The 144,179-nt window shown below is 45.1% G+C and overlaps 5 protein-coding genes across 13 annotated transcripts in view; 2 read left to right on the forward strand and 3 right to left on the reverse strand.

The window, feature by feature from the left end:
* The window catches only part of tmprss6 (transmembrane serine protease 6), a gene marked incomplete at both ends in the record, with an annotated part of 14,199 nt that extends 10,474 nt beyond the window's left edge, over positions 1–3,725 (forward strand). The window contains 3 exons of the mRNA XM_079159136.1: positions 182–459; positions 2,466–2,602; positions 3,561–3,725. Coding sequence (XP_079015262.1) covers positions 182–459; positions 2,466–2,602; positions 3,561–3,725 — 580 coding nt within the window. The remainder of the gene's footprint in view (positions 1–181; positions 460–2,465; positions 2,603–3,560) is intronic.
* Positions 3,726–22,750: 19,025 nt separating this feature from the next.
* c1qtnf6b (C1q and TNF related 6b) lies at positions 22,751–32,426 on the forward strand. Its single transcript, XM_079159150.1, has 3 exons — positions 22,751–22,807; positions 26,815–27,019; positions 31,555–32,426. Exons 2-3 carry the CDS (start codon positions 26,839–26,841, stop codon positions 32,100–32,102), a joined length of 729 nt encoding a protein of 242 aa, XP_079015276.1. The 5' UTR covers positions 22,751–22,807; positions 26,815–26,838; the 3' UTR covers positions 32,103–32,426.
* A 556-nt stretch (positions 32,427–32,982) lies between these two features.
* tab1 (TGF-beta activated kinase 1/MAP3K7 binding protein 1) lies at positions 32,983–113,689 on the reverse strand. 3 transcript variants are annotated; one of them, XR_013767087.1, is made up of 12 exons: positions 113,640–113,689; positions 112,856–112,986; positions 112,460–112,613; positions 112,087–112,182; positions 111,619–111,745; positions 110,037–110,153; positions 109,534–109,645; positions 108,609–108,753; positions 107,947–108,160; positions 107,685–107,838; positions 105,243–106,518; positions 32,983–33,126 (listed from the first exon to the last, which is right to left on the reverse strand). XR_013767087.1 is itself a non-coding variant. In XM_079159143.1 (11 exons), the coding sequence occupies exons 1-11, from the start codon at positions 113,670–113,672 to the stop codon at positions 106,284–106,286; spliced, it is 1,518 nt and encodes a 505-aa protein (XP_079015269.1). In that variant the 5' UTR covers positions 113,673–113,689; the 3' UTR covers positions 104,880–106,283. The 3 variants fall into 3 exon arrangements, 2 of the variants coding, with proteins under 2 accessions (XP_079015269.1, XP_079015270.1); XM_079159143.1 differs by lacking the exon at positions 32,983–33,126 and having other exon boundaries at positions 104,880–106,518; XM_079159144.1 differs by lacking the exon at positions 32,983–33,126 and having other exon boundaries at positions 104,881–106,515.
* mgat3b (beta-1,4-mannosyl-glycoprotein 4-beta-N-acetylglucosaminyltransferase b) lies at positions 52,008–100,887 on the reverse strand. 6 transcript variants are annotated; one of them, XM_079159138.1, is made up of 8 exons: positions 100,767–100,887; positions 100,419–100,448; positions 94,849–95,631; positions 61,042–61,141; positions 58,586–59,060; positions 57,178–57,848; positions 56,186–56,468; positions 52,008–56,103 (listed from the first exon to the last, which is right to left on the reverse strand). In XM_079159138.1, exons 4-8 carry the CDS (start codon positions 61,116–61,118, stop codon positions 55,606–55,608), a joined length of 2,004 nt encoding a protein of 667 aa, XP_079015264.1. In that variant the 5' UTR covers positions 61,119–61,141; positions 94,849–95,631; positions 100,419–100,448; positions 100,767–100,887; the 3' UTR covers positions 52,008–55,605. The 6 variants fall into 6 exon arrangements, with proteins under 6 accessions (XP_079015264.1, XP_079015263.1, XP_079015266.1 ...); XM_079159137.1 differs by lacking the exon at positions 94,849–95,631; XM_079159140.1 differs by lacking the exon at positions 61,042–61,141.
* Positions 113,690–116,998: 3,309 nt separating the features above from the next.
* Positions 116,999–144,179, reverse strand: part of syngr1b (synaptogyrin 1b) — a gene marked incomplete at its 3' end in the record, with an annotated part of 31,491 nt that continues 4,310 nt past the window's right edge. Inside the window, exons 2-4 of one of the 2 annotated variants that reach the window (XM_079159151.1) lie at positions 120,571–120,808; positions 119,287–119,432; positions 116,999–117,229 (exon numbers count right to left, since the gene is read on the reverse strand). In XM_079159151.1, coding sequence (XP_079015277.1) covers positions 116,999–117,229; positions 119,287–119,432; positions 120,571–120,808 — 615 coding nt within the window. Of the gene's footprint in view, positions 117,230–119,066; positions 119,215–119,286; positions 119,433–120,570; positions 120,809–144,179 lie in introns of those variants that run through there. The other variant, XM_079159152.1, reaches the window with a different exon arrangement.

The raw sequence follows: 144,179 nt of genomic DNA on the forward strand, positions 1-144,179 counted from the left end.
CTTGATGTTCTCTGTATGATTAACAGCTTGTGTTGTTACTTCAGTGGACATTCAGAAAGAGGAAGAAGGTTCTTGAGCGATAGTAACAGTTGCTCAAGTATCCGTTGGGTGGAACTATATTTAAAAGTTATCTTCATTTGAATTACGTTATTGCCCTTATAAGAAGTCTTTCCTCCTGCAGCCTCTACTCCCCCTCGGTGTGGACCGTCTACCTGGGTAAACTCCTGCTCAACCCCAGCAGCCCCACCGAAGAGGTGGCGCGAGTCCAGCGGATCCACCTCCACCAGTACTACGACGACGAGTCCCACGACTACGACCTGGCCCTGCTGAAGCTGGACCGATCCGCCTCCGCGCTGCTGGCCGGACACGCTCGGCCCGCCTGCCTGCCTCCGCCCGCCCACCAGCTGGAGCCGGGCCTGCTCTGCTGGGTCACCGGCTGGGGGGCTCTCCGAGAGGGGGGTGAGAAGGGAAGGGGAGCGGATACGGGGGCGGGGGGGGGAGATTCACCAGTTCTCTCCTTAATCACAGGTTGTATCTCAGAGCTGGTTTCATGTGTCACTATGGAGGGAAGTAAAGAACGGGATCGAGCTGCACCAGCTGTTTAATCAATCCGTCTCTAAGTTTGAGTGTTCCACAAGTTCTTTGTTTCTTTCTTTGGTACTAAATCAGAAATGTCTGGAGAGCAAAAGGCATACACAACAAAGACAACCTGGCAAAGTGTGGGTGGAGACGGGCTGCTGAATATACTGACACTGATCAGTGCAATGGGAAGCAGGTGAGGATGTGGAGGGGCAAGGGGATGGAAGAGGAGGGGAAGTTGTGACTGCAGGCAATGAGAGGAGACTGGGACAGGTGTGACGCTCTGGACGGATGGAGAATGGCTACGCAAGGAAGTGAGAGTTTGTCTTCTCTCAGATTTAACCTCTGACCCCTTGGACAACGTGTCCTCAAACCACCTTAAACTCTTTGTTCCCCTCTAGTGTCCGTTGTGGACATTCGGAGACGGCGTGTGAGCTCCTGCCTGTTATACGCAACACGCTGTTCTCACCCAGCAGTCGTAGCGAAACCTACGGAAACTAACGTGCCCGTAATTTGTAGAAATAATTGAACGTGTTATTCCACGTAATCACGAATGAGGAAGTATAAAGACGGCATAAACACACACTCGGCGGGATCTTTCAGCCTGGAGGCCGCTGTTCGTTTACCTTGGGAAACTAGAAATCCATGTTCATTTATTAGTCACATGACTTCCAACAACAATCTTTTCCCCAACCTATACAAGTAGTTAATAAAACAGAAGTTTATTCTGAAAAGACTGTATTCATGCAATGAGCAGAAATGGACTCGTGTTGCTGGACTGAAGATGACCCGTTGTGTGAGGATACGTAGCGTTGCATGAAGTAACATGTACTTTGAGTATCTTTTCAAAATAAACTACGGTTAGGTTTAGGGTTCGATCGTCTTTGGGTTAAAATAAGTATGTTTGTGATGTTGGGAGTGAGAACGGGTCGTTTTGTGATCACAGTCATTCTTTAAACAAACCGCCGTCGTTTTTCCTCAGAACTGCAGGTAAAGGAATTGTTTTTCATCCCATTATCATGTTTTGGTGTCTGTGACTCACAGGATCAGCTTCAGGCCTTGTAAGTGTGCAGGTTTATAACCATGAAGCATTTTAAAATGGACTTTTATTTGGTGCTTTTCACTCGTAGGTCTGTTTCATAAAGGTTGTCCAAAGTTGTTTTTATTTCTGTCACAGGATGAGCACTCAACTTCTTTTCCGATGGCTTATGGTATTACACAGAATAATGCAGTATTTTCACAGGAAGTGATTCTATGTGCAGCCTGTAAAACCCCCCATATCCTCAGTAGCACTTTGAATTAGAAGGTTTTTTTGTGGGTGATAACGGAACAAAAACACATGAAATCAGCTCATTTAGATTAGAGACGCAGGAGGAGGAGGAGGGATGTGGGTGGAAGAGAGTGGGTTGTGGTTTCTGATGAACAGAAGACGGCCGTTGGAGACGGAAAGTGTTCTTCAGAAACACAGTTTCACAAACATTTCGAGATGTTCATGGTTTCGTAACGTCTGAGGTGAGCTGAGGTAGATTAGATGTTAAAGTGCGGTTACAACACTATATTTCCAGTGAAGTGGTTTCTTTTCATTGAAAGGATGAAAAGGTCGCCGCTGGTTGATAGCCGGTAACATAAATACGTTTAATGGTTTCTGTTGAAGCTGGAGAAATCATTTCACGGCTTTTTGTGACATAATTGACTGTTGCTTTTGAATTTCAGCTCTCTGTGGACTTAAGAGACCTTTTTCTTTTTCCATGTAGCCAAATACAGCAACACGAGGAAGGGGAAGTGAATGCAGACATTGTCTTCATTGTATAAATGGGAGAGGAAGAACAGATTGTGAATCCTTTGGGTGTCACCCGTTGACCTTCTCTGAACCTTCTCCTCTTCAGGCAGTGCCAGTAATGTGCTTCAGAAGGTGGACGTTCGCCTGGTGAGCGAGGAAGCCTGCGTTCGCTCCTACGGCCACCTGGTCACTCCCAGAATGCTTTGCGCTGGTTACCGCAGTGGAGACAAAGACGCCTGTCAGGTACATCAGCCTCAAATCACTCTTCCAGAAACGTACAATTCCATGTCGTTAAAGTTGTGAAAAGATTCGTACGGTGTAGGCAACACAACTACAACGTGAGGTAACAACATAACATAACAACGTAACCTAACAGCATAACGTAGCAACATAAAGTAACAATGTAACGCAACAACGTCAAGTTACAAACATAAGTAACAACATAACGCAACTACTTAACGTAACTACTTAACGTAACACCAGAACATAAGGTCAACTTACAACATTAATAATGTAATGTAACAACGTACTTTTCATTTGACCTGTCCATCACCCCTCCCACCTGCCCTTAGTGGACTTTCTCTCTTCTTATACTCGTTATTACACCACTTAACTTTCACACCACGTCATACGTCACATGCTCTGAACATTCAACATATCCGTGGTTTTCAGAGACGTACAATGCCAACATGTGGACGGACGCTCACGGTGACCACCAACCCACGGAGGATTATGTCTGCAGTTCCCCTCAGATTTACAGAGTTGATCTTGTTGTGGCTTTCCAGGCTGCACCTTTACTGCTGTGGTTCAGTCTCACCGCTCTCAATCAACCTTTTCTTCAGCTGCATTGAACAAGAGACAGATATGAGGCATTATATGTGGTGCTAAATACAGATATCTAATGTTCCGTATGGTTCCTGTAATACTTTATAGTTATATAACACATTTCATTCGGGTAGAATCATCTAGTCATGGTATATTTAGTGTCTGAAGGCACAAAAGTGGAACAGACTCATCGTAAACATACATCCTGGACGAGTACTTGTGTTCCTGACGTCCATAAAAATGTGTTTTAAAGGCCCCGAGTGACATCATAGTTGAGTCACCAGTATTGGTCATCAGCCTGTCGTGGTCATCTTGTGCTGTAGAGACATTAAGATGTCACCCCCTGCCCCCTTCTAACGCCGCCTGTCTCTGTCAGGGGGACTCTGGCGGTCCCTTGGTGTGCCAGGAGCCGTCGGGTCGCTGGTTCCTCGCCGGCGTGGTGAGCTGGGGCAAAGGCTGCGGGCGTCCAGACTACTACGGCGTCTACACTCGCGTCACCCGGCTCACCGACTGGATCAAACAGGTCATCAGCGGCCCCTGAGACGGTGGTTCATCATCTCTGCATCGATGTCCTCAAAGTCCTGCAGTAGAAAACCACGCGAGGGTGAAAAGTGCTCCAGGAGGATTCTGAGATCTCAGCCGGACGGCGAGCTGGTAAAGCGTGAAAGGCTTTATTCCAGAATCATAAAGTAGTAGAGCTAATAATAGAATCAACCTTATGTATGCAGCATCCCTCAGAACTGATATTATGAAGTGTTTTTCCAGCATGCAGTAAAAGAAACATATAATATAATAAAATATAATACATTTAGATGATTAAGAAACGCTCATAATGAAATGTAATGATTGATCATGAATACTCTCTTACAGACTGAATCTCTATTTTAAAGACATTGAACGATATTAAAGCATATTTCTGTTTTGTCAACAAGTTTGCAATAAAATGTTTGTTTACATGTTTGGGTGGAAGTGAAAAAAAACAAGATGATACGTACACTTCACTTCTTACAGTCTGAGAGAGAGACCGGTGAAGGGAAGCTAACGTTAAACGGTTCAGTAGTGCATCGTATCATACTATTGTATATTATACTATTATATATCATACTATTGTATATTATACTATTGTATATCATACTATTGTATATCATACTATTTGTTGGCTTTTAGCAGCACTGACGAGTTATATCCAATATAGAAAAACACTAACTTGTTTCATCGGATGAATTATTTTATTCACATTGAAGTTATAAAATATGAAGACAGTTTCAATTGAAAACTTCAAAAGAAGCTTTGAATGGTTAAAATACATTTGGTACAATTCATCGTGTGAGAGACGTGAATGTACAAAATATCCGAGCCGGCCTTCCAGTCTGGACTCTAGTGGAGGATCCGCATCCCTCCCTGTGGCTGGAGGCTCAGTCATCAAGAGGACCGGAACAGAGCGTCTGTTATCCGCCCGTCTGTCCGTCATCATGCATCATCCATCATCCATCATCCATCCATCATCCATCATCCATCCATCATCCATCATCCATCATGCATCATCCATCAGCCATCATCCATCCATCCATCATGCATCATCCATCATCCATCATCCATCATGCATCATCCATCCATCCATCATGCATCATCCATCATGCATCATGCATCATCCATCATGCATCATCCATCCATCCATCATCCATCATCCATCATCCATCATGCATCATCCATCATGCATCATCCATCCATCCATCATCCATCATCCATCATGCATCATCCATCATGCATCATCCATCATCCATCATCCATCATGCATCATCCATCATGCATCATCCATCATCCATCCATCCATCATGCATCATCCATCCATCCATCATCCATCATGCATCATGCATCATCCATCCATCCATTATCCATCATCCATCATCCATCATCCATCATGCATCATGCATCATGCATCATGCATCATGCATCATCCATCCATCCATTATCCATCATCCATCATCCATCATCCATCATGCATCATCCATCATCCATCATCCATCATCCATCATCCATCCATCCATCATCCATCCATCCATCATGCATCATCCATCATCCATCCATCCATCATCCATCATCCATCATCCATCATGCATCATCCATCATCCATCATCCATCCATCCATCATGCATCATGCATCATCCATCATCCATCATCCATCATCCATCATGCATCATCCATCCATCCATCATGCATCATCCATCCATCATGCATCATGCATCATCCATCATCCATCATCCATCATCCATCCATCCATCCATCCATCATCCATCATCCATCATGCATCATCCATCATCCATCATCCATCCATCCATCCATCCATCATGCATCATGCATCATCCATCATCCATCATCCATCATCCATCATCCATCATGCATCATCCATCATGCATCATCCATCATCCATCATCCATCATCCATCATCCATCATTCATCCATCATCCATCATGCATCATCCATCATCCATCATCCATCATCCATCATCCATCATGCATCATGCATCATGCATCATGCATCTCCTCCATGTGTCTCATTACTTTTTGCAACCTGGAAATGATCCCTGATCTTCTGGGGATATTTCAATATTTGGACCGTCCCATTTTCAGTGTAATCTGTATTTTATTAGCCTGTAAAATATGACGACAATTCTGCTCAATGAGGCATAACAACAGTGGTCAAACTGGCCTCTGGGGGCCACAGGAACCATCCATCATTTACAGCAATGCTCGGTGCTAATGAATGACCTTCACCAGTTTCTCTGGAGCATGATTTTAAACGGGGACTTTCACAAGTTTCTTTTTTTATAGGTGACTAACAGGGTTTTTTAAAAACTGGTCTCGACCGTTCTCTTCATGCAGATGGTTTGTTAATGTGTGCAACCAGGTCTCGCTCAAGGTGAAGCCTCGTTCTGAAACCTTGCGTCACATCCCCGGCTGTTCTCATCCATTCGTACCTTTAACTGCAAAAAACACGTACACGTCCCACGTAATCATGAACCAGACCATAAAAGCTCACAAACGGAGTAATAAAACCTTTGTCTTTGTATTTCTGTCGGGTTCTTTCCATAATGTTGGCAGACACTTAAAATGACAAAAAAAATACATTGACTGTGAGGAGCAATTAAATTGCAACCATGAAGCGTCTGCTGTCTGCAATGTTGTTCCTTTAATACTGAACCAATTTAAAACCCTGCTGTCCCGTTAGTCAGTGTGACACAATGACATCGTTTTATAAGAAAAATACCAAAGTTATGTCTTTACTCATTTTTACATTTGGATTCAAATGATTCTTAAACATTCAACAGATTTGTTAAATGCTGTTTGTATAGTCTTGAATGTTCATTAACAGCCCATAAACTTTGGCTTTGTGTCGACAAGAAAATATTCATCACATATGACATACAAGCTCCCAATCTCCCTCTTCCTATAGCTAGCTACTCCACTGATAAGCTAACTTGCTAAACACTGGCTATGCACTAGCCTAGACAGCGTGCTAGCATCATTAGCATGTTAGCATCGATCGCTAGCTTGATATTATAACCATCACCATGTATATACAATAGGCTATGTAGCCAGACCCAGACATAAATTATACATCAAGCTAGTTGACATCTGTCACACTCAGATAAAATATTTAACTTGACAGACAATCAGCTGAACCTGAAGATCTGAAGACTGAACTCGTGAACTGTTTTTTGATTCGTGGAGAAAGTATTTTGAGTATTTTAAATACAAAATTACTCCACTCTAAAGTATTTTGTTACAAATTACGTTAGATTTTTAATCGGCCCTATCAAATACAAATGACAAAATACTCAAAAGTAATTGAAATACGTATTTCAAATACAAGTAATATAAATACTGCCCATCTCTGCTCACAGCATGCAGAAACAAAACAACAACACAACAAGTGGAATGACAAATGAACGGCAGCAGTAGAACACTTTTTATTTGTTCATTCATGACAACTTGTCCCTTTGATGATATATTTTCATGAATAATAACATAGATTCTTTAAAAGTCAACAACTTATTCACCTTCTAAGTCTTTCGATATAGCTGCCATAAAAGTATATAAATTCATATATTCATTTTGAGGTTTTGACCACTAGTGGCGCTAGAGAGCAATGTTTTGAAGAGTTTAAAATGTGACAAACACTGATCGCACAGAAGAGACCAGCAATGCAACATTTAAAGAGTTATAGTGAAGGTTTGGACCATTGTAGGTTCAAATATATAACAAATATATAAAAGAAGATTAAAGTCGTACATTAACTAGAAATTTAGGAGAAATACTCTGTGAGATCATAAAATCTGCTATTTTGTTCCTAATTTTAGGATTTTTTCGAGGCACCACATCAGGAGGATCGACTTCATCACAACAAAGACGCCGAATATGCAAAACCTGAATGTCTTTGCTCCTAACGTGTTATTATGAGCACGAGCTCTGAGTGAAGCCGGTGCTGAAAGACACTTAAAACACGTTTTCTTTCATGTTCTTTCTGCCTTCTTTTACGAACATAAATAAATACTTATACAATTAATACACTGCCGAGTTTAACGGTGGATCTGTGATGTGAAGCTCTGAGGTTTTCACAAAAAATACAACTAATGTTGTGACATAAATCTAAATAAAGATTTATGATTTCTCTACTCGTAACTTTGTGAGTTTATTAACATAAATGTGTACGTTTATTCTCGTAAATTTCCCACTTTATTCTCAGAGAATATCCAAGTTTATTTCTCTGAATATTACCCCCCACCTGCCCAGCTCAGTAATTACTTTACTTTACCCACGATGTCCCGAATACTCCTCCCTGTCACACTGAGTGATAAGCAACATAAACATCTAGAAGTATAAGAAACAACCAAAGCATAATTGGGAACATGAAGCTTCTTGTTTTGTTGTTTCTGTTTTAATGACATTTTCATTGTTTCTACTGACTTTGTTTTGCTTTGTCTTCACTCAAAGAAACTGCAGTAAAATCAGATCCGTTACAATAAATAAATAAGCAGAATATAACAATGTAGAAACAAAATACATTCTTTGGAAGCAGCCGGTGGTATTAGCCGGTATATTTGTATTATTGGGACTTAAATCACAGGATTTCTGGGTCTAATAGTTGTCGAGCTCCTCCCCGGGGCAGCCATCAGGGGGCGCCATTGAACGTGAATAGCAGGTGTGCACTGATGGATGATTGAGATAAAGATAACTCAGCAGCTCTGAGTTACAGCTGATACCTAATCCACCAGGCTAGACTGTGTTCAACAATAAAAGAATGTTGATGTTGAGTCTGCACATGTGATCCAGGCTGATTTAAACAAAGTCAGTTGTCGGCGCCTCTTTCAGAGTCGACTAAACTGAGCTTCTGAGTTAAGGATGAAGCATGGAGACTCTCTCACACACCAGAGGTCTTAAAATGAAGGCTCTGCTTTTCTTTAAATGTGTCACTATCACGTACGCGACATCATAAACGTTATTTTTCCCCCGGAGGTGAAGGGAAGCGGTGCTCGTTTTCCTGAATACGGAGCTGTTTCCCGCTCACAGTGCGGAGACAGAAGATGTTTGTATGACTGAGTTAAGAAGGAGGCCTGCAGCTCCTTTCCCTCTCAGTTAATCAACCATCGAGTCAAACAATTCAGCAAACAATTGATCTGCATATTTATCAGGAAATGAATGAGTTTAGTCTGAAGAAGAGGAGTGGTAGAAGCAGAGGGAGGAGGCCGGCAGACTTGGCGTGGGATGTTGATTCAATGATGGACGTCGGCCATCTTGCTGCTCTTATGTTTGGCTTTGCCAATGAAAACAGTTAAAGAGGACAGATGGAGCTGATTAATGTATGCTTTGTCTTTACCGAGATCTGACACTGACCACAATATTAACATCAGGTATGAACAAACATACAATATTAAACCAACATCATCCATGGGAAAACTGTCAAATGTATTTTTAACAATCTGAAGCCCCTCCAGAGACATATTACCTTAAATAAAAATGTGTTTGTATGAGTTAAACAAGTCTAAAACAAAGAGCTAAACTCATTTTCACTTTGGATTTCACTACATTTCATTGTGTTGTTAAAGGTTTTCTTTATGACATTCAGAGAATGAAGTCTGTCTGTGTGTGTTATCAGAGCTTCTCTTTGCGTTGTTGACGTAGCTCACCCTAACCCATGGCTTTTAGTGCATGTTAGTGCACGTGAGCGTGCCCCATTGGTTTAGCTCACAGCTCTGCTCTGCTCTCATATAACAGCATCCGGTTTCAGCCGATAACGCCTTCCAGACCGTCAGCGGCGTCCTGGTGATGTAGCGGTGAACGCCGTTAGCTCTGTCAGCACTGTTTGCTCCCGTTTGCACTGTTGTTTTGCACTGTTAGCGCTGTTAGCTTAGCCTCCAACTCTGCCGGCACCACGTTGAGAGCCGTGTGGAAGCAAAAGATCATTTTGAACTGCGCATCTTAAACACAGTTGTAAAAACCTCTTCGTTCCTAATGACGGACTGTTGGATCGTGTTGTACGTGTAAGCGGGGAAATGAGCGGTACTCATTTGAGGTAGATCAGTGAGGTTTTAATTCACGTAAAGTATCAAAAAGATTATTGTTGTGGTCGAAAATGTCACAATTAAGAGACTTTTTATTCATTATGTTGCTATTTAATCTGAATCTGAGATTAATTTTGCTGTCATGAAGACAGAAAGCAGCGGAATAAACCACCAGGAAGCATCTCAAGGTGCTCTTTAAGGAGATTATTACACGTCACGCTGTTACACTGTTATGTTGTTACGTGTTTCATGAGGTCGATACGTTACGTTGTTACTTTATTACACTGTTCTGTTGTTCTGTTATTGTTTTAACACAAGCCTGCCTTAGACCAGGTGTCACCATGTTCAGTATGAATCGTGGCAGAATGGAGGACGACCGGATATTAACTTCTCATACTCATCCTCCAAAGAAGTGATCATGGCTTGAGATTCGAGTGTTCAGGCCGAGTATGAAAAACGCCCTGAGAAGTATTAAAGTGTTCTGAAACTCCAAACACAACGTCTGACCTCAAAACATCGAGCAAGGTTCTCGTCACTGAATACAACATGTTACAGAACAGCCAGAGAGTGCACAGACACATCTAGGTGCTGCAGGGGAAAGCTGACATTTTAATAATCAGCTTTAATAAATGAACATTCCCAGAAACGATGAGTGAAATGTCCAGTTCATGAACACTGTGCTGACCTTCCCTTGACCAGTGTGTGTGTGTGTGTGTGTGTGTGTGTGTGTGTGTGGCTTTGATATCTGGCAAACTTGTTCCTCTTGTTGATAAACCATCACACTCGTCTTCATAACCACACAACAGGTTCGGCTCTTTGTAATAATACTGTAGGTATAAAGCTTGTGTGTGTGTGTGTGTGTGTGTGTGTGTGTGTGTGTGTGTAGTCGTAACTCTGTCCTCAGGGCCGCTGGATGAAAACATCTCCGCTGAACCGTGAACACCGGACGCTGAGGAAGCAGAGTCCTCGCACACGATGGGATTCACAAAGCGATTCTTCACAGTTATGGAGCAACGGAGAACACGTCACGGACGCGTTTATCATCATAACAACAACACGAGCGTGACGGGAAGCTGCTGCTTCATCTTCACAAAGAGCACGAGCTGGCTTCACGCTCCTCTGAATGAGAGCGGAATCTCTTTTTATAGTTTAAAATCAATTTCAACATTGATTTTTATTTTTTAAGAACAAGAAAAATAGAAACAGAGACGACACCATCTCACTTCCAGCTCAACGAGTTCTGACTCTTAGTCCGTTTCCTCTCTATCCTCAGCGTTGGATATTCAGGGAGGCGTTTCGGCTCCTGCTCGTTACGTACGTACGTCGTGTCTTTTCATAATAAACGTGTGTTTTCACAGGATGTGTGCAGTGTCTGCCCCGTTACATGAAGCTGAAACAAACTCCCAACATAGGCTTCTTGAGTTTTTAGGTTTACTTATGCAACAGAACATGATCAGGTTTAGGAAAAGATTGTGTTTAAAATAAGCACGTTTGTGACATTACTTGGGTAGAATAAGTCCCCGTTGACTCGGTTTCATACGAGCAGCAATTCTCTTGTGTCAGAATGTTTGACGCGTTTTAAAACATCTGCTGCTCTTATCATCTAATGCTGACGTGGAAGGGCTTTGACCGTCAGTGGGGATGATGGTTGTGAACCTCCAAACATAAGTGTCTCGGTGAGTCCGTCCAACAATCACCAGCTCTGGTCGGCTCAAAGTAAACCTTTTAATTCAACCAATGAGATGTGAAAGTGTTCCGGCTAACTTAAACCGCGGACTTGTGTGCGACATCTTTGTTGTAGTTCTCTTGTTCAGGACCGTGAGCAGTTCTCACTGGAATCTGATCCACAAAAAACACAGTGTGAACAAAACACAGAGATAAAGCGTTGAATCCGATAGATTCACGATCATTTCAAATAAAACGTTTAACAGCTGCAACATTCATGTCATATATTGTATTTTACTGGATTCAATATTGTTTTAGTCACACTTTGACACACAGCCGTGGCATCTGTAAAGCAAAGCATTTCTATTTTTTAAAAAGAGAGTTTTAGCTTCGTTTCTCTCCACTTTCTCCATCGCTCCCCTGGGCTCCTTCTCCCTCTCATTCCTCACAGTGATGGGTTAAACAGCTGAAGGCCGTGTTTTCATTGTGGTCTGCAATTATCTTGGGAGCGGTGGTTAGACTGGGAGAGAGGGAGGACGTGGGAGGAGGGTGTTGAGAGTGAGCAGAGGTCCAGCAGGAAACACTGAGAGAGAGGGAGGCCCAGAAGAATGAGGAAAGGCAGACCGAAGGAGTACGAAGCACGCATTCACACGGGTCACGTTCAGTTTATACACGAGGACGGAGACGTCCTGCCTCATCCAAGCCTCCGAGAGAAGGTTTCTCTCATCAATCGTTGATTTTACAACAATTGCTTTGTTCAAAAAACTGCAGTTCCCATGAGGCTTTGGGAGAGTGTCAGTGGCTTTGCATTCGGGGGTTTGTAGTTGTGCATTCAGGGGTCACGCTGCTGTAGCTGCTCAGCCGGCGTAACATGAAACTACACGTCAGAGGAACCACATGGAGACCCTTTGTATCAAGCAGAGATCCAGCTTCCACGCTTCCTGTTAGAAGTTGTAATAAAATAGCAAACACAACATTAGCATCACACACAGAAGGGATTTGACTTGGCGATGACAATAAACACGGCGCGATAGTTTGAAGACATTGTTAAGAATAAAACCAAAATATGATAAACTAACAATCATATAGAATATATGTTACATATATAAAAATAAGTCCGTCTGTCCTGAAGGATTAAACTCAGTGAGCTGCTGGAGATGAAGATGGATCAGTTTAGATTCAAAACAATGTTGATGCCGAACATATCAGTTAAAGGTTTATTTGTTTTACCCCAAAATAGCCAACATGCAGTGCTTAAATCATTATATATATATATATATATATACATATATATATATATATATATATATATATATATATATATATATGTGTGTATAAATACACGTAGAGAGAATTTCTAGGGTTCAGAGACACAAACAGGAAGTCGATAACTTCAGTCGGCAAAAACAGCTTTTTACAATTCCAGAGTTTTTTAATCTCAAGATAAACGGCAGACTTTACGATGTTCTTCATATAAAGTAACGCGTGCTTGAACGTATACGATTGTATCTCACACGACAGTCAGTCTAAAGAGTAAAATCAGATCTGAAACCTGAAGCTCTCAGAGCTCGTTCCTAACGACGACGCTCTGATGACCTTCTGTGATTCGGTCTTTCAGACTTTTTCACGTAATAACCTCCAAATATAAAGTGAGGAACCTCAGCACCGGTCGGTTGAACGTACACTTCTTCCCCGTCGCGTCCCACAGATTCACAAAAACAAGGCTGCAGTTCTCCGAATTATTCGGCGGCTCCTTCTGTCGAGGGGAAACCTTTATGACATTTCCAGCCTTGAAGTGCAGCCGTTTGAAGGAGGAAGCGGAGCTCTGAAATGGGACCCAGCTTGTGTATGAAGTCTGGATTAATTGGCATCAGGTGTGTCTCGTTTTACAGCCGGGCCGCTCAGGCCTAACCGCCGCCTGCTCGTTGCAGCAACATCTCGCCGGCCTTGATGCTGTTTGATTTTTGTTAACAAAGAAAGACAAAGGAAGATTAAAACAGAGAGAAAGAAGGAAAACAACCTCAACATATAACTTGTTTCGTGACGTTTGAACGAGTTGAACTAAAGAGTGTAAAGAGGGACGAGGAGCTGCAGCAGAGAGAACAATGGAAACAGTCTTTAAAGTGCTCGTCTGGGTTTTCTGCCCCGAGAAGAAGCAAAAACACACATCAAACCAAACGCATCCACGAAACCTGTGTATGGAAAAATCACAGTACATCTCAAACGGATGAGTCATCATAAAAGAGTGAAGTTCAGTTTGAAAGGATAGAAATGTGAGTTTTTATTCTGTTTACATTAAAGGAAGCAGCTTTTCTCTGTTTCTTTGTCATGTGTGAAACAAGAGAACAAAGCAAAGAGGAAGAGAGAGAGAAGGAGAGAGAGAGGAGAGAGAGAAGGAGAGAGAAGGAGAGAGAGGAGGAGAGAGAGAAGGAGAGAGAAGGAGAGAGAGAAGGAGAGAGAGGAGGAGAGAGAAGAGGAGAGAGAGGAGAGAGAGAAGGAGAGAGAGGAGGAGAGAGAAGGAGAGAGAGGAGGAGAGAGAGAAGGAGAGAGAAGGAGAGAGAGGAGAGAGAGGAGGAGAGAGAGAAGGAGAGAGAAGGAGAGAGAAGGAGAGAGAAGGAGAGAGGAGGAGAGAGAGGAGGAGAGAGAGGAGGAGAGAGAGAAGGAGAGAGAAGGAGAGAGAGAAGGAGAGAGAAGGAGAGAGGAGGAGAGAGAGGAGGAGAGAGAGGAGGAGAGAGAGAAGGAGAGAGAAGGAGAGAGAGAAGGAGAGAAGGAGAGAGAGAGAAGGAGAGAGAGAAGGAGAGAGAAGGAGAGAGAGGAGGAGAGAGAGGAGGAGAGAGAGAAGGAGAGAGAAGGAGAGAGAGAAGGAGAGAAGGAGAGAGAGAGAAGGAGAGAGAGAAGGAGAGAGAGGAGGAGAGAGAAGGAGAGAGAAGGAGAGAGGAGGAGAGAGAAGGAGAGAGAGAAGGAGAGAGAAGGAGAGAGGAGGAGAGAGAAGGAGAGAGAGAAGGAGAGAGAAGGAGAGAGAAGGAGAGAGAGAACGAGAGAGAAGGAGAGAGAGAAGGAGAGAGAGAGAAGGAGAGAGAGAGAAGGAGAGAGAAGGAGAGAGAGAGAAGGAGAGAGAAGGAGAGAGAGAAAAGGAGAGAGGCCTCGTTAACGAACATCCACTCGCTCCTGAACTGGAACTTTAATCAAACTTTGAAGGGTAAGTAATCGGAGGAGAAGGAAGGTTTCAGGGATATTTAGGTCATTTGTAAAGTGAAGTTTACAAAAACAAACATTTTCCATCCTTCGTACTATTTCTTCAGATTGTGGTCTAAAAGCTCCGACGTTGGGAAATAAGAGTAGTGGATGTGGCTTCAGAGAAGGTTATATGGGAGAGGCACACACAGAAAAACAATGGTTCTTACCGGGTTCTTTAAAAGGCTGTGTGGTTCCACGAAGAACCGTCACCCACTAAAGAACCATTTCATCTATTGGATGGTTCTACAGGTTTGTCACAAGGTTCTTTGGGTTCTACAACCGTTCAAATATCTTACTAAAGGTACTGCTCACTTTCCGTGTATTTTTCTACAAAAGTCCAGCAGCACGTGATCATTTCTACTCGTTAGATGAATACATTCTTACATTCTTTTGAAAATAAACATCCGTCTTCACAGGAAACAACTCGGTTCGGTTTAGGAAAAGATCATCGTTCGGGTTAAAATAACTACAGCAGTGCCGTCACTGAAGTATAAAAGCTACGTGACAAAAACATCAACGTTGACTTCTCATTTCACAGCGTACTCCTGGAGGAAATATCACTGTTTGTCTGACCGATCCATCTTCATGAGTCCTAGTTCAAGATCACGTGGATGAAATACGAAATAAGTTTCGTGGGATATCTACAAATTACAGCGCAATATCATTTTTCTACGAATGCTGGATGAGACCAGCCTGCCTCCACGTGCAGGACTGTGGGAACGTTATGTTGGGAGCAAAGGAGGAAGTCAGGTGACGTAGTCTAAAGAACGACAAAGTCTGCATAGGGAGGTCCAAACCATAGACTGTAAATAAGAAGTGGACGTAGTCACCGCGGCGTAACTCATTGATTTGTAGATGTTTTGAAGCCTCGAGTTCTGATTTTTGGCTGTCGCCATATTGTTTTTGGTACCATCGTTTACAATATAAACATCATGCTGTGTTGAAGCAGACTTGAAACTAGAGATTGAGAGAATGCAGCTTTAAGACTTCACTTTTCAGAACCGGAGGTTTTCATCTGGTACAGACACACAGAGGACTTTCACCCAGGACACCGCTGTTCATGTACCGTGTGAGTCACTGCTGACTTACTTTACTTACATAGCGTACGTCAGATACTTACTACTTACACACCCAACTTAGGTTATGTTACAAAAGTAGGCTCCTTATTTTAACCCGAACCCTCATCTTTTCCTAAACCTTAACAAAGTGTTAAGGACTTCCCTGCACATTGAAAAATGACATAAAAGCATCCAGACCAAGTCTCCATATGCGACGAGTTGGAAGTGAAAACCATAAAAACAAACCACATTAAGTCCTAGTTCACTTTTTGCACTTTGTCAGCCAGTTGTTTAAAGGTCCTTTATGATCTTTGATGGAGTGACTCAGTGCCTGAGCTTTAATTGCTCCTTCTAAATGTCACAGTTTGGGGGTAAGCGGAAGATTTCTTTCTCTCAATGAATTGGTTTGTTTGTGTCTAACAGTGTTATCATTAAATTACTGTTTATCAGTGGCAGGAAGGAAGGTTCAATCCTAAAGGCCTTATCTGTTGTACACACACACACACACACACACACACACACACACACACACACACACACACACACACACACACACAGGTGAAATGTTCTGGTGTAAAGCAAGAAGCCAAGATGCTTCAAATTGAAATAAACGTTAAACTCCTGCCTGACTCTACACTGACTGACCAGTTTATTGTGTATTTCTGTTCATGTGAATAATCCAATTAAAGGTTTAATCGAGTCCTAATTAGAAACCAGTAATGTTAATGTAAAAACCCACCGATTAGCTAAATTAGCACGCTAATTGTTATATTCTCTGTGTTTCTAATTCTTTTAATCTATCACCTCAAGATTGTCGTCTAAATTAATGAATTTTAAACCTCTGTAATCTCCTGCAACAAGTTTCTAATAAAAGTGCCTCAAGGACTGAGCCTCATCCTAATACCTGCTAATTTATGGACTACTTCCTACTAGACAGTTAATATTTTAATGTGCACAGAAGTGGACGTAGTCACGGCTTTAAAGCCTCGAGATTTGCATTTTTTGACCTGTATTTATTTAGAATGTATTTAAGAATTCCTTTATCTCAGGTGCCATCAGTAAAAAACAAATACATAGACAGGTCATGTTACACATTAAAACTAACTGCCTCTCTGCTCTTTATCTTTGTATTTACTACTGATAACATTTAATGTGATGACAGCATTCTAAACTGACGTACTTTTAAGTATGACACTCAAATGAATGCTCATCGGGATCTTTTTAAAGGTATAGCATATGACCTTAGATTTATTAATGCTTCCCAAAAGCTGCTGAGGATTAACAGATTTTATCGATTGAAAAATGCACAACAAAGAAATAGATTTTTAATTTCCAGTGTTGACTATTTTTACCGGTGAGGTGTTATAGTTGGTGAATGATAATAGTGTTAATAGTTCATGCTTTGATCCAATGCAGCAGGCTGTTCATGCAGTCCTGACTTGTACAGGAGAGATATGTGTTGGACACACCTTTCTGTATTCAACTTGCAGAAAACTACAGGTTAGAAAGCTCATAAAGCGGCTAAAGAAACTAATAGGAGACAAAGTTGCCAATCAGGTGTGCAAGCATTGATGTGCCGTCTGTCCTGCCTGCTTGTTTCACCTTTATGTGCATTTGTCTTGTTCAGTGTTGCTGTTTTCCATTTTGATGTGTCTGTTATGTGCCTCGGTGTTATGTGCTTGTACTGGAGGTGGGTTTGTTCTGCCTGACGCATGCTGCAGCCTGTTATGTCTGCTCTGCTCTGGTGTCTTATGTACACTTTTCTTTGCTTATACGTGTATTGGTTTTGTCTATACGTTGCTGTCTGTTTGTCTATGAATTTTAATTTAATTTTCAGTTGAAATTTTGTAATTTTAGGCTGCCTTCCAACATCAACGTGAAAATTAGCCTCTCTGGCTCACTTACAGTGCAACTGTTGATTGGTGTACATTGTCCCTGTAAAATAAATAAATAAACTAACAAACAAAGTGGAAGTGAGAGTCACAGAGACGACTAAACTAAACTGAGTGAAAACAGCTGTGGTCAGAGCCGAGTCCGTCACAGCGAATCAGAGTCAGTCACGGTCGCTGGCTGAAGCTCCGCTGGGTTTGTTCTCGAGAGGAAGTCAGGACGTGTGTTGGAACCATATTACCGGACAAAAAGTTGATGTTAAACAATTCTGCAACAGCCGGATGAAGTTTAATGACAATGTTTGGGAAAGTTCGGTACCAAAGCATGGCCCCTACCAACACTGTCTCAGGATATGCAATCTACTGGTTTCGTCTACAGCGACAAGAAATGTCTGTTTTTTTTTGTTTCCCTCAGAACTACGTTAAAACCAAGTTAGGTTGAGACAACTAAACCAACAGTTAGGTTGAGACAACTAAACCAACAGTTAGGTTGAGACAACTAAACCAACAGTTAGGTTGAGACAACTAAACCAACAGTTAGGTTGAGACAACTAAACCAACAGTTAGGTTGAGACAACTAAACCAACAGTTAGGTTGAGACAACTAAACCAACAGTTAGGTTGAGACAACTAAACCAACAGTTAGGTTGAGACAACTAAACCAACAGTTTCCTGAGTGACACGGACAGACAGTTTGTGTCCCTGTACATGAACGAATAGCTTGTATTTCATGACTGTGGAAGGGAAATATCACTGTACTGTAAATAGTACGTGAATATACAATTACTTTCCACTCTGGTGTAAAGAGAAAAGAGATACAAAAAATATATCTTTTTGTATCTCTGTATCAAATCTTCCTCTTAAAAACCTTCCATCCTTAAGATCAGGCTCTCAAAAAGAACATATTTTAGTCTTTGTGTAACATGCGCTCCATTTGAAGAGTCTAAAGTCAAGTGGAATTAACAAAAGAAATGAAATGTGTGTGTGTGTGTGTGTGTGTGTGTGTGTGTGTGTGTCTAAGGATGTATGTGTGTTACACCACTCTCACATGTGTGATCTGTAATTAGCTTTCAGTTTATAGAGGTGTCTCTCATGCACACACACACACTGTCTCACACATACAGAGACAAGAGAGACGTCCAATAGAGACAAAGAGAGACACTCTGCAGAAACACACACACAGTACACACTCTGGTCTCCCACCACACACACACACACACACACACACACTCTGCTAACTCCCCCGATCTCTCCCACCATCTGTCTCATCTTCCTCCCATGTCGAGTTTCCACAGATGCGACCTCAAAGGTGTCGCACAGAGCGAGGAAAGAAAAGCTGTCGAAGACGTCGAGAGACAAAGCGGAGAGACAGAACAAAAGACAAAGTGACAGAGAGACAGTTGGTGGAATAAAAGTTTCATATTTAAAACGGGAAGGTAGCAGATGGATTGAGCATGTTGATATGTGGAGCTCTGAAATATAACAGTAGTTGCAATGAATGTTACTTCTTGTAGCTCACAGACGTTAAAGGAAACACACCTCTTCATTTTTCGTGCCTTTTTTTCCAACGAAAGTCCGGCAACAAAAAAAGTCAATTTTCTATCATTACAAACAAACAGTCAAAATAAACTTCTGTCTTCACAGGAAGCTTCTGTTGTTATTTGAACACAAACGTCAATCTTTTCATAACCCTTATATTATAACCATAACTGTTATTGAAGTACGCAAGTTACCCGACAAATAAATCAACACTGACTTCTTTGTTTACTAAATGAACATCATGCTGTATTGAAGAAGACTTGAAACTAGAGATTGAGACCATAAACTCATGTTTACAATGTTTACTGAGGTAATAAATCAAGAGAGAAGTAGAGTCATTTTCTCATAGACTTCTATACAACCAGAGGAGTCGCCCCCTGGTGGACACTAGAGAGAATGCAGCTTTAACACATGAAGCTTTGACTTCACTTAAAGAACCGGAGGTTGTCGTCTGGGAAAGAACAGCTATCTCCTGACTGAAAGATCACAGTTTGTTGGACACCTTTCCTCCTGCCGGTCCTGTGGGGCCTTTAGCGGTCTTCATTCTTCCTCGTGGGATCCTATGAATTACAGACACTGGATGAGACCAGCCAGGATTTTTTATAACCTAAAGGGGCCGAGTTTGAACGTAAACAGGATCAAATGAATAAACCTTTTTCTTCTCACAGTATGAGATGGTTTAATCTTCAGAACTGGAGAGTAGGAGCAAACTCCTGATGGAAAAGTGATGAAAGAAAATGAACTTGAATACATTTTATAAGTCAGATTGAATACAAACATAAGATATTTCTTTGTGCCTGCAATTTCTCTCTATTCTGTCTTCTTTTGAAGCGTACCTCTATAATTCATGCTCATTAAAGCAAATATCATGTCTGACGTCTGGATTTCAAGTTAATATTTCAGCTCAGTTTAACTCAACTTTGACTAGTTTTTGATGTAGTTTTTGTTCACTCGACTCATCCAGCAGACGTGGAGCAGAGGTATAGCATTCACTAAGAGTGCTGTTGGAACTTGTTTCCAACATTCACTCTCCTTTTATCGCCGTCTTGCTCTTCACCGAGTCCTGAGGGAATCGTATATGTTTAGCTGCTACATTTTAGAGCTCGTTCTCTGAAAACAGCTGGAAACAACGGGAACGGAAACAAAAGGGAAACCGAGGTCATGCGGTTAATGATAAATATAAATACATAGACGGTATAGGGGGAACTTGGGAGGACGTGTGGAATAACTTGTAACATATGGAAGCCAAAAAGAAGGACCAATGATTGCAGGTTAAATGAAGACCATGTTGTGTCAGACGGACATCCTCCGTTACCGGCTTTGAAGTTCGGAAAGATTGCTGGTTCAACTTTCAAGCCTTCTGGCGAAATAATCAGAGCTGAGGTGCACTTTTTAAGAAACGCAGTCAACACGTGTTCTCATTTTCCTGATGTTTTAGTCTCTCTTGTCGTGTTGAATCATCCTCAGTAGAGTCAGAACGGGCAGCCGAGCATCTGAAGCTCAGAGGCTTTTTTTACTTTTAAGTTGCGTTTGATCCTCCGGAGGTGATGCTGCTATTTAGTTCAGAATTTACTGGAAATCAATCATTGTTTTAAGAAATTTGATTTTACGCTGAAATATTTCAAGAACTGCCGGATGAATTGCCAGGTATTCATGTTCTCCAGAGGATTTACCACTTGAGTAACTCTCCATTTAGTGCCACCAGCAGGTCAATTACTTCACTACGTTGTGTGTGTGCCTGCGTAACAAACATACGTATCATAACCCAAACCAGGACCTTTTTTTCTAAACCTAAACAAGTAGTTTCCTGTGAAAACATGGACATGAGGACATCTTCTCATTCTCCAGTTCTTACCGGTCTGTGCTGAATGCAAACTACGTCTGGTAGTCTGGGAGTCTTTATTAAACAGGATGTGTTAAGCTTGCTGGAAGGTTTGCTGTATAATTATCTGTTTTTACCATCACAGACGTCCTTCCATGTGAGAGAGCGGAGTACAACAGGGCTGCAGGGCGAGACCTCTGAAGAGGAAAGACTTGGTTCTGCTTATCAAACGGAATCCCCCCGTTAGTCGATCGTACACTCTTTATTTTTATTTCTGATGATTCCTTCAGCCTACCTCCAGACTTGTATCTTCATTCCCCAGAGACCATGAATATAAGAAGAAATCTAGATACAGTGTTAAATTGATTCCACGGACAGTTGGCCGGGTTTTCCTGTCACATAGGTCAGTGTTTCCCAACTTCACACTTTAAAACCAGCCGTTTGTTTTATGCACGTGTTATTGAAAACAAATGTGGAGTTATTCAAGTGAAAGATAATGATTCAGGCAACAACACTTCGTGCTCTGCGTGTAGACTATGTGTAAAAAGTGGACGTATTAGTTTGTGGACTGATGTTTTGAAGCCTTGACTTTGACAATTTCGCCATCGCCATCTTGGATTACGGCCGTCGCCATGTTGTTGTATTTTGCAACCAGTGAACAGGAAGTGACCATATCTGGACTGAGGAGGAGTGACGTAGAGACGCCTTATACGTCTCTGGTAGAGACCTGTCAATCACTGTGTAGCCCCGCCCCTAAAGCATCCCCTGCTTTATGGTCTGTGTGACTCTAAATGGACCATCATTTACTAAATGAACATCATGCTGTATTGAAGAAGACTTGAAACTAGAGATTGAGACCATAAACTCATGTTTACAATGTTTACTGAGGTAATAAATCAAGAGAGAAGTAGAGTCATTTTCTCATAGACTTCTATACAACCAGAGGAGTCGCCCCCTGGTGGACACTAGAGAGAATGCAGCTTATAGACATGAAACCTCCACCTCTTTGTTTATTTACCAATAAAGGTAAAAATAATCTTCTTTTGGTCAACATTTTTTATTAATTTTTTAATTTTATATACACAACATAAGATGCTCTATGCTTCTGTTATATTTCATTATTGATGAGTGTGCTCACTGAACGATTGGCCCTCGGGGCCCTCGGGACACCCAGACGTTAGATGTCTGCAGGATTCATTGCACATCTGGAAACAAAGCTCCCCGTGTTTTTAAGAGTGGATTGTTACTTTAACTTAACCAGCAGCTTACAGATGGGACGTTAAAGTACATTATGTGAAACACCAACTTCAACTCAAGAAAAAATAAACTGTTTCACTTCATCTGTTTGACTCAAACGTGTTCTTCTTCAGATTATCTCGACGGTCTTTTTTCCCAGAGAGGGAAGAGAATCAGATGACAGCTTTATATACATGACAGCCTGATTTAAGAACTAGTGGGAGTTGAAGAGTTATTTTTGGCAGAGTCAGTTCAGCATGAGACGAATTAAAGGGAACGTTAACGGTCCAGAATCTGAGACGATGGACACGATGAAGTGGAAACGTGGACAGAGTTGACCTGATGTTGTGCTTGGGTGGTGACAGCTCCCTCATGCTCTCTGTCATAAAACCCTCCTCAGTGAGAGTGATGGATGTGGAGTTTTAGGGGAGGATGGAGGGGGAGTGTTGTCAAAGGAAGAGAGAGAGAGAGAGAGAGAGAGAGAGAGAGAGAGAGAGAGAGAGAGAGAGAGAGAGAGAGAGAGAGAGAGAGAGAGAGAGGCTGCTCCTCAGTAGTTCCTCCTCTCCTCTGACACCAGCAGCCCGGTTTCTTTCCTCCTCCGGTGAAACTCCACCAGGTAAGAAAAACGCGACCAGACACTCTTGACACGATGTGACAACGACTTCATGACAATCACGGCTCGGTACAATAATACCCCCCCCACCGGAGCTTTAACAACACAAAGCAAGAAGAAGAAGAAGAAGAAGAAGAAGAAGAAGAAGAAGAGACACCGGGCGGTGCGTTCGCGTTCCTGCAGAGACGTGCAAGAACTTACCTCACAAACTCAGCAGCAGCTCTTTTTTTTGTGGAAAAAGTTGGCCGGTTATCCTCGTGCACGCGTCTCGCTGACACCTTTCTCATAGTGTACGGTGCTCGTGTGTGTGTGTGTGCATGCGTGTGTGCGTGCGTGTGTGTGTGCATGTGTGTGTGTGTGTGTGTGTGTGTGTGTGTGTGTGTGTGTGTGTGTGGTTTATCCGGACTGCAGCTGCATGCCAATGATGCTCTGGCGTTTGTAGACGTGGCTCACTAAATGAATTCATTATGTGTGTTGCGGTAGGTGCGTTACGCGGCACGCGTGTTTAGGAGCCGCGGGTGCTTATCGTGATCGTGCGTGTTGTGCACGCGGCTTTTTTTTTTTTTAGGTGAGGAGGGGTAACGTGAGGTCATGATATATAACACATTTGGCACCAACTCAAGAGGTGTCAGATCTCCGGTTACCAAACATGAGTTCTGTTCAATAATAGGTCCATAAAAAACGGATTTAATGACCCAGGAAACTATCTTAATGTTTGATGTTGTATCACTTTCACTACATTTAACAGATATTGTTCGTGCACGGAGAGTGATGGACAAACTAAGGTCAATGTGTCCTATTTGAGTGAAACAACCGTAACTTTCAGTTCAATAAGGTCAGAAAAGTGAAACCTGCTAACCTACCAATAGGAGTTCAGACTCGGGTGGATTTAAATTTAAGTTTACGGATCTTTTCTTTGAACTGGACACGGGGCTCCGGGATGCTGCTTATGAGTGATCAATCGTCAACAAAGTAGTAAAGATAAAAGATGGTGGTTTGACATCAAATAAGCAGGAAGTCACATAACAAAAAAGTCAGCGTTAACATTTGTTGTCACGCGAGACTTTCACCCTGGAGACGCTGTTCTTGTGTTTTTAGACCCGGCTGTCCTCCCCGACCTCGTCCCGAAGACGACTTTGTCGCTTTATATACTGCATCACTTGTCCTGGCTCAAGATTACAAAGGAATTATGGTGCATTACTTTAGGAATACTGTGTGAGATCAACGACCCACTGGTGGAAACATTGGTCAGCAGAATGTGGGATTGATGGAAATCTCCAAAATCTTCTTTGTTTTGGTGTCGCTGCCGTGAATCCACAGTAAAAAGTTCTCCAACAAAACAAAAGTAGAAATACAAGTTATGTTTTCAACGCAGTGCAGTCGTTGTTCTGCAATAAACATTTAGTTCGTTTTACTCTGACACATGCTGCAGTTTATTCTGTGACGTTTTGTAAAGTTGGAGTTGAAGCGTCGTCGTTGCAGATAATCAGTAAAATAATAGAACGTGTTGCGTAAGTGAGTAGAAACATTCAGATCATAACAGTTATGATTATATTTTACTATCAGTAGCTCGACAAAAACTGTATTTATTTTTCTCACAGCTCCATCCATCGCCGTGGAACCCTCTGAGAATCGCTCATCTTTCATCCCCCGTTTATTTTCTCTCATCAGACCTTTTGTTTTCGTTTCTCTTCTCCGTCTCGCTTTTCAGACGACTTTGTGTTACTCGTGTTGATTTCAGAGGCTAAGGATGGATGAGACGGAAAAGTGGGAGGAAGAGAAGAGGTAGAAAGAGGGAATCTGAGATAAACTGTCGCCTGATGAGACTAACAGAGGAAAACGATGGCGGACACAGAACAGACAGAGGATTTATCTGACCATTGTTTTTGTTGTAGATCCTCAAATTCCACTCTCATCAACTGCGTTTCCCACAACACCCCGCAGCTGCTTTCTATAAATAAACTTTATAGAGTTGGTGAAACCCAAAACAGAGATAAGAGGAAAGAATAAGAGATTTAGTAAATAGACAAATATATAATACATAAACACTTTGGATGCAGTTTCTCATCTTCTGCCCCTCTGTGGCCCAAAAAATGAATAAATACAGCTTTTAATAATTTAATGTGCTGAGTTTGTATTTTTAGTCTGACAAATAAATCAACTTGTTTGACATGAGAAACGAACAGTCTCCTGGGTAAAAGACACAAATGTTACAATTAACTTCGATGAATTGAAGTATTAAAGTTGTGAGACAGGTAGAGACCTGTCAATCACTGTGTAGCCTGTAATGGTAAAATATATTCTAGTATATTGGGATGTTTTGGAAGATGGGTGTTCTACTGAGGGGAAGGTACGAGATGCAGATAAACACTGCATTCCTACAGAGGTGAATCAGGACATAAAACCCAGGTCCTGTCTTCCAGTGTTGATGTTTACATGAACACTAAAAGGAGAAACAGGGAACCACTGTTTCCTGTTTCTGCATGAACTGACCCCCAGTTGATCGCACCTGGAGATAACAGATAAGGAGCAGAAACAAATCAACCCATGTCCAGAGACCCTATACTCCCCTCTTTTTACGAGGTAACTGGAGGCGTGACCTTTTGTATGCATAAAACATGATGTGCCTTGTATTTCTTTGACAGTGGTTTGCACAGTTCACTGAGATACGTGTCTGTGTGTCCGCTCTCCTGCTTGCAAGCATTAAATTGACTCTTACTACTTTGAGCATTTATCAGACTCTGTTTATTTAATCAACTCTTATCCCGCATCTACATAGAAATATTCCACAACAAGCCCCGCCCCTAAAGCATCCCCTGCTTTATGGTCTGTGTGACTCTAAATGGACCATCATGTACTAAATGAACATCATGCTGTATTGAAGAAGACTTGAAACTAGAGATTGAGACCATAAACTCATGTTTACAATGTTTACTGAGGTAATAAATCAAGAGAGAAGTAGAGTCATTTTCTCATAGACTTCTATACAACCAGAGGAGTCGCCCCCTGGTGGACACTAGAGAGAATGCACGTTTTCAGACACTTCCGTATCGGCTTCACTCGTCAGAACCAGAGGTTGCTGTCTCATATGCACTCAGTTTACCATAAGGCACTCTGGGTAAAAGGGTCATCTGAGTGCCATATGTTTTCTGTTATGTAATGTTATTTATTTGACATATAGTCACAAAACTACTGTTATAGTCTAAATCTAGTAACTTTTGTCAAGTTTAAAGGATTAATTCCTTGCTTTTTACTTTGTGGTGTTGCAAAAATGGGTATCAGAGAGAACAACTAGAGTGTGTGTGTGTGTGTGTGTATATGTGTGTGTGTGTGTGTGTGTGTGTGTGTGTGTGTGTGTGTGTGGATCCGGACCAACATAAAAGAGGTGAGCCAAGGGTACCCGGTTCAGCAGCACACGCCGTCGTTAGACATCATGTATGTCGAAGCGTTTCTTGCTGTGAGCTCACGCTGCTGCTGATGTTTTCACATCTAATTGAGTCCAGGTGTGTTTGCGGATGGAAGGCCACATACACCCCCCCCCGCCCCGAAATCTATATTTTGTAACCTGAAGTTTGGATTCTGAATCCAGCTCTTCTGGATCCTATATGAGAGGGAAATCTGTCATCTGTGGCTTTGATTTTACATATTTGTCCTTGAAAGTTAAAGTGAAGTTAAAGGGTAAATTCACTTACACAGTCTCGTAAAATTTGGGGCTTCTACATTTCCCAGAAACAGTTGCAGGAGATAAGGGTCGGAGGACCACATTTTTGATTGCACACCGGATTTCTCTTGTTTGCTTGTTGATTCTGAAGGACTTCCAGAAGTCCGTATTTTAAACTTTTGCTTATGTCGTGGACATATCTTGACACGTGGCCAGGAGTTGCTCTGGAGAAGAGAGTTTGCAGAAGCTTCATTCTAAGAACAAAGTGTTGCTGTGATGTGTTTTAGAGTCTCGGGTGTCTTCAGACGAACACGCTGTAACTTTTCCTCTCTCTCTCTTTCTGTTTCAGTCCAGCTCCAGCCCTGTCACAGCCATGTCGGCGGTGTGTCTCAGGCTGCTCTTGCTCCTCCCCCTGGCGTGCTGCGTCCCCTCCCCCTCCAGACCTCCCTCCAGGCTCTGCAAGCGGTGCTGCGACCACCCGGAGACCCCCGCCGCCGCGGCCCAATATCAGATACCGGAGGTCCGCACCGTCATCAACATGACCATCCTCAAAGGTACCAGAGCCCGGATTAGCTCCTGTTAGCTCCTGTTAGCTCCTGTTAGCTCCTGTTAGCGTCTGAGCACAGAATTAAAGTTTACCGGTGCTTCAAGTCTGTTTCCAGTTCTTCTTTTGATACTTGCAGGACGGAACAAGGGAAGTCTTTGTCACTGACTACGTTTACCTGCAGTGCAGTTAGTGACAGTGTGGGCTCCATGGTAATGTAGCTCTGAGGGGGGCGGGGCTTAGACAAGGGTCCAATGAAAGTGCTGCAGCTGAACGTTCATTTAAAAACCATCCTTCCTTAAGTATCCGTGTTTCCCCCAATCAGATCTCAGCTTCTGCTTCCACAGATGTTTGTCTGAAACCTTTGTAATCAGAAGAGTGATCATGTGCGTTATAATGAAACAGTGCTGCTGAAGAGTCGCCGTGCATCGGTGCTTCAGGAAGGAAAGGAGACGCTCCGACCTGGAACCGCTTTAAAATAAAATCAATCTCTTTTTTAAAGACTTTGTGAAGGAACCGGGCTGCCAAAGCACCGCGACGCTAACAGCCTGTTAGAGTGTCTTTGACAGAAAATGCATATCAACAAATGAATTCATGCGAGCTATAAAGTGAAGGAAGAAAGACATTCATACTGTGAACACACACTGGAGCTCCAAGAGAGTTTTATTGGGCCGAAGAAGGCAACACTTCAACAGACCTGGAAGGGTTTTTAGTGTCGCCTTCTTCAGTCTGACTTCTATCTACAAAAACACACAAAACAAGAAGATGAGATTGAGTCTAATACCCGACTCGAGCCTCAGGGTCAGTTCTTAGGACTCGATAAGACTCAACTCAGTCGACTCTGTGGCAGCTTGTACGAGATGATTATTCTGTGTTTACGCATTTATGTGGCCTTATTTGTGTGTGTGTGTGTGTGTGTGTGTGTGTGTTTAAGCCTGAAGGGAGGAAACGCAGAGAGATATAAAACAAGAGGAAAAGGGATTAAAGAAACACAAGGATATTAACGATATCCAAGAACTCACAGCTGGAGAGGGATATTTTTTTCTTTTTGCGAAGGAACATGTGTGTTTAATATCAGAGCCTGAGCGGCCAAACTCAACCAGAGCGGTCCAAACGATGTGTCATCACACTTCATAACCGAACATGCTGAGTCAGTTCTGACCCGAGATCAAACCCCCGAACCAGTGCTGAACCACCGAGACACAAATCTTTCTCTCTCTCGCCCAGAAATAGTGGGCACGCATAGTTTTAGGCAATTAAGTTATTTTTGTAGCTGCAGAAGAACCACAACTTCTCCACTAAAAGCTGCAGTTTAAAGTTTTGGACACAGTTTGTACTATAAGTATTTTAACCTTTCCATCCGTCAGTGAACTCGGCTTCAGTGTGGTTCGGTCAGAAGTTTGCGCCGTCGGAGTAAACGGAGTAGAAGAAGAAGTGGAGGCGACCGTCCAACCACCTCAGAGAGGAAGATGGAGAACCGTCTTCATGTCAGCTGGTCTCATGTTTCATGTCTTTCTGTAGACGAAGACAACACAAACATATTTAAAGGAAGAGGCTGCATGTGGCTCTCGTGTGATCTAAACGTTCGCTACGTCAGAACTTATTCATCAACGCTGTTTCCATCATCTATTTCCTGCATCAAGTCTTTTTCGACAAAGACAAAAAAAAAGCTCTTCAAGCGAGCGTAAAATATTTGTTTAGGATGAAAACAGGTTAAAAACATAAAGTTAGAAGTGAAAATACATTCAATGTACCTTCTCTAGCTAGCGTAGCATAGAAGTGCTAACGCTAGTAAACAATGTGCTAATGTACTCTGCTCATGTTATAAACTATATCTCCTTCAAACTCCGCCGGTAACGAGTATCTCCGTCACACCACGAGTAAACGGAAGCGTTGACGACAGTCTGCTACGCTGTGATTGGCCGGTCTGTGTTCGAGGGGGCGGGACTTCGCGAGGGGTCAATTGAGGGAAGTTTTATTGAATTTAGGAGTTTCCATAAGTTTCCTAATGCGATACTTCAAAATGCGCACAGACAGACATTGATTGGAACTCTATAGAACGTCTTTGTGACTGAAGCAGAACTTTCTATCGGACGACGTTCAGATCAAGCAAACTGCAAACTTTTGGATAACGCGGATGCAAAATGGAGACAAAGGATTTAACCCTCACAAGTTGTATTTATGTCTCAAGTTGTCAGTCTTCTTTACAGATGAGGCAATAAAACAAACAGCGTTACTGTAGTGCAGCTGTGCAACAAGGAGAACAGACGCTTCACCTGGCACTGAAGTTGCTTATGTGGCAGAAAACACACACACACACACACACATACATGCACAAATACACAGGAACATGTGCAGCATCACACACACACACACACACACACACACACACACACACACACACACACTCAGCTTTGGACTGCAAAGCACACAAACACACAAACACCCTTTCTTCTCTGTATTGCACTGACTCACTGACTGCTCCCAACAATAAAGTCTGACTTGAGTGTGTTTGCATGCTGTATGTGTGTGTGTGTGTGTGTATGTGTGTGTGTGTGTGTGTGTGTGTGTGTGTGTGTGTATGTGTGTGTGTGTGTGTGTGTATGTGCATGGGTTTGCTCTCACATTGCTGCGGTGATTGGATTTAAACAACATCTGAATTCTAGAGAGCATTCTGCCAAATTCCTCCAAAGAAACCAGAAACCAGAGGACTGATTCTGCACCCACAGCTTTGACATCGTAACATCCACCGGATTAAATTATATTATATATATTCAACAGGTTGGCTTGAGATACACAAAATGCTCTTTTGTTTCAGATGTTGCCTTTGCGGTCTGTTTTTAATCAGACGCCGGTGCGGTTCGGTTTTGCTCGTCGTGACTAAAACAAGCGCTCCTAAGTGCGGTTTGAGGTGCAGTGACGTCATCGTGTTTAACAGGAAGCAGCAGACTTTAGTGGAGATGGACTCAGGTCAACTACAGATTTAACATGAGAGGGACAGGACTTACTTGGACTTCTGCAGAAGTCTGTTTGCTTGAAGAAAACATATATTTAACATGTAGAATATGCTAAACAGACATGTGTGAAGTTATTGGAGATAAACTGGAAGAACATTGAGTAAAAGTGGAAAAACGTCTTCGCTCCTCAGTAGATTCCTTTTCTTACGCGGTTCGCTGTAACTGCGAAACAGAGGTGCGTGTGTGTGTGTGTGTGTTTCCAAATCACTTCCAATCAGTTGAATTAACTTCAGCTGAACTCCAATCAAGCTGTAGAAACACCTCGAGGCTGATCAGATGTGAGACACCTGAGCTACATTTCACCACCATAGTAAATGTCAATGTGGTTAGAAATCTCTAAAATGCTGTTTTCACTTTGTTATTATGGGGTGTTGAGTGGTTATTGAGAGAAGCAGCTCTGTTCTCCGCTGTGTGATTATGTGCATTATTCAGAGAATGTTTTAAATGATTCATTTTGCCCCAGAAGGAGGAGACGGATTCAAAATAACTGTTTTGTTGTGTTTCCAGCCTGATGACCATAAATAATATCTTTCAATACAAACTACAGTAATAGAACTAACTGTTGTGTCTCCTATACATTAATACCTTTTCCTTCAAATTAAACTTTAGTTGTCTCGTATGAGGAGAAAGTATTTGAGACGGAAAGCCTTAGAACTTTGGCACGAGACGATGAAATAAATACATGTTACTGCTCTTCATACTTCACACTGGTCCTCAGCGGAGGTCAGTACAGGTCATAGACAACATAACAACGGGTTTTAAAACTGGCTCCTGAACGCATCAGTCAACATTTAGACAGACGCTCCTTCAGAACATTTAGTCTCCGTTAGAAGACACAATGAAGATGAATCCCTTCAGATTTATGAGAAGGATTTGGAACGTCAGACGTGAGAGCTTTCCCGTAACTTTGTTTCCATTTCTGAATTTGTAGTCGTAATAAAAGTCAGAAGAAGCTTAACGGCGTTTGTCTGCACGTCGAGATGAACGTTCTGTTTATTTATTGTCGCTTACTCGTAAGAGCTGCACTAGAAACCAATCAGGACGTCTGGACCAGCCAAAAACAAGATATAAAGAAACAAATTCTTCCACATATTAAAAGCTCAAATATTATAATGTTCCTACTAACACCCAAAGATAACCAGCGGTGTAAGAAGTCAGATCATTTCACGTTCCATTCCTGCATTTAAAAAAAGGTTTTATGAAATGATCACAGACGATGCATCGTGCTTTATCCTCATGTTGAATGTTTGATTTCACCACTGAGTTACTGAGTTTATTTTACTAATGCTTTTTTTATTACTTTAGTCTCAATTTTAGTTTGTTCTCGCAAATTTGAAGAATTTTTTTAGAAAATTTGAAGAACATTTTTTAGAAAATTTTAAGAAATTTTTTTAGAAAATATACAAGTATTATTTCCCCCATAAATGTACCAAACAAGAGAGGTACAATATTTCCCTGTGAAATGTTGTGAAGTAGCATTAAGGGGTTAAATATAACGTCTCACCTGTGTTTCGTCTCATCCACGCAGGTGATAAAGGAGACAGAGGGGACAAGGGTACACTTGGCAAGCCCGGTTTAGAGGGAGCCGTGGGCCACCGAGGACCCGTGGGCCCCAAAGGCACCAAAGGCCATGCCGGCTCCCCCGGAGACGCCTGCAAGATCCCTCACTCCTCCTTCTCGGTGGGCCGTCGCAAGTCGCTGCACAGCATAGACTACTACCAGGCGCTGGTGTTCGACACGGTGTTCGTCAACCTCCAGGAGCACTTCAACATGTTCAAGGGCAAGTTCTACTGCTACGTGCCGGGGATCTACTTCTTCAACGTGAACATCCACACCTGGAACTTCAAGGAGACCTACCTGCACCTGATGCACAACGACAAGGAGCAGGTGATCCTGTACGCCCAGCCCAGCGAGAGGTCCATCATGCAGAGCCAGAGCGTCATGATGGACCTGGCCCTGAACGACGAGGTCTGGGTTCGGCTCTACAAGAGGGAGCGGGAGAACGCCGTCTACAGCGACGACGTGGATGTTTACATCACCTTCAATGGATACCTGCTGGCGCCGAGCATCCAGTGAGGATCACGTGAGGAGTATTTGGTCTGTTTTGGTCAAGAAAAGGAGAACTAAAACAGAGGACGTTACAAGTTTGGTGCTTATTAAAAATCCCTGTTTGCAGCTTGGAGAGGAATATACTGTGCTTTCTTTAAATGAACCCAAAATGACCAAAAAGGAACGGTGACGAGAGGCCGGGAGCACAGCACACGGTTAGGAAGAATGACTTTCTCACAACGTAAATCATTGTTCCTACTTCTGTGCTGTGCTTCGTCTCCTCTCCACTCCTTTCAGGGACTTTGTGTACAAACACAAGTTGTATCAGGAATCCTACGTCCGTGCAATCAGTCGTGTATTCTTACTATGAATAGAGGGTTTCTGTCGGGACTCGAATGTGTTCGGACAGACTGCTGTCACACCTCAGTGTTTGCTTGGTGCCTTCTAGAAGAACACTTTAAAGGGTTAGTTCACCTTAATTACAACAACGCATTGCCCCACTTACCCCGTATGATTATCTCTATGAGCAGGTTCTGCATTTATATACAGAATCTGTTGACAGCAGGACCAGGTTTGTGCATTGGAAGCGTTCTGGTCCTCATCTGTGTAGTATTGTCCAATCACGTTTGAGCAGACTTTGGTTGAATGCCGGTGAACCGTACAGATAAGGCGGAACCAGGCGGCAACCTCCGGTTCTACCAAGTGAAGCCAAAGCTTCACGTGTTAAAGCTGCATTCTCTCTAGTGTCCACCAGGGGGCGACTCCTCTGGTTGTATAGAAGTCTATGAGAAAATGACTCTACTTCTCTCTTGATTTATTACCTCAGTAAACATTGTAAACATGAGTTTATGGTCTCAATCTCTAGTTTCAAGTCTTCTTCAATACAGCATGATGTTCATTTAGTAAATGATGGTCCATTTAGAGTCAAACAGACCATAAAGCAGGGGATGCTTTAGGGGCGGGGCTACACAGTGATTGACAGGTCTCTACGTCACTCCTCCTCAGTCCAGATGTGGTCACTTCCTGTTCACTGGTTGCAAAAACAACATGACTACGACCTCAATCAAAGATGGCGACGCCGAAATCGCCAAACTCGAAGCTTCAAAGCGGCTTCTAGCTACGCGGACGGGAATGGGCGATACCAGTAACAGGAACATTTCATTTAAAGTCATACCGATACCTACAATACTTCATTCGATACCTTCCGTATTCTACTTTATTCTATTCTCTTATTTTATGTCAATGGAAGCGTTCAATCTGCGTTTGCATTGATTGGCTGCGAGTAAAACTTGCAGATCTTCTTTGTTTTTTCTTCGAGTAGAAAAAGGTTTGAATGCAGATATCGTTTGACTGGAGACGGTTCAATACTTCTTAGTACTGCGTTATTCTCGTACTGATATCCATTCCTACTGATACCTGAGTCATCAGCTCTGATCACAATCACAGCGGAACAAATATTTTAGGAAGTCAGAAGCCTTTGTTAATAAAATATGCTTTGAAATTAAATTATTCTTTGATTCACAAATATTAAATTAGTTCTTCGTCTTGAGCGAATATAAGACCTTTCAGTTATTTCTATATATTTGGAACTTTTGGACATTTGTTCCTCAGGACCTTTAACTGACCCTCAGGCTGCTGGGTAATGTAGGTAATGTAAAATGTTCATTTTATGGGTAAAATGTCGACAAAGTAAGTTGCGTAGTCTAAAACAGCAAACCTCTGAAAACCCTTCAAACTAAAGTCACGTCTAGCTGCTGTAAGAGAGGAATCACGTTTCCTGTAATCTTGGTGAACTGACCCTTTAAACAGAAGTACATCCCAACATGTCAAAAACATAAATAAAGGTGCTTTATCTCCAAATGCAGGAATGCATTGTGGGTTTTGAAGATTTCATATGATGTATTCTTACAGAGACTTCCAACTGCAGAGCAGTTCATGTAAATAGCTGTGTATTAGCTTTATACTCTGAACCGGTGCTACCGCTCACTGCTGTGTGTGTGTGTGTGTGTGTGTGAACAGCATTTCCTCTTTTGTTCTGCATCACCGAGCAACAAAAAGACATTTGATTATGAAAAATTAAACGTTTTCAGAATGAAAAGAGTGAAATCAGGAGTGTGTATATTCCATTTAGGTGTTTTTCATCGTCACATCTCTGCAGAGGACGTTTCCTCCTCATTCTGATTCTTTACGAATCAACAACATCCAGTTTAAAACTTGGCTCTGAATTTGTTTCCTATGAGGGAAAAGGTATTTAAGATTTAACCCCCAAAAAGCCTCGCCAACTGTCTAAAACCAACAAACAAAAAGCCGTGTGAGGACGTGTCTGCAGCGCGCCGGCTCCATCTGTTCGGCCATATCTCTCCCATTAGCTGTAATGCCGTCCTCGGGGAGGCTGCGCTCGAGGAAAAGCAGGCTGCAGCGTTGTTGTCGATACTTTAAGCCTCGAGTGGAGATCTGAAAAAGCTCTGCTGGGGAAACCGAGCAGGACACGTGAACGGCGTCCTGGCTGGTCAGCTCAGACCGGCGGACGCTCAGACGAGCAGCTTGAAGAGTTTAGGTTCGTCTGACTTGGTGTTAAACACTGAAATACAAGAAGCATCAATTGACGACATTTGAATTTGAACATGCAAAGAACAAAAATGCAAAACTGACAAACTGTGCGCCCAAACCCTCTCAACACATTAACGCTGAGTCAGACTGTTGAAAACAAGTTTCACTTCATCCTGATGAACAAACAATGAAGTGGTGAGAAACGTGTTTTCAGAATAAACAAGAGAAAATGTACGACAGACAAATATAAGCGTCTATATGCAGAGAAATAGATATTTCGATGCTCAGCCTGTGTATACGGATCTTTTGGATATATATGCATGTATGTGTATAATTTACTTTTACAAGCAACTTGGCTGATTTGAGGAATGCGGTTTAGAAGCTTTGAGTTCGGCAATTACCCAACTTTTGTTTTTTTTGCAATCTGGGTAAGATCTGGTTCTGTCCACGGTGGACCAGGTCTCTGCTGGAGGATCTGGGTCTGTCCACGGTGGACCGGTCTCTGCTGGAGGATCTGGGTCTGTCCACGGTGGACCGGTCTCTGCTGGACTCTGAGCTGAAGGAGGTTCTGGTGAACCTGCATGAGTTCATCTGGTTTCACCAGAATCCGACCCGGTGGCTCCGATGACGAGCATCAAGAATAACTCTATAGAAACAGACCATCTTCTCTCTGATGGTCTCTTTACTGATGGAGGTCTGATAGAGGATCAGGACTACACTGAGACTGGTTCATAGAGGATCAGGACTACACTGAGACAACATGCGATCTATTTGTTCACGTTCCTCTGAACAACTTCTCTTTCTGGGCGACGTTAACTTAAAACCAACAGCTAAGTTTAGGCAACAAAACCAGCACCATGAACCCAGGACGTGGTGTTGAACACCGGCCTTCTGGTTAAAGTCCTGTTTGTTGGACTCGTCCACAAATAGTCGTCTTTTTAAATTGCATAAAGTACAATAAAGTCACTCGCTCTGACTGTTGTTCAGTCACACGGATTCATGTGTTTCCACCATGAATAAGGATCCGAGTATCTCCTGCCAATAACCTTTGTAGCAACTGCTTCCTATTCATTGAGTCCACACACTGAACACTCTTCATCCTCCACGCTGACAGACTAGCGGACAGAATGCCCAGAGGCTGAAGGCAGAAGATAACGAGAGACACACCTGAAGGTGTCGGATGGTGTTCAAAGAAAGCAGAGTAACCTCCGATGTTCTCTACCAGGCTGTGAATCCTCCGAGCCAAAGGATTCACAGCTCACACTGACGCTATCAAACCCACGTAAACACTGGAAACACTGGGAGGCCTGTTGCATCCTGCAGTGATGCAGCTGATCGAGCAGGAGGGAGATCGGTGGGTGAGGAGGGGGGAGACTACAGACATGCAGGTTAAAGACTGAGCCCCGGGGCGAGCAGCTGTGTGCAGGGCGGCGAAACAGGAAGAAGCAGCGCTCTGATAATTACAACCACATGACCTCTGACCTCACTCATCGGTCGGGGGGGGGACAGCTCGTGAAAACCCCAAGAACTGAAATCTATAAAAAAATCCAGTTTCTTGATGTAGAAATGACGATCTGTTCATACAGCCTCCAAAGTAAGCAACACACACTCTGAGGGCTGCCGTGTATACACTAGTGAGCTACAGTGTGTGTGTGTGTGTGTGTGTGTGTGTGTGTGTGTGTGTGTGTGTGTGTGTGTGTGTGTGTGTGTGTTAACGGAGACACATTGAGGTCATTCAGAGTTCGGTGTCGGCGCCGCTCTGCAGCTGCTTTTCTTTTCTCTTTCTTTTCGCTGCTGCACAATAAACCGGTGAGAGAAGAGAAGGACTGACTCTGATTTACATGAACAACAGAATTATAACGCAGCAGGAAACTCGCTCAAGATGCATGAAATTACAAACCGAGTCGGGATGAAGAAGACAGAAGAAGTCACGGCCGACGGCCGTCTGTGGGAGATTACTTGGTGAGATTTCTATCGTTTCCATGTGAGTCGTATGTGAACACGATTCAAAACCTTTATTTAATCACAGATGAGGAGAACTAGAAGAATAAATAAGTGCAGAACAAAAGGTCTGTAACATGATGTAACATCGCTACAAAATACATTTTCACTTCATTATGTTTTCATAATAAACAGTCTGAACATAAAATCATAGATTTCACCACATTTTGTAATAAATGATTCCATATTTAAGTGGTTATTATAAAAAGTTGCTCTTTTCTTTCATGAAAATGTAAAAATGCATTTGATTTATGTAACAAACGATAAAAGATTAGTTCATGGGGGATTTATTATTATTTATACTTGTAGATGTTTGGGACATACAGGAGCTTTTATAAAGTTGTTTTTATAATTATCTGTACTGTAAGGGTCCACGTTTCAATAAATAAAGAGAATATATATGTTTTGAACTATTAGTCGATGATCTTCTACGTCACCGTGTCCCACAGACATCTTGAAACAAGCGACATGTAAAACTTTATCACAAAGACGGGACATGTTTACATGTTACAGACTGTTAATTACTAAATGCAATGCGTATGAATTATTGAATGAAAACGTGTTACATTTGGTCGAGTTATAACTATAACAGAGTGTTATTACACAACGTGTTGTTATAGATCTAAAATGAGAAGCGTTCACGGTTCAGCCGGTGTTTGAGTGGAACCGTGACTTTAAGGCGAGCGGGCTGATGATACGGTGCGTCACCGTGAACCAGCTGCAGACAGGTTCAGGAAGAAAAGTCGTAAATAGTAAACCGAGTCAAATGTAAACAACGTAACGTAACGTAGAGAAAACACACGTCACAAATATCACCAACGTAACTTCTAAAGAACTCAACAGCACTTTGGGACGAGGACGCGGATCTCCTGCGTGAAAGTCCTGTTTGTGCGTCTCTCTCGCTGTTAATAACGCGTCTCCGGCTCAGAGCGCACACAGAAAGAACGCGTTTCTACTGCAGCTGAAGGAGAGATGCTGCTACCAAACACACATCCAGAGGCTTCAGAAGCAGCTCAGCCAGACTGAGAACGTCTGCTGACCTCTCGTGTTAAACAGCGGAGACATTTCTACGACAGGAATCAGGAGACATCAGAAGGCATCATGACGGCCTAGCGTGTGTTTCACTGCGTGCATTAATATCTTAAGTATTTGTGTTTCAGCAATGCATGTTGATCAAATCATTGGAATGAAAGTGAACGTGTGTATTTGAGGATTCCAGCTTTGTCTGTCTGTCCCTCATCACTCTGTTCTCCTGTAGAAGCCTCCCTACCTAATCATCTGAGTAATGGCTCTTATGAGCGCTGCAGGGTGAGTCAGATATGAGGGGGGGGGGGGGGGGGGGGGGGGGGGGGGCATGCCGCTGCCAGACACCGCTCAACGCTCCGCTGGCTTGATCTCATCTGGCTGGAGAAGAGTGAGTTGAACGAAGACGAGCAGATTCAGATCCGCGCAAACGAGGAGTCTGGTCAGCAGAGGACGGGCTCGTGGAGAAGCTGTGTGGTTATATTGATGACGGGAGTCAAAGGGTTCACATAGACTTCTGGAGGCTGTCATTCATAATCTGTAAGACATTCAGGCTCTCAGTAACTTAATACTCAAATAAAACATCAAGCTTTTGTCTTCGGTGTGAAAGGTTTCAATCGGCTTCATTCTCTGAGAAAATAACTCAGTCACGTGTTTTTATTGTGATGGAAACAACCGGACTGCTCAGTGCACATCATAGCGTCATCATGATGTGTTCACATGTAGTCTGTAAACTTGAATGAATCCAGTCGTTTGGAGATGTTTTCACATGAATATAAAATAGATATTAGAGATGAATTATGAGCTCTAAGCTCATTATTATACTTCATTAACACGATGACATTTGTTTTAATCCATAAAAATACAATCTGTTACTTCCATATCATTTGGTTTTATGAAGAAAAAAAAGTGTTTTGATGGTTTAAAATAAAAGGTTTTCTGGATCTTTGTAGACCAGCTGATTGATCAAACAACACAGAGATCCGTATCTGTTATCAATGATCAATAATTAGTAAAACAAAGTGATCACATTTGCTCCGTCTGTGAGACCACGAGCCTGCTGGCACCTTGTGGCTCTCACCTGATTGGCTAATGCTCCCAGCATGGGTCCTAGTGCCCCCCCTGCTCCACATCGGGACCACCTGGAACGTCGTGAACTGATAAAACAAAAACATGTTGTGTCGTCTGATCCCAGTGCTGTTGATGAGCAACACTGCGCTGCTTCAGTACGTCTGTAGAATCGGGTTGTTTTTTTTATCTGCAGTGCAAACAAGGCCAAGGTTTTCTGGAGGACACGAGATTCTCCCTCAGGCAGAGGTTCAGCGTTATCTCTCCATCAGAGGCTAATTTAGTCGTTTGGTTTTCTGAGCCAGCAGAAGGCAGCTGACAGGGCAAATCCTCAAGGAGACCAGGATCAGGTTTCTGCTGCTGATCCAGGCCCCCGGTGCTCTCTCAGGAGTCAAGACTCCTAAACACACGCTGCAGGTCACAGCCGGCTCTCTTCTGCTCCGTGCACAGCGAAGCGGGAACAGAGCGAGGTCGGCACTCGAAGATCATGAGCTTAATTTTGTCAAAACACCAAAAGAGTCTCTTGTACGGGATCGTCGTCCTCGTCCTACAGGAGGTCATGTGACGATAGCCCCGTGTCTCTTTTCATGAATCATATCGGTATTGTAGGTATCGGTATGAATGTAAAGGTAACGGTACTGTTACTGGTATCGCCCCTTTCACACCCGCGTAGTTAGAAGCCGTTTTGAAGCCTCGAGTTTGGCGCCATCCTTGATTACGGCCGTCGCCATGTTGTTGTTTTTTCCGCAACAAATAAACAGGAAGTGACCACATCTGGCCTGAGGAGGAGTGACGTAGAGACGCCGTATATACGTCTCTGGTAGAGACCTGTCAATCACTGTGTAGCCCCGCCCCTAAAGCATCCCCTGCTTTATGGTCTGTGTGACTCTAAATGGACCATCATTTACTAAATGAACACCATGCTGTATTGAAGAAGACTTGAAACTAGAGATTGAGACCATAAACTCATGTTTACAATGTTTACTGAGGTAATAAATCAAGAGAGAAGTAGAGTCATTTTCTCATAGACTTCTATACAACCAGAGGAGTCGCCCCCTGGTGGACACTAGAGAGAATGCAGCTTTAACACATGAAGCCTTGACTTCTCTCGGCTTCACTCGGAGGTTGCCGCCTGGTCCAAACAGTGAGCTCCAGCTGGATGAAGAGCCCTCTAGCTCTAGAGATGATGATGATGATGCTGTTCATAAAAATGGGGACGAGCGCTCAATGTGTGACTTGATTGAAGACGACTTTTCACCCGCTAATCAACCTGCTTGACTGCAGGTTATTCCTCCATTCTCCTCTCGATGCGCCGTCACTGAGGACATGGGCATCCGGCCCGGAGGGATCTGGAATCTGCAACAGGCAACTTGAAGAATCTGATGTAACAGTAAAGCAACTCTGATGTCAGCGATGTGACTCAAACTCAAACCCTTGACGGTGAACAGATTTGATGCTCTGCTGCTGGTCCACTTCATCATCGCTGGTTTCAACCACCGCCTCGCTGCCTCTTCCTCGTCCATTCAATACAATCAATCGGTCAATCGGAGGCTTTTCATTCTGTGTCTCATGTGCAATTTTTGTACAAAAAGTACGTTTATTTTGAAAAGACTATTTACATGTTCCGAGCTGTAAATTTAAATGTATTGTTGGACTTTTCGCGGGAACATTTAGAAGTACATTTTGCCAGGATATCAGACGAGCCGCTGGATGAAGATACGTTGGTGCTTTTGGACCCTAAAGTCAGAACATCTGCTCTGAAGAAGATCCAAGAAGAACGTTTTACAGAATGTTTTCAACCCGTTCTCACTCACAAACTACGACGCTGCTTTAGCCGCGTCAGTGGGAGCCACGTGTTGAACAACATTGTTTAACTGTGGAGCATTTCTCACTCGATGTGGACGTTATAAGCTTCTAATAAGGACTTTCACACTTCCTCTCTTATCCAGATCAACTTCGCCTCCGTCCGTCTGACCTCCGGTCGGCCTCCATCTGCAATAAACAAGAACACACACACACACATATATACTGTATATATATATACATGCTACACACACACAGACAAGCCGGCAGGTACTCACACACACACACACACACACACTAAAACACAAACTGTCTGTTTGGCTCTATTTTTTGGGTGGGTTGTAAATTACAGAGTAGTTTGGCCTAGTTAGTCTGACCCCACCCTGAGCCTTTCTGAGAAGCCCCACACACACACACACACACACACACACACACACAAACACACACACACACACACGCACGCACACAACCACACATACACACACACACACACACACACACACACACACACACACACACACACAGCACCATGCAATACAGGAGCAATACCCATCCGTTGAGCCTGAGGCCTTCTGTAATCTCTTCTCGCTCTGCAGCAGCTATCTGCAGTTTTCCGTCTGCAGGAAGTTTACTCACGAGTTATTTCCATTGATGCTGACACACACGAGGCCTCCGGCGCTCACCGGACGCATTTTCATTTTTTTTTTCGGGCGACATTTCTGTTCAATCTGATCGTAAACTAAAGTCAAACTGAACTTGGTTTGTGTGAAAGCTGTCAATCAAACTCCTGGTGCGGAAGCACGAACCCAACCGAGCCCGTCTGAAGAGGAGATTCTCAGGTACGGTTTGATGAAAGCAGCTTTCATTACAACAAATGTGAAGCGCATTCATCAGTCAGCAGCTGAGCTGCTGGCCGTCCCGTCCATTAGTTCAGATGATTACTTTGAGATACGTGTGAGCACACGAGAGACGTTTCTACAAAGCATCTTAGTGACATTTCATCATTTCATGAAGCTGGAGAGTTTTTAAAGTCACAGTGAGGAACTTTCATCTGGTCCTGAACCAGTCTCAGTGTAGTCCTGGTCCTCTATATGAACCAGTCTCAGTGTAGTCCTGGTCCTCTATCAGACCTCCATCAGTAAAGAGACCATCAGAGAGAAGATGGTCTGTTTCTATAGAGTTATTCTTGATGCTCGTCATCGGAGCCTCCGGGTCGTATTCTGAAATCATGCAGGTTCACCAGAACCTCCTTCAGCTCAGACTCCAGCAGAGACCGGTCCACCGTGGACGGACCAAGATCCTCCAGCAGAGACCGGTCCACCTAGATCCGGCTTCACCTGCAGCCTTGGACCTGCAGTCGGAGCTCCAGAGGGACGAGGAGCGCTCAGCTCCCGGCAGCAGCAGCATCTCCTGCTCCTCCTCCTCCTCCTCCTCCTCCTCCTCCTCCTCCTCCTCCTCCTCCTCCTCCTCCAGGAGCAGAGCTTCTCCTCTCTGCTGGAGACCCAGGACGTAGTGCTGGACCCGCTGGAGGGAAGGGAGGCAACGGGAGAACCAGAACCAGGACTGAGAGGAGCAGACTGTCAGACCTGCTGCAGTAACATGAGAGCTTTACTAAAGAGACTCTGGAGCTCAGAGACTCTACAGCTTTAGTCCACAGGGACCAACAGAACCAACACAATGAAAGTTCTTCGTAGTAACTTTAAAATAAAACAGATATCAATGCTAACATTTGGAGTCACGACCCTTTGGATAGTTCATTATCTTCTTGTGATTACATGGTGTTCATACTCACAGCATCACTGCGTCCTCTCACACATCGTGTTGCTGTATTTTAGCAGAATGCTCCACGCTGCTCCTCTCTGATCTCCCAGACAGCACATCGTCCTCCCCGCTGTTTCCTTGTTTCCTCCTTTTATAATTCAATTTGTGAACCACGTCCCATTTCATTTCCGCTCTCTGTTCCCCGTACATCGCTCAGGGTTCCCCGTCATTCTGGAGAAAAGCTTTTTAATTGAACGGTCATTATGCGCTGGAGACGGCGGCGCGAGTCATCAACAATTAGGAACAACACAAAGAGGATATTACCAGGCGACGGGATGAGCTTCACTGTTCGCTGTCGACTGGAAACCAACTGGTGCGTGAAGACTAGAGGGGACAGAAGTGATGCAGAGCTCACGAGGACGGATTAACAATACGTGACTTGACTAAATATCGACTGAAACAGACTCTCTAAGTTATGACTCAGATGTTAAATATGCACCTCTGTTGCTTTCTGCAATTATTCAAGTGGTACCCGCGGAGCAACTTGCTGCGAGCAGAAGCAACCGCGCTGAATACTTCATGATGAGCTAAACAGGCTTTAAATAACAGGAGCAGCTCTGAGTGTGTGCATGAGAAGCTTTATATGAAAGCACTGGAAACCTCACAGCAACAAAGGAACAGCTGAGTGAGGACTACACACCTCTGACCAGGTGCTGGAACTTAAACCAGAAGGATTCTGGGTAATGTTTTGACGATATAAACCTCTGGAACTCTGCAGACCATCCCTTCATTTGACCAAAACCTCCCTGAACTCGTCCTGTCGCTCCGTCGTCGACACACTAATTAGACGAAGCAGGTAATCAGGACGCGCTCATCTGAGTAATGATGAATGTCGTTATATAACAGAGTCAAGTTCCCAGTGTGACAGTCGGTGTGAAGTCGGGTGAACGTGTGTGTGTGAATCCAGCTCTGGTCACGAGCTCGTTGAATCACATCGTGTTACTTTTTGAGAACCTGAATGCACACGAACGGCGTTTAATACCCGAGTGTGTAATGTTTAGAACAGCTCGTTGTGATTAAATCACCGTTCACTGACTTCATGTTGGTTTCACGTGTGTGAGTGTGTCTTTGGGTTCATTTGGTAAAACTGCTCGAGCATCATTGAGGGTTCAAAGATGATCGGTGACGACTGACGGAGGAACGAAAGAGAAGCTCTGTGATCAGGAGCCTCAAACGTCCTGAATTCACTGAAGCTGAGGTTCAGTTTGGATCGTGATGCAAATAAATGAGGAAAAAACACAACATGACAAAAACTATATAGATTTATATCTATATATATCTATATCTATATCTATATCTATATCTATATCTATATCTAGATCTATATCTAGATCTATATCTATATAGATCTAGATATAGATCTATATAGATACAAATACAGATCTTCTGCTCACTCTCACCGTCACTGCTGCTATGAATCCACAGGTAATGTATTCAGGTCGTCTCACACTTTCACCTTTTGTTATTTAAAAATAAATGATCCGTTTTGTGTCCGTGCATCGGAGGGAACGTTAGCTCAGAACGTTAGCTCAGAACGTTAGCTTAGAACGTTAGAACGCGTTCGTGTTGACATGATGATCTGTTGTGATCGGCGTAGAGATGTTCTGGTCATTTTAATTCTACATTTGTATCTATTCATGTGAATTCTTGAGGCCATTGAGATATAAAATGAACTTTGTAAATGAGCATAAAAGCTTTTTATTTTAAATGAATGTGAAGCCGTTGGTCAGTTCCTCTGCGGTCCACTAGATGACGCTCTGAGGCCCAACAGTGGCCCATGGACCAGTGGTTGAGAACAGCTGGTCTATTAGTATAAATCCTGGTTTATGAGAAACCTTTAAAGGGACAGAGATTCACCAGTTCATCCGTTTCATGACATCTGCTGGTCTTTCACCATTACTGAGCAGAAACACGCTTCATTTAAATGAACCGCAATGAAACAGAATATTTAAAGTGTCAAAGTGATCCAACACGAAGCATGAGGTGAGACTAAAGCAACATCAGAAAACTAAGAAACTCCAAAGAGCAGGTGAAGGAGCAGCAGAGAAACTGCAGAACACCGAAACACCGGAACACCAGGCCCAGGCTCCCTCCTCCTCCTCCTCTTCCTCCTCCTCTCTCCTCCTCTTCCTCCTCCTCCTCTTCCTCCTCCTCTCTCCTCCTCTTCCTCCTCCTCCTCCTCCTCCTCCTCTCTCCTCCTCCTCCTCACTGGACGTGTCATACTGGTGTCACAGCCTCAAATGTCGCTCTCAGTTTTTGTCCATTTTTGTCTCCAAAACACGGACTGCTGCAGCCGTTTGCAGTAGTTTTTAATGTTCTTCTTTTGTTATATCTTTGGATTGATGGACCGTATCCACAGAAACGGTTTCTTCTTTATTTGAGTGCAGGTTTGTTTTAGGAGTCACATCCTCGGTATGAATGTACAGTCATCAGTAATGAGGCCATGAAGGCCGGCAATAATCACGTTCATCTTAAAAATATGCGATTTATTTTTAAGCCTGAATATTCACCACTACGCATCAGAACAAAGATCAACATCGTGTTGTTGATGCTTTAGTACAGGGGTGGCCAACCCGCGGCTCCCGAGCCGCATGCGGCTCTTTGCCCGGTTTCATGCGGCTCGTATACGTTCATATCGAAGTTTGTATTTGTGTTTTTTTAATGTGCGTGTTCGCTTCGCTTGAGTTAAATACGGTATTTTCGTCAAACGCGCATGTGCGGCCACAGATTACGTTCCTCGTCGACCCATTTAACGCCGAGACGGACTGTTTGAAAGCCCCGCTAGTCACAGATGAGGATGCGGCTGAGTTGGAGATGATCGATCTTTGTGAGGAGGACCAACTCAAACCTTTAAGGGACGGGACCATTGAGTTCTGGAAAAGTGTGCCAATGAAAAAATACCCCAATGTCAAACGGGCTGCGCTTAAGATACTGTCAATGTTTGGGTCAACATACGTCTGCGAGTCTGTGTTTTCTACGGTGAAACACGTGAAATCAAAGCATCGATCTGTTCTGACTGACACCCATGTGAAAGAATTGCTTCGAGTGGCAACAACGGAATACAAGCCAGATTTGAAGAGGATTGTTCAAGGCAAGGAATGCCAGAAGTCCCACTAAGTAACATGCATAGTAAAAGAAAAACACTATTGTAAATTATTATATTTTTGTTTGTGGACTTAGTTGAACTGAGAGTTTGTCTGTGTGAGACAGTGCACACAATGTTCATTGTTGAAAATGACTGGCCTGTGGTCTTAGGAGTCAATTTCTGTCATTATCATATTGGTGTGTGACATTTACAATAAATCTGGCTGAGCAAAGATATGTGTGTGTGTGAGGAAGGGATAGGGTGATGTTCATGAGTGCCCATGTGTATGATGTGGCTCTTTGCGGTAACACAGTAAAAAATGTGGCTCTTGGTCTCTGACTGGTTGGCCACCCCTGCTTTAGTAGAATGTAGTTTTTAATGAAAGACGCTTCTTTTTTAATATTCACAATCACGATCGTAATATATATAAATAAATATATACATAAGAGTATTTTTTGTACTCTTAATGTTATTTTATTGTTATTATTATGAATTCATTTATTCTATGATACATTTTTTTTGTTATTATTTGTCATGTCTGAACAAGACCAACATGGGGGGGTCCTTATATAATATAATAATATACTTATAAATAAATGACACTTACGTCTTAGAATGTCCTCCTGATGAAGGACCTCCTGACTGTTAAACAGCGAGCTGGTTATAGATGAACCAGCGAACCAGTGAAGCGTCCCAACGAGCTCTAATGAGTGACGTGTGCAGCGGTGCTGCCCTCTAGTGACACCACGACGATCACAGTAAAGTACTGTAGTCAGGACACGACACAGACAATCACAGTAAAGTACTGCAGTCAGGACACAACACAGACAATCACAGTAAAGTACTGTAGTCAGGACACGACACAGACAATCACAGTAAAGTACTGCAGTCAGGACACGACACAGACAATCACAGTAAAGTACTGTAGTCAGGACACGACACAGACAATCACAGTAAAGTACTGCAGTCAGGACACGACACAGACAATCACAGTAAAGTACTGCAGTCAGGACACGACACAGACAATCACAGTAAAGTACTGCAGTCAGGACACAACACAGACAATCACAGTAAAGTACTGCAGTCAGGACACGACACAGACGATCACAGTAAAGTACTGCAGTCAGGACACGACACAGACAATCACAGTAAAGTACTGTAGTCAGGACAAGACACAGACGATCACAGTAAAGTACTGCAGTCAGGACACAACACAGACGATCACAGTAAAGTACTGCAGTCAGGACACAACACAGACAATCACAGTAAAGTACTGTAGTCAGGACACGACACAGACAATCACAGTAAAGTACTGCAGTCAGGACACGACACAGACGATCACAGTAAAGTACTGCAGTCAGGACACAACACAGACAATCACAGTAAAGTACTGCAGTCAGGACACAGCACAGACAATCACAGTATAGTACTGCAGTCAGGACACAACACAGACAATCACAGTAAAGTACTGCAGTCAGGACACAACACAGACGATCACAGTATAGTACTGCAGTCAGGACACAACACAGACAATCACAGTAAAGTACTGCAGTCAGGACACAACACAGACGATCACAGTAAAGTACTGCAGTCAGGACACGACACAGACAATCACAGTAAAGTACTGTAGTCAGGACACGACACAGACAATCACAGTAAAGTACTGCAGTCAGGACACGACACAGACAATCACAGTAAAGTACTGCAGTCAGGACACAACACAGACAATCACAGTAAAGTACTGCAGTCAGGACACAACACAGACGATCACAGTAAAGTACTGCAGTCAGGACACGACACAGACAATCACAGTAAAGTACTGTAGTCAGGACAAGACACAGACGATCACAGTAAAGTACTGCAGTCAGGACACAACACAGACAATCACAGTAAAGTACTGTAGTCAGGACAAGACACAGACGATCACAGTAAAGTACTGTAGTCAGGACACAACACAGACGATCACAGTAAAGTACTGCAGTCAGGACACAACACAGACGATCACAGTAAAGTACTGCAGTCAGGACACAACACAGACAATCACAGTAAAGTACTGCAGTCAGGACAAGACACAGCTCGGATAAAATTTTAAAATTAATTTATTATACGTCTTTGTCATAGAACTCATCACTTTTTGTTCATGGTTAACATACAGCCATTCATATAGAGAACAAATGAGTTGTTTTTTATTCATCATTTTCAATTAACTTAGAAATGTACACTCTTCTTTGTGACCCCGCAGAGGAGAAAAATATCCGGTTTTCAAAAGTCTCTTTTCTCATTTGTGTTTCTTTTTTTTTCCCCCTGAGGGAAAAGGCCCTCCTCCTCCTCCTCCTCCTCCTCCTCCTCCTCCTCCTCCTCCTCCTCCTCCTCCTCCTCCTCCTCCTCCTCTCTCCATTTGGATGATTGGATGTCGAGGCAAGGGAACACCTGAACACACTGGCACAATGATGAACACAGGCGGGGGGCTGATGCATTCTGGGACACCGAGCCACTAAACAACACACACACACACACACACACACACACACACACACACACACACACACACACACACACTCTCTCACACACCAATTACGGAGACCCTTTAAAACATTTCAAAATAAAAGCGCAGAATAATAATAAATGACCCCCCACAAAAAAACCCCCCAAAAAAACAAACGATGATATAAAAAATAAAACTATGCGACCGTATACAATCATTATCAGTGCATGTGGACTGAGGGAGGCAGGGGACACAGGTTGTGTTATTGTTCAATCTCACTATATGTAATAAGCTCAGATGTATAAACATGAGTTCCTCGCTGTTCTGGGTTGTTCGAGGCTACATCGGGGGGGCAGGTTTCTCTATTGGTGGGCAAAGACAGAACCCGTCTACTAATCGTCTCGTTTAGGTTTCATCCAACAGAAACACACATTTCCTCATCTCCCTCTCTCACATTGTGAACCGTATTATTATTATTTTCATCACAGCAAAGTCTGTGTAAAGAATGGAGGGCTGGATCTGGCAACGCGGCGGGAGGATTGGACGGATTTGGACCTGGCAACCGGCCCTGTTGGTTAATTGGCTGCAGACAGCACTGTTGGCCCCTGGGGGGACATGAGACCGGGTGCCAGTCATCTGCCGATGTGTGTGTGTGTGTGTGTGTGTATGTGTGTGTGTGTGTGTGTGTGTGTGTGTGTGTGTATCCAAACAACATGCTGTCTTATGTTTGTTTGTCCTTTTTTTTCAAGGACAAGATGGACGGAAGGTGCTTGTGTATGTGAGAGGACAAGCAGGACGCCTCCTAGTGGTCACTGTGAGGACAAGCCAGTGTGTGTGTGTGTGTGTGTGTGTGTGTGTGTGTGTGTGTGTGTGTGTGTGTGTGTGTGTGTGTGTGTGTGTGTGTATGTGTGTGGACGAGGCTCAACGAAGCAGCAGCTATCAAATCCTTCGCTAAGCCCCGCCCCTCTAGCGCGTGTCTCGGTTTCAGGCCGGTTTTGGTGGATTTGGAGCTCGTCATAAGTAAACGTTGTGCGATAGAGACACTCGTTCATAAAACACACACATTAGATGATATTTCTTCGGGGAGTTACGGTTCGTGACGGTGTGGGCTCCGTGGTGACGTAGCTCCGACAGCGTAGCAGTGGGAGGGGGGCGGGGCTTAAGCCAAGGGCCAATAAACCAGGAAGTCACACCAGAACAATGGAAACCTGTTTCTGCTGAGAGTCTGTGGAGAAACAACACGCTGTTTGTGGGTTTTCAGGCTGCAGGTTTCTCACTTTCACACAATAAGTGGTGAAGTAGATCATTTTATCCAGTGAGTTTGTTTTGTTGTTGAGTGATTCTTTACGTGTTCACCAGTTTCTGGCTTATTTTGTGTTGCTGCTAAATGAAGCCGTCAACACAACAACACACAATAAACACAACAAATCAGAACCCTGTTTAACATACAATACATCGCCCGACGAGCTAACAGTTACATCTTTCATCAAAAATAAAAATAAACAAACAGATACATATCCACACATTTATATACACATATACATACATATATATATATATATGTATGTATATATGTACGCATTAAAAAACAACAACACATCCCTCCAATAAGGTGCAATTCATAGTTTAACAGACAGACGTACTATCTGCATTTCATCATGCAACTTAAATAAAAAAGCTTTTTTTCCAAAAGATTATCGTCGTTTTTGTTTGTTTTTTTCTTTTTCAGTTTGGAGGAAAAACACAAAAAACCAAACAAAGAACCAGGATCAGAGACGAAAGAAGCAAAAAGAAACACACGATAAAAAGCATTTCGCCGTCAGACACGGAGCACGAAACACAAGAGGACGAGTTCCTCTCGGGTCGAGGGCTCCGGCCCAAACCGGTTCCTTCAGAGTGACGGCATCACACAGAGCGGCTACAGTAGGAGGACTGTTCATAACCCGACCACACACACACACACACACACACACACACACACACAGTGCAGCCTCTGTCTGTGTGTGTGTGTGTGTGTGTGTGTGTGTGTGTGTGTGTGTGTGTGTGTGTGTGTGTGTGTGTGTGTGAAGATAGGAAAATGAGTTATGAACAAAACCCAAACAGAAACAATATTCAAATAAAGAAAACCACCCTCGTGAACAAAGTGGGAACGTGATGCGATTGAGGTTTAAAATGAAAATATGATGTCATCAACATAACAGAGCAAACAAGATGGCCGCCACAGTGTGAAGTCTCCTTTACGGCATCGAAGGAGGTAAATGATGTGTGGAGAGGAGACAGTGCTCACACACACACACACACACACACACACACACACACACATCGCCTTAAAAAGACATTAGATATCAAGCTGCCAGGTGGACGAGGTTCCAAATAAAAAAAACAAAGTTAAATAGAAAAACAGAGGGCCACAGAAAAAAAGTCTGTTTCTCAAACTTCCACCAAAAACAATATGAAAACAGAAGGAAAGATGCAAAACTTCACGCAAAAAGTGCAAAAATAAAACCAAACAATAGAGACAGTGATCACCAGTCCCTCCCTCTCTCCCCCCCCCCCCCCCTTCGTCCGCCCTTTTATTTTTCTAACGCCGCCATCGTCTCGCTCTCTGCCTCCGTCTCGCTCAGCTGAGTTCAGGTTGCAGGTAAAGACTCAAGTTACGAAGCAGAACGCACACACACACACACACACACACACACACACACACACACACACATACACACACACACACACACAAGGAATAATCACACACACCACGTGGAATAGAGTATGTGGACACCTGAACATGACACCCGTGTGTGATTGTTTACCACGTGATGGATGGAACTCGGCTGCGGGGGATTTCCTCCCTTTGAGCCACATTGAGTCATCTCAGAGCTGCCGGCTGGTGTTCAGGTTCTCCCACTTCTTACTTTGGCCACGAGGGCGTTGGACTGACTCAAGGACCTGAAAACACATGTTCGCCATCGACTTCCTACAATGAGCGACGGGACCCTTCGTAAACACCATTTCCTGCCAACGTGGGGTCAGCTTCTGTTATTTCTCCTCTTCGCTCCTCGACTTCACCGCACCGATCGGGTTTCATCTGAGTCAGAGTACGACGAGACCGAAACAATCCCGATCAAGCAGATTGGGAGTTCTCTTACCAGGAGTCAGCTGAGCTTATTGATACCACTCGTGTGTCTGTATGCTAGGTATGATATCGGCTAACTTAGCTTAGCATACATTTTTTCCAATGCTGATAAACGCCATCAATGAAATTCCATTCACCTCTGTTGTCAAAGGGGCGGCGACGAATCTCTGAAAGAGTCTGTGCAACGGGATATTCTAGCACTAGAGGGAAGTGTTTCCTAATTGGGGGGGAAGTGGCCCTTTAGACAATCATATTTCTATGTTTGAGTGCAACGCTTGTGGTTAGCAACACCCGGCACTTTCCGATGGGCGGTGACACATCGCTGCAGCTGTGGGACTTAATGCGATCGCTCCGCGTGTGGAATGCTAAATGCTTTCCGTCGTTTCCAAACGAAGAGGAACAACAACATGTTCGCAGCCAAGACGACCGCAGCAACACGGGGAGGCGTTGTGCTGCTGGTTCCCCGTTTTCAAAAATATCTTCCAGGAACTTGGAAGAAGCGTTGAAGTGTTCAGCGATGAGGAGTCTCAGGGAAAAAGTGGACCAAGGAAGTACACTTGGGCACTTTGTCTCTCCGTGTATTGTTCAAAAGGCTTCCAACACATTCCAGAACCATTCAGCAGCAACGACAGACACACAAAGTCAGAGAGGGACCCGAGTAAAACGAGCCCTCTTTTCTCTGCACACACACACACACACACACACACACACACACACACACACACACACACACACACACACACACACACACACACACACACACACACACACACACACACACACACACACACACACACACACACACACACACACACACCCTCCTCCTTGATTTCCGGCCTGCCTGCCGCTAATGTTTCTTGGAAAAGATCACTCGGTGGAAGCCACAGGGCCGGGGGGGGGGGGGGGGGGGGGGGGGGCAGCCACTCTGCTAGCAAAACAACAGATGGGGGGGGGGGGGGGGGACCGTGGTGGTGGGTGCAGCAACACACATCTGTGCAGGATACACACACACACACACACACGCTGCATGCTGCAGACATGTGCTGATGGTTAGTGAGTGTGCTGAAACTAATGACCCGGGTTTAACAGGCCGAGCGGCATCTTCACAGAGTTGGCGTCCGTTTCTAAAGACTGATCCAGTTTACTTTCTCTCTGTTCGTGTCTTACGAGTCCCTCGACTTTATGGACGTGCAGCACTAGATCACGGGAGGGTCGCTTTACGCATTTAAGCACAGAAATGAACCAAATAAATGATTTATGCATAGAACATATGCATAAATGATGAAGAACTACATACTGAAGTAAACTGTAGCAGATGACCTGCATTCAGTATAGTGAACACTTCTTCAGCGCTTTGGCCCAAACGGGTCCAAATCGTTTCCCTTTTGCTGATAATCAATAACTGAAAGGTAATAAAGGTTTAAACGTCTGTTTCCAAGCAACACAACATCCAACCTGTCTGCAGCGGCGTGCCGTGTTCACAGACACGTCATTGATTCCCTCCGTTATGAGCCGCTCTCCGTCCATCACAGCCGCGCTTCCTCCGGCACGATGCAGCGCTGGAAGGATTCTTTTTATCGGGCTTCGAGTCTCCGTTCATGGCTTTGACTGAAGCGGGACGCTCTCTCTCTGTTTACCTCTTTGCTAAGTAATTTATTTTTTATTTCTCATTGGTTTTGTTAAGTATCTTCATTCTACTTCTGTTTGCTCTTCATATAAACTGTGGACAGTAGAGAGAATGCAGCTTTAAGAGCATTAAACACCCAGTAAAGCAGATTAAACGATGTGATTCAAACTGAAATGGTCCACGAACCATCCACGTTGAATAACTCCCTGAATCAACATCTCTGACATGAATCCACTCCGATAACTGCGCTGCTTTCCTCCCTCTAACATGCAGCACCTGTGTCGTCAGTCACCATCAATCACTAGCTTTTTAAAAGGCAGTAAATCGAATTAAGAAGCAAAAAACAATAAATAATCCAGCATTGATGTCAAATCCTATTCACAGCTCGTCTCTCTCAGCCTCTCTGGGGTCGGATCGGGAGTTTGGCTCTCAGCGCCGACACCAAACCCCCAACAGCTGCTGCCGCAGACCGCGCTGCCATCCGACGGACCCGACGCAACCGCCACGCGGCCTGTCGGCTAATCCCGCTTTTACCCCCCAAACTGTGAGCTCACAGTCAGCCCGACAGACATATGTGCTCCGACCTCAGCTTCGTCACCCGTGCGGTGGTCGAGGCCTCCGTCGTAGGTCGTACGCGGTGCAAAGGGACTAAACGGTGAAGGAGGAGGATGTGCTTCCACGTCGCGCTCAAGGACACTTTAAGGACAAAACGGCATTGTTTGGCTACAACATCAGGATTTAAACTATTCTCAGAGCTCATGTCTCTCCTCTGGAGGCTCTGCTCGCTGTGATTGCTGAGCTCCACGGTGAGCGTGGAGCTCAGACAGGCGTTGAAGGAAGCAGATGGTGGATGCAGCCAATCTGCAATTAAAAGAAAAGATGCGTCTGCTGGTTTTTATTACTGTTGCTCGTCCGTCTGCTGCAATGTTCGTCTGCTCTCTGGCATCGTTACTCGTGCTGCTGGGATCCCTTCGCCCCCGGACAAGAACGCTAAACGCTGGCGTGTCCGGCCCACGCGAGACGCCCACACAGGAGGGAGGTATGCCAGCGGGGGGGAGGGGGGGGGGGTTCGAGCCCTAGATGTTCAGATAACAGTGATCTGTGCGCACAGGGGGAAGGACAAATATATCCCTATTGCTGACACGACACATTCTTGTGAGGATTAAGTGGAAGTTGAAACACACCCAAACATGTGTGTGTGTGTGTGTGTGTGTGTGTGTGTGTGTGTGTGTGTGTGTGTGTGTGGGACGTGTAGAGAAGAATCTAAATTTAAAGCTGTATTTGTGTTTTCTTTCACTTCACGCTGGGCGTGTTGCATTTGGTGCAATTTTGTTAAAATGTAAAAAGAAGCGATAACGCGCTGTGCAGCAGAAAGGGGCGGAGCTTCAGGGCTCATTGGTTGCGCTTCACTTGTGGACACATGATGAGCAGCCGGAAACCAGCGGGAACCATTCGGGGGTCAGATAGTCACTGTGAGTCTTGTGAGATGAACTCATTAAAAAGTGTGTCGCTCGGCTCAAACAACATGACAAATCCTGACTTGTGTTCTAAAAATGACATTTCAGTGTCAGAATGTTCAAGAAGATACGTGGCTTGTAAAGAGTGGGTCTGATATTTTACTGTGGTGACTGTGGAGCGAAAGCATCTGTGTTCACGTTCGCTCCTCCCATTGGAGCTAAAGGGGGCGGGGCCATGGAGAAACCACGTGACGCAGAAACAGGAAACGAGACCCACGCTCCACGGTGACCTCGTTTGAACGCTGCAGCTCCTCTCGTCTGACGTGAAACCCTCCCACTCATCCCAACATCTCACACACTTCAGTTTCCAAGGAAACAAAACTCATCTCGGCTGCCCGACGGACACACTGAAGGTCTTTGTTCGATCTCGATTGTTCTTTATCGGACAAAAAACGAACAACAAAAAAAACAATACCGGCGAGTCTCATCCGTCTCGGATTGGCATGATTTATTCAGAGATGTGCGTTGAGCTCTGAGACACACACACACACACACACACACACACTTGCAACAACTCGTGCTTCAGCAGACACGGTGGGAAAACGTGAACGTCGAGGGAGTCTCCTTTTTCTTTTTCTTTTCATCAGCGCTCCCCGTCCTCCCTCATTACTCTCCTTTTCTCCCCCCCCCCCCCCCCCCCCCCCCCCCCCCCCCCCCCCCCCCCCCCCACACACACACACCTCATTCGCAGCCCGAAACAACGCAATTATGACACAAAGACAGGTCGCACACAAACACAGAGAGACGGGCTGAAGGTGCAGCAGTGTGAGTACATGGATGAGCGGAGACATTTCATTTGGCAGTGGGCACTCCAGCGGGGGTTTAACAGGGTTTTACACTTTTCTACTGAAGACCCAAGAATATCTGAATATGTGTCTGTTTCTGGAAGGAGGTCACCGAGTATGACAGGAAGACAGGAAGAGATTGGGGAACACCAGCCGGACCCCGAAACCTTAGTAAACACAAGACAGGAAAAAAAAGAACCCACGCCTCTTCGTTTCCACGTTTCGTCGCCTCCACGCGGCCGTGAAACTCCTCTTTACCTCCGAGCCGCCCCTTTCTCTCAGAAACGGTGCGTCCGGTCGGCTCGGCTGAAGAAAGAGAGGAGAGGGGGTGACGAAAAGAGAGAGACAGCTAGGCTCCTCCCCCAAAAAGGGGAGGAGTGAGGAAATCTATGATTTTGTTTATCCAGTGGTTGTATCCTCTCCACTATCCTCTCCGTAAATCCATCGTGGATGACAGTGTTCCCTTTTTTTTTACCCCAAAATAATGATTTTTCAGTTCCTGCAGCATCAGGTGCTGCCTGGTGGAGATACATGTGGTGTCGCCCCAAAGAGAGATGGAGTTCAGTACCGCTCAGTGCTGAGGCCTCCCTCGGGTCCCGCTAGTTAAGTCAAGGCTCGTCTCCTAGCTGACCCTCCTAGCCCTCGCTCAGTCTGGACCCTTTGTTGTAAGGGTTGTCCAGGAGGTACCGGTACCTCTCGTAGTGCTCCAGCATGTACTTGGGGGCGTACATGTGCTCTTTAGGCTCCACGGGAGGGTATTCCTGCATGGAGCCGTCAAACCAGCCGCCCGTCCGGATCAGGTCGCGGATGTAGTTGAGGTCGCGCTTGTCCTCGTAGTCGCCCCACCGCGGGAAGTCTCCGTTCTGAGCCGACACCAGCTTGAAGTAGATCCCGGTGGGCGTGAAGCACCAGGAGCAGTGCCACCCGGCGAAGTGGAAGGGGCTCCCCACCGACCACTGCACCAGGATGTGGCCCGTGTCGTTCTCGTACTTGCGGAAACCCGGCATGGTGTAGTACTCGCGGCGGCGGAGCTTGATGCCGTCGCCGTCGTAGACGCCGCGGAGCATCCCCACCGTGCAGCCCGACACCACCTCCAGAGAGCCGAACTGCTTCCAGAAGAACCCGTACAAGGACTGGACGTACGGGAGAGAGAAGAAGAACAGAATCAGTGACTAAAACATTACAAAGAAAACTTCCCCACAGACGAGTTGCTACCTTGCGCATGTGGATGGCGAAAGGCTCCGTCCAGCCGTCGAACAGCTTGAGGAAAAGGAGGCCCTCGAGTGCCGGGATTTCGTCGGCGTCGTTGATGACGAAGACGTCGTCCGACCTGATGCCCGCCAGCCTGGACAGGCCGTTGCGCGTCAGGTAGGTGCGCAGGTAGTCGTCGGCGATCCAGCCGTCCTGCCGACCGCCCTCCGGGAAGTGATCGAGGAACACGTAGAGGATCTTGTGACGGACGTAGTCGTACGTACCGTTGAGCAGGAGCTGCAGGAAACTGAGGAAAATTACAGAAAAAGCCATTTAGTGGAATCCCGTGAATCTGTGTTGTGATGTAGAAACTTGTCACATCACCGCTAACTATTCTCCCCAACGTCTCGAGGACGAAACATTCACATTTGTGTTGAGTTTCACATTATTCTAATGTTTGACGGTCAGTGTTTGTACCAAGAAACGTAGCGATGCACCAGCAGCAGGTGTAATAGATTACAACACATTTTCATTCTGCACAGAACACAAAGGGGAACCGATTGGATTTCATTCATGAAACCCAAATATGAAAGATGTCGAACAAACTTGACTGCAAGAACAACTCAATTAACCTGTAGATGTGCACAGAGCGACAGAGACGGAGCCGCTTTCATGCGGTGTCACTTCCTATGATTGAACACATCTCTCCGCTTCCAAGGCTGCACGCAGAGTCAGCCATGTCGCTCGCCTCTTAATCTGCTGTAAAAATTGCTCCCGGAGGAGTTTTCACGTCGTCTCCAAAAGGAACTTTTGCTTTAATTGTCATTCAGAGCACTAGATGCTCAAGAAGCGTGAAGGCTGTCTGTAAACAACCGCAGCAAACCGCAGCAAACCATTTGTGATTACGTTGATAACATACAAACGAACGCCGGATGAGACCAGCCTGAACGCCATAACGAGGCTTTTATAATATAAATGTATATCTTTCTACCTCTTTAAAGTTGACAAAGTCTCACCTCAGAGGTCGTCTCTCTCCGTAGGCAGTGAAGTTGGATTCACAAATGAGGAAAATATCAACCGCCTGTGCGAGCTCGTGGAAGCGCACGTGCAGCAGGTCGAACTCGTGGTTGATGTTGATGGCGTTGATCACCCTGCGCGGGGTCTCCCTGGGCGTCAGCCGCTCCTTGGTGGGCAGATTGGAGTGGTACACCATGGTGGGAACGCCGCAGTAAGGTCCGTGCCATCCCGGCCGACAAACGCACTTCACCAGCCGCTTTCCGCCGCCGGCTCCGCCGCCGCCGCCGCCCCTGGTCCTGGTCTTGGCCTTCGGAGCGATGGAGGGCGGCTGCTGGACCTCCAGAGGTTTCCTTTGCCCGGCGGCTCGAGCGCCGCCGTCCCCTCCGCCCCCTAACTTCCCAGAGTACTCCTTTTGGGCGGCCACCTCCGTCCCCTGTCTGAAGCAAAGGGCTCCCGCCTTGGTTCGCACAAAGTACGGGGTTTTGTCGTGCTGCAGCTGGTGTGTGCGGGTGTGGAGGTCTCCCATGGATTCCAAAGGGTCGGGCAACGGATTCTTGTGCAACGCGTCCAGTTGCTCGTCGCCCACCAACGGGACCTCCGGGAGGTCGGGCCCCGCGGGCCGGGCCGGGCGGCTGGGGTTCCGCGGCTTCAAATGGTCTTCGGCTCGCTCCTGAAAAGAAGAGACGAAGAAGAGAGGAGGAGGATGAAGGCGAGCACTGCGACCCCCGAACAGTCATGAAGTAAACACCAAAGAAGAGCAAGAACCGCTGTGAGCTGGTAGAAACCGGATTACGTTGAGGACACTGAATCTAAAATAACTTTAAAACGTTAATGTTCTCATGAAACAACGTGATGCGGTTTGGTTCAAGTTGCTATTTTGATATTTAACAATTTGGATGAAAAGTTGATACCAAACAAACAATTATTTCTAATAATCCGTTTACACGTTAAAATGAATATTCCACTAATATTTCTGTTTTCTTTAAACAATCACCAAAACTACACCAATAATCAGAGCTAGAGGCTGAGGAGAGAGGAGAGAGGAGAGAGGAGAGAGGTGGAGAGGGGGGAGAGGAGAGGAGAGAAGAGAGAGGAGGAGAGGAGAGAAGAGGAGGAGAGAGGAGAGAAGAGGAGGAGAGGAGAAGAGAGAGGAGAGGTGGAGAGGAGAGGAGGAAAGAGGAGAGGAGGAGAGGAGAGGAGAGGAGAGGAGAAGAGAGAAGAGGAGGAGAGGAGAAGAGAGGAGAGGAGGAGAGGAGAAGGGGGAGAGAGGAGAGGCAGGAAGTAGAGGATGTAAATACGTGAATAGTTTAATATATAAAATAGGTAGAGTTTAATTATCAAATAAATACAACTTGTGTTTTTCCCTTTTTTAACTGTTATTCTACAGTAAAGACACGTTTCACTCACCTCATCCGGAGCGCCGAGCCGCTGGTTCTCCTCCGGTTTCTCCCAAGGGTGAGGAGGCGCCGGCTCCTCCCTCAACCTCATCTCCAGCCCCGCGCCTGCAACCATGACCCCGCCGTTCCCCAGAGCCATCCCTCCTCCTCCTCCTCCTCCTCCTCCTCCTCCTCCTCCTCCTCCTCCTCCTCCTCCTCCCTCGGCACCCGCCGCCGCCGCCGCTCGACCTTTGGTGTCCGACGGACGGAGGACCGGTAGGGGAGGGGCCTCTTCGGGGGAGGCGGGGCTTAGCGGTGTGGCACCCGCGCTCTTCTCCCTCCAGAAGAAGCCGGAGACCATGATGAAGGACTTGATGTTGGGGTAGGGGGCGGAGAGCTCGCGCAGCAGCGAGACGTAGTGGAGGGCCTTGTAGTAGTGGAGGAAGGAGATGACGCACAGGCCCACCGTGCACAGCAGGAACACCCGGTGCCGCCGCATTTTCATCCTGAAAATCAGAAACCCGTCTTAGTCACATCTCGTCACACACGTCACAGTCACACACACGTAGAAAGTAGTGACCTCTAGTGGTTACAAGAAGAACCACCATCACCAAGAACAACAGTCCAGAATAAACCGCCTTTAACCCTTTCACCCTGTTCAACGTTCCCACGCTCAGTCTGAAGAAGACTTCAATATAGAGATGAGAAGAAGATTGTAATGGATGTTTAGGAGTGAAGGACCTTTGCAGACGGACAGCAGAGTTATCTGGATGATTTAATGTGAGTGATGATTCTCACTCCAAAGCTTCTCAGGCAGCAAAATGGAATTTATTTTAAAAGTTTAATTTATATTTCGTGTGCAACCTGAAGGATGTCGCTCGTCGTGAGGAACCGAGAGAGAGAACAACTGTCTGTACGGACCGTCATGTTCATCGTCTTTGAATCTTCCCATTATATTCTTGATGACATCAGCACGTTTGTCCATCAGTGTTTCCCAAACACGACATTCAGTTTACTGTCACACGGCAAAAGAAATCTTTATCTTTTAACTTCTTTAAAAAAAAATGACTCAACCTGATTAATCTATTATCAAAATAGCTCATGATTAAACGTATTGAGAGCAAATGGCTTTTATCATTTGCAGCTCTTGTTGTCGCTCTTATTCTGCCGTTCACTTCTTCACTGCACAGCGCTAGCAGTTAGCGGCTAACGGGTGAACGCAGTGAAGCATTAAGGAGCTAAAACAGACGGACGGTTCCCTTGAAATGCTGACGTTTGTGTTTGCGGCTCGTTCTGCTCATTGAGACGTTCGTCGTTTATGCTGATGATGATGTCATTTATACTTAAGGCCATGTTACACACACACCGCCTCCTCATGAAGCCACAACGTTGCAGACGAATGATGTGCGTACCGTTTATTGGAGGAAGGGTTTTTAAAATGTTCGGACTCAGATTATTTTATTAGCATGAACGATTTAGAAACAAGATTCAGGATCATTTGAGAACCGACTTTATTCTTTCTGATGTTTTTAACGTTTTGCTATTTTAACTGTTATTTGTGTTTTCATGTGGCGCTTGTGTGACACTTTGACTCTGACATCGATCAGGACAAACGTGGAAAATGAATAAAAAGGTTGAATGAAATGATTGAATCTAAGGACTTCAGGACAGAAGAGTGAAGCGTGAACGGAAAGAAGAGGACCAAATAAACACTGCATCAGTATTCCTTCAGACTTCCAGCTTCTCACGGAGGACTTGCTAAATGTAAAGCGATGATCGTAATGTTCAGCACACATCGACACGTTCTCTCTCTCTCCGACAATAAAAAGTGGATTTAAATGGAGCATTAAAGTGGACTCAAAGCATCTTAACGGGGGCTCCGGAGTGGGATTTCCTCTCCAGCCACGCTCACGCAGAACAGTCACGGAACGGGGGGGGGGGGGGTTAAACGCTGAGTAATCATTGAACTCTAAATGTAACAGAACAGTTAGAGCGTTATCACTGGAGCCTGGAGCCTCGTCTGAGTCCTACAACCATCATCAACATGAAGTCCTGAGTGAAGTCGGGTTTCAAACCTCATTCGTTTGTCTGCTGCAGAACCTCCGGTTCTACAAACTGAAACCAAAGCTTCATGTGTTAAAGCTGCATTCTCTCTAGTGTCCACCAGGGGGCGACTCCTCTGGTTGTATAGAAGTCTATGAGAAAATGACTCTACTTCTTTCATTTCCATATTAAAACATAACATTTCAGAAAACACACAATTGCGTTGATGTAACTCATCAAGTGAAGACGTTTTATTGTGATATCTGTTAGTTTTGTAGAGTTTTTAAAAACAAGCATTTAAGATTCACCCGAAGCAACGAAACAACAATTATCTCACCAAGAAACAAACGTCCGACTCCCTTTAAACCGTGTCACCAAAGCTCCTGAGCCCGTCACCACAGCACACACACCCGTCACCGACCCAACACAGGAAGGCAGACTTACAAACAGAGCCACCGGCCGCACAGCAAGCCTCTCCTCTGTGGACTCAGCAGCTCCCCGGCAGCTCTAACACAAGACATGCCGGTCTATCGGTGCAGCCCTCCTGTCAGACAATGCACATCGTTATTAAAAGAGTCAACGCTGAGACCTCATTCATCAGAAGATAAACCTTTATAAATAAAGACTGTGTGCACGTACAGCTGTTCACCACATGATGTGAAGAGAAACAGCTTATTATGCTTTTATTATTATTATTATCACATCATTACGTACATTTATTCTGATGAATAAAACTCCTCTCTGTCGTCATAATCTAAACTCATCTCTGCTTCGGGACAAACCCCGTCTGCTAAAAGCTGCTTTTAAAAGAAACATCTGGACAATTTGTGAGGGCGTGGGCGACGCCCAGCACCCATCCCCACGGCGATAAGCCAGCCAATCACAGAGCGGGCAGGCGCTCGGGGGTCTGGAATGCAGTTGAATCGAGAGAAGAGGAAATGTTGAGAAAAGGCCCCGTTTTTAAGTTCCTGTGGTGATGCAAACTTTGAGGACGGTCTGACGTCTGTTTGTTTGTCTTATCAGTGAGGCGCCCCCCCCCCTCAACTCTTTCTAAGGGGTTGCACATGAAACCCCCCCTGGAGGGTTTAGAGAAGCCCAGAGAACGCAGCCCAAACATTTGGTTTGGAGACACGGAGGCCGATCGGAGCGATAAACAACCACAGGAGGAGGAGGAGGAGGAGGAGGAGGAGGGTCCCAGTTAACTGCTCCTAATTTCATCAGTCTGACTGTGTGTGTGTGTGTGTGTGTGTGTGTGTGTGTGTGTGTGTGTGTGTGTGTGTGTGTGTGTGTGTGTGTGTGTGTGTGTGTGTGTGTGTTGACCCACTGAACTGGATTTTGGGGCTGGCAGACAAACAGGAGTCTGTCTGTAGTCATGGCTACAGACAACACATCAGTGCATTTATCTTTTAATTAATAAAAAGATATAAACAAAACAAAAAATGATCTCGAAAATTAGAAGAAGAAGTTTGAGGGTTTATATCTGCAGGATTCTATCACAACATGTTCACAGTGAGGACGACGTCGTGAATATTTGGGGAGAATAAAAGGCATCAACCAATCACGTCGTGAGGACGAACATATTCAAACAACAACACGTTGGAGCCCGGTGCATGATGGGAAACGGCCGTCACCTGATCAGAGAGCCGATTGGCTCGTAGTTTCGACAAAAAACAAATTGAGTAAAAAATTAAAAATGTTTATGTTTAATTGTAATATTCAACGCTAGATTGTTATCTAATGTTGTGCAATGAATGTTTAATCTAAAAAGATATCTTGTGTGGTTGATTATCATATTAATAATAACAATAATATGGTTATAATAACGGTTATTTATACAGAACTTATCAAAACGAGCACTCACATACAAAGATCAAAAGAGAGAATACATTGCAGATACACAAACATTTCCATATATATATATATATATATATATATATATACACAGTGTATGAATGGGTCCGTAAACTACAAGCAGCCGATGAATCGGATCTAACAGGATGTAACTACGTATTTCTGGGTAAACCAGATCCAGTCCTTGTGTTCTGACCTTTCACAATAAAAGCCCTAGACATATACACTGCGTAACTCTTTTACAGAAGGAACTCCTATAAGCCTCTAATATCCAAACCTTTTTATCGAAAAAGTGCTGCAACTGTCGCAAATTATTTTTTGTATTTTGGGGTTTTTTTTGCGTGTGAAGGCCGGATACATCGCACAGCATCCAGACCCAAACAGGACCGTAAACAGGAAGTGAACAGGACTTATCAATATTCAGACCCGGAGCCGACTACGGCAAAAGTGAAATGTGCAGACAAAAACACACACACACACAAACACACACACTCACACACACAATCTCACACTTGGTGGTTTGTCACTTTAGAACATTTTTACCACGTCAGTGTTTCATTGGTGGAATGATAAATGAAACGCAGCTTCTCCAAAGTGCTTAAAGGCTTTTGTTTTATCAGATGTGAAGGCAGTAGAGCTGTGTTCACTGTGTGTGCGTGTGCATGTGTGCGTGTGTGTGTGTGTGTGTGAGACGATGCTCTACAAAAAGCTAAATAACCCTTTTTGATTTTTTTCCTCTTTCAGCACAAAGAAAACTCACAAACTTCCCAATCTTTCCACATGGGAGCAGCTTCGGTATTGACTCATCTGAAGTGTCTCTGGGCTCATTGAGCACCCCCCACCGAGTCCGACCGGCCCGTCCAGCTCACCTAACAAGCACCCCGGGGGGGGGGGGGGGGCCTCGGGGACCAGCAGTCTCCGAGCCCAAGTTCACTATCACAAACGTGGCCACAATCAGAGAGTCAAACAGCAGAATAAGAACCGCACCGTGAGCAACAAGACAACTCCAACTTAAAACTACTAAAATCGTGTGCTTGCTCTTCTTCAGACACCTTTTGTTTGGGACAGAACAAGACATGGAGCCGTTTTCAAAACATAGAAAAGAAAGGGAAGCTCCTGAGAAATAAAAATCGATCATCTTAACACGGTTTTACCGTCAGAAAAGACAACGGGTGAGTATCAGCATCGCGTGGAGGGAAGCTTCATAGGATGACACAGACACAATAGGGGCATATATATATACATATATATATATATATATATATATATATATATCTCACTGTAATGAATTGCTGGAAATCTACGGTGGATTTTCAACGGTATCTTATAGTATTTCATAATAACTGTAATATACAGTTAAATGCTGTCAATTAACAATAACAGCAGACTACTGTAAATCAGCAGCATGACAGTATTTTCTGTGAAGAGGTGGAAATACGCTTCTCTATACAACTTCAGTGAATCACAATCCATCGACATCGTACTGTCTATTGTAGGTTAATGTGTCTGTAATGACGACGTGACCGACTGCTCCCGATGACTTTGGACACAACAGCTTCAGTTCATCCTTCACAGCCATGTGGAGATCAACCGAGGAGCCGAGGTAACGTTGTGCTTATCATTTGAAATGCAAAGTCTCTAGTATTGTTTTGTCTTCATGATTATTGAACTGTTAACATCTCAGATAATGTTTCACTTGGTCTGTTTCGTTACATCAGGTTGGCTAATATTGGCGGAGCTAGCTCTGTAACGTTAGCTAGCTCGAGCTCAAGTAGCGTTAGAAAGGTTAGCTAGCTAACAGCATAGCAAGTTAAGTTAACATAAATAAAGTTAATCACCAGTTATAGTGTTAAGATGTAACGTTAGTAACCTAATGTGAGGCATTAAAAGACAAAATGACTATTTAGTTAATAAAAGGAATAATGGACTAAATCATGATCCAAATAAGAGTTTCATTAACAAACACAAAGTACGACTTCAAACAAACACTGCGCTATTTTACAAGAGAGGAACGCGTTTACTGAAAGATGTTTGTTAAAGTGGAAATCAGTGAAACAGACATTATTTCACGTGTGATGACCGCTTCCTTCAGGAAAAGCAGCCAAATCGAAGCTTAAAATTGTGATATATAGTCATTTTAATCTACGTCTCATTTAAAATTACACTTAAAACAAACCATTTGCTTTAACCAGATCCTGTAAAAAAAACATTAAATTCTGAGTAACTTAGTTCAACTATGAAGCCATGATTGATTCACCTGAGACCAACAGTCATGTGACCAAAAATAAACTGTAAATAAAATCAATTCTTTCCAACATTGGTGACACTTGTTAGCACTTAAACATGTTTTTGATATATAGATTCTAACGTCCAGGTTTTGTTAAAATCATCAAAAAAATGCTTCTTGCAGAGTTTTGTTCCAAAAATCTATTTAAAGAGTATAACTCCTAATTTGATAAACAACGGCATGAAATTGAAACTATCTGAATGTGAAATCTCTTCTCAAGACGGACGAGTTTGGGAATGAAAGCCATAAAGGTTTATCGGCCTATAAGAGAATACGAGACGAATTCTCTCACCACACGTTCCCTCTTGTTCCTGCTTTTTGAAGAGCGATCGGCTTCTTATCTGTGGTTCCTCCATTAGCAAACAGTCAGATTGTGAGAAGATGAAACTCTCCCTCTGGGCAGATATACTGCACTTCCTCATTCACAGTTCCTCAAATGATGTATTTACACACACTTGGTGTTACTTAATGTAACTGTAACCGTAGAGTGACACACTGGAAATAACTTGGAAATCACCAACAAAGCTTTTCTGCTGTTCCTTCTATGACCGGTGCCTTTTTTATTTCTCTCCACCCAAAGCTAAGCTTAAGAAAGCTTGAAGTAGAACAAGCTGATTTCGGTGGGTCGACCCAAAGCAAAGGCTGCTTCTTTCTGCACAGAGTGCAACATAAAACAACCATGAAGTACAGTTTGACTCAGCAAACACTGCTGTTTCACAAGAGATGGAATGCACTTTGACAATCTGCCAACGGGTTTAGCTTTCAAGGCGTTCACTGAAAGATGTTTATCAAAGTGGGAATACATTTTTGTTTTTTAAAAGATAGCTTCACAAACAAAAAAACGGTCTTTCCTCCAGGACAGAGTTAGTTCCCCGTGTGAAACAAGTCAAAGTTCAGTTATTTGACGGGTAACTTGCGTAGGTCAGTAACGCCACTTCCAAAAGTATTTCAACGCACAACGACAATCTTTTCCTAAATCAAAGGAATCACTTATGTTGACTAAACCTAACTAAGTATTTCACCATCTTTTCCTGAACCTAACTAAGTTTTTCCATTTAAATGGCGGATTCTGCAAATTGGAGAAGTGAGCGGTTATCAGCTGAGGAATCAAGCGTTCAAGCAGAGCGACTCCATCCGACTGCACATGAACGTCCCTCAGTGTGTAACAAGCAGAGTTCACTTACGAAACCCGCTATCTCACGATGTGAATAATGCCTCTTTTAAATGGCAGATAGATGCTGCGACACTGACTTCAGACCAGGCTTTTGTTGATAAATGTCACAATCGCTTTCTGCTGCATCAAGATATCGCTGCCTCGCTAGAAAAGAGACACGGCTCTTCTTCTGCAGCTAAAAGTCGCTCCTCCTCTCTTTTTTTCTTTCTAACATGAGACGAGCTCTTCCTCTCCAGAATATCAGAGTAACTTCTTCTCTTGTCTCTTTTGCTGCAGAATCACAGAATCCAGCTCTTCCTTCCTCTCTCCGGGCTCTCGGGTCACTGCTTCGGTGAGTCAGATGTCAGGAGAAAGCCAGCGTGCTAAGTGGGTTTCAATAATGCAGGCACGGTGGGGGGTGGGGGGGGCTCAAACAGTGTGTGTGTGTGTGTGTGTGTGTGTGTGTGTGTGTGTGTGTGTGTGTGTTGAGGGAGAGCCGGGGTTTAGCTGACCATTGGGAGGTGGATGGCTGGAGCTGCAGTGTGAATGTTGTGCTGCCTCTTGCGAGAGATTTGGTGCGTGTGAGGAATATTTTGTTTTGGGTGTTGTGTGTGTGATTTAGTGTGTGTGTGTGTGTGTGTGTGTGTGTGTGTGTGTGGGGGGGGGGGGGGGGGAGGATGCATTGAGGTGGTAGGATGGAAAAAAGCCGGCGAAGTGCCTCCATTCCTCAGACCTCATCTATATTTCAGGGCCGTGAGGTCTTTCTCTCGTTCCCCCATGTTCACTCCCTGCACTGGAGGAGGAGACAAGTGTTCCATGGTACATTACACCCCCCCCCCCCCATCCATCCACCGGTACCCCTCCAGAGGCCGAGCAGCGTTGAGTGGTGAATGAAGATGTTCTGAGCGGCCAGAGTGTTTAAAAGTGTGATAGAAATCTTAAAACCCGGTTAAATGTAAATATATTCTCTGTTGTCTTTGACTTTACCTCAAACATTCATCATTATCTTAGTTTTCATTTCTGTTTTTATCATTATTTATTTTTAAATATTCCTCCATATGTCTTTTATGTATCTCACAGTGTGTTGCATTTCTAATTTTAAATATTTAATGTGTTGTATGAAGTTGCACTGTTAAACTGTTGCTTATTTCATTGCTTGTTGTTTATTCGCCTCTGCAACATCAACTCCTCCTGGAGTCCACGTTAAAGAGAAAGTAACACGTGTGTTAAAGGGCGACTCAAGAGATTCACTGTTGCACTTCCATTAAATTGTCATCATCTACGGTTGGGTTTAGGCAACTGAACCACTACCATAAAAACCACAACAGGGTGTTGAACACCGGTCTTCTGGTGTAAAGTCCTGTTTGTTGGACTCGTCCTCTCTCGCTCACCAATAGTCATTAAATATTATAAAGTAGTCACTTGCTCTGACTGTTGTTTACTCACATGGATTTATTTAATTTGTTTGTCCACCACGATTAAGAATCCTACTTGAATCTCCGTTATTTTCATCCTGAGTGACACTAGAGAAACAGATAATCCGTGTCCCTGTACATGAAACCGATAGATTGTATTTCTTGATAGTGAGCTCTGCAGGCGGACTTGCAGACCTGGGATTAGCTAAAGTGGGTCAACACCCACAAAAACACTTAGGTTTCGCTGACACACTCCTATTGTCTGTGTGGCCTCCATTGTTATTACGGAAACAGGAAGCCATTTAGAAAAGGGTCCATTTTGGCTCGAGTTAAACCTCATGGTCTTTGCATTAGTCCGCGGTCCGGGCGGTAATTGCTGAAAGCAGAGAAGCGGACCTGATGGACCCAGAGAACGGCGCCTTTGTGTCCGGCATTGTTGCTGACGGATGTACGACAGGAAGCTGAGAAGTGGCCACGTTAGGTTTAAAGCGTCCAAACGTTCACTTCTCACAGCGGCTGCTGAATCTAACGCTCGGACACGGACGAACGGGAAGTTCGGCGTTACGCTCGAACGCGGCACGTTTCGGCCTCGCCGACTGGTTTTAATTATAGGTCAACGGAGAGAGAGAGAGAGAGAGAGAGAGAGAGAGAGAGAGAGAGAGAGAGAGAGAGTGATTAGAGAGAGGAATGTAGAGAGTGGAAATGTGGAAAAGAAACAGCTCGAGGCAGAGAAAGGGCAGTCTTAAAGGAGTGTGAGGACAGAGGAGGGGGTGCAGGATGTGAGGGAGAGCAGGGGAGGTATAAACAGAGAGAGAGAGAGAGAGAGAGAGAGAGAGAGAGAGAGAGAGAGAGAGAGAGAGAGAGAGAGAGAGAGAGAGAGAGAGAGAGAGAGAGAGAGAAGTGGGGGAGGGATGCAGAATCAAGAAAGAAGCCGAGTGTGATGGAGACGAGATCACAGAGGAGGAGGGAGAAGAAACATTTGGTTTCACTCCTGTGGACTCGCACGCCAACGATTATAGTTTGATTAAGGAAACAACTGCAGGAGCCTGAGAACATCAGAAGATGTATCAGCAATGACTGAACTTTTATTATTTGACTTTACCAGGGTGTCCTGTTGAGCATCTTTAAACCCTTTGAACTGTGTGACATCATGATGGGAACAACAAAGACGTAACGAATCACGGTTCCAGCCCTCAGTGCTAACTCATCTTATTATAGATGTGATGTATATTCTGCTTGTTCCTTATTGGCTGGAGTATAAACTGATGTGTATCCATACTGGACGTCTCTCAGCTAAAACATAGGATGTGTTCAGGCCTGCAGGCTGATATTTGTGCTTTTCTTCTTCCAGTCAGCTCAAACATTAAAGCCCGTTTCTCCGTCGTGGCTGCGAGCCACTTCATATTTCAGAGGAGCAAATCACTGAGCTGCATCGGTGCCAAGAGGAATTTGAGTAATTCATCCGGGCTAATCGAGTTGTGCTTCTGTGATTACAACCTTAATGCGAGTAAGATAAGTCTAAAGTGTGTGTGTGTGTGTGTGTGTGTGGGGGGGGGGGGGGGTTATCTGACAGCCGCAATATTACCCTGCTGGCTCTCATCAAATTATTAAGAGTTCACACAAAATAAAAGATGGCGGCCGAGGGAAGCGAAGGCAGAGAGAGACGGAAGAAAAGGCTCCGGTGAGTCCTGTAATCTGGAAGAACTGCTGTCAGCTTCACTTACTGCGAAGTCTGAGAGCACTTTACACACACACACACACACACACACACACACACACACACACACACACACACACACACACACACACACACACACACACACACACACACACACACACACACCCTCCCATCACCTCGGACTAAAAGCTACCACAAAAGTGAGATCAATGGAGCAACACTTGATCTGCAACATTTCCCTGTGAAGAGAGGAGGCCCCCCCGATGAACACCTTCTTCATCATCATCATCATCATCATCATCATCATCATCATCATCAAAGAGAACCAAACACACAGAGCGCTGAGCACCGCAGGATAGAAATGTAACAGAGCAACAGAATTACCTTAAACCTCCTGGCAACATTTTCAATGAGACAAAATGTTTTTGATAAAATGTTTTTGATGAAATATCAAATTTTTAAGATTCGTTTATGCGTCCAACACGATGCGTTCAAGGACCGTCGGACAGATGTAAATCTGACGATCATAAACGGTGCAATTTCAGTGAGAAAACATGCTTTTCAATCCCGCCGGCGGGTTTTGGAGTTCAGAGAAAGCCTCGGTTTGGAAAATCACGTCATAACGAATCACCTCTGAATTTATAGTTCAGATAAATGAAAATGTCTCATGAACACAGAGAGTTGAGCTGAACGAGGACATCCAGAGTTGGTCACTATAACTAAGCATATTTCACTGTCGTGTCCTCGTTAAGGCTCATCGTTGGACCTCGTGTTACAGGTGGACGAGTCGGCAGAGAAACACTGAAATATATTGAAAAGAGGAAGTGTGAGAAAAGAGCGTCTGCGTTTTCTGGTGGAAGTGAAATTGAGAATATGATCAATGTGTCGCTTGACTTGGCTGGCAGGTGTCTAGTTATACGCAAATATCTACACACGTGTGTACTTGCACAACTATTATCTCCCTCCCGCCCCCATCCATCGCAACCTAGAATAAGAAATAAGAAAAAGACTTTAAGAGCCAACAGAGAAATATTTGGTTTTCTGGAATCGGATGAAGGAAAAGTGGTGAAATATTAATTGTGTTCGTTATATTTAGTTCAGGTTTTGTATCTTTGTCTCTAATGATGCATGTTAATTATTTTAAGTACCTGATGTAAGTTAAGTACTTTACGTACATGATGTAAGTTAAATACATTATGCAAGTTAAATACATTATGCAAGTTAAATACATTATGTAAGTTAAATACGTTATGTAAGTTAAATACGTTATGTAAGTTAACCTGCGTACAGAAGTTAAAATAACGTTACTTTTGCTACAGCCACTAGTCTTCATCCCTCTGAATCTGTCTTTGTAACTGTGATTGAAATGCTCCAGTTCCAATGTTCTTGTGTTTAAGTTGTCGACTCACGTACGAGATACAAGTTGCTTTAAAGAGGAATACGAGCGATCGCGTTCAGCTGTGAGCCTGCGTTCATACAGAAACAGGCCGACTCCCGAGATCCATTATGTTGACTCATACCACTCACCTCACCCGACCCCGGAGAGAGCACATTCAGACCTGCCTGCACTCCTGACACACACCGACACATGCAAACACACACACACACACCGACACATGCAAACACACACACACACACACACACACACACACACACACACACACACACATGCAAACACACACACACACACACACAGACACAGCCCTCCTCTGTTTCCTGCTCGCAGCATGGCTTTTTTAAAGCAGTGTGACGGATTGGTCAGCAGTCGCTGTTTTGCACGTGTGACAGCGACGGCGTCTGAAATCGGGGGTCTGGCAGATTTGTTTGATTTTTCCCCGGCGGCCTCGCCGTCGTTCAGACTTGTTACGCGTCCGGTTGCCAACTGCAATCACAAGGCCTGTCGCTGCACCGCGCGGCTCACTTAACTGTTACAGACACAGTTCAGAGGAGGCGCCGTGCATGCTGGGAATTCAGAGGTGTTGGCTCCTGCTGTGTCTGTGTCTGTGTCTGTGTGTGTGTGTGTGTGTGTGTGTGTGTGTGTGTGTGTGTGTGTGTGTGTGTGTGTTCATGCACGAGGCCTTCACGAGTGAATTCATGTCTCAAGAAACAGTTGCTTTGTGCGCGTTAACACCCAGGCCTTCGCTCCACACCCTCTCACACGTTCTGACTTGACATTTAGGGAAGTTTAATTTTAGCAGCGACACAGAAAACAACAAGGAAGCAAAGCTGCTCTGCAAACGTTACGCAGGCCCCAGAATTTAAAAGAATCCCAGGAAATAAAAGCACTTCAAACTAAGCTTCGCTCCCGTCTCCACGACTCCTCCTTCAACCTCTCTGTGACCCGACTGAGAATAAAAAGACGAGTCATTTATAAAGACATCTGCTGTGGGAAGAATATCTGCGTTACTTCCCACAGCAACACGTGAGGCTCCTGCTCTTCATTTCTGGGAGAATCAACAGTGGATATAAAAGGATTTGGCAGCTCGCAGGATAAGCGCCGACCACTCACCTATTTGGAGCCAAATAAACTTCCTGGACGTTTCCAAAACTGGACTCTGTTTGTGTGCAGACGTCAAACCACAGGATGCCAAGACACGGAGCTGCAACTGCTCACAACGTGAATCTAAAAACACCAACCGATGCTGTGGTCGACTGCTCCGACACATACGGGCACTTTGTGAGCTAAAGAAGCGTTAGTGAAACAGAGACAAAGATCTTAACCCACGGCTGCAAAGTGCCATCCAGGATTACGCCGCAGATCTGCTTCCTGCCGTGTTGCAATAGAAGCATCACCACATCCTAACCAGCCGGTGACATGCATTTCTATTTCAGCAGATCTAGGCTCTGCAGCTTTCACCTGTCGGAGGAACAGGTCTGACTGAACCGGCTTCAGTTGTTTTACACTGAGATGGACCTGAATGTTGGGCTGCAGGTGGGGGGGGGGGGGGCGGATAATTACTGCGACTGAATATCAGCATGCACAGTTTCAGACTAAATCATCAGCCGAGTACAGCGTCAGGGTTTTGTTAAACTAACTGAAAACAATGTGGAGTAAAAAAGGTGAAACTCGGCGCACTGCAGGCCGAGTGCTGCACGTCTCCGGAGAAACTCCGTCAGCGTCTGGGCCGACAGAGAGGTCAAAGGTCAGAGGTCAGAGGTCAGAGGTCAGAGGTCGGCCGCGTCGTCGCTGTCAAAGAGTCGGAGCTTCGATCCGAGATAACAGCCGTCGCAGCAATAACACCGCTGGAGGAGACGCACTGACTGGGACACTTTAAAAGCTTTTCGGCTGCCAGCTCAGAGGCTGCAGCCTTCGATTAGAGCGTCAGTTACTCTTTCCCAGCGCTGACCCGTCCGACACTCCTCACGGCAGAGGGCTGCTTCTCCTAAAGGGCCATTTAAAAGCTGCCGTTTGGTCGTATTTGGCCGTGTTTTTCAGACATCTTGTCTCTCGTGGAATTTTGAAGTTCTTACTTTGCAAACACGCAGCAAAAGAACGTCCGGCCGACTGCTGAAGTCCAATATTCATTTGTCTTTAGTATTTTTGGTCTCTGCTGATTCTTGTTCAGCAGCCGGTCGACAACTCCGTCGCCTGCCGTTTGGTGCAGAGCGGGCAGCGTTGGGAACCCGTCCGCTGAAAGAAGCTCAAGAGTGCAGCCGCAGCACCAAAACAAAACAGAGCTGAGAGAGGATAAAGTGGGGGAGCTGCAGAGTCGGGTTGTAACACTTTGATCCATTATTAATGTCAAAATATTCACTTTAAATCGACTGAAAGGCAACAAGAGAACTCTTCACAGTCTGAGCTCCACAAACCAGAAATCTCATCAAATACCTCAGAACCTGCGAATAAAACCAAAACACACAGACAGCAACACCGGTAGGGTCAAACATGTGTTATTGTAATATGCAAGTGACCCTACGATGGACAAATAGTGAGAATGTGTGAATGTGTTGGTGTTTGGGGGATTTGTCATTAGCACAACCAGCAAACATTCATTTATTTCCCTGCAGCTCTACATTCAGCTCATGTTTCAAACACAGGAGACCGTTTGGCCGCCCGGCTAACCGGCTGCAGCATCTCAAGCGCCCTCCTCTCTCTGCCGGCCCCGTGTTCCCTTCAGACAGCTCGAGCCTCACCTGCAAAGGTCAGGACCGTGGAGGAGGCGGAGAGACAGAGAAATGAAAATGTCAGCCACCCGAGAGCTGCTTGTCAGCAGGGCGTATGTTTGAGCGAGCTAGCATGTCCGATCCCTCAGAGCTGGGTAAATAACCCGGGGCTGTTTGCCCCCCCCCCCCCCACACACACACACACACACACACACATTTTTCAATCCCCCCCCTCGCTGACACCTCATTGTCATTCTTTTCCTGCAGCCTGTTTTCTCTCCGTCTCCATCGTCTTTTAAAAAGAAGAGGAGAGAGCTTGCTGACATTTTGAAGCTCCCACTGCTGCAGAGCCGAACGCTCGGAGCTCCTCGCGGAGCGTTGCGAGGCGTTGTTCCGTTATTTTAATGAGAAATCACCGGAGGCGACGACGCGGCGTGAGCACAACGAGGTATGCGTTCTGAGCCGGAGGCTGTGATTAGCTCTGCAGCACATTGTTTGTATTAACACACAATGATGATTTAATGAGAGAAGGAAATTAGATTCGTGGAAGTTCAGTCGTGAACTTGACACAAACATCATTCTGTTGTGTCGAATGTCATACATCACGGACCTGTTACAGTTCCACTCTAGTTCTACCAGACCTCTAAATGCACCCGGGACCTTTTTAAAGAAACCAACTCGACTGGTCTTCAATGTTCAACCCAACTGGCTCAGAAACGACGTGACGGTATGAACGCAGCAGCGTTTGAGCTGTAAAAACGTCTCAATAAAACCTGTTGAGCTGTTTGTTTACCGGCTGTTTGCTTCTTAATCAGCCCAAAGTACAGCAGCAGTTTGGCGTGAGGGCGACTTTCAAGTCCAATCTGAGACTCGACACTCCGTCACCATCGGGGTTTCACTTTGCATGAGCCACATGTACAAAAGTCACCGCAGGCAAATGCTGCGGATAGAATCCAGAGCAGCATGAAAGTGCTCCATTGTCAACAGGACGCCATAAAGAAGATCACACCCAAATATCCTGCAGGATGCAAAACAGAGAGAGTCTGTGGAACAAGTCGGAACGCAGCGGCTTTGACGGCTACGAATACAAATATAAAATAAATAAAAGAGCTTCTGTTCGGCTGCGACTATTATTCAGTTAATAATTATAATCTACTTGATTACTGAATTAATCTCAAACAAAAACACAAATGCACGGCCAACCTTTGAGTAGGATACTGCTTAATATGTGTTAATATTGGCTCTAATTACACAATACAAATCAACTTTTTCGATACATTTTTGAAGCCACACACTACTCACGCACGTCTTTAGCTACGTTCACGGTTAGCGTCCACGTTAGTCCGGAGTCTTAGAGCTAAAACAGAGCTGTTTGAAAAACGCTAGTTTGAAAACTCCTGAGTAGCATCTTTGAAAACGATGACGTAGACAACCCACGGTCACTACTTCATTATAGTAGTGAACTATTGTGAAGTTCACAAAGAAACCGTAAAGGAGCAAAAGCATAAATGCCGTCCAGTAGGACAGAGACTTCAGCCTCCAGCTCCTCTTTTCCTCTCTCTCAACGAAATAGAAAAACCAGCCAGTGAGCTGCTCCTCCCGTCTCTCTGGAGGCAAATGTGAGAGGAAGGAGACTCGTTGACCCTTGTGGACAACGTGTTCACGGTTGGAGCACCTTTTTGGCTCCTGCTGTCGATCGGCCAATAAAAGGAAAACGCACAAAGACAAACGAGCCACGGGAACACGTCATCGTACGGCACCGCACGATTCACATCAGGCAGCGAGGTCTAATTGAGTTCCTGGAGATTCAGCAACATCTGTCCGCTCCTCCTCATCTCGACTCATTCAATCAGCCACACACACACACACACACACACACACACAGACACACACACAGACACACACACACACACACACACACACACTTAGTGGTGCTAAGCCTTCCTCTTGTGACGGCGAGGCTGAGGGAGCCGGTGTGCCTGTTTTGCATACAGATGTGCAGCTGGAACCCGAAGTGCGTATTTAATGAACCGAGAATTTCTGCACGAGTCCCGGGGAACCGCTTTCACGACGGAACCGGCGCTGCAGCGTTTCTTTGAGAAGCGAGTCCAACACTCGACGCCGTGCTTCACAGCTGCCGAGTGTCGGAGTCGATCTTTGGAACGGCTGCCGAGAAACTCCCGCCGACGTCTTCCATTTCAGACGCTTAAAGGGTAACTTTGGTATTTCTTGGACTCTACTTTCTCCCGTCGGAGGACGACAGCTTTTTGAAATAGTTTTGATTATTGAGGCAACTCTTCACCGTCAACGTACGTCCACTAAAGGTTGCTTATTTCTGCCACTGACAGGCTCAGAGTGTTATCAGACGTGTCTGACAACGTTAAGGAACATAAATAAAACCCTTTTCATTGTCTGTTTGTCGTCATGTGAGAGAGGAGCGCCGGTGTTGTCGGAGTTTGTTGTGTTGTAAAATGCAGACGTATAGCTCAGTGTCAGCGATGCCAGATGTCAGAAGCAGACTCTCAGCTGAACCTACAACAAATAATGCCCCGAATTTGTAGATATCCCACGAAATGATTTCGTACGTTATCCACATAATCATAAAATGAGGAAGTTTAAAGGTTTTCTTTTCACCCAGACAACAATCTTTTCCAAAACCGAACTAAATATTTCACCATCTTCTCTTAAACCTAACTAAGTCGTTTTGTTGTCTAAATCTAAAAGTCTGCATTTAACGAGCGCTCATTGTCACGAGTTGCTGAACCTTTATAGATAAAACACACAAGAAGACGAAGAGTGACTTTGTGTTGGGTATCATAGGAACGGGATCAAGGTAAAGGTTTGATTCCTCTGAAGGACGTTGACGGTTTAGAGTCCAGCCTAAAAGCAACAAAGGTAACGTGAACTCATCTTCTTCTCTGCAGTTTCAGGTTCAAACATTTAAAGGCTGCCGCCTCTGAAACGACGGCGTTAGTTTTGGGGTTTTGTGGATTTCAAAAGGATTTTTATGAGGTCGACTTTTCAACGCTGCTTCAAAGGACAGAAGGGCGCTTTTAACATTTCCCATGAAAACAATAAACTTAAAGAGAAGAGAGGAAACGTCAGCTGTTGGGAACTTCATCTAAAAATGAAAGAGAAGTTGACCTTTTGGGAAAATGGGTTTTCTGTCTGAACACGGTGACGTACAGTTTGAACAGAAATCCATAATTCAAGAAGGAATCTCTCATCTTTTCCAGACGTTTAACAATCACATCACAACGTCCGAATCGATCGTCTCTGCACCATCGGCACCACGTGGACGACGAAGGGAAATCTGATTAAAAACATAAAAATCAATGTTTTGTCCTTCAGAGAAAAACCATCCGTCAGCTCGAGCTTCATGTTCCGGTGAACCAAACACCTGCCTCCACCCATTCTTACTCATTTTAATATTTACCATCTGAAGCTCGTCTTCTTTCTCTTTGCAACATCTAAAAGAGTTGATGATGAGTGAAATACTAGAAACAAATGACCCGATAGTTTGCACCCCGAGAAGCCCCGTCGGAGACAAAACATGATCTGAAAGGCTTTGAGATGAAAGGAAATACATAAATCTAAGACAGACGATTGGTTTCAAACCTTTAAAATATTCAAATCAAAGAAGAGGAGAAGAGGAAATACTTCCGTTGATCTGCTCTCAGCTCATTGACCTGAAACCTCGAAGAGTTTCTCCTCTGACACCAAACCTGCTGCAGAGTTCCACGACTCAAACGCCCCAGCAGGCCTCCACTCCGCTGCTCATTCAATTTCCTGCTCTGTGCTTTGCTAATACATTTGACTTTTGGGATCCAGGAACTTCATTTCCTGGATCGCTTCTGTTTCAATCATCCGAACTGTAAAACAAACAGCCTCGGCTCCCCGGCAGCAGAGACGTAAACACAAAATTCCTCCGGCCTTAAAGGCGTCACGGTGAAGACGAGGACGAGGAAGATGGTGGATTTCCTTAATGAGGGTAATTACAGCGAGCAGAGGAGGACAATGTAGGAAGACAGGAAGCGATCCAGCGGAGTGACGCGAGGTTATTCTGAACGGGATGAGTTTTCCCTCCACGACGTCTCGCGCTCTGGAGTAAAGGTGACGAGGTCGTTCTGCCACCATTGTGAACGTTGGTCGGGTAGATGTTGACGTGCGAGGCCGCATTGTGTCTTCAATTTGCCGTAAATTAAGTTTCCCATTAAGAGGACAAAAGAAAGTCTTGAACCCGAAACCAGAACAACAGATTCCTCAATTAAGCAGAAGACGGTGACGCAGTCCCTCCGGTTAGACCGCGAGACAATGTGAACACCAACACAGCAGCTGCACGCTCCGACAGATAAAGTGGATCATTGAGGAGCACAAACAGCCTCTTGTCCTTTTCTGAATAAATGCTGCATTATGTCCCCGAAACAGTGAGCGAGTCTCAGAACAGCCGGAGACTCACTGACGAGGCGGGAAGTCAGAGGAAAAGCTCCACCAGAGCAGATCAGGAGCGCTGGAACGTGAACACGCTTCCTGCTTCACAACACGTCTTGTTTCTTAAAATATACGGGGTAATAGCAAGCGCTACAACACTACACCTGTGACTACACCTGTGACACTACACCTGTGAGACTACACCTGTGATACTACACCTGTGACACTACACCTGTGATACACCTGTGAGACTACACCTGTGATACTACACCTGTGACACTACACCTGTGACACTACACCTGTGATACACCTGTGAGACTACACCTGTGATACACCTGTGAGACTACACCTGTGACACTACACCTGTGATACACCTGTGAGACTACACCTGTGATACTACACCTGTGACACTACACCTGTGACACTACACCTGTGATACACCTGTGACACTACACCTGTGATACACCTGTGAGACTACACCTGTGATACACCTGTGATACACCTGTGACACTACACCTGTGACACTACACCTGTGACACTACACCTGTGATACACCTGTGAGACTACACCTGTGATACTACACCTGTGATACACCTGTGACTACACCTGTGACACTACACCTGTGACTACACCTGTGACTACTGTAGAGTCACTTGTCCCTGAATGAATTGTGTATTTAGAATGCAGATATGAATCTTCATCCAAAGTAATTCGGTTTTCTTCTGAAGATTCCTTCCTTCTTAAATGTAGGTTTTTGTCGACAAAACGATTTCTTCCTCAGGAGGAAGTCACATCTCAGATCCTCTGATTTAGAAACAAAGACCACCAAACCAGTGAACAATGGTGTGTGTGTGTGTGTGTGTGTGTGTGTGTGTGTGTGTGTGTGTGTGTGTGTGTGTGTGTGTGTGTGTGTGTGTGTGTGTGTGTGTGGTTTATTAACACTTCTACCTGTCCTCAGGCTTTTATCTCCCGCTGCCTGATCGGTATCCCTGTTGTGTTTTTACTGCGCGTCACTTCCACTGATTGTACCGTACAGTACGAGAGGAACCAGATATAGAAGTGTCAGAGCATGTGTGTGTGTGTGTGTGTGTGTGAAGATCTAACAGCATGTGTGTGTACACAACAGACAGCCAACATAGAGTGTGTGTGTGTGTGTGTGTGTTTATCACATCTCTACTTCCTCTTTCGCCATCAGTGCATCAGCCCGTCTCTTCTGCTCACAGCCATCAGACGAGAGCTTCTAGTTTGCACTCTGAACTAAACGGGAACAAACTGAGCTTTGTGTTCACAATACGGCTGCAACGGCAACATCCAGCTCGAGACAGAAGGGAGTTAAAAGTCCTATGTAACCTCACTATGTAACCTCACTATGTAACCTCGAATGGTTAACAACGATCCACGCAGCGGGCAGCCTACCAGAGTCCCAGCTGACGTGCATCCAGAGTCATCAACTATCCTGAGCTGCACGTCTCTGGACTGTCAGGAGGAAGACGGAGAACCCCGGAGGGAACCCGCGCTGACACGGGGGAGAACGTGCAAACTCCACTCAGAAGGGCCGTCCAGCCCGGGAATCGAACCCCGGCCCCTCTTGCTGTGAGGCGACAGTGCGAGCTCTACGATCATCCAGATCAAGACTTACAAATCTGCATACAAATAATGTTGGATAATGCTGGATGTGACTTCATAGTTTAACAGCAGGAGGCACATTAGTGCAGAGATTGTTTTCATTCATTTAACTGTATTCTCAACATTTAGGTAACGTGTTAGCCGCGTGTTTTCACCTGCTTCTTACAGAACAAGACTGCTGTTGATGAAAGTACAGTGCTGCTCATTATACGTGTGTGTGTGTGTGTGTGTGTGTGTGTGTGTGTGTGTGTGTGTGTGTGTGTGCGCGCATTGGCTCGCCACTCTGTCTCCAAGATAGTGTTGTTGGAACACAATGAAGCCCATTCAACTCTGCAGCCAGAATAGTGCTGCATCACAGTCTAACACACACACACACACACACACACACACACACACACACACACACACACACACACACACACACACACACACACACACACACACACACACACACACACACACACACACACCTCAGTAAAGCGTCTCTGATTGTCATTACGTTGATGTAATACCAGTCAGCGTTGTGTGTGAACGCTCTACATCCGGCTGCACGTTGAGCTCACACAGAGGAACCCGTCGCTTCACACAGAGGAACCCGTCGCTTCACACAGAGGAACCCGTCGCTTCGCAACGCATCATTTCATAGACGACACGCCATCGATACAAGAACACGTCGCGCTGTAATCCCCCCGTGATGCACGGAGACGTTATGTTAATGTGAAGCTGCTGCGAGAGTCCAGGCTCTTCATGTGAAGACCTGCAGGAGGAAGAGGTGAACCCTCTGAACCCCGAGCCACTCAGAGGAGGTTCTCTCTGTGGTTCTCTCTGTGGTCTCTGTGGTTCTCTCTGTGGTCTCTGTGGTTCTCTCTGTGGTCTCTGTGGTTCTCTCTGTGGTTCTCTCTGTGGTCTCTGTGGTTCTCTCTGTGGTCTCTGTGGTTCTCTCTGTGGTCTCTGTGGTCTCTGTGGTTCTCTCTGTGGTTCTCTCTGTGGTTCTCTGTGGTCTCTCTGGTTCTCTCTGTGGTTCTCTCTGTGGTCTCTGTGGTTCTCTCTGTGGTTCTCTCTGTGGTTCTCTCTGTGGTTCTCTCTGGTCTCTGTGGTTCTCTCTGTGGTTCTCTCTGGTCTCTGTGGTCTCTGTGGTTCTCTCTGTGGTCTCTGTGGTTCTCTCTGTGGTTCTCTCTGTGGTCTCTGTGGTTCTCTCTGTGGTCTCTGTGGTTCTCTCTGTGGTTCTCTCTGTGGTTCTCTGTGGTCTCTCTGGTTCTCTCTGTGGTTCTCTCTGTGGTCTCTGTGGTTCTCTCTGTGGTTCTCTCTGTGGTCTCTGTGGTTCTCTCTGTGGTTCTCTCTGTGGTCTCTGTGGTTCTCTCTGTGGTTCTCTCTGTGGTTCTCTCTGTGGTCTCTGTGGTTCTCTCTGTGGTTCTCTCTGTGGTTCTCTCTGTGGTTCTCTCTGTGGTTCTCTCTGTGGTTCTCTCTGTGGTTCTCTCTGTGGTCTGTGGTTCTCTCTGTGGTCTCTGTGGTTCTCTCTGTGGTTCTCTCTGTGGTTCTCTCTGTGGTTCTCTCTGTGGTTCTCTCTGTGGTTCTCTCTGTCCTCTCCTCAACGCTCTGTTGTCCTCACACGTCTGTTGGTCTCAGATGAATCCATCATGACGTCATAGTTTCACAGTTCACTGTTTTCACTCAGCCTGGTTGAAGTGAACGCTTTATTAGAGATTTATAACGAGAACACGTGAAATATAAAAAGTGAAGCTTCTGCTTTTTCTGACGGAAGTGTTTGTCACACGCGATGTGTTCAAGGACCGTCGAGCAGATGAGACGCTCCGCTCCCGGCTGTGATGAACTGTGTCGTTAAAGTGGAGTCTGCTCCGCGCTCCACTGACGAGCGTGAGCCAGTTTAAGAGGCCGCAACCCCAAAAAAAGTCAACATGTCCGCTTCAAGGTTGAGCCGTTAACCTTCAGCCGAGGAGGCCGACGGTGCGTCTGTAACTTCAGGAGATTTACTGCAACAGTCGGAAACAATAAAGAACTTCTGCTCCACGGCCTGTTGTTTCCTGCACGCTGAAGTTATTCTCACTCACTGAAGTCACGCTGCGCCTGAAATACGATCGTCCGCCGTCTTTGTTCAGCACTACGTGAGCTGAAGTCATTCATCTAGAAGAGAATCCTTAACGGTTACTGACGACGTGCACACCAGGTGTGTGAGACGGACCGTGTGTCTGTGTGTGTGTGTGTGTGTGTGTGTGTGTGTGTGTGTGTGTGTGTGTGTGTGTGTGTGTCCTAGATGCTACAGAAACAAGACAAAGTGTCTCCAAAACACACCTGATCTGTCACATGACCTTTCATTACAATCCGTCCCTCCTGCTAGATAATAGCATGCAGGGCTCAGTCACACCTATTCAGCTCTCCTTTACCCCCCCTCCCCCCCCCCCCCTCCCCCCCTCCCCCTCCCCCGCTAACCCAACCTTTACAGAACAATGAAGACTCTCAGCGATCAGCGTTTGGCAGCGAGGAAGATGAGGGAGTGCCGTCCTCACACGGACCTCATGAGACTTAAAGTGAGACCAGAGGCTCACAGACTGGTAATGAACTACAGAATCCGGTCCAAAGGTGTCCGGATTCCTGTTTGTGATGTGATAAAAAAAAAATTATGTTGCACAATCTGTTCCATCTAGTTTAGGATTATTCTTAATTCTAGTCAATAATTGTTCTGATGCCAAAGAAAACACACTTCACTGAATCCAAGTCTCCTCTTTTCTGCTCATTATATTTCCTAAAAACACACATTCATGAACTTTCTGTGGAGTTAAAGCATCTGAGGTGATCCGGTCCCAAGTGCCCCCCCCCCCCCCCCCCCAGCATGATTTTGGTGCTTGTGTGTTATTTTAGTCGCGGTCACTGAAGACCATGAAATGTGACTGAAAGCTCTGACATAAAGAAAACAAACGCAAATATATGGAGGTGGATTTTATATTTCTAAAACTAAATAATCACCCAAATATGATAATATTTACAAACCACCAGCTACACTAAATCAGAAAGTGTGTGTACACACACACACACAATCAACTAATGATATTAAACTATGCCGGTAACAAGATGATGCCATGAGGAGACAGCGAGGTGTGATGTGATGAATATTCTCACACATCATCATCCTCATTAAAATGCATCATTCATTCACTCCCTTTCTCACACACACACACACACACACACACACACACACACGCAGAGCTCGGCTTAAAGACTAAATCACATCCAGGCCTCCGGTGAATACAACAAACGGGAGGAGGGGAGATAATCTGATATTAAACATGCAGTAAAATATCACAAAATCAATTCACGGTTTTGAACAAAGCCTGAATTAGATTCTAAACCGCTCCCGTCATATTTCATTTCAACATTAAGGATAAATAGGTTTTGCACTCTCTCTCTCAGCACGATTAAACGTCACGACATAAAGCGGTGATTCACGTTAACAAATACCACAAAATAACGTCCGGATCAGTTTGATCCTGAACACTTTCCCAGCATGCCGTGCAGGAGAGGCGTTAATGCGCTAACAAAGCTACCGGCCTCTCCGAGCGCTCACAGCTGTTTTAAAGTGTGACACGGACTCGTCTCGTGCGGAAGCGTCGCGTCGCCTCTGAACCGATGTTTTTAATCTGCACCGCTGGCTGCGTGACGCCGTCTCTACGGCGGGAAGATTAACGGATGCAGAGATTGATTCGCCCAACGACACAAGATTGTGAATGAAATACAGTAAAGAAAAGACAAATAGATACAGTTGGATGTCAGAAGAGGATCTATTTAGATATCTGTCTGTTGTTGCAGCTGGTTTGATTGAATCATTTTAGACGATCCCGTCTTCATTGCTTTCCTGCCCTGATGACTGTCGTGCTTTCAAATTCTTCTTCTTAAAGATCGGCTACATGGTACTCAACGTATTCTCAACGTTGTGCGATATCTTACGAAAAGTTATTTTTCGTGTGTTTTCCTGTGAAAGTCCAGCAACACGTGTCAGTTCCTGCTCCTTACACTGAATGCAGTATTTTCAAAATAAAAGTTCAGCTTTTACAGGATGCTCAGTCAGGTTTATTAAACAAAACGACTTCGTTAGGTGGAATGAAAGATGGTGAAATACTTAAGTTAGGTTTAGAAAAAGATCGTTGTTTTGGGTTCAAATTCAAATCAATTCAAATTATTTTTGTAAAGCCCAAAATCACCAATTCTCCTCCGAGGACTTTACAATCTGTACACATCGTCTGTCCCGGGACCCTCACATTGGAACAGGAAGAACTCCCCAAAAAACAACCGTGAACGTTCCGTCACTGAAGAACCCACAAAAACATCCCGTCGACTTCTGGTTTCTCCCCTCATCCGCCCGGTGTGTGTGATTCGGTGGTATTTATTCGTCTTTGTTCAATATTACACGCAAAACATACAGAAACTGTCCGTCGGACATCTACATATTAAGGCGCATTATTTATTGTAAGTATTGCCACGAATGCCGGATGAGACGGCCTGTTTTAAAATGTAACAACAACTTATTCCTCCGGTCAGTTTGGAACAAAACGACTTGCTTCTAGGTGACAGAGTGTGCGTTTCCTCACCTGCAACAGATCCTTCTATTTACTTCTGATGCCTCTGAACACATCCCGCCGTGCAGCCGATTCTACAAACTCGACTTTCTTTGTCGTTCACAGAACTCACGTTGAAGGCAAAAAATGTTGCCACACCAGAGTTTTGAACCAGTTGTTTCCCTGAGAACTACTGGTGCTAGCATTGTGCGACGTCAGGTCAGAGGTCCACACAGAAGGGTGCTGCTGAGGACACCTTCTTATCAGCATGCTGGGAGCGCCTACGTACCGTCGTGATTCACTGTGAGGTATTCTCATGACGGGAGTTATAAAAACAGAACCACGCCTAAGCTTTGCTGTTAAGATCTGAGATAATAAAAAGGGCATATTTGACGGGCTGAAACTCATTCATCCGTCAGTCTGTGATTGTCCTGTGGACTCTGGTCTTAAGCCCTCATGTGCATAACTGGTTCCAGTCCGGCTGGGGACGCTCGCTCTCTCTCTCTCAGTTTCTCTGCTATCATTTCCTGTCAGCTTTCTCCACTGTCCAATAAAGGCAAAAAATAAACTTCCTCAACCATATGTGAAAAATGCCTGCACACAAAGTCCCGGACCCCGAGGGAACCTTCTGGTCTCATGCAACCAAGCAGTCCAGACCCTGAAACTATTCACTTTACAGTAATATAAAAGCAAATCCTCACATTCGTGAAGCCGGTTATGAGCAAATGTTTTGGCGTTTTTTTGCCAAACAAAGAAGTTGTTGACAATTCGGTGTTTGTCCGTACGCATTGTGTTCGTCTTGAACCTTGAACTGCAGAGCTTCAAGCATCTGGCCTGAAGGCTCCGTGTGGACGTGCGGCACCGGAATACAAAAGCAGCGCCGCCGCCGCCATCGAGGCTTTTCCTCCTGCCTGCAGCCTGCTGGCGGCCGGGGAAGAGTTTTAGCATGCACGGGCAAATAAACAGCGTAATCAAGAGGGAGGAACTCCACCGAGATCCAACGAGGAGAACGGAACGGATTACACCACACACACACACACACACACACACACACACACACACACACACACACACACACACACACACACACACACACACACACACACACACACACACACACACACACACACACACACACACACAGAATTATACATTAAGATCCAGCTGCTGGGTTCTTCTGGAGGGACCAGGGTGTAAGGCTTTTCTGGGCAAACTGAGGTGAAGCCGAGCTTTTCCAGTTACTGCAGCCTCCTGAGGCAGTGTGTGTGTGTGTGTGTGTACACACACATGTACAGCTATCTTTGTGAGGACCAAGGACATGTTTGGAAAGTGAGGACATGTTGGCCGGTCCTCACTTTGGGGACAGCCCTCCAAAGGCCTGTTTGAGGGTTCAGACTTTGGTTTTAAGGTTCAGGTTAGAGGGCAGGGAATGCATTATGTCAATGAGTGTCCTCACAAAGATAGAAGGACATGGTTGAGTGTGTGTGTGTGTTCAGTAAGCACTGGGCCACTTTCCCAGATGAGATTCTCTGCTGCGGGATAATCCTGATGAAAATGTCTCTCCTCTTCCTCTCGTTCTCTCCGTCCGTCCGTCTGGAGACACACAGTTGTCCGTCCTCCCTCTTCCTCTTCCTCTTCCTCGCCCACCTTTGTTCCCGCCTCACCTCCCTCACACTACCGTGACGGACTCTTTAATGACGTCGGTATCGGAGAAGACCAGTAACGCGATGACCGTGCGTCATTATCATATTAATAAGACGAATCGACGAGCTGCTTTTTGTTTTGTTGTTCAAAATGAATCACAACCTTCTTCTTCTTCTTCTGTCTGTAGCTTTTAACTTGGCCTCCATTGATCTTCCAGATTTCTTCTTGTCTTTTTCCCGCTCACCCTGATTTCTCTAGCCAGCACATGCTCGAGTGCATGTTATGAAAGACTTTAATGCTGGTTTAAAATGACAAGATTCTCTCTCACAATCCCTCCCTGCGTCGGTCCAGCTCTGACACATGCCGGTGCTTTTCTTTTTCTCGAGCTGGATATGACGAGCCGTCTGTATTTTAGTGCTCGGGGGAACGGTGCTATTTTGAGCCACTTTTTCAGAGTCACTTTAGGATACGCTGCAGGCTCGCAGGAGGCAATAAAACACCAGCGTTTCTGCCGCGAGTGTGTTGCATTGGAGACGACCTTCAAGCCAACAACGGCTGCATGTTTAAAAACAACAACGCAGAAGGGATGCAACCCTCTCGGGGGTTTGTAGTCGCCTCTGTAATGTCACACTGACCTCCCGCTGTCTCCTCTTTTCTAGTTCCGACTGTAAATTCACTTAAAAGCATCATCAAATGCAAATAGTTCTCTGCGTTTTCCTTTCAACCAACTTGAAGTATTGGATTTGCAGCATGAGGACCGATAGTGTTACCAAGGTCGTCATCTCATCCGGTCAGCGTCGGCAAATCTATGCATCGATCCAATATCACGTTCTATCTTTTATCAGCTCGTTTACGCTACACAACAACAACACGTGTCCCTCGCTGCCCGATCGCTACTGCACACGTGCAAACTGGTGCTACACACCAGTGGTTAAACATTATAGTGCAGCCTATTCTTTTTCTCTGATAGTGCCACAATATGAACAACAAATGTGTGTTCAAATCAGCAGGAGAGCTAGCTAACGTTAGCTGTTAGCTGTTAGCGGCCGGTGGGCAGCAGAGTCGTGCTTGGCTAAATAACGGAGCTAACAGCTAACGCTAACGGGGGTTGCATTGTGTTACTTTGTGATGCGTTCAGGCTCTGTTCAGTCAAAATGAGTCTTGGGCAAATATAAAATATAACATCTAGTAAAATATAGAAATAGAGAGTTTTTCACAGCATTAGAATTGTTTGTTTTCATGCACTACAGATATTACTGTTCCGTACTGATACACAAGTTCGGAGTTTGTATGGGGAAGGATAAAATGGTAAAATGTGTCTCTAGTATATTGATTTGTACATTCTGGGAAAGAGTTTAAATAAAGTCACTAAATACTGTTGAAACATCGTTATGCGTCACGTAGCCGTCTCACATTTAGAGAGATTCATGAATATATTTTGACCTGCAAATATACAAAAACTGTATTTAACACAACCCATCGATCTGTTTAACTCTGCGAACACACAAACCATCTCCACACAGACTAAACACTCAGAGACAGATCTACATATTCGTCTTTGAACCCTCCCCCCCCCCCCCCCATAAGTTGTGAGGCAGTGGTACGTCCCGACAGTGAAGCCTCAATAAACACACATGCTGGGTCGAGCACAGGTCAGGGCCCCTTTCTCTCCCTTCCAGGTGGGTGTCCTGAGGTCTCCACGGTGAGGACACGACTGTAAGGTGACACTGAGGTGACCGAGAGAGGGGGGGGGGGAGGGGAAACAGAGAGACGTCCTCAGAGACCGACTTCTATTTTTTGCCTGCTGGTGAAGTCGGCTTGGCTGTCGACACAGTGGCGGTGTGTGTGTGTGTGTGTGTGTGTGTGTGTGTGTGTGTGTGTGTGTGTGTGTGTGTGTGTGTGTGTGTGGGGGGGGGGGGGGGGGGGTTACAGAGGGAGACACTGCCTTATTTAGGCTACATACACATCAATACGCCCCATTTATGAAACCTAAACTCTCCGTCCACGCGAGCCTTTCAGCACCGTGTTTAGAATGTATCTCCGTCCACACTAACGCCTGAAAACGAATATATCACATGACCATACTATTCACGGCATGCGGGAGCCGGTGTAAACAGGAAGTAGAACAGAAAACACAAGTATTAAGTACTCCTTAATAATAAAAAGTCATGCTTGATACTTAAGATCTTCCCCTTTATCTTTCAAACCTAGTCACAAGGCTACAGGTCTCTCTCTCTCTCATCAAATGTACTTAAAGAATTACACTTAAATACAAAGTTTTACTACATTATGGGTCAAGAAACGTCACCTTGTTTCGTTGTTTGTTCTCACTCGTAGCTCTGCTGGAGGCTGACGTCTCTGTCGTACCGGAGAGCGTTTATGCTTTTGCTCCTTTACGGTTTCTATGTGAACTTCACAATAGTTGAGCAGAACACAATAAGCATTAATGAGAAAAGGAAAGTCCTCAAACTGTGACTTCAAACGACGCCGCTAGACACGCCACGCCGCTCGCTCGTCGCTCCGACGCCAGCTGCTTCCTCTGCATGTCGGCAGAAGTAGAATTATGAAATGCAGAATTCGACTGAACAGCTGCTGGTAAAGACGAGAAGGTCAGCGACGCCTGTAATCTGTTATCTGTGTTGAATTAATTGAGGCCGATGTTGTGGAATCAGAGAAGGACACTCGATTGTGTCTCATCAGTCATGACGGCGACGGATGAGACACAATCGAGGAGCGAACGTCGTCGTCTACGTCATCGTTTAGTCATCTAGTTTGGACGCTAACCGTGAACGTATAGCTAAAGATGTGCGTTTTAAAATGGAAAGGTAAGAGGTGTGCATGTAGCCTCAGAAGAGGGGAGCGTCCTCCTCCAACCAGCCGGTCTCCCGTCCTTCACAGACAGCAGCAGCGAGTGGGCTTCAATCCACCTACACATGAAGCCCAGCAGCACTCGGTCTGACCCGCCTGAACAGAAATCTATACTTCATTATCACAACCGCTGCCCCTCCAGACCCCCGAGTCTGTGCATGAGAGACTGTTACTGAGTGGGACTGACTGCAGTGACTACAATAGGCCCAACGCTGCTGTTGCAACATCTCAAGCACAATCACCTATAAGTCCACCGTCTCCGTGTTCAAACGAGATTCTGGTTAAACTGTTTTTTTTGTCTGAAATGGCTGCGATAGTAATCTTTACAGACCGGACAGAAGACGCTGAATGCTGCTGTAAGAAGCACGTGAAGAGTGAAGAGCCGGTCGCTGTGGTCAACAGTCAGCAGCTATCAGACACAAACCAACGAAGGAATCACTTCTAAACAAGGAAAGCCGTCACCTCTGAACCCCGAAACCCGCCAGCGGGATGGAAAAGCACATTTCTCTTTAAAACAATCGCCAAAACTACACCGTCTGCCACAGCCAGAAGCTGTGGAAACCGTCGTAATCGTCAGGTTTTCATCTTTACGACCGCCCTCAAACACATCGCGTACGGAGAATGCTTCCGACAGAACAAGCAGCCGAAACGAAGATTATAATTATTTCATCCAAAACATTTTATTCTACACGTCTCGTTTAAAATCTCTCCACAAATAAAACACCTCAGTGAAACTATGACGTCATGATGGATTCATCTGAGACCAACAGTCATGTGACCACAAGAGAGGAGACACTCTGACTGAACTACAGGAAGAGGAGAGGAGAGAGGAGAGGAGAGGAGGAGAGAGGAGAAAAGAGGAGAGAGGAGAGGAGAGAGAGGAGAAAAGAGGAGAGAGGAGAGAGGAGAGGAGAGGAGGAGAGAGGAGAAAAGAGGAGAGAGGAGAGGAGAGAGGAGAGGAGAGGAGAGAGGAGAGAGGAGAGGAGAGGAGGAGAAAAGAGGAGAGAGGAGAGAGGAGAGGAGAGAGAGGAGAGAGGAGAGGGAGGAGAGGACAGAGGAACAAACAGTCTGTGTTTGCTTCTGCAGCTTTTATTCGTCCTCGTTCATGATTACGTGCAGAACACAGGAGATAACTTCATGTGATGAATCACTCCGCAGTCATTCTGTTTTACATGTAACTGCTGGACGACACCAGCCGGTCAACGTGTTTAAGAGACGGTTCTCTACAGTGAATCCAGCGTTTGATTTGCTGTTTAATCTCAACTCAGAGATGAAATAAAAAGAGGACAAGCTGTAAATAGCTCCAGAGGCTCAAACGTGTCGTCACAATCCGTTTCATCAGCTCGTCGTCACGCCGTCGTTCAAATGAGTGACACGAGTCTCGTTACCTTCATGTTCACAGCCTGCAGCACCGCGTGAGCTCCTCCGAGTCAAAGTGGAGCAGCACAGCGCTGCCTTTCATGTGCCGAGCTCCGGGATGGTATTTATATCTCTGCAGCTCGTCGTGGTGACAGCAGGTTAGTGACGGGGGGGGACGGGGGGGTCGGAGCCATCAAACGCCCCCCGACCGGCTAATGAGCGCTCTGAACCTCCAGAGCCCAAGTTTCAGATCCTGCGTTGTAGTTTTTTTTCCCCCGTCTTTAAACACAACACGGGATCTGAAGCATGCGTGGGCCGAGAGGGGGTGTGTGTGTGTGTGTGTGTGTGTGTGTGTGTGTGTGTGTGTGTGTGTGTGTGTGTGTGTGTGTCTGTGTGTCGGCAGAGAGGAAGCCTGAAGAGTCAAGTGAAAAGAATTACACTGCATGAGAGAGAGAGAGATGTCAAACAGAAGGAAAGAGATGTTTGACTGTGTGTCAGATTGTCTCTCCAGGAAGTGTGTGTGTGTGTGTGTGTGTGTGTGTGTGTGTGTGTGTGTGTGTGTGTGTGTGTGTGTCTACAGATGCCAGATCAGAGGTGGAACACGGCTTAATTCCCCCCAGCAGCAGCAGCAGCAGCAGCAGGCTGTGCTCGGCCGTACGTAACTTGTTGGTGGGGTTAGTGAGCAAGGCACACACACACAGACACACACACACACAGTAATCATGGGCGGGTTATGAGACAATGGACCGCTGTTCAAAGACATGCAAAAAGCCCCATCACCTCACAGACACAGACTCCGTGATGCTCTTTACATCATTCTGTTGGTGTTTTGTGTCTCTTTGAGGTCTTAATGCATCTCGTTGTGTATCTTTGAGGTCATTTTGTGTCTTCTTTGGTCTTATTTTGTGTCTTATCTGTCTTTAAGTGTCTCTTTGTAGTCGTTTTGATCTGTGTCTTTGTTGTAATGTCTCTTTGAAGTCATTTTGTGTGTCTTGGTAGTTGTGTAACGTGTCTTTGTCTTCCTGGTCGGTTAACCGTCTATTTGAGTGACATTTTGCAGGGGAAGGCCTCGGGGGGCCCCTGATGCTTTGGGCCCCTGGGCCTGTGGCCCCTGCAGGCCTCGTTATTGACCCGTCCACTGAAGAGGTAATGATGCGCACAGAGATCAGCAGAGAAACTACAGGCCCGTGCTTCTTTGTGATGCTGCACATTGGCCCGTCAGACGCCTCCGTGTCTCGGCGCTAAAGACCGGACAGGAAGTAACACGAGCTGCCGGGACAAACTCGGCCTCCCGCAGCGTTCAGCTCCAATTTCTCCACCCGGCACTTCTCCCTGGTGGAGATGCGGGTTAATCTAGAATGACAGTAACTGTGATCCATCGGTGCTTTTACATTTACTCGAGGACGATTCCGCCGCTGCGACGTTTTAAGACTCAACGGGGGTCTGCTGGTCGAGGCTCTCGGTCCTCGATCCAGGAAACCGGTTTCGGAGCTACAACGTGCATCCTGAGAGCGGACTAGCGGTTTGAGCTGCTGGACCGACATGTTTCCGACTTCATCGTCCGTGCTCTGGAGGGTTCAACTCGTGCGCGGTGCTTACTGGACCCGCGATGTCACGAAAACCTGCTCAGACGTGTTGAACCAAAGATAACGCCCCGTAATTCATAGCGAATGAGCCTGAAACGCTGCAAACACGTCATTCTGTGCAGCGACGCCAACACATCCTGGAGAAGTAAAATCATTTGAAAACGTTTGAATTAAAGGGGATTTAAAAATCGTTTGTTTTCTTTGTGTTCTTTTGTGTATTTTGCTTAATTAACGCTGTAAAACGTACCTACGTCACGTGTTTTAAGCATGAAGGAAAAGTCTACTTTGTTGTGTTTTTGTGGCTGATTTGAATCCTTTTTGCCACATTGTTTAAAACAAACCAAGGTTTGCAAACTGAGTCACTGATTCTCAGTTAGCGTCCTTCATTTAGTAGATAAACTGTCTTTCTCTGGAGTTCACACGCTGCAGGATGTCAGACGTCTGCTCACAACAACAAGCCTGGTTCTGTGGTCGTTTCCTGCAGACTCACATTCTCACTTCTTACTCAAACGCAACACGTTTCTAACAAAGAGAGAGAGGAGGAAACTCAGACTCAAGCATCCTCCATCTGATTGCAGCCGTTAAGAATGAAATCAGTGTCGCTTTGATTACGAGACATGAAGTCACAGTCAGCAACGGATCTCCTCCACGTTCACCAAGTCTTTTGGAGGGAAAGAAAGCAAAAACAGGATGAAGAGGGAGAGGAAGAGGCTGCTGATCTCTGCGAGGTTACGCTTGTTTCTCGGCGTTGAGAAGCAGCAGCAGCGAGGTGAGGAAGACTGGAGCAGCTGTGACGAAGAATAAGAAATGTGGAGGCGACGGTCCGTTGATGAGATCAGAGGCATTTTGTCTTTCCGTTGTCATCATGACGAGTTGACATCAGCCGACTCGCTGAGCTCGAAAAAGACGAGAGAAACAAATCTATGAGCAACAACAGAGACGGCTGTCTGATGAAAACATTCCACACATCGTGACCACGGCCGATGATGTCGCGCTTCCTCTCGTCTTCGTGGGGAAAAGACAGAAACACAGAAGCTGTGACGTTCACAACGCAGCTCACGGTTCCACATTTATGTAAATGTAATACTTGATAAATGAGGCGTAACTGTTCGCGACTCCTCGATATACGATCCTTCATCAGGACACGATTCTACTGGAAGACGATGGATTATCATATTTAATATCCACCAACACCATGTGAACAATACGCAATGAGGAGCAGACTTACATGAAGCGATTGTAAGTTCTCGTGTAACCGGTTTGTTTTATACTCGACATCGCGTCTTGTTTGTTTACTATTTTATACTATAACGTGTTTTTTTGTGGAATAAAGACGTATTTACGCGTCAGGCTGATAAAGCAGATTGAAAGTGAAACTAAAAAAAGAGAGCGAGGAATCACACGGGATCTCTGGAGTCCATCCCTCCATCCTCCTCTCCGTTCTCTCCATCTTCGTTCTTCCTCCTGCGGAACCCTTTTTTAAACTACGAATACGTCGGAAAGTGGCCCAGATATGAACGCGTAACGTTCCACCAGAGACACGCTACGAGCTACAAGCCACCGGCCGATCATCTCCGTTCTGAGCTCGTGAACGCGTCTCACACCAGGACACGTTATATTTGGTAGATGCATTTACTTTGGATTTCCTCTGGAGGACGTCAGGCGTCTTACAACAAGAAGCCCGGTTCTGTGGTTGTTTCCTGCAGACTTACATGGAAAAAGACTCGAGGCCTCAGTTTCTCTGTGGCGGGAGTTTTAAAAACGGACGTTACAAAACGGTCCAGAGGTCGGCGCCACGTTTAACAGTTTAGAGCCGGTGTTTCGGTTGAACCAGTGACCGTGTTAACTGGTGACTCTCGCGGTTGCTCGTAGTGACGGCAAGCTGTTGAAAACGCCAACAGAACACTTAGTTTTCCTCGTAGAAGCCTTCAATCATTTCTAAATATCTGTCACTACGAGCGGCCGCGGACGCATTCGGCCGAGAGTCACCAGCCAACACGGTCACCGGTTAACCTGGAACACCTGAAACGGTCGCGATCCTGATGCGAGTTCTGTAGAACGTTGAGTCGATTCTGACCTCCGAACATGAAACAACCAGACGTTTAGATGCCGGTGACAGTTTTAATTCAACGTCTGAGACAAAACAAGGTTTTATCTCCCCCTGAACCCTGCTGCTCACAGCGTCCGCATTCATGTAATACAGCTGTGTTCAGTCCAGCTGTGGCGTCTAAAACCCTCAGAAACATTGCATACCCCCCCCCCCCCACCAGCTCCCCGTCTCTCAGCATCAGCATCACTGTGAAGTGAAAAGGCCAGCCTCCCCATGAGACGCGGTCTCTGTTGATGTCGGTCGTCGAACCATCTGAAGCCGTGAAGTGAGACCAAGGCCTCTGCTTCCACACGATGAAGCATGTACTTCCTGCTTCCAGCTCACGTTCTTTCCCTCTCTGCTCTCTGTACAGCCTGGTAGGCTACAGACACAAGTCCAACGTTTCTGTCCAAACAAAGTTAAAACTAACAAAAAACCCACGCTGCCGGTTCAACTGGACTCAAATCTAGAGCGGTGCGTCTCCTCCACACGGAGACTCCCTTTGGAGCGATTCTCTAGTGATTAGCTGTACCTGACGTCTGCGTCTTTAGAAACCTGCATCCATCCGGAGGGAACACACTGAGCGCGCTCACCGGCGGTGACTTGTTTCACACATTCACAGCCGGGAGCTGCCAGGTCCAGCTCGGCTCAACGACGACAACACACAAAGAAGAAGTGCAAGAAGTAGCGCCAAACCTGCACTCGACTGCCTGTCAGCGATCCGCTCACCGACGCCCTCGTTACTCAAACCCACCCGGGACCCTGGACCCGTACCTGACCCCTGAGCAGCGGTGGTGCTGGCATGTTAGTATTTCGGTTTGACTAGATGGACACCGAGGACATCGGCTCAGATGACTCGGACGTGAGGCGACGTGTAGCCTGAACATAACAAAGCGGAACGGGTCGAAAAACAAGCAGCCGAGATGGGGATCGAACCCTTTCCTTTTTTAATGTTACACGCTCGGCCTTAAGTCCTGCACCACCGTCCAGGACATGGACTCGTTAGGCGATTATGAGACAGAAATGTAAAGAAAACTGTAGTTTTGCGTCTGTTTTGTATTTCTTTGTGACATGTTGGTGTCTCTGTGTAGCGGTTTTGTATCTCGTTGCTATTCCTTTACGTCTCTTTGTAGCCGTTTTGTGTCCCTTGTATCGGTTTTGTATCTCTCTGTAGTAGTTTTGTGTTTCTGTTGTTTTGTATCTTTGTGGTAGTTTGGCGTCTCTTTGTAGCGGTTTTGTATCTCGTTGCTCTTCCTCTGCGTCTCTTTCGGTGACATGTAGCCGCCTCATGTCTTGTGTGTCTGTTCAGTTCTCATCCAGAGTTCCTGGTAAACTCTCATAAGAGTAATAATCTCACATGTCGCCGTCCAACAACGTCACCAGATAGAATCATGAGAAGACAAACTGAGAAGCAACTTCATCAACCTCACACACACACACACACACACACACACACACACACCCTCCCCCCCCCCCCCATTACATTGCAGTCTTGAACTGTATGTGTAATGGCAGGGGGCTTCACGTCACAGCCTTGCCCCCCCCCCCCCTCCATATCCCAGAATAAAACACAGCGGAGCATCTCGTCTTACCCATCTGAGCCTGTGTCGGATGTCTTTCAGAGGTTCATGGTGGATGAGAGCCCTGCTGGTCCGGGTCTAGTCTGCTGGGTTTTGCTGCAGATGCCGCGGTGCCATCGCACTGGTGGTGCCTGGAGTCTCGGTGATAACCGGGGGCCCGGGTCTCTCTCTCTCTCTCAGCCGGGTTACTCCTCACCAGTCATCTCGCAGTGTAGGTCCCCCCCACCCCCCCACCCCCGTTCTGTTCCGGTTTTATCCACCGAATCGGTTGCAACGATGATCGTCCCGAGCGGGACCTGCAGGCGGATCCCGTCGGTGTCGGTGATGGCTCAGCCTCCTCCTCTCCGTGTCCGCTGGTTCCTCCTCCGACGGACCGAGCTCAGGCTCGTCCACACGAGATTTTAAAAACAGAAAGAGAGAAAAAAAACCGCGGCGCTGCTTGCGGTGCGCAAAAAGGATGAGCCAAACGGCGCAGAAGAGGATGGAGATGGAGAGATGAGGGGGTCGGCGGCGGCGGACGGGGGGGGGGGGGGGGGGGTGATCGCCGCTTTCTGCCGTTTCTATTCGCCGTTTTTCTGTCGTGTTTACGACCCGCTGTCGCCTCCTCCCTCCTCTCTCTCTCTCTCTCTCGCTCTCTCTCTCGCCGCGGTGCGTCTCCCTCTCTTCCGCGCTGCGCTCTGCACCCGGTGTGTGTGACGCGTTTTCCACTAGCAGGAAAACAAGACACCCCCTCCCGCTCCCGTCTCTCCGTTACTTCTTCTTCTTCATCATCATCCTCCTTGCTCCCCTTTCGATCTGCGATCACACATGCACGAAGGAGGAGAAGACGAGTGTGTGTCTGTGTGTGTGTGTGTGTATGGGGGGGGGAGTGTAAGAAAACGAAGGCGATGGAAGGAGGAGCCCCGACAGCAGAGAGCTCCTCCCCGTTATGCTGCTTATCAGAGGAGAACGGTGGGGGGGCGCACCCATCATTGGTTGGTAGTGCAGTGAAGCTGCTATTGTTATATTATTACAATCCTCTAGATGCAACCACAAACAAGTTCTGCAAAATACAAAAACATAACTAAAAGTGTGTGACGTCATCAGCGCCCCCGCGAGGTTCGTGATGCTCATTACGCACCATGTAATAAATGCTGCATGGACGACAGAGCTGTGAGTTCAACTCTCACTGCTGCAGACATTCAGCACAGAAACGATCTGAATTTATTCTCATGTTTAATATTCAAACACATTTATGCATGCAGTTCACCTTTGAGCCACACGAGGGAGCCCGGATGTTCGTATGGATCTGTAGCCGTTTTATGACGTTGAATCTAACGTGAAAGGCTGGAGGACATTCTGAGGTTTTAACTGATGGAAAATGAAAAGAAATCAAGAACACAGAAGTTGTGATTTCTTTATGTCTACTAAACGGCTGCTTTACCTGCTGAAGGTGACGAGGAAACGGCAGTAAAGACAGTCAGCGACGTTCATTCACAACGTCCTGTTAGGTCGAGTTAGTTTGTCAGGTCCCAAGAAGACCAGCGGGTCTAAAGAGGGTGAGGTTTTGTCTTTGATGCTAACTAAAGGTGGAATGACAACTTCTGAGTCCGTCACATGAAGCCTTTGAGCATCTAAGCCAAAAACGCTGCCAGAGGCGTCTCTACTTCGCTCCACCACATTCCAAATATGGTCACTTCCTGTTCACTGGCTGCAAAAACAACATCAGGTCATCTTGTTCTACATCTTGTTCTACATCTTGTTCTACCAGTCTGTCGTGGTCAGTGCACTGTTCTGCGTAGTCTGCTGGGGGAGCAGCACTAGAGCCGGAGACACCAACAGACTGAACAAACTAGTTAAGAAGGCCGGCTCCATCACTGGCTGCAAACTGGACAATCTGGAACAGGTGGTGGAGGAGGACTCTGAAGAAACTATTATCCATACTGGATCACCAGGACCACCCTCTCCACCACCTACGACAGGCTCTCTTATCAAATAACAAACACAAACATTCAGTGAAAAACAACACGATTCCTCGTTTTTTAATCCGTCAGCAGAGGAAGTCCTGTACTGTGGTTTGTTTGAGCGAGCCGGATCCCTTTAAGAGGCCTCGCGGACCCTGGTGCAGGTCTGGAAAGTCCTCCAGCTTCTGTCTGCTGGTGTCTTCCAGCGTGATGTTTAGTTTTCATGCGAGGACGTGTCGATGTCCATCGCTCATTCGTCACACATGGAGGCTTTGAATGAGCGCTAAAACACAGCGCTCCGTGTTTACCGACGTCTCTCCGAGAGTAACAGCCCGTGAATCACGAGGAGAGGGTCGGCCTGGTGACTTTGTGCAACCGCAAATGGTAACGATTGTGTGTGGCAACAATTGTTATAATGGTTGTTTGTGCTCTCTCTGTTTAAGGCTGAGCATCAGGTTACAGACTCCGGCCTGCAGCGCTTCACTCACGTGAACAAGAACTCAGGTGCTCGTTATTTGGCAGCAGTGATACAGAGGAGACTTAACAACGGTGTGTGTGTGTGTGTGTGTGTGTGTGTGTGTGTGTGTTCGGTGAAGCCTGTTACTTATAGAGTAAATACAGCTGGACGAGAAGATCTCCTTCCTCATCTTCACGATGCCTTTTTTTTAATTAAATATTGATATCAGCCTGTCGGCACATGCAGCCAGACAGGAAGCAGTCCGTGAGAGGAAAACCTGGAGACTCATCAAACCTGGAACATGAAGTGAAAACCTCATCCAGCTTTTCACTTCTGTATTTTCTGAGAGTTTATTGGCAACCAAAGAGGAGTTTAGATTGTACAGTTTAAAAGTATTTTACAGACTTGGGTCCAACATTTTTTAATACTCGCTATAATTAAACATTGTAAATCACAAGGAATAAATAAAAACTCAGTATTTTAGTTGTCTGAACCGAACTAAGTAGTTTTGTTGTCTGAACCTAACTAAGCAGTTTCCTGTGAAGATGGAAGTTTATTTTGAAAAGACTTTATGTAACGAGTGGAAATTGACACAACAAATCTGCTGTTTTAATTTCTGATGAGCAGAGAATCCGAATGAAACAGCGACATCCTGACAAAAGTGAATACGGACGAACCTGAACAATTGAAACCTTTAACGCAAAAAAAAAAAAAAGGTCAAATTTAAACCGGTTATTGTAGACGGGCACCAAACAGCCAGCTTCTCTCTCCACGTATGAAACCCGAACTGCTCAAGAAGAGACGAAGCGACACACACACACACACACACACACACACACACACACACACACACACACACACACACACACACACACACACACACACACACACACACACACGACTTTGATGTCTGCAGACAAACTGAACCGGTACTGTTGGCCACAGGTTTCAGAGCTTCCCTCAGATAACATTCCAGAGTGACGAGACAGAAAAGTGGAGACGGAGCGTCCGACTGAACTGGAGGCGAGTTTAGAGAAGACGCGTAAAAGAAGCAGCAGATAATACGCCGTGTGTTTCATCAGGACGACGAACTGGAAAGATTCATCTTGAAAGAGGAACGGGTCAACTTTTGGGGAAATGTGCTTATTTGCTTCTTTGCTGAGGTTTAGATGAGAAGGTCAATAAGGCCGGAACCTGGAGACGCTTAGTGTAGGAGACATTCCATGTTAGTATTTAGTTATTATATATATATATACATACATACACGAGTAGGCAGGTAGAGGACCAGCATGCACCAGGGTTTTTTATCAGAGCAGGAGAGGCAGCGACAGGATTTTCTTTGTCATTTCTTTGCTTGTTGATAATTCTGTCCGGACAATGAACTTGTTTGCCTTTCATTCATGTTTGCGTTTGCTTTTTGTTTGAGACAAATGGCCACTACACTGAGGTCAGCATGGAGACTGGAAGCAGTGACCCAACCCAACATATCAGGGGTCGCTAACAGGTGGACCGCGGTCCGGTTCCTATATTTATAATTCAAGTTACGATAATTAATAAATTCTCTAACGGAGCGCTTCTATTTTTTACCGGCACAGCTTTTCCAGCCTGTACGGCACTCGTTCAGCGGTCCAGGAAACACAGACTACATGCCATCACATGTGTTGTAAATCATGTGTGTGTGTGCATTCCTATAAGCGCCGCAACTCCAGTGACATTTGCACACACACAGGAGAGAGACCCAACAGTCGCAGAAGTTATTTCACATTGTGTTCTCTAAGAAGAGAAACGAGACCAGAAAGACCAGAAAGACCAGAGAGACCAGAGTCTTCAACCGGACAGACTCGTACGTTAAAACCAGGACGTCTCACATGTTCAGAGACCGTGATGTGAAGCGTCACTACGAGACAAAGCACGACTCTTTTGAGCAAAACGTACCCACTCACGTCTGAAAATAAACAATCTAAGAGCCCAAAATGATCAGAATCTAACACATGACCAACAATACTGTGAACAGAGAGAACAGAGCTGAAACAAGAGGTTTAATAATAACCACAGATAAAGTCCAGGCACACTAATGTGTCTTTATAGAAGATGAGAATAATATGGATATCGTGGCTTCTTTGATTCACTTCACACCTGATTGAACTGAGTTTAAAGCTGCAGGACACCTGTTGGTATACTTCACTATATATATATATATATATATATATATATATGGGACTAAATCATAGAACAAATGCAAAATGCCCACTTTAACAGCTGTAGCAGCTTTAATTCAGCCAGCGAGAAACAAAGGGCCGACATGCAGGATCTGTATTCAGCTTGTTATTAATATCTATACAAAGATATTTAGATATGAACGCAGTTATCATCCAGTAAGAGACTCAAAAAGTCTGAAGGATCGGCCGTCACCTCCAGAGGATAAATCGTCGTTAGCCGGTTTCCAGTCTTGATGCTAAGCTAACCGCTAACTGACTTCAGCTTCATATCAAAACAGACGCGATGCTCTTTTGTGTAAATCTAAGCAAGATGGCCGACACGTTGGGGACGGGCGGATGGATACTTTTAATTCTCATTTGGTGTCTATATTCCTTTAACAATATATCGACGTGAACATTTAAATGAATGCAAACGTGGGCGTCTGCGTCACTTCTAAAACAGTTTGTGGTGAAACAGCCACGTTGAGCTGGTGTCACATCTTCACCATCAAACATGTGATCGAACGGCAGGAAGGAGCCGATCGACAAATACACAGAAAGACGCAACAAACAACCTCCTGTTCAACATCAACAACACACCATGAAGGTTCAGAGACATATTATTAAATCACAGTTTTACTGTAAAATACTGGACTATTTCTTTGACACAAACATTTTCATTTAATTGTACTGATGTGTGATTTAGTATTAAATGTGTTAGATAGCCGGTATGTATGTTGGTTCTTAGTGTAATGAGCTTTTATTAAATTACCATTTATTTTCTAACTAAAACCACATATAAATTTAAGAAATTATTGGTATTATTATTATATATAATAATAATATATTGCCCGTCTAACAGTTCAAACTGTTCTCACGAGCAGCGATAGAATGAATAACTTCCTGTTTCTGTCAGATGTTGCTGTAGAATATATGAAAAGATCAATAAGCAATAAAACGTGTGAGTGAAGAAATGCTTCCTACTTTTGATCACGTGTTTCTCTCCACCGCCGCCTTTAAACACAAAAACACACAAACAAGACCACATCTGATTACACACACATGTAGAATACAAGTAGTCCAGCTGAGTCCACGCTCAGAGACTAAAGGACAAACACTTCATTCCACACACACACACACACACACACACACACACACACACACACACACACACACACACACACACACACACACACACACACACACACACACACACACACACACACACACACACACACACACACACACACACACACACACACACACACACACACACACACACACACACACACACACACACACACACACACAGATCATCTCGTGTGTATTTACCTCTCAGATCTTCTTCACTCTCTTGTTCACTCTCTTCTTGACTCTCTTGTTCCGTCGCGGAGGGATCCAGGTGAACGACACGCGGCTGCCAGGTGACACTGACGAGCCATCAAAAGGTGACCAGAGCCAGGTGAGCGTGAGCTGAGCAGCCCAGCCTCGCGCACGGCAGATATGACGACCTCATTGGTCGCGTCTCCGTGATGAACACACCCACAGAGTGGCAGGTCCACGCTGTGGTGCGGCTGCAGCGCTGACTGACAATAATAATAATAACAGAAAGGTTAGAATATAATCATTAACTTCCTGCTTTGCGTTCATACGTCACGCTTTTATTTGCAGAAAGAAGATGATCATGAAAAGCTGTTCAGTGTGCTGCACAACATATAAACAACATTAATACGGCCGGGCATCGCGCCAGATCAGCCTAAAGCTCCAGGGTCAGGTTACAACCGTTTGTCAAACTAGAGAGACCAGGGAGACCAGGCAGACCAGGGAGACCAGGCAGACCAGAGAGACCAGGCAGACCAGGGAGACCAGGGTCTTCAACCAGGACCGGACCGACTCGTGCATCTTCATTCTTCAGGTCAACGCAGTGCGTCTCACATGTTCAGAGAATGTGAAGCGACACGAGGAGACAAAGCAGGACTCTGAGCAGACGTTCCCTCACAGCTGAACTCAAGTCACAGAAAACAAACGATCTGGGAAACAAATGCCCGACAGAGAGAGAAGCTGGAGGCGCACAGGGAGCCACGAGAGGAGCGGGTCGAGCTCCGCGTCGCCATCTGATGGACGGACCGAGGAGAACGTTGGATTTACTCAAAGTACCGCACAGGTTTGAGGTACCTGGTACTTCTCCTCCAGACTCAGATGTTGTACTTTTTACATTATTTGAGAGCAACCGGTTATGTTTTAATATCAGGATTAAACATATAAAACATGTGATCGGTGAGGATCATATTTGGAAAACAATCAAATATATGAAATACGGGCACGAATAGAAACAAACATGAGACACAACGACAACAACCGTGTGTTCTAAAGAGAAACAGACCATAATTTAAATGTGATGCCGTCCCTCCAGGAGGAAAATTTATCGTTTCGTTGTTTTGGTAAAATAGTCGGCAGCAACGTAGCTCAGGGGCCCGTCATCGTGCTCAGGGGCCCGTCATCGTGCTCGGGGGCCCGTCATCGTGCTCGGGGGCCCGTCGTAACTTCCTTCCTTGCGCTATTGGCTGGAGGCACTGTTGAGGTGCCCTTGAGCAAGGCACCAAAACCCCCAAAGAGCAGCTGGACTCCCGGTTGTCATGAATCAACAGGCTTTTCCTTGATGGCATTTCATTCGCTTCCTACGAGTTCATTGAAGACGTTTCATGAACATCACGCCTCACAATGAGACGTTTGTCTGCACGATGCCAAACAGCTCTGTGTGCACTGAAGACCTGCTGATACGACGTGATTATCTTTCTCCCTTTTATTACTTGTGTGTGTTTTCTAATCAGTTCCCTGATTATGACATGTAGGGATTCATATCAGTGTGAAGTTAATGAGGGAATGAGATGAACTCCTGAAGGAAGGAAGGAGGCTGGTAGTACGAATCCTACAGACATAAAACTACTACACGTTCATATAGAATCACTGACATATTCCCACGGGTAACGTTTGAAAATGTTTCTTTAAGAAGAGACACTACAGGTGAACAGGGTCAAATATTTCCATGAGACGTTTACAAGGATTTTACATATTATGTTTAAATATGCAAATAAAGCATTATCTCATTAAATGAGCTCATTTTCATAAATTTGGATGAAGCCCGGTTCAAAGTTCTCATTTCATGTTGTTGACATATTAGAGTCAAAGGTTTTACTGATGATATTTCAGTAAAACAGCCGTAAAGAAATCATTTCCTCCATGTTTTTATTAACCTTCCTGTTATGTTGCGGGTCAAATTGACCCGTTTCAAAGTTTGAAAATCTAGAAAAAATATTTTAAAGTACTTTTTCTGTATGAAACTTCTTCTGCTTGCCTTAATTAGGGTAATCAACGTGAAAAAAATCAAATAAAAAAAAATCATGTATGTGCAACCCCCCCCTGCAGGTTTATATAACAGAGATGATGTTCGGGTCAATTTGACCCGGCAGTGAAAGTGGAGGCTATAAGGGGTCAGAAGGGTCAAGTTTAGACCATTTCTTTCTTTGAAAATGTGAGACAAAGTATCTCTTACTCCTCCCAACATGTTTCACCCCATTTCACACACACACATACACACACACACACACACACACACACACACACACACACGTGCGGTCTCACTACCGCACCTGTGCGAGAAAGATACTATTTTGGCGAGAACCTTTTTTTTTCTCGCGGGAAAACTCCGCCCACACTTAGCAGGAGAGGGGAGAAACATACGAAAGGGTTGCTTGTGAGTCCTACCAACATTACACTGCAGATACATGCAACACAGTAGCTTACTGGAGGACCACATGAGCAACAGAAACAAAAGGATGACAGCCCTGGAGGCTCTGGAGCACATCCTTGATCACAACAGTGAAATAGAGGAGGATGTGTCCGAACATGAAGACCATCTTGAGGTCAATTCAGATTACAATATTACTGATTATGAACCATCAGATGAGGAAACTGATATATCTGTTCCTCCAAGCGAGACATTTGTGTCAAAAAATTGTGAAATACAGTGTTCATCCTCACCCAACACACGTATACCGAAAATATTATAAAGACAGTGGCAACATGTATCAGCACAAAGCACACCGTGATGACATGTCACTCGTGTGCTGTGTAGACACACACACACACACACACACACACACACACACACACACACACACACACACACACACACACACACACACACACACACACACACACACACACACACACATACACCTCGTTCACTGTGTTCATATCTTGTTAATTTTTGTAAATGTCTGTTCCTTAACACTATAAGTAAACATGAGTACAGTTTAATTTCAATACAAATCCTCATGACTCATTTAGCTTGATTTTGAGTGAGCGGGTCAATATGACCCTGAACAGCAGAGGTGTCTCATCTCCATTTATCTACATCACCCCATGAAAAAAATAATGTTTCAAAATGTAAAAATAATTTTGAGAAAAATACATGTTATGGTAGACTAATGCAATTTACATCTAGGCTTTTCCAATGTACCTAAAAAATTGTTTTAACATGTATTTTTCATTAAAACAAGTGAGTTATCCTCATTGAACTATGATCTATGGAGGGGTGAATAACTCCATTCCACTAAATACTGATTGAATTGTTAGTAAGGGTGTTGGTGATGAGGTACAAACTATATTTATTAGGATTTTTTGGTTTCTGACAACTTTTGGATGATTAAACATGCACCGGGTCATATTGACCCGCGAACATCATGGCTGTACCTAAGAAACGAACATAACAGGAGGGTTAATAAACGTATAGATGAGTGTGTGAGTGATGAGTGAACCTTCAGCACATAGAGAGGAGTGAACGTGTGAAGTTTGGTGTGTGTAAGAGCTGCTGAAGAGGAGATTTATCATCAGAGTCTGAGAACAAACTCATTGAGAGAAAACGTCCTTTAAAGAGACGTTTAGTTCATTACAGACATTTAGAGACTCTACAGGTGAAGAGTTAACACATGAACTCATAGATATCACCATGAACCTTCACCACTTCATCACTCACACTAAGAGGAGGAGTTACTGTGTTACAAGTTTTTAAAGAGAACAGAGTGAAGTCTAATGAACAACACCGGTGTATTAATAACTGGTGTTTTGAACGTTCATACGAGTGAGGAGACTGAAGAGTGACGCTGCTGTGTCTCCTTCACTCAGCTCCTCCTGTGGACCACGTGATGGTGCGTTAGATTTCTACACCTCTGCGTTATGAACACGGCCTCACACAGGAGCCTCCTCCTCATTCCTCCTCCGCTGTTTGGTGGATTTTTAAAATCGTTTCAACCATACACGTACAGCATGATGCTCGGGAGAACTTTCTGTTTGCGCTCACATGATTGTTTTAGAGTCGTCCCCTTAAAAGAACAGCTTCAAGATCATTTTGGGTTTTTCCGGACAAGTACCTCACATCCTGAAACGAAGACGACCTTTAAGTATTAATTATAGCTACAAGAGTTCTTCTGTGGACTTGTGTTTGGAGAACACGTAGAGAGAAGTTGTGTAGAAGTCTATGAGAAAATGTCTCTACTTCTCTCTTGATTTATTACCTCAGTAAACATTGTAAACATGAGTTTATGGTTTCAATCTCTAGTTTCAAGTCTTCTTCAATACAGCATGATGTTCATTTAGTAAATGATGGTCCATTTAGAGTCACACAGACCATAAAGCAGGGGATGCTTTAGGGGCGGGGCTTACTGTGATTGACAGGTCTCTACGTCACTCCTCCTCAGTCCTAATATGGTCACTTCCTGTTCACTGGTTGCAAAAAAAACAACACACATGGCGACGGCGAAATCCAAGAAGGTGGATCATATTTTATGGAGAAAATCGCTACTTTTAGTTCATCTATACGACAGCGGCGTGAAAGTGAAACTGTGACGGCCATGTTTGATGCAGTAGTCATTCGGTGTATTTGTACTCCTCTTTATACTACTTCTTGTTTCCAAACACAGTAATCCCTCACGCACGCAGTAGCAGAACGTTGTGCACGTCGACCTGCAACGCAGTTGTTTTTAATGAAGCCGACTTCCCTTCCTGAGATAAACTCTGCTGCTTAAATGCGTTTTAACATCCTCGTTTGTTTGAAAGTGACGCCTCATCAGAAGATCTTCTGATGAGTCACCGCTACCTTCACGTAGGATGAAAATATATATATATATATATGAATATATTATTCAATCTGTCGACTGAGACCCTCCAGGAGGAAAAGCGAGACATCAAACTGAGTCATGAGCAGATATACTTTCATTACAAGTTAAAAAGTACTTTCAGAACATCTTTTTGGATCCGTTCTCACGTCATTGACATTTCCTGTTGTTACATTTATCCACCATTAAAAAGCACAAACATCATTTCACGGTTCCTCACCGGCTCCCGGGCTCAACAGTAAGTGAGTAAAACACAACATCTGGCTCGTAAATCTACCGACGTGTAAAGTCAACGTGATGCATTATTGCACACGCTCAGTGTGGAGAAGGAAGACGACGTACGAACATTTCAAACCGTCCTGGAAACGAAGACGAGAACTCCAGATTCATCTCCTTAAATAAAGATTAAACATTATTAACTTTGGTCTTTTGTTATGTGATAATAAATAATAAAAACATTGTATATGGGGGGGGGGGGGGGAGTTCAAATTTACGTTGAGGAAGCAGATTTGTGACCCGGAGTTAAAAATGAAACTATAAACGTTGTTAATGACCTCGGTCCTTCCTCCGTGCGTCCCCGTGCACCGTCGGGTCACTTATTGGTTTAGTTTCAGTAAAAGCATTTCATCCCCCAGTCCGTCTCTTTCCGACCGGACCCCCCCAGCGTCCTCCTTCACTGGGGTCCCAGTCCCCCCGGTCCCCCCAGGGCGCTCTGGCCGTCGCTGTGGTCGCCCCCCCACAGGCGGTAAAACTGACTGAAGTCCACGTAAGGAGGGACCCGCCCCGTCTCGTCCGGCTGAGCCGCCTGGCTGCCTCTCTGCCGGAACAGGTTGCCGTCTCCGGAGCTGGAGCTGGAGCTCTGCGTCTGGGTGTTGGTGGACTGGAGGGTGGCTGTCGGGCTCTGGCTGCTGGGGAGAGAGGAGGAGGAGGAGGAGGCAGGTACGAGGGTGGGGATGGAGGAGGAGGAGGCAGGTACGAGGGTGGGGATGGAGGAGGAGGAGGCAGGTACGAGGGTGGGAATGGAGGAGGAGGAGGAGGCAGGAACGAGGGTGGGGATGGAGGAGGAGGAGGCAGGTACGAGGGTGGGGATGGAGGAGGAGGAGGCAGGTACGAGGGTGGGGATGGAGGAGGAGGAGGCAGGTACGAGGGTGGGGATGGAGGAGGAGGAGGAGGCAGGAACGAGGGTGGGGATGGAGGAGGAGGAGGCAGGTACGAGGGTGGGGATGGAGGAGGAGGAGGCAGGTACGAGGGTGGGGATGGAGGAGGAGGAGGAGGCAGGTACGAGGGTGGGGATGGAGGAGGAGGAGGAGAGGAAGGGGTCCGTGTCGAGGGTGGAGAGGCAGAGGAGGGAGGTGGAGAGAGGGAACGGGCGGGGGGGAGGAGGCATGGTGGAGAGAGAGAAGAGGGAGGCGGAGAGGGGGAGAGGGGAGAAAGGGAGTTCAATTATGGGCTGCATTATGTCAACGGAGGCCTGGCAGGTAGAGGGGCGAAACGAGCTACAGGAGAAAAGAAAGGAAAGGAAAGGAGAGGACAAGTGTAGGAGACAGGACGGAGGAAAGACAGATACAGATGTGAGTCAGACAGACAGGACGGAGTGAAAGTCACCAAAAGGAGGACGAGACAGAGACGTGAGACTAGTACGTTTATCAGTTCCTAATCGGTACTTTTTTATTGTGTTGTGAGAATGAATTAAGAAAAGAAAGGTTCAGTTTGAAATACTCCTCCAGCTGTTCTTGATCAGCCTTCTGTGAAAAGGACGCATGAAACAATGAGGAAGTGAAAACCATGCCGACACATAAATAAGCATCGCAGTGGAGGGACGCAGGGGAGTGAACATCAAGCGAACCCAAAGTAAACAGAGCGAGCGAGGGAGGAGGGAGTTATCTAAAACACAGCCAACATAAACGGAGGGAGGAATGAAGCTCACACAGTGAAAACAACAGCAGAGAGAGGACGGAGGGAACATTTAAGTTCAGGCAGCGGAAACACAACGAGAGGGAGGACAGAAGTCAAGCTCACTCAGACCAAACACAGGAGGAGTGAAGGAGGAACCAGCAGTGAACAACAAGCTCACCCTGGTGTGGGGGTTCCTTCCTCCAGGGTGGAGGCGGTGTTGGTTCCGTTGGTGAGGGTATTCTGTGAGGGCATGACCAGTGAGAGGGTGACGCTGGTCTTACTGGTGCTCTGGCTGTTGGAGTAGGGCACCGACACCGGGTAGATACGTCCACCTGAGAGGAGGACGGACAGGAAGCCGGCTTACATTCGTATCAGATGTTTAAAGCAGTAAAGTTTCCCATAAAACCCAAACCCATCCCAGAATGCCCTTCTTCCTTTACCCTGCGTGGGCGTGAGCGTCCCGTCGGCCAGCGGGTAGTTGAGCGTGCGGATGAGCAGCGTCATGTCCTCGTGCCGCGAGCAGAAGGTCGCCCGCTGGCGGCCGGACACGTAGACGTCGTGGTGCAGACGCTTCACGCGCTCCACCACCGACTGAGCCGCCGCCTCCAAGACGCTCTGCAGGGCCAACTCCGCCGCCACCATCGCCACGATCTCCTACGGGACGGAGCGCAGAGGAGGAGGAGGTTAGAGAGGAGGAGGAGGAGGATGTTAGAGAGGAGGAGGAGGAGGAGGATGTTAGAGAGGAGGAGGAGGAGGTTAAAGAGGAGGAGGAGGAGGAGGAGGAGGAGGAGGAGGAGGAGGTTAAAGAGGAGGAGGAGGAGGAGGAGGATGTTAGAGAGGAGGAGGAGGAGGAGGAGGATGTTAAAGAGGAGGAGGAGGAGGAAGAGGGTGTTAAAGAGGAGGAGGAGGAAGAAGAGGAGGAGGAGGAGGAGGATGTTAGAGAGGAGGAGGAACTAAAGAAGATGATGAGGATGAAAGTAAAGTACAATAAAAACAACAACAAAGTGGTGAGAGCGTTGGCTGAAGTGGGCGGTAACTACCAGGATGGATCGGCTCAGCTGATTGGATGAATGGGCTCACCTGATTGGATGAATGGGCTCACCTGATTGGCTTGTTCGGGGCCGTGGGCGGCCTCGAGGGCGTTGATGAGACCTTCGGACATCAGCAGCAGGAAGCCCGTCACGCTGTCCAGAGAATGGCTGCCGTGAATCTCCGGCTCGGCGATCACCGGCCTCGTCTTAGCCGCACTGAAGGAAGACGGGAGGAGATGCAAGGATGCAAGAGCAGAGGAGTTTAGCAGGGATAGGGAGGGAGAAAAGTGGACGAAGGAGAGACACACCTGACCTCAACACATTGAAACTAAATCTCTTTCCTGCCTCCTCCTTGAAGATAGAGAGCATATTGAGTTTTATTGAGGATCGTAACTGGAACGACTCGTAGATATCTGAGCCTGAGGTGCAGACAGGAACCGGGAATGAGAGGTGAGGGGCGGGGCTTAAAGAACTAACTCTTTAAAAACACCAAAGTCTCACAATAACACAGACTAACTACACCAGCAACCACCGTGTTCTAAGAGGAAGATTCTTTTAGGAGTCTAAAATACATCAACAGCAGAACATTCCTTTGAGTTTCTCCATCTACTGCAGTAAAACACTGACTATGGGGAAGAACCTCTCATAACCACACTTATAAACTTCCACCACAGTTCAGCTTCACCCACAGTTCTTTAAAAACACATCTGCTGTCTGAACGCTAACTAAGAAGCTACATCTAGCGGAGAGTTATCTCAGACGGGAGTCTAGATTTGACTAACAGACGTAATGTCTTGTTTGTTTAATCTGCACATTAACAGAAACCTGAATACAGAAACAGGGACTTCACTGTGCCGGGACAGGAAGTAGCTTGTTTGTTCAACTTGTTTCAAAAGACTGTTGGCCGTATAGATTCTGCTGTCAGATCTGTGCATCCACAATAATGAATAATAATAAAGAAGAAACCAGGAGAGTAAAGAGTTCACAGCGTTTCACCTGAGCAGCTCGATCTCATTGTAGTTGAACTTGACCCGATAGTCTCCGAGTCTCCTGGTGCTGCTCTGACCTGAGATCTGACCCGCCTGACGGACACGAGATGAATCCACACCTGTAGAGAAGAAAGTGAGAAAGTGAGAGGATGAGGAGGAAGAGGAGGAAGAGGAGGAGACACCACCGCTAATCATGCCGACCATGACCAGATCATGTGACATGTGGTTCTACTCAAAACATCAAAATGAGAATAATTAAAAGACGGTGTGACGGTGTGATGGTCTGATGGTCTGATGGTGTGATGGTCTGATGGTCTGACGGTGTGATGTGTGATGGTCTGACGGTCTGATGGTCTGACGGTCTGATGGTCTGACGGTGTGATGGTCTGATGGTCTGACGGTGTGATGGTCTGATGGTCTGACGGTGTGATGTGTGATGGTCTGACGGTCTGATGGTCTGACGGTCTGATGGTCTGACGGTGTGATGGTCTGATGGTCTGACGGTCTCACCCAGAGCAGCCAGCCTCTGCAGCTCGTCCTCGTTGTCGGTGCTGTGTGGACGGCCGATCTGGAGAACCTGGTTCTGACCATCGCTGCTGGACTTGCACAGCAGAGCCCGGTTGGTCCCTGGAATCCCAAAAACAAACAAAAAACATTTGAGGATTCACAAAGCGAGAATGTGGACTCTGGTAAAATGAAGTTCATAGTTTTCTATTCATGTTGTGTTCCTCAGCCTTCAGGTACGGAGAGTTATCTTTAACCAAAGACATGAAACCATTTAAAATGATCAATCCTACGATCTTTAATTATTCAGCACCGGGTTTCTGAACACACCTCTACCTTCAGATACGTGGAACGGGAGCCCTCCCTACGTAGACGTAGATGTCTTTCTCTAAGGAAAACGTTTTGGGTAATATCTTCCAATAAATCCCTCTGAACGTTACACACTGTTCCTTTAATTGACGCAGCGTTAAAATGACGGCTGAGGAACGCCTCGCAACGCCTCGCAACGAGAGAGCAGAGGAGGCTAGGAAAGGAATCGATGACGTAGCGACAATAGCGACGATTCGTAATGTTAAGAGTCAAAAGGTCTTCACATGTGAGGAAATATGTATCAGCTAAATGAAATAGTTTACAGGATGTTAAACCTTTGTTTCTTTATAATACATGTAATACTTCTTTATTACATATAAAGGTGATAGAGTAGCATGAGTAACATGAGATGAGTTAACAGATTATAATCCCTCCTCTCTACAGCGGAGGTTACTTTATTGTAGCGGATCAGATCAGCACAACAAACAGGAGCAAATAGAGCTTTGAGATCATAAACGTGTGTAATCCTGACATCTGCTGGAGAAGAACAGACTCTGGTTCCATGTTCTCCAACACAGACAAAGAACACGGTAAAACTAAATCAGTGTTTCTGTCACGTTTACAACAATCACTCTGTGGTAGTGTTAATACTTGATCCCCTCAGATCAATGACACAGTGTAACGTCAACCATCAGAGTGTCAATAAAGTTTAACGTTAACCATCACAGTGTCAATAAAGTTTTAATGTTAACCATCAGAGTGTAAATAAAGTTTTACTGACTCAGTAGAACTTGTGTTTCTAGTCTCTGATCTCTGATCATGTTTCATTGTAAACAACCAATCAGAGGGGAGCTAGCAACGTTAGCAGCACCGCTAACGGCTAACCAACGAGGTTCACTTCAGTGACATCATGATGCCTTCAGGCTCTGCTCAGTGAACAAGGAAACTGGCTGAAGCTACATTATAACGTCATCATGATGTGTTCACATGTAGTCTGTAAAATGTAGTTTTGGTGATAAACTTGAATGAATCCAGTAGTTTGAAGGAGATGTTTTCACGTTAATATAAAATAGATATTAGAGATCAATTATAATGTTTACCTTCTAACACGAGCTCTAAACTCATTATCATACTTCATTATCAATAATAACGAATAGATTTATTTCATCAAATATATAAGTCAGTTTGGTTCTGTCAGATCAGACGTTGGATATCCAGACATCTCTATGAAGTGTGTGTGTGTGTGTGAGGGTGTGTGTGTGTGTGTGTGTGTTCATACCAACACTGGCGATATAGAGCTTGTTGTTGAGGATCAGAGCCACTACGGCCGTCGCTCCTCCAGACACCTCCTGCTCCAGCTCCTTCAGGCGCTCCTGCACCTTCTGATTCTGGTGGAATGACACATTCTGAGGGGGGGGGGGTAACAGAGGAGAGAATCAGCATGAGGGGGCGATCAGGAAATAAAAGAGGAATGAGCAAGAGGCTTAAGACGAGGAGGAGGAGGAAGAAAAGGAGGCGAGATGAGTAAGAACACCGGAGATGAAAGAGAGTCAGACGAAGTGTGAGAACAGAGAAAAGGGAGATCATGACGAGATGTTTTTCTGTGTGTGTGGACTTCGTTGTGTGTGGTTGAACCTCATGTTGTGTGTGTGTGTGTGTGTGTGTGTGTGTGTGTGTGTGTGTGTCTGTGGACCTCGTTGTGTGTGTGTGGACCTCATGTTGTGTGTGTGTGTGTGTGTGTGTGGACCTCGTTGTGTGGTTGGAGGTAGTTGGATAGATGTGCTTTCTCAGCCAGAGCGTCATCTATCGTCTCAAAGTAGCTCTTCTCCACCACATCGAAGGCCTGCGACAACAACAACAACACACACGTCAAACACACGCTCCAAAGATCGTAGACATGCATGTGAATCAAAGTTTGAAAGAAGTGACTATAAAAAGTGTGAGAATCAGTTCTCCTCACACACACACACACACACACACACACACACACACACACACACACACACACACACACACACACACACACACACACACACACACACACACACACACACACACACACACACACACACACACACACACACACACACACACACACACACACACACACACACACACACCTGAGTGAGGATCCTGCGGACGTCGCTGTCCGTGTGGCTGGAGTTGAGCTGTCCGAGCAGCAGCTCTGCCGTCAGACACTGGGAGGCGAAGCTGGCCACTCTGCTGCCGTCGTAACCGTTAAAAACCCCGTACAGGAAGCAGCCGTCCTCGCCTCTGATTGGTGGAGAGAGAGAGGGAAAGAAACGACTCTAAATGGACCATCATTTACTAAATGAACATCATGCTGTATTGAAGAAGACTTGAAACTAGAGATTGAGACCATAAACTCATGTTTACAATGTTTACTGAGGTAATAAATCAAGAGAGAAGTAGAGTCATTTTCTCATAGACTTCTATACAACCAGAGGAGTCGCCCCCTGGTGGACATTAGAGAGAATGCAGCGCGAGAGTCTCACCTGAACCTCAGGTGTCCGTCCTCGTTGGGGTGGCTCACCGTTCCTTTACCGTCGGGCCCGTACACACAGTTGGTTGCGGTGCCGACACCGCACATCTGACACAGCGGGAGGTCGTCTGTCCAGCTCTGATGCTGCCGAAGAACAAAAATATACAAATAAAATGTTATTCTCTATACATCTACACATCTATAGATCTATACTCCACTGATAACATTCAGCAGGGAATACACACAGGTGAAGTATTCTGTCTCTGCATATTCTAACACAAACTAACTAAACTAGTATGTTTACTAGTTTAAATCTAAACTAACATGTTTACTAGTTTAAATCTGCTCGAGGCTCCAGTTCCATACATTAATAAACCGGTTTAAAACATATATATATATATATTATTATTATTATTATTATATACAGTATATACTAATATGCCGAGCGATGTAAAGTCAGCACCAGTCACACTTTAGTCACCTCCTCCTGTTGTCGTTAACAGAAACTGCTACTGGTGTTTACGACACTAATGCATCGCTTTACGTTGAGGTTGAAGTTGGTGGCTAACGTTAGCTAGCCAATGCTAATACTGTCGGCTAAACTAAACTAGCATACAACTAAACTAGCTAGCATTAGCATCACGGAACCGAACGACATAACAGTGAAGGGAACACAGCAAACAGAGACAACCACTGGAGGAGACGAAGGACACCTAAGAAACTCTTTAAAGCAGCACAAGAGTGACATTACATGTTAGTGAGACGGACAAATGGCGGAGTTTTGTAACGTAACTTACGCTTTGCATCAAATTCCTGCGCTGGGCCGCCATGTTGGACGGTGCTTGTTGCGTTCAGGGCTTCATTGCAATGCTCGACATTCCCAATCTCATTGTTATAAACACACACCCTGCGAGTGGAAAATGATTTTTAATACGATTCAATGAATACATGACATGGTTCGTGGCTGTTTTGATAATGCATTGTTATTAATATAAAATTTCAGAAAACATAATACGCAAACCGGCATTTAGCAATTTTAGATCAGGTATTTCTTCTAAATACTAAATATCCGACACAACTTGAAGGCAGCATCCATATACATCCGTCAAAGTCGTAAATTTATTGAAACATTTTGTATTTATTTTTTATTGCGATGTGTTCGTTGAACAGTTTCTATTTAAAGCGTTTCCATTACAATGCTCTTCAATGAATTAATTAGTTAATTAGTTAATAAAAAGGAGGAAACAAACACTTCCGGTTTGTTGCTTCACTGGTTATATTTGACAATATCTCCGCCTCACGGCTTCATTATGAACTACAACAATAAACTACATTTAGAGCTTCGTTTTATAGATCCTTTGGTCTTCGTGACATTTTAAAATGTATGCATGGCTACGAGTACACTTAGATGAATGATAAATGTATCTGTCAATATGATATAAATGACTTGATTTCTGAGAACAGGTGCATCGTTAGATGGTGCACTGAAATCCATCTTTACCTTTGTAAATTAAATACATTCAAGCCTACTACAAGCCTAGTTCTCAGGAAACCGATCTAAAGTCAGCCAGTAAGCAGCTTCACTGCGTTGCAGTCCACTGTCTTCACCAGCAGGGTGAGTTAAAGACATTAATGTGATTTTATCCTTAAAACCTGCACTTAAATGTGATGAAAGGTAAAACTGTACTCGCCAGAAGAGGGAGACACATCTGTCTCCCTGCAGCTGCTCGCTATCACAGCTGAACCGAACATGAGTTTATAGTGACAGTATATCTGCTGCTTTATCAGTAAAAACATTTCATAAGCATCAAACAGTCCAGACAAACATCTGATGAGGTGTGAGGCCGTGTGGTAAATGTAGACGTGTGTGTCGTATCTATAACACAAAAGCTTATTGATAATAAACAACAGAAGACAAAGAATCCAAAAACACATCGTGATCTGTATTTTCTTTATTTTTATTGGTTAAAATCAAACACACGTTTGTTCACACTAACCTTATAACGGGCTTCACAAAGGAACGTCACACATCGATACGTCTACATGGTTGTACAGTATAAAGTATACACATGTGCATATATACTTTGATAATTTGGTCACATTTTTTCTTGCTGTTTTTTTTTTTAATTTTTTAATAGTTGGTATTATTATCCCAAAATAAAAACAATCTCCTTCCTCAGAAAGCAACATGAGGGACGAAGCATCGCTGACCTCAGCACATCTCGTATCACGACATCACGGGAACACAGAACCTTCTTTCTTTTGTCTTTTTCTTCTTTTCATACAGAATTAGCATAATGCCCTAAAATAAAGCATGATCTTTTCTTTTTTTTAAAACAATCTAATATACTGAATTATAGATTTACATATATTCGTAGAGATAGATGTACTTTATTCTTTAAGAAAATGGAGCACGGCGCGTTCATAAATACTTCTGCTGCCTCGTCTGTAGATGTGTTGAAATGAAGAGGAAACCGATCATCAACGGTCAGTTCAGGACGCTCTACGATGAACACACACGCCTGCTTTAATGCACTTAAAGAGCAACTAAACATCAAACCACTCTCTCTACAGCTGAACACCACGTTTATGTTGTTAATAATGTTCTCCATGGATTCAGATTAATGTCAAATATTTGAATTCCACGTATCGTCTTATAAATATGAATAGCGACCGTCCTCTCCCGGTTGATGTTCGGCTGTTACAGGCGAGCTGTGGAGATGCTGACCTCTCAGTGAGCCTGTGCTCGTGACCCTCTGGGTGTTTAGTCGCTCTTTAAGGACAGAAACACAGTTTAATGAGCTTTAACGTCGCTCTGAAGACGCAGAAAGAGAACTCGTGACGCTGTGCGTGTCGGGTGTGTCTTGCCTCGGTTCGTAGGGTTTAGCTTGGCAGTCGGCACTTAGGCAACAATCGAGGAGCGAGAAAGACGGTTCTTCAGGGAAAACGAGAAAACACACACACACACACAGACACACACACACACACACACACACACAGACACACACACTGTCCCACATCCTCACACATCAAAAATAAACACAAACACACTCCTGTGTTACAGTCGAGGGGATTGGTTGCCAGATATGCCGCTGTTGCTTGATCCTATGATGCACCTTAGTCAGTTTTTTAAAAACCCATATGCTGTATGTGTGTGTGTGTGTGTGTGTGTGTGTGTGTGTGTGTGTGTGTGTGTGTTTAAACTAACAGCTGACAGCAGACGATGAAGGCAACGTGGTCACAAGCATTGATCTGCTACAGTGTGACCCGTTTCTGATGACCCTTGACCTCCACCAATCCCCAAAATCTGGAAAGTTGCCCACAATTACCAAGAGATCCGCTGAGTCTGTTTGGAGATCCTGAGAGGAGACACGACAGGTGATCAGCATCAAAACATCCATGTTCTCCATTAATTAATAAATGTATAGATGAGTGTGTGAGTGATGTGTGAACCTTCAGCACATAGAGAGGAGTGAACGTGTAACGTTTGGTGTGTGTAAGAGCTGCTGAAGTGGAGATTTATCATCAGAGTCTGAGAACAAACTCATTGAGAGAAAACGTCCTTTAAAGAGACGTTTAGTTCATTACAGACATTTAGAGACTCTACAGGTGAATAAAACATGAACTCATAGAGATCACCATGAAGCTTCACCACGAGTTACTGTGTTACAGGTTTTCTCAAATGTTGTGTTTAAATATGTAAATGAGGCGTTATGTGATGTAACTTCTGGTGATTTTAAGAGAAATCTACAGATGTAAACACACAAAGTAGTAAAATAAACGTTTTACTTCCTCTCGTCTGAAAGAAGACGAGTTATTGAAGAATAATAGAACAAAATCTCTGAATTGAGCTGTCGTGTCTCCTCTTAACAGTCCAAACTGATCCGCTGTGGGTCAACACAGCACCGACCAGACTCTTTACTGACGACATGAAACCACCTCAGAGTCGTGATCCACGTCACTGTGATGGTTTCAAACTGTAACACCACCTTTATCCTTCGTACAGCTGAGAGTGTGCACACGTCTTTGTGTAAAACCACTGATCAATGCTGTATTAACCCAAACTATGAAGTAGAAACAAACCCAGCTCTCAATTAGGAACTATAGGCAACCCCCCCCCCCCCCCCCCCCCCCCAGTATATTTCACCCCGATATCTCAGTAGTCCTGACGCTGGTAGCCGCCGGTGCCGTCAAAGGCCTCATCGCTGTTGGCCTGGCCTCCTCCTCCTCCTCCTCCTCCTCCTCCGGGGCTCTCCAGGTTGTCCCCGCCGAAGGAGGTGTACGGGGCTCCGGCGGCGTCCTGGCTGGGGTCCGTGTATTCCTGGGAGAAGAGGGCCGAGTCGGCCCCCAGCTTGTACCTCTGGAAGCCCAGGAAGGACTGGCCCGCCTTGGGGGGGGGGGGTGATGATGATGAAGGGGAATCGGAGACAGACGGGGGCAAAGAGGACGAAAAGAAAGATGGACGAAAGGTGTTGGAGAGATGGATGGATGATGCGGAGGTGGAGGAGGTGTTAGAGCAGAGGTTGGACAGAAAGAACAAAGAGAGAGAAAGGAAATCTTGATTAGTCGGGGTCGGGAAGCTGGTGAAGCTGATTAGTTTGAGCGAGTTAGTTCTTTAGGCAGCGTCCGTTATTCAGCGCGTGATGAGGAACATCACCTCAGCGACACTCTGGAATAAAGACCAAGCAGTTAAACTACGTCTGTGTGCATTATTAAACAGCCGTAAAACACCACAAATCTCACTCGGGTCGATAATTACAGGTTTTTAAAGACAACTGGAGGAAAGCCGAAGACGCCGTGAGTTCCCGGAGCAAACGCAGACGCTCTCAGGGAGAAAGAGAAACCAGCGAGCTGCTCTTCATTTACTGCAAAATCCTTCGTAATATTTGTAGCTGTAGATGTTAGTATTCTAGACATTTATGACCTAATTACATCAATCTAACCATACAAATCCTACATGCATAGGCAATGAAAACGGTTGATACTTCAATTAAATGGTCTTAAAAAAAGGTCCGTTTAAGTCAATCTCAGAAAACAATAAATCTTTCTGCTGAACTTAATGAAATACTCAAAGAGCGAGCGTTAAAGGAGAAAACAGGGAATTAAAGGGCCAGTGTGCAGCATTCTATTCCCGAAACTAAGAATCGTTTTTTTTAGATTGTGTTCAAACCAAATGTGAAGGAAACTTTCTCACGCAGCACGATTACAAACTGAGTCAACGCACGGACGCGAATACTCGAGTTTATTAAATATTTCAACACGCTGTCCTGAGCCGGAGACGAAGACAAAGAGACGGAGACGAGGACGTCTCACTCCGGAGCTTCTAAAAGAACCGATAGCAGAACCGCTAACTCTGGACCGCATCGATACTCAGAAGCGGTTCCTGTTTAGAACCGAGTTTCGGGGGGGGGGGGGCATCCCTATCTACGATAGAACCTCATATTTGTACAGAGACCAGAGGAAACAAACGTGTAGAAACAATAAAACAACTACAATAACATCGCTGCTGTATTTAAACACAGCTTTAGAATGAGTCCTCCATGTTTCTACTGCATTCTATTCTCCTCACGCGGGAGAAGTTTCAGTCGGTTGCAATCTGCCACCTCGCCGCTAGATGGCGCCACATCCCCACACACTGTCCCTTTAAAATGAATCGTTGTGACATTTATTTTGTGAAATAGACTTCTTCACTTCCTGGCAAAGAGTTAGATGAGAAGATCGACTCCTTTTAATGTCTGTCCTGTTCAATATGAAGCTGGAGACATTAGCTGGTAAGCTTAGCTTAGCTTAGCATGAACACTGAAACCAAAGAAAACCAGAAAATAAGTGTATTTCACAAAATGTGGAATAAAGCTTTGAATATATATATATATATATATATATATATATATATATATATATATATATATATATCACTCTGTAAACCTGCATGTTAGTGATGAGTGCGGCCTGAATACAAAGTAAAAAACAAACATTCACTTCACAAGCTCATATTGTTTATTTTATCTAAATTTAAAAAAGGATATCTACATGAATATGTCAAGTTTGTTTCTGGTTATAATAATAATCCCAGTGGGCAGCTTTCATTCTGAGAACAGATCACAGGGACGTGAGAAGGCGTTTAAAGCCGGATATATGTGTAATTGTTGAGTCGTGCATATTGATGAACAATTGAATTAACCCGCCTGCACATACGTCATCATCATAATGTGTTTGGGTCAGAACAATAGGAGATTTAAGTGGGTTAATGCAGCAGCAAAGAGGGAGGAGTCAGACAAGAGGTTGATGGGGCTGCGGGGGGAACAGCTTGGTGTACTCCTCTTCAAACGACACGTTCTTTAGCTTCTCCATCGAGAGGAGCGTCTGAGCGCCCTGTGGGAACGGCAGCGCGTGAGATGGAGAGGAACACAGATTTGACACATTTGAGGATGTGCAGGTTCTTACCCAGGTGAAGATGGAGAAGAAGGAGAAGGTGATGGCCGCCCGGGCGGCGTCTCCTCCCTCCCTCAGCGGGTTGTCCTCCAGCTTGCTCACCTGCCACTGGTTCACCAAGAAACAGAAACCCACGAACCACATGAAGGACCAGAACGCTGGGAAGAGAGACGGAGGTAAAGGAGAGGGTTAAAGTACCGGTGATGGAAGTGTAACAAGACACCACCTGAGACATTTAGTCATTAAGAGACATTAAGTGATCGAACAAAAGGAAGTGTGAAAGATTCACTGGATTAAAGAGGACCTGGACCTGGTGAAGGACGATGACTCTGTGGGAAACATGCTGCTTTTGCACCCCGAATAAATGCATCAACGCAGAACGAACATATTCATAACGCGCTCTATGGAGTACAACAACACGGAGGCTCCGCAGTCCGAACCAAGACGGCACATTTTACTTCTTAATATTGACAAAGGCAGACCAGATCCACTTCCTCTGTGCTTACCTTTCACAATAAAAGCCCGACATATACACTGCCTAACTGTTTACCGGAGGGAACTCAAATTCACGAAATGGAAAATAGCTCACGATAGCTGTACGGTCACATGCTGCGAGAATCTATTCCAACCTTTTTATTTAAAAAAATGTGCAATGTTGCAGATTTCAATAGTTTTCGTGCACAATAGTCGCAGGAAATTAATTATAATTTTCATGTTGTTTATTGGTCACGCCCCTTGTGTGTTTAAAGGCTTTTAAATGAGAAGACTACTAACTCTCTCACGTCTAAAGCATCCCCTGCTTTATGGTCTGTGTGACTCTAAATGGACCATCATTCACTAAATGAACATCATGCTGTATTGAAGAAGACTTGAAACTAGAGATTGAGACCATAAACTCATGTTTACAATGTTTACTGAGGTAATAAATCAAGAGAGAAGTAGAGTCATTTTCTCATAGACTTCTATACAACCAGAGGAGTCGCCCCCTGGTGGACACTAGAGAGAATGCAGCTTTAACACGTGAAGCTTTGGATTCACTCGTCAGAACCGGAGGTTGCCGGCTGGTTATTGTCTTACAAGCTTTTCAACTTGAAACGATCCGTTCCAGGTTCATTTGTATCAGTTCCCGAGCACACCGTGTCTTCATACTCCTGTTCGTGTCTTTACAGTCAACATTTCTTCTTGCTTTAAGATCATTTAGAGGAGCTGGTACCTGTCTGAGGTTTACATGCTTATTATAATACAGCCCAGTCTGGATTACACATATGAGTGTCTCCACCATGAACAGAGCTTTACCTGACAACCCGACATCAGCCAGCACCGCCTTCTTGCGGTCTTTGACGCTGCTGATTTGGGGGAAGTAGACGTCCAGAGCCAGGAAGGCCATGCAGCAGAGGAAGGCCATGGAGCCCATGAAGACGCCGTAATTACAGGCGTTCTGGTTGCGGTTGAAGATGCAGAACTCCTCCACCTCGTTGGGGCGGTTGATGTAGCCCTCGTTGGCGATGCAGCCGAAGATCACGATGGAGAAGAGCTGCAGAGGAAGCGAGAGAGGACATTAAAGCAGCTTGTTGTAGCTCATGGTAGCGTCAGGACCTTTGGATGGAAGCAGAGAGATCTGTCTTTATTTTTACTGTGAGGGAAACTCACACTGGCGGCATTAAATTGAGCGTCGAGAGACTGACGCCGAGTCTGGTGCTCAGAAACACGACCGCTCTAGTCCACAGGGAGCGCCAGAATCAAGACGAAATGAAAGTTAATTGTTGTAACTTTTAAATAGTAATGTGCTCGGTTTAAAATAGTTATAAAAAGTTATTATAATCTCTGGGAATTAATTCTACTAAAACCCTTTCTTACAGTCGCATTAGTTTGAACTCAGATGTAATGAAGTGAGTGCTGGTCCTGTTTTAACTTCACAAAGACTGTTTGGACTCGGCTGGCCACGTTCTTCCTAATTACGCTCCTTTCACGCAGAGCGTTTGTTCTTGAACGTGTGTGTCTGGTAACTAACCTGAGCTCCGTTCTCCACTTGCATGTTTTTTTTGTAATAATTCATAAAAGAATGCCACCTGCTGCAGTCAGACGGTGTCTGTAGACCGAGCAAAGACTTCAGCTCTCAGGCCTTAATGTCACGACAGCCCTGCAGGAGAGATTCATGAATAATAAGATATAATAAGAATAATCCCTGATGTCTGTTTCAATGTGCCTCTGGGTTTCTCTTCAAAAATGGCTCTTCAAATAAATCTCTTCTGTGATTTAGAGTGACAGCACACAGTGATGTGAATAATAATACTAATGTAATACTGTGTTATGGGAGGAAATACAGGCTTAATTAAGTTTAGTGCATTTAGTTTTCTTTATTTGCACCTAAATTACAATCTATCACATAAAATAATTAAATCTCCAATTAACGGTTCACAAATCCCTCTTAACTTGTGCTGTGTTGGTGGCGGATGAATAAGATGAAAACCAGCGGTTGGTAAACTCTGTACACGGTCCTCTTGTGACTCACGTGTGTTTGTTTAAATACTTGGCGGAGCGTTGAAACGTGCTGAAGAGTTTTATTTTGTATCCAGACGACGACAAAATGGAGTCAATCATCCTGTCGGAGGAGGTTACTGTGACTCCTCCTCCAACGCCGCTCTGCATTCATTCTGCACGGAGACACAAACAGCGGCGACAAAATGGTCTAGTCCCTCTCTCCTCTCAGACCAGACCACTACAGACCACTACAGACCACTACAGACCACTACAGACTACTACAGACCACTACAGACCACTACAGACTACTACAGACTACTACAGACCACTACAGACCACTACAGACTACTACAGACCACTACAGACCACTACAGACCACTACAGACCACTACAGACCACTACAGACCACTACAGACCACTACAGACTACTACAGACCACTACAGACTACTACAGACCACTACAGACTACTACAGACCACTACAGACCACTACAGACTACTACAGACCTCTACAGACCACTACAGACTACTACATACCACTACAGACCACTACAGACTACTACAGACCACTACAGACCACTACACACTACTACAGACCACTACAGACTACTACAGACTACTACAGACCACTACAGACCACTCCAGACTACTACAGACCACTACAGACCACTACAGACTACTACATACCACTACAGACCACTACAGACTACTACAGACCACTACTGACTACTACAGACCACTACAGACTACTACAGACCACTACAGACCACTACACACTACAGACCACTACAGACTACTACATACCACTACAGACCACTACAGACTACTACAGACCACTACAGACTACTACAGACCACTACAGACCACTACAGACTACTACATACCACTACAGACCACTACAGACTACTACAGACCACTACACACTACTACAGACCGCTACGGAGGAGGATCAGACAAACCTCCAGGGAGCTGGTTCTGTCTGCACGAGGCTGCCGGGCGTGTTCATGTTTGTCTGAGTGCTGATGGATTCTGTGTGTGTTTGTGAGAGAGTGTGTGTGGGAGTGTGTGTGGGAGTGTGTGTGTGTGTGTGTGTGTGTGTTTGAGGGAGTAACACACAGGTAGTTTACCCAGCTGTCTGTGTCTGTGTTTACACAATGGACAGCCTGGACACATGCAGGCTGCAGAGGGAGCAGGGCTGTCAGTCAGGATAATAATAATAATAATAGTAATAATAATATTTTATAGGCTGATTGTGATAAATGGTGTTTTTTGGGGGTTCAGCATGAAGAGATAAAAGCACCTCTGCCTCTCTGCAGCGGTCTACACCATGCAGAGAGGCAACATGAGCTGCATCTTGAGCCTGTGTCTTGTGTTAGTGAGCATCCACAACCTTTCTTCTATTTTTAGCCTCGGCTGCATCATCACTCGCTCCCCTCCACCATCGTCTCCTCCCGTCTCCGCTCATTACCGGGCCCGGCCTCTGCCCACCAGCGTTCTTCAGAGAAAAAAACACACTCAACCATACCCGGCATCAAACACACGCACTCACGCACGCACGCACGCACGCACACGTCGGTCCACCGCCTCACGTGCTTCAAGATTCAGGTCAGAAAACACAAAGTCACACAAAGTCACATGACGTCAGCTCAGAATGAAGCTCTATTCATGCTAATGGTCATATAAGAAGCTCCTTTTCCTGCAGATTACAAATAGTTTTATAAGAATATATAAGAATATAAACATACTAAATGTAATATATTATATATTATATATAATCAGGTTATGTAACTGTATGAGGGCGTTATTATCAACCATATCAATGGACACAGATCCCTCTGATGTTTGATTATAGCAGCTGGTTATCACCAAAACTACACTTTACAGACGACATGTGAACACATCATGATGACGTTATAATGAACCTTCAGCCAGTGCTCGTGTTCACTGAGCAGAGCCTGAAGGCATCATGATGTAACTGAATGGAAGCCGTTAGCGGTGCTGCTAACGGTGCTGCTAACGTTGCTAGCTCTACAGCGCCTTAGTGTTCTTTCATTTAGCAGTGAGACAGGATAACTTGTTATGAAGGCTCACGGCAGACATTAGAAGATGCTAATGCTAAGCTAAGTTAGCACTAAGCAGCTTCAGTTTCTATAAATCACTTGGAACCAACACAACCTGTATTTACAGTTTCTGTAGCTTTTCTTTTGTAAATAGAACTAAATTAAAAGACACTGAGTTCATACGAGTGAGATCCGTCTCTCCTCGTTTCCTGCTAATAAAATACATAATAATAATAAAACATCTTTATTGTGAGAGTAGTTTGCTTCATAATGAGTTTCAATGTACACAGCCGGTGCACGAGGAACCTGTGCTGTTTACCGTGATGCAGTTTCTGTAACAAGGACTGCAGGACCTGGTCTGGTTTTATGAAGCTCCACTGGGAAATAAACTCCTCTCTCTCTCTCTCTCTCTCCTCTCTCTCTCTCTCGCTCTCTCTCTCTCTCTCTCTCTCTCTCTCTCTCTCTCTCTCTCTCTCTCTCTCTCTCTCTCTCTCTCTCTCTCTCTCTCTCTCTCCTCTCTCTCTCTCTCTCTTGGTTCAGGCACGGCCGAGTTGGTTGTGGTTTTGTGAACACACGTCGTTTTCAGGGTCACAGTTACATCGTGTGTCACATTGCAGAGCGGGCAGATTGAGTTACTGAGCCGTGTTTGTGTTGTGTTGAGTGTCCTTCAAAATGCACATCTACTGCATGTCGCAAGGTTAAAAAAGGTGTTTTTCCTCTTCATAGTTTGCACCTACGGACGCTTTCACGAACACACAAATTTAACTGCAGACCGAGAATGTGCAACAAGTGAAGTGATTTACTTGAACTCGCTGCACCCAAACATTCTTCACTTGCTCAGCAGCCATGAAACGTGGAGCATGTGATGTGGTTTCATATACGGTTCTCCTCCCCCACCGGTCGGTACGTGACTTCTTTAGGTGTGTGTGTGTGGGGGGGGGGGGGCAGACGATCACATGAACATGAAAGCAGGCTCTGTGAAAGACACCACGAGGGCTTTCTGATCTTGTGACCATCAGAGGGTCACTTGCAAATTGCACATTAAGTATGTCGGTGTGTGTGTGTGTGTGTGTGTGTGTGTGTGTGTGTGTGTGTGTGTGTGTGTGAGCTGTGTGAGGCCGTGCATGTCATACCTGGGCCTGCACTCGTAAAAAATGAAGCTCAACACCTACAAATACGCTATGAGAGCAGATACATGAATACCCGCAGGGCGGGATGCGGCGGCATTAACGAACAACGAGTCAAAATCAATTCAGCTAAAACACGCATTCTGCCACACACTCAAGAGCACGAGCCATTCAAATATGAATCACATCAGAGGGAACAACGTTAACCAGATCACGAAAACGACACGATAGACAAACGAACAGAGTAGTAACGATCACTCCCTCCAGCAAATACACGACTCCATAGTTCTTTTTACTGATGGATTTATTCGTCTGTCGACACCGAGAGGGAAAATGAGTCCACTAGAAAACACAAGAATCTCCAAAGTAGAGCACTTAAACACTCAAACTTAACTTTAACACTTTAACTTTAACACTTTAACACTTTGTGCGGAGTATATCAAAGAATACGCCCAACATGTCAAACTAAAGATCTGATTGGTTGAACACTGTCAATCAACAACATCGTCCCCATTCACTTAACCTGCACATGGATTCACTGGTGAGTCTGCAGGCCTGGGGCCTCTGTTCTACCTAGAGACACAGAGGTGAACTCTGATTGGATAAAAGCTCTACTTAAAACAAGCTGCACTGAAGCAGAGCAGCTGAGGAGCACAGTAGCTGTGCAATGAGAACATAAGATAATGGGAACAATATTTTTATAAATTATAATACATGTAGTGTAAAAATGATGAAATGATAAAATAGCTCTAGCTTTGTGATTGTGTTGAGACCAGCAGAGGAGGCTTTAGAGGCCCTGACGGCCTCCACTGGTGCATTGACGGGTAAATTGTCTGCAACACTGTGAATGTACGAGCTTCCTCCAGAACCTCCCTCTCTCTTCCTCCGGGACTTGTTCAACCGTTCAGATATAAAAAGGAGCGAGTAGAGGTTCCTGATCACTTTTAGCCAATAGTAACCGATCGCTGATGACCCGTGTTAACAGACACAGATCCATTTGATGTTTGATTAAAGCTGGTCTACAAAGATCCAGACTCACGTCAGTAAACCACCAAAACTACTAAATGTTAAACTTTTACTTTGTTTTAGTAATTTATAATTTGTTTTTTGTTTTTCTTTATAAAAATACAATTCAAATGATTAGGAAATAAAAGATTGTATTTTTATAGATAGAAACAAATCGCGTCATTATTATTGTTAATGAAGTATGATAATGAGTTTAGAGCTCGTGTTAGAAGGTAAACATCATAATTCATCTCTAATATCTATTTTATATTCATGTGAAAACATCTCCTTCAAACTACTGGATTCATTCAAGTTTATCACCAAAACTACATTTTACAGACTACATGTGAACACATCATGATAACGTTATAATGAACCTTCAGCCAGTACTCGTGTTCACTGAGCAGAGCCTGAAGGCATCATGATGTCACTGAAGTGAACCTCGTTGGTTAGCCGTTAGCGGTGCTGCTAACGTTACTAGCGCTTCTCTGGTTGGTTGTTTACAATGAAACATGATCAGAGATCAGAGACTAGAAACACAAGTTCTACTGAGTCAGTGAAACTTTATTTACACTCTGATGGTTAACGTTAAACTGTGAGGGTTAATGAATTATTAAATATTTACTACGTGCTCTGAATACAAATCTGACATTCTGGCTTTAGTGTGATTGCTACATGAGACACACACTCACACACACACTCACACACACACTCACACACACACACACACACACACACACACACACACACACACACACTCACACACACACACACACACACACACACACACACACACACACACACACACACACACACACTCACTGGGTCCTACATCATATCAGTCCGGTCTGGCTGGTAGTGAATGATGTAAAGCTGCTGGCTGAAAGGCCTTTTGGATCCATTGTAAAGACCAGACAATTGATCCGGGCCTCACGTCAGCATTCACACACTGTACCTCACACAAAGTCCTGTATAGAAACCAGCCACACACACACACACACACACACACACACACACCCACACACAGAGGGGCACATCAGACCATGGACCAGCACTGCATGTGGTCCAGATCTACTGATAAATACCGCTCAGGTGAGGGAGAACCCTCCTTTGTTGACTCATCGACTGTAGACTACAAAGAACGTGACCTTCACAGTTCATGGAGGAACCCGAGACACAACGAGTCCTCGAGAACCTGAACGACACGACGGACCGTCCGCTCACGACCTCCACCATAACATGAGTTATGATGGGAAAGAGAAGCGTTCCAGCCGTGTGGAATAAAGGTGGGAGGGTACGTTCATCATCACTGAGGAGGTTTGGATCCTCTGAACGCAGAATATCAGTGCAAGCTGCAAACACAACGACGAAAAAACACAAGACTTCAAGTCCACTGGACTGCTGAATAGCACCGGATATCATACACTGTGTGTGTGTGTGTGTGTGTGTGTGTGTGTGTGTGTGTGTGTGTGTGTGTGGGGGTGTGTGGGGGGGGGGCTTATTGTCTGCTGCAACCTGGACTGAGGATACCTGATTGCTGCAGTCTCCATGGCAGCAGCTGCTCGTGTAATGAGAGAGAGACCTCGTCAAAGAATTCAAGGAGAGACACACACAGTGAGACGGACGTCCTCACAAGTCTGCATATGCACACACTCACACTCTGTTCTACTAACACACACACACACACACACACACACACACACACACACACACTCGCCGTTTGTATTTGGGAGGCGATCAGTGAGAACGTGATCAGGTGATTCCAGAGAACACGGTCGCATCTCAGTGAAGAAGCATCAATAATATTCGTCTTAAAGAGTCTCAGCCCGTCGTCTCTGTTCACCGCTGTGATGAAGAGGAAGACAACGACCCACCGGTCCGTCTGCACACTCTGTTCATTCCAGTACCAACACCAGCACTCTTCAAGTGATACCAACAGAGTATACTTGATGTGCGTCCATGTGAACCAACGTGTCCTCACATAACGCTTCGTAGGAGATCTTACAAAACGTTGCTCCTCATGTTTTGTGCATTTTCCCACAAAAGTCCAGCAACACGTGTGTCGACTTCTGCTCGATACATGAAAATAAACTTCATAACTTTGTAACGTTTAGGGAACAAAACTACTGAGTGAGGTTTAATAGAAGACGGTGCTGAAGTCCAACAGTTACCAGACAAAAACATCAGCGTTGACTTTTCGTTCCACGCGGGGAACGAACTGATCTCCTGAGTGATTGATCTGTTTGTTGGACTCGCTCGCCCTGAGAGGGTTTTTGCAGGTCTGGTTCATGATTACGTGGATTATATAACAATTGATTTCGTGGGTAATGTAGGAATGACAGTTTTTCGTAGATAAAGCTACGAATGCTACGAATGCTGGATGAGAGCAGCCTAGAAGTCAACCAAAGTCAAACAAGAGTAATATTATGGTAAAGAAGCTAAATGAACCAAAGAACAAACATCATATTCATGTCGGGTCTTTGAAAGAACAGAAGGTAGCGCCTCATCCCGACTGCGGTGCGTTGACCAATCGGTGCAGAGCTCTGTTTACTGACACTAACCAGACAAATACCCGGACGTGTGAACGATGCTCTCTGACAGACAGCTGCGTGTCACTCTTGGCTCATTTGTAAATGTAATAACTTATTTAGTTCACCACCAATCTGCAGGAATATACAACACAACAGGACTTCCTGGATGCACATAAAGGTTTTCTATAACAATGCAAACGTGCTAATTAAAATAGCCTTCAAAGTGTCTGGATTGTGACACGTGGGCTCTAAATGAGAGTGTTCCTGTTTTACAGGGAGGTGAGGAGAATGTGCTGCAGTGCAGAGAGTCTGTTACTGGAAGGTACACAATGCTACAGCTGCATTTAAACCCCGATGAAAGTTAATCGGCTGCTATATCACAAGAATCCGACGTTAAGAGAAATCAACCTTTAACGAAGTGTAAGATGCAGAGGAATGACATCATCACTATCAGAGAGCATTAAGACGATGAGAGTCAGTCACAACGAGTCACCTCTTACTCTGTCAAAGAAAGCCAAAAAAACACACATCAAATATCACATCATATATACACACAGTATATATATATATATGTCACCATATTGTTTTTTGCAGCCAATAAACAGGAAGTGACCACATCTGGACTGAGGAGGAGTGACGTAGAGACGGCGTATACGTCTCTGGTAGAGACCTGTCAATCACTGTTGTTGAAGGAGATGAAGTATCTGCGAATTTGGGAGTAGCTTCTCCCCGGAATGCCAGGGCCGTGTGGTATTAAAGACACCATACTGGCTGCTTAGTAGAAAACAGTAAAAGAAAAACTATTAAAAACAAAATAAGTAACTGAAGGCCTCGGGGTTTGACCCTTGAGGGTTTCGTAAGAAGGTGCCTCCGAAAAAACAGACACTAAGCAAATCTGGGGCGAATCTAGTTCTGCTTAATGTAAGAATAATGTAAGAACGGACAGAGATTGGTTCTTGTGTTTTGCTGACAATGTCGGGTTTGAGGGAGAAGATCCTCTGACACATAGGCTGGGCCCCATGGCCAAGTTCAAGTTCCTCTTATCAGGGGGGCCGATCACACACACACACACCCACTGACAAACTCACACTCAGCACATGTACACTCACACACACACACACACCAACTGACAAACTCACACTCAGCACATATACACCCACCCACACACACACACACACCCACAAGCATGACACATATCAAAAAGGATCACTGTGTTAGGATTGCTTGATCAAGATTTAGGATGATTAAATGGTACATCCATAGAAGCTTAGAAAACATGTAAAGCCCGTACCCATTAAGGGAACAGGCCTAATATAGGCAAAAGAGTACGTATATTAAGAATACTCGATTATTTTAATCATAGGCTGGGCAACAAACGATATTATGATTTTGTATTATGATTTTGTATTATGATTTTGTATTATGAGTTGTATTAGGACTGATAATATGTTGTATGATGTTGTCCTTCCTTGATCTGTGATGAGTGAGATGGATTAATGTCATACCCTGAGCACCGTTAAACATACGTTTGTGCAGAAGCTATCACGAGGGAGCAAGGGGGGAGGCAAGAAGTCCTGTGACCTAATTACAAAGAAAAGAGGAAGTCGGGGTTCAGACCAAGTGCAAGTTCAAGTTGAAGCATACGTCAAATCACAAGACAGCTGTCACGAGGCACCTGCCAAAAAGAGGATCTTGCCCTAAGATAGAAAGGAGGGGGACAGCAGATCCCCCGCTTGAGAGTATAAAAAATCTCAATTTTTAAATGTTCGAGGCATTAGTCGGGAAGAAAGGCGTATAGTCTTTTGAGGGCATAAGCCTTGGTTGTTCACAGGACTTTTTGTAAACTCCGTGTCTCACTGAGTGTTAGAGGTTTTTTCAGTCTTTTCAATTTTGTTCTTTACCTTATTGGTTATCATTTTTGTATGCATTGGGACCTAAATAGGAAACTTGTAATTGGCAGAAAATAAATAAGTAAACTTGTAGCGCTTCGTCAAAGATTCTTTTCCCTGTCCATCGGTGATCTCCGGCCTCCGGGAGAGGGGACACCCCCTCGGGGACGAGACCAGCCCCTGCAGGTAAGCAAGGATCCATGCACGGCTACACGACTGATTGCTCCTTTAGCACACACCACATACATCTGTTTCTAAGAAGGAGGAAGAGATCCGTAGGATAACCTGCACGAGCTTAATATCTGTTGGGCTCTAAATCCAGGTGGTAATAAATTAAGAACAGCTTCTCCTTTATGAGCACCGGGAAAATTATTAAGGATTTCTAAAAGTACAGTTGACTGTTGAGAATGAAATTGAGAAGTTGATCGTAGACCAGGTAGCTACTCCTTGTTCACTTAAGGTAATTAAACTGGCGAGATCAAATAACTTTGCCCAAAGGTTAAAAGGGTCATATTGGTGATTTATTACTTTGTGGGGAAAGCGACATCCCGTCGGGGATTTTCTTTAACAAATCAGTCCAGAACAAGAGGCCAACGCTAAAACTTAAAGCCAGTTGAGTGGAATAACATAGAGGTAAAGAAAAAAGGGGCGCCGTCCCCCCTCCTCCTTCTAGCCGACCACTTCCGGCCCAGGGGCCACTCACCGGGGGAGACCGGACCTCGGGACAAGAGCCCCGTTGATCCGTGTTCACCCTGAGGGCAGACGTGGATTCTGCCCCTCGCTGCCGAGGATCCGAGTCAGAGTGCACGCAGACACTCCGAAAGATCCTGGGTTAATCACAGTCCGTCTCGGACGGAGAGCCTCTGTTCATTTGATGGACCACACTTGTGATTAAAAGGGACTGATAAAAGTAAATTTTAAAATAAAAATAAAGAACTTGTATTTTTTTTATTGATTAAAAAACTTTTTGTCTTTTAATATACATATATCTAATAGAAGGCGCGCGGAAGTATAGCTAACTAATACGTAGCACGTCACATGGCGCCCGAACAGGGACTTGAAGAAATTAGGTCCTAATTACGACATTAAGTCATCAGTATATATGTGTACTTTGACGAGTAATTAGGGGATCAGATGTTTTCTGTCAAGTTAAACTACACGAACCCTCCCGAGGGTTAAGAAGTGTTGCTCAACCAGCGAAATCAAGCTGAGGTGATATATTGAACTCTGCCAGGAGAAATAAACTTCGATAATTTCTGACAGGCGCTCGTAACAGTCGTAGGCCTGAACCGGTAGTCAGAAAAAAGAGTCTAACTATCCTGAGCTATTTACTTTAGGAGCTGTAACTTAGGTCGAGGCTGTCAAAATCCTATAAAAACCTGGCCGTCCTTTTCACAGGAGAAGGAGCCGTCCACGAAAAAAGGGACAATAAGACTGACCCTCAGTTATAGACAAAAGTAAATAGGAAACTGCTTAAACTAAAAGTACTTCACGGGAGGGCATTGAAGCAAAGTTAGTGGACAGTAAATATAATCACTGCGCATAGGTTTAAAGGGTACCTAGCTTGTTGAAACATAAGCCGGGCAAGAATTATAATACAAAGAAAAGAGTGTTGTAGAAACTTCCCCGTCGAACGCCAGCTGAATCCGATAGCGTACCCTGGCGCACAGTGACGGCCCAGTTGAGCTGATCACTCAATGCCAGACAAGGCCTAAGGACTGTTAAGGCGAAAAAGGCAAAACCCTTCCCTAAGCAATTTATTGCTCGTGATAATATTAATGTAATATCATCAGATCAATGTATTGTTAATATAATATATGAATTGTGTCCCCACAGGAACACTGAGATAACCAAGGCCTGAAGGATAGAGTAAGGGATCTGATTTGTTATCTTAGATTAGGGTATTTGACTGCAATATACTCCTAAAATTTCCTGGTGGAAGATTTGAGAGAAATTAGGCCTGCACAAAGCAGGGAGCTGATGTTTTCTCTCAGATTAAAATATAACTACTCTTATAAAGTAATTGTGTACGCCAACGTGTGAGGGGAGTGGAATCATATTGTTGGCTTCGTCTGCCGATGGGGTATAAAAATGCACCTAATGTTTTTCAAACGGCGGTTGTAAAAACTCTGGAAGGCTTACCCGTTGAAATATACATAGATGATGTGTATTTCACTCATGACGATCCTGAGGAGCACTTGCAGTGTTTATCCGAGGTCTTAAAGAGATTAAAAGACGCAGGGTTCAAAATAGGCCTCAAAAAGTGTGAGATAGCCCGCCACGAATTGACATATCTAGGATTTAAGATTTCTCCACTCGGAAAAGAAATCACAGACTCCTATAAACAAAAAATCAGAGACTTCCCAGACCCAAAATCTGTGACCGATTTGGAACGTTTCCTCGGTACATGTGAATATGTGAGCAATCATATTCCCCGCATGAGTGAGAAAGCGTCTCCACTCCACAAGTTAAAAGGCAAATTAAGAAGGAAGGATGCTCCTAAAGATATCCAACTAACAAAAGAGGATTTGGAGGACTATAATGCCCTCAAAATTCATGTAACTGAGACAGCACAGCATTTGGAAAAAAGAAAGATGGAGGCTCCTTTAGAAGTACATTTAGAAATAAATGAAAAAGGAGGAGGCATGGAAGCTCGAAACCTGGGCTCCAAGCAACCCACCCTATTCCTTTCAAACGTGTGGTCCACCACAGAAGCAAAGTATGCAGATGAAGAAAGATTCCTTTGTTTGGCATACCGCTTTTGGCCAGCTTTAAAAGAAGTAGCAGGCGAACAAAGATTGATTTTCTACACTCCGCTGTCATCAATTAAAGAGGCGACAAAACAAACAACTGCTGGCTCTAAGGCTATGATGAGTCGGTGGGGTAAATGGCAAATGATGATAATAGACCCTCAGGTCGAATTTCAAACTGAGGGTCAGGTCAAAAGGCCGAAAAATAATGATACCGGCCCAGAAAAGAAACAAATAAGACCGGGTATTACACTGTTCACAGATGGGAGCTTACAGGGCCCAGACACACAGGCCAAATGGGCTTTCCTCATTAAAAATGATACAGATGATATCATAGCGAGAAAAATGGGAAAATGCGCAGGAACTGCTCAAACCGCTGAAGTGACAGCGATTTTAGAGGGTCTCCTGACTGCAAAAAAGAGAAATATCAAGAGACTGAGACTAGTCACAGACAGTGATTATTGTTACAAAGCGGGAACGCAGGAGTTAGAATACTGGAAGCAACGAGACTTCACTAACGTAAAAGGCGCACCGCTGGCTCACGCCCATTTGTGGGGATTAATCTCAGAGGTAACTAGAGCAATGTATATAGAATGGACTCACGTGAAGAGTCACACTGAAATCAGAGATTTCGATCACGACGGGAATAGAGAGGTGGATAAAATGGCCCAAGCCAGGCCAAGAATGGCAAAACTTTCTCTTATCTTTCCGGCTGGATGGAAAGGGAATGATGCACTCACCGAAGTGCCACTTGACCAAGCCTCTCAGGTGGTTACTGAGGTGCACGAGGGATTAGGGCATGTGGGATATGAAAAAATCCAGAGATTTTTAAAACAAAATCTAGTTCACATTCCTAACCTTAAAACACATACAACACAAGTGAGGTCACGATGTCAGCAGTGTGCACTGGTTGATGGGTTCAAGAAGGCTACACCAGAACAGCTCAGAATATTGTGTAAGGATCCTGGAGTCCATTTTAGCGCGGATATAGCAGGTCCGTTCCCTCAGCGAACAAGATTAGGACACCGATATTTTCTAATTGTCGCTGATAATGGCTCTAGTTATAAACATGTGTATCCTGTAAAAGCCGCTAATGGGCGAACAGTGGCCACACGCATGGGGGATCACCTGTGCAGATGGCCAGAGACAATATCCATGAGAATGGATAACGGCACTCATTTCAAAAACAAATGGGTCGAGGAGGTTTTAACAGATCTTTCAGTACAGCAGGTGTGGTCAGTTCCCTATGCACACCACACAAACGGTGTGGCAGAGAGGGCCGTAAGAGCTGCGAAAGAGTGGATCATAAAAAATGCTCCACTAGACTGGGATGAACCGTTACAATTGACACAGTTAAACCTTTTTTTAAAAGAGCCAAAATTAAAAGAGCCTATAATACAGGACGCGACTGATGTATTACCCTCTCTCTCACCAGGGGATCGAGTGTGGGTTACCAGGAGAAAGATATTTCCAGAATCAGGAAATCTGAAGGCCAAGTGTGAGGGGCAGGACGAGGTTCTTTTCCAGGAAGGTAACGTGGTGCATTTAAAAAGATTTGGCCAGACGCACCCCAGACAGATAAGGAAAATAGTGTAGCATGGCGAGCCCGTATCCCATCAAACCAGAGCCTGATGTTGATTGCTGTGATCTCACACTATACACTTCACAAGCCGTATGGATCCTTAGCTGCGCAGGGGATAGAATTTGGCTAGGTCAGAGCCTGGATAACTATAAATTGGCTCTTAAAGGTTCCATCGCATCAAATTGGGAGAGAACAAATCGTTTGACCTGGAGCAAATACACTCCAGGATCGTGCGCAGCCTGCCGGGCCCCGGTCACTGAGTGTGCATGGAGGGGTCTGGCTGCAGAGCGCCCGGAGAAAATTCCCCCTCCCCTTTATGAAGAAATGAGGGGAGGGATGCACAGAGAAGGACTGCCTTCATGCAGGTTGACTTTTTGTGAGACCTGTTTCGGTCGATATGCCCTGCGGATGACTCTTGGTCGGTATGACCATCCTGCAGGCTTTAAAGGCGGGTGTATGTGCTCGGCGGCGGCCGAGGGGTTTCTCCCTTGCCCTGGGAGCATTAAACTGGGAATCTGCAGCGGTTTAGCTCTGCAGAGAGGAACCGGAGATTTACACCCTTCTGATTCAGAGAAGCTTGGCTTCCGGAAGAAACCGGGTCGTAAGCAAAACTGGGGGATGTATACATCCACCCCAGATCTGACTCCTAACATGTCACCTCTGCAGAAAATGATTGTGCAGCAGTTTCCTGTATGCCATGAGGAGAGGCCTAGCCTCTCAGTAGGAATCAAGGGAAATTCCAAGATCACTGTGCACCCCCACCAGGGGAGAGAGACTTTGTTTCCCCTAATGAATGCTAAAAAAGCTTACTCTATTGAGTTACAGAATATACTCCTTCAGATGCTGGAAGGCTCATTCGTGAAGCACGCAATGGCTAACCAGGGCCGTAGGCCGAAGAATAAGGAAGTGGATTGGGTGACCTGCCTGACTCCAAAACGTGACAGTGGGATGACGTATTGGGTGAACGAGACCGTTCTGCCTTGCTCCTTCCCCCAGAGCTCCAGTAAGGGCCCTGACTTTCACATGACAGTAAAGCTAACCCTGGCCAGGGGTGACAGAGGTCAAGTCAGAACAGCCAGAGTGAGAGTCTCAGGTCACGTGATTGAGCCAGAGGTGGCTAAAATAAGAAAAGAGAGGCGGAGCTGGAGAAGAGTGTTTAAAGGAAGAGGTTTGTGGCCTAAGTAGGCCTGGTGGCTGGGAGGGATCTCTCTGACTTTCCTCAACTCCTTCTCATCTTCCTCCTTCGCAGGAGCAGAGGAGGGGGGAGCAGGATGTCGGCAGACATAAGCCAGTCAGAGGGCCTCCCACAGAGCCCAGATGAACCGAGGTTAGAGCATCGACCGACAGAGACAAAACGGAAACAGAGACACAGACTGACTATATCATGCTTGGTTTGTACTTTTTACATGTTAGCAGTGGGTACAGTTTCAGCAATAATACTGATGAGTTACGCGGAGAAGACCATGTACTCACTGAGACGGTGGGACGTATGGCAGGTGAAGATAGAGACTGAAAAGGCCTCGCTTGTTACATACGTACAGTACGTACATGAGATACCGTGTACCAGCTCTTGGAGCAACTGCTCGAGTGGCTTTCCATGTGAGGAGACTAACAGGACTGACTACAGGAGACACATGTTTCGGGAAATGATGGCACGAGGGTTAGACATAACTCTATTTAATAACTCACGTTTTTGGAACCAGGGGAAGCTGCCAGACGTTCCCTGGAGCCATGAGGTGAAAATCTTTGTGAAAATTAACAACAACATGGACCAGATGCTTAAAGCGACTAACTGTAGCGCGTCTTGGTTTAACATTGCCCAGGACAGACCTAGCAGAGAAGACAACCCAGACGGACTGTTTTTTGACCCTTTGACCTCTGACAATGACACTCATATAATATCAACCTACAGTTGGGCCCCGCCGGAGAGTAATACATTCACCTGTGCGTCGATTATGACTAACTGGACTACATACCATTCAGCCGTGGGCACCACTTCCGAACGCCCGGTAAAAACATTCAGTAATTGTTCATTTATTACTTATGAAAACCGGACCTTGGTTCGTAAAGCTGACCTTCTGGAGCCAATACGCATGCCAGAGTTGGATAAAGTGTCTGAAATTATCAACAGAACCCGCACGCCCACACGATATCTGACCTTAGCGATGCCACCTGCACGTAAAATCCATGTGCGACGCCTCTGGGATGATATATTTCCCCCACAGGTGTCAAAAGAATTAGACCTGGAAGCGGCTCCAGCTAACTTAACAGTTTTAAGCCCTGATGATCAGATACCGGTCCAGCCCCGGAGCTCTCGTGTAAAACGCAACTCTCCAAAAGGAATGTTAGCTCGAACCAAGGCGTTAGATATGACTAAAACAATTTTCCCAGACATGCTTGGACGAGGCACGCTCCCGCTAAAATCAAGAAGATTTTTTCCGTGGGGTTTACAGGTACTTGAGGGTTCATACCCATTAAAAGCATATCCCTATGGATTAGATTGGCTATATAATATCACCCAGGACAACGTGGTGCTGTATTACATGAGGGTGCCGGTGTTTAGCAACAAAGATAATCAAGCCTGGGTACACACAAATGGAACGATAGCCATGACGAGTTTCCTGGACTGTGTGAACCAGACACTCTACGAGCCCTACTTAAGATGGCATAATACGCAAGAGGAATTAATAAAAAGCGAAACATATTTTGGACAAATGTTACTTCCTTATTGTTCGATTTATGGAGAACTCATAAATGAGGCTAAAGACACGATCCCTTACACTGACTGTGGCACCGAACACATCAACAGGATATGGAGAGAAATGACCCATACATATCATAATCCTGACTTGCCTTTTAAAGGCTTTGACCGGTTTCAAGGACTGGGTCTCTTGCTTAATGAAACTAAGTTACTAGAACCCTGCTTTGCAAGCCATACAGTCGACCCAGTCGAGGATCCGGACGGTTTTGAGTTAGAAATCTTTTTAAAACAACAGTGGGCCTCTCTCCATGTGGGACATTGGTATGAATTAGTGGAACGTGACCCAAAAGTGGGGACACCTTCCTCCCAGACCCCGGCATTAGAACTAAAAGGCTGTGTGGGTTGTATAGCACCCCCTCCGGTGGTGGCTAAATATACGACGGACAAAAAGGGTGAGTTTCTGGAATATGCTCTAGGCCTCAGAGCCACGTTGCCTTCCCAAAAAACTGCAACCGGAGTAAAGTTTGGCTACTACGACAAACAATATTGTTCCCGGTATGACGAATACCGTCAGTGTTATGCTCAGGATTATTACTCCGAGCACACAGCGGCTCAGGCCCGGACACTGAATCAGGTTATGAATTGGCGGAGAAGATACGATATAAAAAATGAAATGATTCACGGACATGAGCTCCAGATTTTCCTAGATCAGATGGACGTTTCTCCCCCTCGAAATGCCAGCAACCACGCCTGGATGATGGCTCACACCTATTTCGGAATGGCAGGTGAGTATCCCTCACATCAATTTGTAAATCCTATTTCCCATAATGAACGTTATTTTTCCAGAAGACATGACTTATGGATCCGGAAAAAGGCTGACCCACGGCCTAAAGGGAGGTCGAATGCATATCCAGAAGCATGGCCAGAGTTTAATCAGGTGTCACCCTCAGAATTACGGATTTCCCGGACCAGCTGGGTCCAGGAAGTAGTGTGTAAAGTGGAATCAGTATTATCAGGCGGGGTGTACACTGAGCGCTCCCCGCTGGTACAAAACCTAGACATTCGTTTACCATGGGGCGCTTCAAGCCCCTCATTTGACTTTAGCGGATTTGACATGAAATTATTTTGGCCAAAAGAGATGTTAGCTGAAATAGATTATGAGGCCAGACCAAATTGTAAAAGAGGATTCTTACCAGGAAACATCCACGACGGAGGAGATGGGTGGGGATCTCGGATAGTGCAAACTGGGGAACGACCCCCAGTAGCTACACTTTGGAAGGGGGCAGCTGGCAACATTATGAATACGGTCACAAAGTGGGGAAAACAAACATTTGGTAATGTTGGGTCTATTTTTACAGGGGCTTTCTGGTGGTTAAAATATTTAATACCAGTAATCATTTTTATTATCATAGGGACCATCGTGGGTGTACTGCATAGATTGGGCCTACTGCCCTTAGCTCGTTACATAGTGGGGAAAATCCTTAAAGGGATCTGTGCAGTGATCAAATTCACTCTGATTGTTTGCTTCAAAGTGCTGCAGCACTGCTTTCGGCTGTTGGGGAAGTTGCTGACTCAGGGCAAAAGTGATGACAGGAGGCGCTCCAATGAGAGAAGGCCAAAGAGGAAACGAGTGTCATTCGCCATGGACCAGTCAGATAGGCTGTCACTCCATCAAGCATGATAATGGGGAAGAACAGATTAGATAAGACACGACAGTGCACGCAGGACCCTCTGTCCAGAACTCAGCGTCTAGAGGAAGGGGCACTCCTTGGCATATGCTCATCGCGCAGCTTGACTTTTCATACTTAGACTTTTTAGACTTAGACTTCACTTTGCGGAGAAAACTTTTTTGCTTTTAGCGTTAAGTTTCGTTGATACTTTGTAGAATTTTTAGTTCTAGGTTTTTTATAAACTTAGGGTTTTAGTTGGAAATCCACGGGTTACGAATCTTTAATTTTTGCTTCTTTATGTATTTCCTGCTCACAGCCTTAGAGGTTTTGATTTTTTTTTAGTTATCACTGCCAAGATATTTGGCTGAAGATATTAAAATCTTATTAACTGCTTCTGCTTTTGACGTTACTATACGAGCTTTTGATTTTTTGATTTTCAATTTTTTATCTAAAAACTTGGCTTTAGTTAGGCATTGAGGGTTTCAATTAGAGCCCTGTTCTCAAGTTTGTTTTTGTGACCACTGAGGATCAAGAGAGGGAACAACATGAAACGAAGTTCTGGCAATTTCTCTATTGACCCACGGAATCTCTCGGATTCAGAAATTATCGAGATGTTGAACCTCGAGCTAACGAGAATTGCGGTAAGCCAGATCTTTACTTCTATCTTTCTGCTCTTATGGGTGGTTAACAGACAAGGACGAGCCCTCGCTCGGGGTTCAATTTTGGGCTGTATTTATATTGCTTTAGGGGTATATAGGGGTTTACACGGGATTACCGAGGCATCAGGGTGGATTATGCCAATTTACCTGGCCAGCCTTGAATTTATAAACACCCCCTTTATTGTACTAACGACATTGGGAGGACTTATGGGAATGGCAGGAGCGGCAGCTTCTCTCCATCCTATGTTTAAAATGCATTCCTTGATAATGATCTTAGCGGACATCTTGGTCATGATATTTACCTTATTGATTATGTGGAAAGTAATGTTAAGACAAATGACCGGGGCAGCACGAAGGTCAATGACGAAGCTGCTGACTTCTTTTACTGTTTTTACCGCAGGAATAGTTCTGATGAGAGGTGTTGAGTGGGGTTTTCAACTTAGAAAATCCAGCGTGTTCCTGATATGTGCTTTTATTTGGCATGCCGAAGGCCGGGGTCAGCGTAAACGAAGAAACATATTCCTTACGTGCAGAAGGCCTAAGCGGCCGCATGACAGGACGGTTTAGGTCTAAACAGAACAGGATAAAAGAAGTTTGTTTTTGTTCATTTTTCTTTCGTTGTTACTTTTCCTTGTTTCTTTTGTTGCAACTTTCCATTTTTCTTTTGTTGATACTTTATCCACCTCACCCTATGTAGAGATCAGAATTATGTTTCTCACTCAAATTATGGTCACAGGCTGAATACACCGAGCCTCTTGGCTCGGGGCTGGCGCGGATGGGAGCCCCTGTTCCCCCGAGGAGCGCAGTGGATGTGGACCGGAACGCGATCCTAGGGGGGCGTCCGAATCCTTTCACAGGGTTCAGCGTGCAACAATTGAAAGAGTTGGCTGCGGTTATCAGAGACGACCCCAGCACGGAGGAGGAAGAGGAGGTCGAGGAGCCGAGCACCATGGTCTCCCCAGCTGCAGCCGGCCCGGTGGAATATCGGGTAACTATGCCATGTCACATTTTGACGAGCCCTTCTCCAGGCACACCCAGTTATTCACCTACTTCTCCGGAGAACCAGTCTGGGAGTCCTCGGGGATCCGAAGACTCGCCGGCACCATGCACATCTCCCCCGCAGCGAGTGCCGTGTAATCACCTACCGGTTCTGGAGCCTGGCGGCGGGATTCGGTTCGCAGACTCAGCCCCTCTCCCTCCTGAGCTAGGTGAGCCCATTTCGGAGCCAGTGGTTCGTACAAATGTTGTGGGCTCTGCCCCACCCCGGGCCACAGTCGGGGCAGGGGGAGGTGGGATTGACGTGAACACACAGGTAACGAGGGGCCTACGTGACCAAAACTGGCCCCCGGAGCACGTGGTCATGAGGGAGCTCGTGAATCCAAACGTGTGGCATGGCCGTTACTCCTACGACAACCAGACCACCCTGAGGTGGGGGTGTCATCTCAAGTTCTTCATGGTACGTGAGGGGGATCCCATGCGGTTAGTTACGGACTGGATGATCGGTCTGTGCTGCAACTGGATGTGGCTGGTCTATGCGGCGATGGGCCCTAACCGATACCCACACACAGAGACCTGGGACTGGTCGATTCGTGGGGTGGTCAGGGCTCCTTGGATGCTGGAGACTAGTGTCCTGATGGGTTTCCTCCCACACACTCGTGTACCATTCCGGCCGGGTGTGGCCAGGTGCGCCGTCTGGCGTTATGTTCACCCCGTGGGACACTGGGCTCGAGTCGCGTGCATAGACCACAATGATGAATGTGTGGAGGAGTACGTTATCTGGGATTATCGAGTCAACCGCCGCATGTGGCGTCTCGGTCGTGAAATTCTGACCTATTAGATGTGACACGTTACCGTGTTGACGCTCGTAAGACCCTGGACATTGACTTTTCTGCTCTGTTGAAATGATGTACCGGGTGCCTTGGGACAACAAGGGGGTTTATTGATGTGGTGAGGTGATTAACTTAGGAAAGAAAAAAAAAAAAAATGATTTTTGTCTATTTTTGCGAGGTGTATTTTTGTGATACTGTTTCAATGAAGGATGAGGTGGGTTTTTTTACCTTAATTTTTCTTTTTACTAAGGTTTTTGTTGTGCTTTCTTTCATACTTTGTTTCTGTTGAACTTTTTATCTTCTTATTCCTGTTCTGGATATTTTGAGGTTATCATTCAGGGGCCGGGGACCCGGCTCCTGTGCGATTATATGTGTATGTATATGATGTTCTATTTTCCATGTATCCGGGGCTATCCGAGAGAGGGTGTTAGGAGAGTTAGCGAATGAGCCCGGATAGTGATGACGATGGTTGATTTTGGATTCAATTTATTTGAGGCCTATGGATTGCCGGGGGAAGAGACTCACAATTCGCAAGAGAGGGTGTTGAAGGAGATGAAGTATCTGCGAATTTGGGAGTAGCTTCTCCCCGGAATGCCAGGGCCGTGTGGTATTAAAGACACCATACTGGCTGCTTAGTAGAAAACAGTAAAAGAAAAACTATTAAAAACAAAATAAGTAACTGAAGGCCTCGGGGTTTGACCCTTGAGGGTTTCGTAAGAAGGTGCCTCCGAAAAAACAGACACTAAGCAAATCTGGGGCGAATCTAGTTCTGCTTAATGTAAGAATAATGTAAGAACGGACAGAGATTGGTTCTTGTGTTTTGCTGACAATGTCGGGTTTGAGGGAGAAGATCCTCTGACACATAGGCTGGGCCCCATGGCCAAGTTCAAGTTCCTCTTATCAGGGGGGCCGATCACACACACACACACCCACTGACAAACTCACACTCAGCACATGTACACTCACACACACACACACACCAACTGACAAACTCACACTCAGCACATATACACCCACCCACACACACACACACACCCACAAGCATGACACATATCAAAAAGGATCACTGTGTTAGGATTGCTTGATCAAGATTTAGGATGATTAAATGGTACATCCATAGAAGCTTAGAAAACATGTAAAGCCCGTACCCATTAAGGGAACAGGCCTAATATAGGCAAAAGAGTACGTATATTAAGAATACTCGATTATTTTAATCATAGGCTGGGCAACAAACGATATTATGATTTTGTATTATGATTTTGTATTATGATTTTGTATTATGAGTTGTATTAGGACTGATAATATGTTGTATGATGTTGTCCTTCCTTGATCTGTGATGAGTGAGATGGATTAATGTCATACCCTGAGCACCGTTAAACATACGTTTGTGCAGAAGCTATCACGAGGGAGCAAGGGGGGAGGCAAGAAGTCCTGTGACCTAATTACAAAGAAAAGAGGAAGTCGGGGTTCAGACCAAGTGCAAGTTCAAGTTGAAGCATACGTCAAATCACAAGACAGCTGTCACGAGGCACCTGCCAAAAAGAGGATCTTGCCCTAAGATAGAAAGGAGGGGGACAGCAGATCCCCCGCTTGAGAGTATAAAAAATCTCAATTTTTAAATGTTCGAGGCATTAGTCGGGAAGAAAGGCGTATAGTCTTTTGAGGGCATAAGCCTTGGTTGTTCACAGGACTTTTTGTAAACTCCGTGTCTCACTGAGTGTTAGAGGTTTTTTCAGTCTTTTCAATTTTGTTCTTTACCTTATTGGTTATCATTTTTGTATGCATTGGGACCTAAATAGGAAACTTGTAATTGGCAGAAAATAAATAAGTAAACTTGTAGCGCTTCGTCAAAGATTCTTTTCCCTGTCCATCGGTGATCTCCGGCCTCCGGGAGAGGGGACACCCCCTCGGGGACGAGACCAGCCCCTGCAGGTAAGCAAGGATCCATGCACGGCTACACGACTGATTGCTCCTTTAGCACACACCACATACATCTGTTTCTAAGAAGGAGGAAGAGATCCGTAGGATAACCTGCACGAGCTTAATATCTGTTGGGCTCTAAATCCAGGTGGTAATAAATTAAGAACAGCTTCTCCTTTATGAGCACCGGGAAAATTATTAAGGATTTCTAAAAGTACAGTTGACTGTTGAGAATGAAATTGAGAAGTTGATCGTAGACCAGGTAGCTACTCCTTGTTCACTTAAGGTAATTAAACTGGCGAGATCAAATAACTTTGCCCACAGGTTAAAAGGGTCATATTGGTGATTTATTACTTTGTGGGGAAAGCGACATCCCGTCGGGGATTTTCTTTAACAAATCAGTCCAGAACAAGAGGCCAACGCTAAAACTTAAAGCCAGTTGAGTGGAATAACATAGAGGTAAAGAAAAAAGGGGCGCCGTCCCCCCTCCTCCTTCTAGCCGACCACTTCCGGCCCAGGGGCCACTCACCGGGGGAGACCGGACCTCGGGACAAGAGCCCCGTTGATCCGTGTTCACCCTGAGGGCAGACGTGGATTCTGCCCCTCGCTGCCGAGGATCCGAGTCAGAGTGCACGCAGACACTCCGAAAGATCCTGGGTTAATCACAGTCCGTCTCGGACGGAGAGCCTCTGTTCATTTGAT

Source organism: Pholis gunnellus, assembly GCF_910591455.1.
Source record: "Pholis gunnellus genome assembly, chromosome: 5".
NCBI lineage: Eukaryota > Metazoa > Chordata > Actinopteri > Perciformes > Pholidae > Pholis > Pholis gunnellus.

Coding starts and splice junctions, on each gene's coding strand:
- c1qtnf6b (XM_079159150.1), top strand. CDS start 26,839: ATGTCGGCGGTGTGTCTCAGGCTGCTCTTGCTCCTCCCCCTGGCGTGC. Junction 27,020..31,554: donor CAACATGACCATCCTCAAAG/GTACCAGAGCCC, acceptor TCATCCACGCAG/GTGATAAAGGAGACAGAGGG.
- mgat3b (XM_079159137.1), bottom strand. CDS start 61,118: ATGTCTTGTGTTAGAGCTGCCGGGGAGCTGCTGAGTCCACAGAGGAGA. Junction 57,849..58,585: donor GGCTCGGCGCTCCGGATGAG/GTGAGTGAAACG, acceptor TCTTCTTTTCAG/GAGCGAGCCGAAGACCATTT. Junction 56,104..56,185: donor TCGCCATCCACATGCGCAAG/GTAGCAACTCGT, acceptor CCGTACGTCCAG/TCCTTGTACGGGTTCTTCTG.
- tab1 (XM_079159143.1), bottom strand. CDS start 113,672: ATGGCGGCCCAGCGCAGGAATTTGATGCAAAGC. Junction 112,987..113,639: donor GCAGGAATTTGATGCAAAGC/GTAAGTTACGTT, acceptor GTTCTTCGGCAG/CATCAGAGCTGGACAGACGA. Junction 107,839..107,946: donor GACGCTCACGCCCACGCAGG/GTAAAGGAAGAA, acceptor TCCTCCTCTCAG/GTGGACGTATCTACCCGGTG.